Here is a 144,179-nt window from a genome sequence, read left to right as displayed (position 1 = left end):
AGCAAGGTGTTCGTCTTGGCCCCTTCACGTCCGCAGCTAAAGACCTTACTTGTGGGTTCCCTCAGGGTTCTTCCCTCTCCCCATTATTATTCAACCTTTACATTTCTCCCCTCATTTCCAGGCTACGTCAAAGACCAGGGGTCATTCTCAATTATGCGGATGACCTCCAAAACATTTTTAACATTGATTCCTCCCCTGCCTCTATTGAGAACTTCCAGTCCACTATGTCATACATCAGTAATTGGATGAATGCGAACCAACTCAAGCTTAACCCAGGAAAGACCGAGCTTGTACTCACTGGACCTCCGGGCAATCCTTCGAACTCCAGCTTCTGGCCACACTCGCTGGGAAGTGCCCCCTGCCCGGTGAACTCGGTCAAGAAAATCTGTGATGTCTGCATGTTTTTTTCATCTTCGTCGCATCAGAAAGATTAGCAGATTCCTCACTCATGAGGCTTTAGTTCAATTTACGCTTGGTCTGGTTATTTCCTGTATTGATAACGGGAACGCATTGTACGTTGGCATTCCCCTTTACCGAGACTGGTTTTCCGGCAGCCTAGGACAAGTTCAGCCAAGCCTCTCTTGAGGAGCCTGCACTGGCTCCCTGTGATCCAGCGCAGCCTTTTCAAGGTGGGCTGCTTGATTTACCAGGCCCTTGCCCATCAAGGCCCGTCCTTCATATCCTCTCGCCTTCATCGATATATCCCTTCTCGAGCTCTCCGCTCTTCGAGCTCCACTTTGTTGCTCATGTGCCCCTTCAAGCGGAAAAGGCTTGGGGGATTACGATTCGCTTCCCAAGCTCCCCTTTTTTTAAATTCCTTGCCCTCGGACCTCCGTCTTATCTCTTCTTATCACACCTTTAGGAAGGCTTTAAAGACTTGGTTGTTCTCTCAAGCTTTTGATTGATTAATGATTGATTGATGTTTCCATCTCACAGTCTTTTCCTCTGTCTGTCCAAAGCGCCAAGAAGCCGTTGGTGAACGTGCGCTGTACAAATGTTTTTATCATATCATATCATATCATCAGCAGGCCTGTATGAAAGGTTGGGTAAAGGATACATCAAGTCAACCTGGAATTTGCCTTATACACATAGATGTTGGAGTGGGGGCAAGAAAGAGGTATTTCTTAGTGGTAACAACTGTAAAAAATCACTAAGCGGTACACTTCTGTGTCAAGGAATTAACTTGCATGGAGCCTGCAAAGGTTCTTCAAATAACCTTTCATGTCACCTGCACGGCACCCCTGCTACACAGATAGAGCCTTTTTTCAGACAGCTTTCCAACGGCATCTACGTTATAATAAGTGACCACAGCTGTTGTGGCATGGTGCCAGCTATCTCGTGAGCGTTACTTCCAGGGTCACTAGTTGTATGCAAGTATTGTATCCAAACAGCAAACCAGACATGGAGCGGCAATATGGCCTTCTTTGAATATCTCTTCTATTCGAATTGATACTTTAAGCAGAATGAAGTCTATTCTTTTACAAACAACTGTGCCTTTAACCTCGTCTAGAGAAACGTATGATCTGCAAGTTGCAAGGACAGCAGCAGAGATACATGCATTATTATCAACAAATTGCCCCGTACATTTCGTAGAAATGTTAAGTCAAATCTTAAACATGTCTGATACCAGCGGCATCGCACATGTATTTAAGACATTTTTTTCAGGACTGCTAGCACCCTTTGATGCAGTTCTTGGCATTTTCCCGAATTTCGTGCATTTTGTGTTCGGCGGCCTGCCTCTCATCTTGGGACTCGTAGCAGGAATCTTATTTTTGTTCCTTCTGCTCCGATATGGCAAGTCAAGTAACAGACAACACTCAGGCTACAATGGAAGACACGATCCTAGCAATACAATACCGAGAACGGATCACTAAAGTCCTCGGCTTGGCTCGGCTAAGAGATCTGAATACTACCTGGTTTCTTTCATTCAGACCAATCTGGCAAGATTGCATCCTACCTGTTCTACGATGCTTGCTTTGCGGAGAAGAATTTGTGTTAGACGTCTGTCCCACACTCCCATCAGCAGTACCTATGGATGTCGATACTTTGCTTGGTTTGGTAATGGCTCATTCAGTGTGTGGTCCGCAGCGGCTACCCATTCTGATGACGGCATTCGTTGAGACCTCACCATTACGATTAGGTGGCGGTGAGGTACAAGATGAAAGCGGCACACAGGTACAGCCTTCCATGACCAGTGCTAATCTAAACACCGATGATGGCAATGCATCGCACATATGCACTATTTCCATCTTTTCAAATCGGGCCCACCTTTCACCTACTGTTGTAGACACATTTTTTACCAGCCTATCTGAGTTAATGTTCTCTCCTAACAACGAGAATACCTTTTGAAATAGCGAGCACACAGCGTTCCCTGGACTCTGAATTTGGCCTTCAGTTTTGATAAACAGAACTTCTAAAAACCATTGGAACTATTTTTCTTCCCAAAAACGAAATTATTTTTCTCCAGTTCCCAAAATATTTACCTTTTTTTTGGCACATGTTACTCCGCTTAAAGTAGAACTATTCTTAGAGAACAAGATTTCTATTTTTAAAATCTCTAGAGACAATATTTTGATTTGGCCTCTAGCACATGTACAGTCTAGTATAAATATGTGATGAAATGGTCTCGGCCTTCTCTTTTGTATTCAGAGCCATTTCATAAATGTAAATTTCGTGATTCATTCAGTCAACATTCTAAATGAACAAAATATGCATTATCTGAATGATACCACTGCTTGAAAACGTACAGTATTATACTTATTTTTTGTGTATACACCATTTCAAATGCAAACTATGTATTTTGGGGTGGGCTGGAAAACACATGCATCGTTATATGTTTAGTATTTAGTAATGATAGACATTATACGTGGAGTGGGTGTTGTGAATGTATCTAGGACCCTAATTAGATATTCCCGATTTATGCCCTTATGTGGTTATAACAAATCATATCCTTATAAAGGCATAAGATTCATATCCATATTAAGTCATGGCCAATGCAGTCCAAATACGGCAAGGCTACTCCCATAGACTCCTAGAAAGTACAGCGCGTTCTTAAACAAACCAAGCCTCCAGCAGCCCGGGAATTCCCCCTGCTTCTGTTTTGATTTGTCCTAGAACTCCTAAGAGAACTTAAAGAACTGCCAGTTCTTAGTGACGTCTTATGTCCAACCGTATGTCAAACTCGGCACCTTCCAGGTATAAATATACCAACATCTGCCTTAAGCAACACACAGTGGTTTGGAGCAGAATCGGCTATCTACTTGCCCGACGCCCTGCTGATGTGAGTGCCGAAGGAAGCCGACCCTCCCTGCTGACGCACTGAGCGAGACGCTGTCTTTTCTCCTGCCGAGAAAATCCAGCTCCAGTGTTTCCTGATACCCTTGCGGATTTCTGGGAGATCGAGTCCTGAAAGAGAGATACAAGACCTCCTTCATTGTATACCTAAGGTACGGAGCTGATTAGACCCATAGAGAATTCTTGATTCAGATTCTTAGCAAAAACTGTAACTCATCTACTCCTTCCCTGTACTAGGCTTAGGTTAGATACACTGGGGTAGGCGTGTCTTAGAAACACCAGTTGAGTACGTTTAGTCATTATTTTATCATTGTATGTATTTTATCCATTTTAAAGTATCTTATGGCTTAGAAACCATATAAATGCTTTTACAGAATTATTTCATAATACTCCTTTTACTGTATGCACTTTACTTTATGACAAGTATTGCAATTGTGGCAATTCATTTCTCTTGCATGAGAAAGAAGACTGCTCAATAAATAACCCTTTTATTGAAAACGCCCGTCTCTCTATTTCTCTGCAGCCTTGGTGAAACGAAGCATGCACGATTGACTGAGTAAAATAGCTATCTATTGTTTCCGCGACTCTAGAGATATATTCCTTATTGCAGGGGGAACAAAGTTGTCATGTGATATGTTTGTCAGAAGCTAATCCCTTCTTGTCTATTCAGGAAAGCTAAACACCTTCTTGTTTACTCAAGAAAGTTTCTAGGGACCTCTGAGCTAGCTGGCACACACAATTAAGTCTAACATATTCAATAGAGACCTAGTCGACCTCAGCCCTACGTCTAAACTATTGTTTATGTTATTCCAATGCGCAGAGCCTATTGGGAATATAGGAACTACACTACATACGGTCCTGAGCGTACGCAATTATATGTCCTTGAAAAAAAAAACGTTTTGTTTGCCACAGAACATTAAAGTTGGAAGTGTTCAAACACCGGGTACTTTTTTCCAGTGGTCCCGCCCTTTTTCGGGAAACGTGATGACATCATACGCTACCCAAGCGTATTCGCGTCCCACGTGACCCAGAATTGGATTCTTCTGTGGAACTCGCGTTTCATTTTTTAACATTCGAGCCAAGACATTTATCATTAGATGCACGGCGGGATTCTGCTACATTGGAAGTAAGTGACTAGCGGTTGACAAGGGTGGGGCGTAATGTTCCCAGTCGAGTCGTAACATCACTAGCTGATTTATCTTTATTTCCTTCAGAATTTTCCCGGCAGCTCCCCCGCCTTGGACTCATGATGCAAATCACATCATCTTTTAAAGTAAGCCGTTCTCCTACATGCCGCTGTTGTTTTCATCCTTGCACCACAACTTCGTGCATGCCCATTAGCGCCCACACGATAAAGCAAGGGCAGCTGGGGCTAACCAACACACTGTGTGTTTCTTAAATCACACGCCGGCAATACACCATCCAAATAGTGACCGGAACTTAAATCATTTTCTACCCTTGAGATGGGAGTGATTGCACAGGATGCCAGTTATTTCCTGGGCTTCCTTTGATTGCATGATAGTTGATATAGCAATGACTACTTCATCCCACACGTAATAAGCATGGTGTGGTTGTGTAAGAATGCCTGCTCACAAGAGAATTCCAGGTGTTGTTCGTTTAATGTTTTCACAAGGGAACATGCTATGTTGTTTATTAAGCCACCAATTGGGAAAACACAAATACAGTGAAGGTTTCAATGTATATATGTGGTTTGCTGTTATTTCTCTTTCAGGTTACTACCGATCTAGGCAATTCCTGAAGATTGAAGTGGTGAAACGTGAGTTTTTCCATCACTTTAGACCAGAGGTTAGGATACGCCTTAGCGCGCGTATACCGCCATGGTCTTTGTTTAGGTCCTGATGAAAGCTTTGCGGAAAGTGCACAATTAAGCAGAAACATGTTGACCGTCTTTTTACGTTCTTAATTAATAGGATCCTCCTGGCTACACTTAATAGCAAGCACAGATCTGTCACCAGTTTTTAACAGTAACCAAATCACCTGGAATAAATTATTTTATAGGTAGTATTTGGCGACTTTTTAAATTCACACTGATCCCTCACACAAACAACCAGCTCTGCTGCAGCTGCAGGTGTTGTAGCACACCAGGGAGGCACTCTGCTTCCTTGGTAGGGACCTTATGATGAAGCATGTCACCAACCAGGTTGGTGAGTGAGGGTCCTTAAAACAAACATATGTGTGTCCCTTTTTATTTTTTTTTCAGGTAGCCACTCTTCTGTTGTTTTCATATATATAAATAATGTAGGCACAGCTCTGACTTTACACCCTAAAAATGTGTCTCAGGTGGGTCATAATCCTGTGCCTGCCCTTCTCAACACTGAATATGCCATTTTATTGGCCCACACCCATAACTCCCTCAACTCCGTACCTAATGATTTTGTGAACTTCATGCAGGATCTCAACCTGTTGGTAAATCAAACGAAAACATATATAATAAAGTGCAGTAGGAAAATTGGCACTTGTCGTGACATCAAAATATTGGACATCACCATGAAATTGCAAACAATTTTTCATATCTGGGAGTCTTATTTGATATAGAAAGCAAGTGGAATCATGCTATCTTGACTCGGGCACCATTATTTAGAAGTGCTTGTATGCCCCTATGAAACTTTGGCAATAGGTTGGGTACAAACACCCCCAAGAAATGCTCAAGATTTATGAGGCTAAATGTATTAGTATAGCATTATATGGGGCGTGCATGCACAATGTATGGTGCTGCAATTGGTGGAAAATGATTTCTTGAGGTATCTGCTTGTCACACCCAAAAGGGCTTCTACGATTGTCTGCCATGCCGATTTGGGAGCCTCCTTTCTTACTGGTTTAATCAGGATTCAACCTATCTTACTCTGGCATAAAGTTTGGATATCAAAATACATATTAATAATAATAAATTCTTTATTGTTTGATTATTTAAAATCTTACAATATTGCCAAATATATAAAAAAAAGATACATTAAAAGCAATTACATCCTAAAAAAAGTTCGTTAAAACTTCATTAAGCTCATATTTTATCATTTATTCTCCCAATTTTTTAATTACTAGCATTAAGAACCTTACGAAGGCAGCGTTCATGATTATATCATTTGAGTGAAGACAAATTTTTCAGTGCCTACCTGCATGTCCTTATTCTACGTATATTAAAATGCAATTTAAGTGATGTGCGTCTTTCATTACAGAGTCCTGGACAAATACATAAGAGGTGGACAATATTCTCTTCTCCAGCTTTGCAAAGTCTACATAATGTGTTACTCTTAGTTTTTTTCCACGGGGGGAGGTGACTAAGGCCCGGTAGAATTCGAAATCTCGCTTTTGGGAGATATTGTTTACTTTTTTCAGACCAGGGGATTTCCAAGTATTCTTGTACTTTCTTTTTTTTATATCCATTAATTACCGACCATGGATGCTTTCTTTTTGCAAGAGTATCTTTATCATGTACAAGTGATAGGTGGTTTGTTGTTCGATTTACTATTTTTTTTAACAATCCATTGGTTATCGTGTTATTCCAAATTGGCATGATTACAAACACTTCTATTGCTTCATTAGGATACTTCCATGCCGATGACTTCATATTATTATTTATTTCTTGCCAAAGTAACTCAGATATATGATTATCATGGTCGTTTTTTTATCTGATACCAGGTTTTGATAAACTGGCCTTTTCGTGCAAAATATTGATTATTTAAACCGAATTCCAATCTAATTTATGCTGGTGATGCATTGTTTGGAAGATAAAAAAGAGATTTGTATGTCTTTGAAAGAACATTGTTTATTAGTTCAGCATCCTTCCCCATTAATGCCTCACTGCCGTATGCTATAGTTGGTAATAATTTAGCCCCTATAATTTTCAAGAGCGGCTGATTGGTTAGGTTCCCAAGCGATTTCTGTGATATCCTGAATGCTGCAGTTAGCGCATTAGCTTTTCTTTGTATATCCAGTTTTTGTAGATGATAATTTCCCTTCTAGTCGAATAGTACACCGAGATACCTGTACACTTCTACTTGTTCCAGTTTCGTGCTTTCCATATACCATTTGTTTTTTTGTCTCAGCTTTATGTTCCTAGTAACCACCATAATTTTTGTTTTGGTTTCATTTATCACCATTCCATTTTCCTTAGCATACGAGATTGTTCGGTTAATTAGACGCTGAAGTCCAACCTTGGTATGACTTAAGAGGATGGCGTCATCTGCATACATTAGGTTAGATATCTGTTTGCCTCCTAGTTTAGGAGGATGTGCATTTAGCTCATCCAGATTTCCTGATAAGTCTCCCAAGAATAATTTAAAAAGAAGGGGGGCCAGCACACATCCCTGTTTTAGTCCTTCTAGTGCTGGGATCTCCTTTGTTAATGTTTGGCCGTCCCCCCTTCTCACTCTTACCCAGGTTTTACTGTATAACAATTGAATCAATCTTAATAGTTCAGTTGGAATATCTTTATCCAGGAGTTTTTTCCACAGTAGATTTCTTTGAACGCAGTCAAAAGCAGCTTTAAAATCTACAAAGCATAGATACAAGGGCTGTTTAACTCTGAGTGACTTTTCAATTATTAATGATAACGCCATAATGTTCGTCATTGTTCCAAGCCCCTTAATAAAACCGGTCTGGTTCAATGGTAAAATCTTATTTTCTATTACCCATTCATTTAATTTAATTAGAAGTACTCCAGCAAATAGTTTGGCATCCGTGTCTTGAAGGGTGATAAGTCTATAGTTTTCCGCTAGCGCCCAGTTTCCTTTCTTAAATATTGGGGAATACACCACCTTAAACCGTACTATTAGAGGGGACTGTCTAAAATCAAAACTTTATACACAGCTGCCAAGGCTGACTTACATATAACATTTCTGTTGAGATTTGAGGCACACAGACTATTTTAATAACTCTGAATCTCTAGTAGTAATTAGTAGGAATGATCTAAAAACCCAATTGCTTATGCGTCTAGAGAATATAAGGTTGACTGCAGAATTAATAATACCCACTCTTTTAAGAAATCAGCTTATTTTAACTAGCTATGACATGCAATTATACTTGAAAGTTATATCCAACTCAAGGTACAGTTTTGTTTTTACCCATTTTAGAATGGATACCTTTCACTGGATGGTTAGTTTACCTGAACCTAATGACTGGTCTTCAAACCTAGGTAATTGTCCCTGTGATAATATAAGGATACAGAGTACTATGCATGTCGTACTTTTTTGTAATTTTATAAAAAGTGGAGGAATTGTTATATTATAAGTCTTCTAAAGCCATTACAGTTTACTCAACGTCACCTGGCGTACCTTTTTCTACAATCATTGTCCATTGTTGTAGAATGTCAAGTTTTTTGTGGGCTGCTTTCCATGCTAGCAAGAATACTTTGTCAGATGACAGGTTAAATTCTGTATGATAATGGATAACTGATTAACTGACTTATTATGTTTTATCAAGTTTTTATTATTCTACCTGACACATATTTTAAAACATGGATTTTAACAAACATGTTGATAACTTGATTTTATGACCTATAATAAGAGACTTGGTAAGGAATGTATGGTGGACCATAAGCAGGGGCTCTTAAACTTCTTTATCTCCTTTCTCGACATCTCAAATTAATTGCATAATGCTTACACGGGGTGACTTAAATGAGGATTGACATGATTGATGACTTTTTAAATTAAATGAATTGATTTGAATATGTACAGTGGTACTTCTCACTGTATTTGTATTTACTTTTCTTGATGTGCTTTTATGGTCTAATTTATTTAGATCAAATAAAGTTGGTACCCGACTTGACTTGAAGGGTGCAACTTTGGCCTCTCGCAGTCCCACGCAGATACTTTGTGACAGCTTGTGCCAGCCCAGCAGGCTGCTGCATTGTTCCTGGAATCAGACGAGTGAAGCAGGTTTGCACTCTGGGCTACCACTTTACGTACCCATGTGTGAAAACAGCAGTGTGCACTTGTACGGTGTACTTAAGTAGGACAATTTGTAAAATCAGGATTCTAGTTCCTGGGGCATATTGAAAAGTAAACTGTGATATTAACATTATACACATTTTTGAGAAGCAGCGAATCATTTGACCCAGTTCCATCTATTGATTCCTTTTCATTGCCCCACTACTGTAGGTGCACATGAACAGTCAGAGCAAGTCTGTTGCTAACCAAGCTATCTGCAACGCCAAGGGCATTGCATTTTGCATAGAATGTGTTGCAATCGGCTTCGCACATATAATACTGGATACTATTTTATTTCTGATGAGCTGTGTGCCACATCACGTTTCAATGTTTCCCCCATTAACTTGCCGACACAGAAGGCATTGGGCATTTGTTTTACTAATTAAAATGTTACTTAGCATGAAACAGCAGTGCTCTTAAGTTGTCGATTTGATTCACTGCACACATGTTTCCCCTCAAGCTATTGCATGTTGATTTATGTTTCATAAAGCTAACAATCAGTATAGAGTAGCAACAACTCTGCCGGCTTGCAGAACTCAGTTGAATAGAGAAAAGTTTCTCAGTAACTCTGTGGAAGCTCTGCCCAGGCCAGTTCTAAACTGCCAATTGTACTTGGCAAAAAAACTCTTTTGCCAAGCCTAAATATCCCTTTTTAATACATGTATCTCACCCTAAAGTAGGCCCGGAAGAGCCCCTAAGGAAGGGTGCATTGTATTTAAAAAGTTGGACATGTACTTTTATGTTTTACAAGTCTTGGTAGTGTAACACCCTACTTACATTCTTTACTACTGTAAGGCCTATCAATCCCCTAAGATAACATTGGGTTGCCTTACTACTTTTAATAGCTAATAACTTTTGTTTGGAAACAGGTAGAAATTTCATATTTGATCTCTTAAGATTTGTAATTTATATTCCTCTTTAATGGTAAAGTTGGATTTGAAGTCACAATTCAGAAAATGTAACTTTTAGAATGCTGGAATTTTCTTGACCTAATTATTTGGTGCCTGGAGTCATTGCCTTAGGTCACATAACTATGATTAGCAGGGCAGTTGGCCTTTGTGAATTCCACTCAGACAGTGAGACAATGGGGGATTAGGTGTTGACATGATGGTCCTAAAATTCCCTTAGACCCCCCCATCCCTCTTTATTGTTAGTATGTTAGTATGATGGCCATCCTGCCAGGAGGTGTAGGATTGAATTGTTCCCTGACCCACTTTCATTTCAGAAGAGCTGCCGCAGCACCTTCACAAAGAACTTCACACTAGCATTTTCTCACCCCACACTCCTGGGCAGAAGGGAAGGAAATTCCTGCACCATCTGTGGGGGCAAACTCTAGATGCTTCTTCCACTTTTTCCACTTCAGAACTGGCATCAGGTTAAAAAAAGGGCCCTCAGACCCACTTGTCAGTTCACCTCTGGTCTTGTGAAGGACACCCAGAAGGCTTACCCTGAGCTTCAGTGGCTGCCCAACTGCTTAAGGACTGCTTTATACTAAAAAGGAATGCCCTATTGCTGGAAGTCTTACCATGAACCCTCACAGGACTGTCATGCTGATGGAAGACTACCTTACAGCTTGAACCCAGGACTACCAGAGTGACTCCAATGGCTAGTTGGCTGCCCTCCTGTTCTGACCGAAAGGGACACAAAAAGCTCCAACAGTTTAAACTCTGCACCTGTAGCATGTTTGAAGTGAGTCCTACCATCCAAGTGGTGCCCAAATGGTCCTGAACCCTTGTAAGGACTGTTAAAGGTACCCAAGCAACCTAAATCGAAAACTTGAGACCTGAAACTACCTGCTAGCTGATCTGTCCAAGGTGCATCTCCAGTCTGCATGACTTTGCAATGGCTCCTACTAGGTTCTTCTCTGCAGCAGCAAATCCTGTTCGGCAGCTCCTTGCAGAAGGGTTACCTGGCCTTCTGGAGTCCTGATCTGCTACAGCCTACAGCTTTGTCACACTGGAGATTCTTTGTTCCAGAAAAGTGACTCAGGGGCGTATTATGAGTTTGACAGTCTGACCGTCAAAAGACCGCATCCGTACCCGCCAGGAGCCCACCGCACTGGCAGTCCGAAGACCGCTGTATTACAAGTTGACTATGGGGCCAGCAGTGTGGAAGCAGTGATCTTGTAGTGCTGATGAGTACTTTTTACAAATGTATCGATGTCTGTGTGTGCATTTCAACTACAGATGAGGGGGTGCGGTGCGCACATATGCATAATATATATGGAAAAATACCATGTACCCATTGCAGTGGTTCAGCCTATATGTGAGCAGTCCTGGCAATGGGTATATGGTTAAAAAAGGACTCACCTGTAAATTATCGCACACAGGGTCGTAATCCTTAGCATGAAGATCCTGCTGTGAAGTGGAGACCTGGAGAAAGGGATCTACTTTGGAATCTGCCTTAACAAAGAAGAAAATGGGCGAGTATGCACGCCAAATCCTTCATCGCCGCCACATTGAAGAAGGTGGTTGGACCACTGTGGTCCACTTGTGGAACAGGCTATGGTGGCTGCCTTTCCCGGACTGCGGCAGTCTGCTGACAGTCTTGGCGGTCGAGCAACAGTCTGCGCAAAGCAGCAATAATAAAAGTCCGAATGGAACAAAACATGCATCTAATCTGCCTTTGTCTGCCTCTGTCTCTGCTCTCCATCATAGTCTGCCCTCTCCTTACCTGCATCTGCAAATCACATCTGCCCAATTCGTAATACTGTGGTCGGACAATCTATTTGAACACCTCCAAAACCAAAGCAGTATACTTCCCATCGCAACTACATAAAATTCCCTATGCAACTTTATCATTTTCCTCTGAAAATCATACACTGTCTCCATTGCTAGAATGTTTTGAGTGCTGAAAGCCTCATTACTGATCTGCAACTGCAGCCAAGGCAGCAAGAACCCAGTTGGTGAACTTTTGAAACATCTACCTCAATCTCCCATTCCACACAGCTAAGGCCACTGGTCACTGGGGACATGAGAAAAATAAACTTTTTAAAAAGCATTATATAGTCCTATTGCAGTATGCATAGTCTCCCCTGAATAAAGGTCTTAACTTTGCTATAGTCACCCTCTTGAACCTTTCCTAACATGTACAAACCACCCTGCCACCCTGATTCAACTAGACTGCTATCTATTTTACAAAATCAAAGCCCTTTACAAATTACGTAGTTCAAAAAACCTCTCAAATATACCTAACCAAAACCTATTACTCTCTAATGAAAAAATGTCTGATAGGTTAATCACAAACTACTAATCTCTCCTAGATGTTCCTGGTCTGCATTAAGATTTTAATTCTTTTGCATACTGCATTGAATCCACTGGAACTCTCTCAATGATGCCACCAGTAGCATCCAGACCAGGTCCCTTAGGAGCTGGTGGCCAGCTGGGCTCTTCAGGAAAGGAGGCTTCTACTGGAGTGAATCCTAACCCCTACGTGATGTCCTTAAGGTCCTGGGGCCTTTAGAAAAGTGGTATATTGTACTGTTCCTGCCCAACCTGTAGAAGCTGGGACTTAGAAACTTTTTGCCAACGTTTTCTCTAAACACCCCACAGAAGACGGGGCCCACTGTTGGGCTGAAGCTGTTAATTTTGAATCACTGGCTGGATCCAACATGCTGCTTTTTTCCTCTGAAGGAAATCTAACTTCCAGATATGTTTTGAAGTTCAACCATCGAGGGCTTCGCTGATAGCTACACTGAGCTGAAATTGATTGACTTTCAGACCTTCCTGGGCACAGATGCTGACTTGCCCACACAGAGCTTTCCTACCTTCATTGACGACCCTCATCTTCATCATCCCTGCCGTCAATAAACCCCGATTCTGATCCTGCTTACACCAACCGATGAAATGAAGACCACCTTGTAACTTGAAAAAATTACTATGTCCGAAAGCAATTCTTTGATAAGGACTTACCTGGGTCTTGTCTCCAACCCATGCTCCATGTCAGTTGATCCCAAACCTTACCTTTTTCCTGATCAGGCGCAACCAGATGACCGCGGTTTTGGCGCTATTTGTAATATGCAACTTTAAAAATTCAGAACTCCCCTCCCTGGATTTTTATTGTTTTGGTGTCATTGTGTTCATTAAAATATCACCTGTTTTTATAAATTGCGGTGGGGCTTTTAATTTGTTGTGTTTTTGACTTTTAACTGCTTTGGTACTTCTAAATGCTTTACACATTTTCCTTAGTTAAGCCTGTCTGCTCTGTGCCATAGATGCCAGGGAGGAGTCCAGGTTTAAACTACTGAAACTTTTACTGGGCCTAATATGGATAGTCAAACAAAAAGGATACACTGTTCCCCAAGGTTGGAGAGATTTAGGAATAAGAGAACTAAGCAAAAGTGGGAAAGGAGGGGGAAGGCCCCCTTTCGGAACTAAAACCCTCACACACCCAGCAAGCTAGGTGTCATGCTTCATCATCTGGGTGTTGCTCCTCATCAGACTGGCGCTGCAATGTCTGACGGGCACCCGCAAAGGGGCTCTTTATCGGAGATCTTTTGTTCCTGCCAATTGGTGCATGTGGGTGTGAGGGCTATAGGTGGAGTGTAGGCGAAAAAAAAGGGGGTGATGATAATTAAAAAAGGTTAGGTAATCCACAAGGAATTTTAATGGTGTGGTTAACTACCTTCATAAAAACAGGAAGGAGAGCAAACACACTGGTGCAAAGATCCAGTGATGTTTGCTCTACCTAATGTTCGACATGTTTCATGCTTTATCAGCAATTCATCAGGACCTAGATAAGAAAAACTGTAATCCACTTTCTCACAAAATACATCACCTTAATGAAAACACACATACTCTGTTTAACAGGTCCTGCAGAGCTACACATAACCATGATTTTAAACTTTTTCCTCAACCTACAAGTGTGATGAACTTCTTTGCATGAACTTTTAACTCGGGTTTACTATCTGTAGTCAGGCACCAATAGTCTGAAAATCCACCTGGAGCTTACTGTAACATGCTATAATCAGGGAAAACAATTTGAGGTGGTCTACAGACCATTGTGGCAAGTAAGAAGTATCTTTGGCAAGTTCAGCTAATAGGACAGTAGTATGTTGACTATAGGAGTCGTTGGGAACACTTTCAGTGAAATTGTGCAATGCTGCATTATGGAACTGTCTGCACTTTTTGCATTTTGAACAGACAGACCCCCAAAACAGTGGGCTGATTTGGAAAATATTAACTACAAGGGTTTCCAGTTGTTTTTTGCATAAAATAGTGGTTAAAAGTGTGTGCTTGGCGATATTTTCTCATGTCCTTTTTTACTGGTGCAAAGCTTGCAGAGTTAATGTCACTGCTAACAACCCTCATGTTTTATCAATCCATATGAGGAGCACAACCACAAGCACAGATTTTTGATCTAGCAAAAATATATTTTCCTTTGTTATCCATGCAGGCAAAATACAAACATTGACTTTACAGCAGCAAAACAACAATGAATATCACATAAATGGAGCACAACATCTTGTCTTATTTGTTTTTTGTTTAGCTTGTTGTGTTTCATAATCCAGAAATTCAAGGTTGGATTGTTTGCTAGATACTTACAGCCTAATTCATGAAGCCTAAATCAGCTCGCAAAGGGCCAGATTCTGAGAATCTGGCCCTTTGCGAGTGCGATGTTTGCATTTGGGATTCAACATCCCAAATGCAAAAATCGCTATTTGCTAACTCGCATATTTGCGAGGAATTACATTTAAGGAATCTCTATTTGAGATTCCTTAAATGTAATTCATCATCCATTTTCCAATTGCGAAATCGCAATTTCGGCCCGCAATTTACCGCGAGGTCAGACCTCGTGGTAAATTGCGAAAACTCAGAAAAATGCATTTAAATGCATTTTTCTGAGTTGCATGTTACACACACACATGTCCTTTGGACATGTGTGTGTGCAACACCTGTGTTACTTTCCTTTGCAGGGGTGCTACAGGGTGTCCTTTGGACACCCCTGGCACCCTTGTACTCGCAATCTCATTTGCGATTAGCTAATTGCTAATCGCAAATGAGGAATGACTCCCCATGCATTCCTATGGGCCTTTTGGCCCATAGGAATGCATGGGGAGTTATTCCTTATTTGCGATTAGCAATTAGCTATTCGCAAATAAGGAATCAATGGGAATCGCAATTAATATTGCGATTCCTACATGAATAATGTTTTGCGAGTCTCAAATAGCGATTCCTTATGATTCGCTATTTGAGCCTCGCAAAACGGCCCGTTCATGAATCAGGCTGTAAATACCATCACCCTGGAAAGGGCCATTTTTTCATTTCTCGAATTCCTCTTTTCTCCAGTCATGTGCTCCTAACAATTGCAAATCACAGCTCAGGAATCTACTGTCCATTATGTTAAGTTTGTGGATTTTGATGATATTATCAATCTTTTCATTTATTATTTCTCCTGCATTTATGTAAGAGTGAGCAATGTACAAATCTAGAGTTTCTTTGAGATATAGTAGATTGTTGATTTTGTTGAGTCCAATGATTGTACATGGCGTTGGTATACGGAGGCCCCCCATATGATCTTTTGGAGTAGAGGAGACCATCGCTGTTGTATGCAGGTAGGTGAAAAAAGCCATTGACATATTTCTTTATTGTCTGATCCTGAATGATGAGAGTTTTTGCTTCTGTGACTGCCATTTTCAATTTATATGACAATTTAAGAACCAGATACTGGCACAAGATTTCAACTTTTTGTGTGGGCTTGAGTGGTAAATTGTCAAGTCTTTAGCCCAATCTGTGAGAACCTCCTTTATTTTGCTATTCATTGTATGGCTGGTGTGTGGATCAAAGTTCAATTTGAGGTATCTCTCAGCGTCATCTGAATGAATGTTCTCAATATCATGCTTTTCAAACTGTTTGCAGTAATTCCCCATGATTTTGTCTTTATGGTGACTTATGAAGAAACTGTGTGTCTTTTTCACATTTTGTTTCAAACCTGTTGTTTTACTAACATTTTTGATGATTTTCAGATTAGTACTCATTCCTTTCCAGGTCTTCCTGAGCACTGCTGTATCGTCGACAAAGGCTAGAGAAGTGATCTACTCTTTAAGACCATCTGAGCAGAATATGAAACCCTTGCCATTTTTCTAAAGATCATATAAAAAAGAAGCATGGGGATAATGAGTCACCTTGTTTTACTCCTGATTTCATTGTTATTTCTGATGTAGATTCATTGTTTTCGCCTTTGAAAACGTTATTGGGTCAGTGTACAAGTCTTTTATTGCGTACCTGAAGTATGACAGAACTCTATGCCTTTCGAGATGTATAATGTGACAATGGCTGACAGAGTCAAAAGCTTTTTGAAATATATATGAACACCACTGCAAGTGAGTGTTTATTCTTACTTGCCCTTTTATGATATTGTGAAGAAGAGTCAGATTTTTGAGACAACCTCTCACTTTCATGAAGCCATTTTGTCTCATATTCAGATTGTCAAATGAAGTAAGTCTTTTGGTCAAGATATTTGTAAAAAACGTTATAAATGCTGCATCGATTGTAGTTAGTCTCCAGTTGCTTATTTTGTTTAGTTTACTGATCGGTACATTCTTTGGGATTAATTTTAAACGTTTTTTCTTTGTACATACTGGGGCACTTTTCATAGTCAACCAAGTTGATAATGTTTTGGGCAGAATTCTGTGTTGTTTATTGTGAACATTGTTAAGATCATTTAAACTAATACTGTCAGGCCCCATTGCTTTATGTAATGTTGATTCTTTAAAACCATTAGTTATTTCAAGCAGTGTATTTTTTTTGCAAAGTCTTTCAACATCCCATTCATCTGGTATCGTATCAACAGAGATGAAGTTTGGGTTCTGCTTGTTCTTTTTGTCTATAATATCTTTGTAGCATTAAAAGATTTCATCTGCGCTGATTTGGTAAGCAGAATCTTCTACACCATTAGTGATTATTCTGGCAGTTTTCTTTTTGTCTTTCTTAAACATTGCCTGGTAATCCTTGTAGCTGCCATTTGCTTTTGCATATCTTTTCTTGTGCGTTCGATTGATCCTTACATTTTTCTTGTCTTTGTTTGGTATGTTGTTGTGGCAGTTGGTATTCTGATGCTCCTCTTGAGCAGTAGTCATAGGCTTGTTACAAGGTTCACTTGGAAGTTACTAGGTTCACTTGGAAGTTCATTACGATTGATTGGCATAGGACTTGTATCACTGGTGTTTTCTGAAATGCAAGTCATAATTTTATCCATCAGGCCCAAAGCAGCATCTTGATGCTTTGGATCTTAGGAGTATTTCTGAACTTCTAAAATTCTGTCATTCAGATCATCAAAGTTTGTGATTTTTGGCACACGCTTTCTGATGATAAAGTCTTTATGCTTTTTTCTTGATGTTTCACGTTCATCGTTGGAGTCACTTTAAATGTTGTTGGATGCTTGCAATATATCCTTTGCCATTTATTTACTTTTATCGCTTCTATCCCTTCTTTTTTCTGCAATATTTTTCCCGTTTTATTGTCAAAATGCGGAACCATGAGGGCATTTATATTACTTTTGTTTTCAAAAACTTTTTCCAATTCAGCTTGCAGCACTAGTTCTTCTTGTGACCACAATTTGGATGGTTTGTTGCTTGCTAGAGCTAGAAGTCTAGCATCATTTTGTGCTTTTTGATGTGCATTCCGGGCATATTGTGAAATTCCAATTTTTGTTCTGAGACAGAGGTCACACAAGCTACAGAGGAATTGTAGCTCTCCATTTTTTTTCTACCTTTGCATTCTGCATAGTGGAATGCAATGTTGTGGAATTCAACTTGCTTGTCACATTTTGAGCAATATGTTGTCAGGTAAAATCCTCTATGCTTTCTAGCTCTTGGAAAGTTTCCATTATGTCTCCACATAAATCACTGTTGTATTTATCATTAGAATATTTCCACTAAGTGACATTTTAGTGAAATCACTTTGCTTGATGTTGAGTCCATTGTGGATCTCATAAACATCAGGTAAATTCTTGAGTCTTGATGCAACAGTGTTACTCTTGCCTGAGAGGAACAAAAATGTTATGGTTTCACTGACATCTATAGTTAAATCATCTTCTTTTAGTATGGAGGGTGAGCAGGGTGACACGTTGTGATTTGATTCATTTCTATTTATTGCGCTGTTAAAATTGTGTATTAAATTGACAAAATCGGTAAGGAGGTTAATGATTTGTTGAAAAGATAGACCTCCTTTTGCCATCTTAATGGGTTTTTTAATCTTCAGAAACTACCCCATCTGGAATTGTGATCCTTAACTTTATCATTTCTTACTCTCATACTCACGGCCATGATAGAACCTTGTTTGGCCTATCTCTATAGACTTCTCCTCAAAGAGTATAGTGGTATAGAGGCAGTTTCCAATGCGACCACTTCGAGGTACAGGCCACTACAACTAAGAAGATGTAAAGAGAGTCATAGTTACTCCTGCTGTTTACTCGCATTTCATTTAATTTCTTCACTTTGACAGTCAGTGCACTGGGCAGAAATCACATTGCGTCAACACGGCCTCGACCCTTTGCAATGCTTTGTCTTCATTAAACAGTTAGATTCCATGGTCCTCAGCTGTTCTAAGTCATCTGCTAGGAGCCGGCCGAGGCAAAATGCCAGCCCGCACCCCGGGGGGGGCCTGGATGAGGCAATGTCCAACAACAGGAACAGTCTTCCTAGAACATATTTCAAAAAAAGTAATATATCCATAAATACTCATGTCCCAAAGACAAGTAATTTTCAAATGTTATTGTAATTTTCAACTAGTATAAATCATTTGTATAAATAACATTTAAATACCACACATGATCAAAGATTTGTTATAAAAGCCAGCATCAGTGGGCATCAATTGTTATGGATCCCATAAACATGATGAGAGACAACAAACACTGTGCATGTCAAAATTAGAAGCAAAACACAAACATAAATAAATAAATCAATAAAGAAACAACAGAAAAATATACAATTACATTCATAAAGTTACAGTACATGACAATAACAAATACACAAGAAATGCGCCAACGCGCTTTTCGGAGGTGAGAGGTTTACAGCCAATTCCTTCATCAGGGCGCTGGAAAAAAATAAATTGTAACCATGGCCAACAGTCATCTGAGGTTTGTGCACAATTCCTGAGTGTGCAATATAAGGGGCTCTATATGCATATGTACTACATAGGTCTGTAGGGACAACAAGATATTTAATAATTAAAATGAAATGCAGCATCAATAATATTTTACAATGGAGCATAGAAAGAAAAAAGATGTAAGAATATATACAGAAATAGATATATAGTCAGAATGTGTAACAAAGAATGTCATCTCCATAAGTCCAAAAACAATAGAGTGATATGCCAAGTGTCAGAGAGAAAGACACCAAGTGCAATAAGAGTGTGTATATAGATCCAAAATCCCAAGCAGAAACAATGGGTCCACACACTTTTGGTATGGATTGAAGGCTGGTATCAACTTGAAAGGGCTACTTCACACAAGTAAAGGTCGATAGGCTCCCATGCCAGCAAAGCTGACAATAAAAGAATACTGTTCAATACAAAAACAGATATGGACAGCCATAAATAACACTACATAAATCCAGATCTGTGTGATAGAATACACATGTGCTAGGATATAAGCGGCAACCAAAGTGTTTAATCGCATGATTCCTATCTAGATAGAACAGAGTAATATCGCTGCAAGAATCATCACATGTCACAATTATGTGAAGCCCAACACCAAGAAGTCCGATAACAGGTGGTTCCAGGATAGACTAACACATAGGAGGGGAAGGCTTACCCTCTGTTATACCGCAATACAAATGAGGGGAGTCCAAGGATCTGAATAAAGATCCAGATGACGGAATGCTGAAGGATCTAAGGAACTGAGCAAGGGATATAATATGAATAAGGGCAGAGGTGGGGGAAAAACATACCACAAAGCGATTATTAAAAAATGCAAATGAAGATAAAAAGTATGACTTACTGGTGAGTCACAACAAGATTTGGACTGGAATGGATAGTGAACGCCAATTGAGACAGGCGATGTCGTCGGGATTAACAATAATTTTCCTCGACGAGTACAGGAGACTCTAAAAGAAATACGGATATGGGGAAAATTGCCATAAACTGTCTAAAGAGGAGCAGGACCAATAACAATGTTTACACAACACTTTGGGATGGCTTACTGTCAATGGATATTCCTCCTTGCAAGAATAGTAACCGGCTGGTCAAGAGCTGTCCAAGGGGAAGCGGTAGGAAATGGGCCTCAGGTAGGGTCGTATATGTACAAAGATGCTGCTGCCAAAACGATGGTAAAAAGAAAATACAAGACACCTGAGCTAATGGGGCATGGACTGGTAACTCCCCGATCATGCAGGTCAGAATAGGCGCCATGTTGGATCTTAAGATTATTCTACCTAGGGTGCCACGATGAAGTCCGGCATAACAGGGTGGTGCAAAAACAGTATAAATGAAAACATTGGATCACATGGATCCAAACAAGCGCCATGTTGGATATGGGGATAAGTCTAACTGGAGCACCACATTAAGGTCAGGCACATTGACAAGGTAATGGGAATGACAAAAACCAACCCTTACACAAAACTTAGGTGGGAAAAAATTTGCCCATCACAGACATAAACCAAGGAGAAGTATGTAAAAGTTAAGAAAGATTAGCCAGTACATTAATCTAATAGCAAAGTAACAATAGAAAAAAGATAATAAAGAGACCACAAACCTAAAAATAGTTTCAGCTGGTCTCACTGTCAGGAAAATAAATGATCAATATGTGCAGACATATGAATATAAAGGAAAGAAGTTTACAGAAGGGCATTCTCCCATGGTAAGTTTTCATTAAGACCCCTGACGGCCGTCTGAAGGATGCAGATCAAAAACACTTCTCTTTTTCATCTAAGGCCATCAGTATCTCCATCCTTCGGATGAAGTATCGTCTCTAAAATAATCCACTTAAGGTCCTTTTCAGAATGTTGATATTCGTGCCAATGTATCACCAACTGAGCACCTGACCACTTGTTTCTAATAGCAGATTTATGCTTACTGAATCTAACTTTAATTTTATGGCTGTTTCAAAAACGAACCCCTGATTACAGGGGCATAGAATGAGGTATACAACATTGGAGGTTCTGCAGTTCGTCATTTTTTTAAGTTGGAATTTCTGTTTGTCCCATTGCAGTTCTGCAGTTACAAATGCAGAGTTGCACATATGGCAATTGCCAAATTTATGTGCGCCACAAATGGGGCCCTTGCCTGTGATAGATCCTTGTGTCAATTGTCTTTTCTCAGGGTAAGTCCGTTGGGAGAGGCAACCTCTTCAGCTGGGGTGATCCACAGGAAGGGCCCAGCTTGCATCCAGAGTCGCCTCTGCCCAGGAGTGCGGCACCTCATCCAGCCATGACACATGCCCAGCCCCACTTTGTGCTCCAGCTTTACCTGTTCAGACCTTAGAGCCTATCATTATCTCGAAGCAATGCATCTGACTTGCTGACTTCCTTTGCCTACATTGTTCCAACATGCCAGAGGCTGTTCACCTTGGAGACCTGCTGCAGATATGGGTATGGCCCAGCGTGAGATTTACAACATCTCCCCCTAATTTTGAAGGACCAGTGAGAGCTCACAGGACACCACTAGAACTGTAAAGTTTTCCAAGGCTCGGGCCCCTCTTGGGGTGAACCCATTCCAGCTAACTCTCCCTTGGGCTCCAGCGGGCTTCTCCAGGATTGTGTATGCTACCGCACTAGAACCCGACTCCCTTTCGACCAGCTGAGGGCAACTGAGGCCATCACCAGTCCCTTTCAAATGCTGCTCGCCCATCTATGAGTACCAACTGACCCATGATCAACTGCTCAGATCCGAGGCCACCGAAGTCATCTGCGGCGTACCACAAGGATCATCACTCAGCCCAACCCTCTTCAACGTCTACCTGAGCCCTCTCGCAGCCATCGCACGGAAACACAACCTCAACATCATCTCCTACGCCGACGACACCCAGCTGTTCGTCTCCCTCACCAACGACCTCGCCACCGCCAGAACCAGCCTGTACGAAGGGATGAAAGACGTCGCCGAGTGGATGAAGAACAGCCGCCTGAAACTGAACTCAGACAAGACGGAAGTCCTCATCCTGGGATCATTGCCCTCCGCCTGGGACGACTCCTGGTGGCCCCCTGCCCTGGGCACCGCTCCCAAACCAACGGACCACGCACACAACCTGGGCTTCATCCTGGACTCCTCCCTCTCGATGACCAGACAAGTCAACGCCATCTCATCTTCATGCTCCAACACCATGCGCATGCTCCGTAAAATCTTCCGATTGATCCCCAATAAAACCAGAAAGACTGTCACTCAAGCACTCGTCACCGGCCGACTGGACTACAGAAACACCCTCTAGGCCGGAACCACAGCCAAACTTCAGAAAAGACACCAGCGCATCCAGAATGCCTCCGCACGACTCATCCTGGACGTCCCCCAACACAGCCACATCTCCGGCCACCTGAGAGACCTGCAGTGGCTCCCCGTCAGCAAGAGGATCACGTTCAGGCTCCTCACCCACGCACACAAGGCCCTCCACGACCTGGGCCCCAAGTACCTCAACAACCGCCTGGCCTTCTACGCGCCCACCCGCCAGCTACGATCAACCAGCCTCACCCTTGCCGCTGTTCCACGCATCCGCAAAGCTACCGCCAAGGCAAGAACCTTCTCCTACCTGGCAGCCAAGACATGGAACTCCCTCCCCATCCACCTTCGACTGACCCAGGATCACCTTTCCTTCAGGAAGCTCCTCAAAACCTGGCTCTTCGAGCAGCAGCAGACCCCCCCCCCCAGCGCCTTGAGACCTGACCAGGTGAGTAGCGCGCTATACAAATGCCCATTATTGATTGATTGACTGCTGTTCACATGGAACCACTCTCCACTTTGGCCATCAAGGTTCTCATTTAAATATGTGCTTCTACCACCAAGATCTGCACCTGCAGCGGCTCCACCCGGGCCCATGGCCCCGGCTTCATTGCACATCATAGCACCCTTACTACTCCTTGCGGCCAAGCTTCAGTGGTTCTCAGTGCTGATGATGGCTGGGTATAGACCAGATACTCCAGCGCTATCACTTTTCAAGGCAAGTTGATTCGGCAGGTGAGTTGTTATACATTCCTTAGCATATTCCAACTTCCATGGCCACCATCATGCTTTCTACATCAAAAAACACCTTTTCTGGGGTCCTATAAACGTTGCCATCATGCGCCTTTACCCAGCCCAGGAGCTTGGCCATGGGACGGAGTACAGGATGGAGCCCAAGATAAGGAGCCCCATCCCCCCATCCCAAGACCTGCCAGTACCCCAGTCAAAGCTTCTGGACCCAGCCAAGCAGGGGGGCCTCCCCGGGCCTGATGGACCCCTGTCCCAGGCCCTTGGCAGTGCAGCAGGCCAGAGGATGGAACCTGGGGTGGGAACCCCTGCACCTGGGCCTGGCGGGGCCCCAGAGCCCAGTCACCACTCCTGGACCCAGCCTCGCAGGGGAAGCCTCCAGGGCCTGTACAATTGATAATAACACCTGTTCTATCATTTATGTTGATCTAGATTTTGGACCCTAGCTAAGCCATCACCAGGAAAACCTAGCATACGAGGGCTATCCATGGTGGGCTGACTTGTGTAGCTCTCATCATGTTTTATAACCCTGAATCCCTTGAAAACCTCAAGCCTTGACTATAAAAACATATTTTCTTCATATTTCTGTGATGGAAAGTTCTGGAGTTGTCCTTCCACCCAGCATTCCCCAAAGTCTCCTAATACAAATGTTATCTCCCTCGTGTGGGGAGACTTAATGCCAGCGACAGGAAACATCCCAAAACACAAGATGGATGTAGCACATTTTCCCACAAAAAAAGATCCTTTTTTTCCCCAATGATTTGATCGGCTCATCTGACTTTCAACGTAATGACGTCAGCACCCCATGGTCGCTGATCGTCCTTACATCCACAAAAATAGACAAAATGCCTCGGGAGGGAGGAGAATCTCTTCCACTGCTCCTATAGCTCAAAAATTCAAAAGAAATCGCTCTGCTGATTTCCTATGCGTGTGCAGAAGACGGAACACCTACATCCTCCGCACACGATCCAACGAGGCCATGGATGTTACCTTTACATCCTTGACACAGAAAGGGTTAGCTGTAGCCCTTCTCTTTTTTTTATACAGTTCAGTACATCCAGAGGCCTAAGCAATCTGTAGAAAGCCATTTCAGCCGACCTATTTGGAAAGGAACTTGTTGTTATTGTTATATTTATATTATCTTTACACTGCTCAAATATAATTTTGAAAGTAATGCACAATATACTTTAAGGCTATTCTCTGTCAGACAATAATTTATTTTTCACTGTACTTACAGTTGCACAATAATTCACGATCCACAACTTCTTTATTAGCAAAAAAGGCCACTTTATTAAGACAGGTGCATAATATATTTCTCAAAACATCTTACAGATAAATAATAAATCAATCCCCAAACTCATCTTGACATATTTTCAAAACATAACCCCCAAAAATGTGTTGACCCAAGCAAACCCAGAAGAACTGACTCCTGTTGAGAGATCCCCTTCATTTCCGTTTCCTTTTCCCTTGAACTGTATACCCCACCTCCCCCCTTGGAGTATGGACAATTCCGCTCAAGACTGCCCACCACCCCCAGAACAATTCTGCCATCAAGGAAAACCGGGAAGAGTTTTCCTGCCCCACCCCCAAAGAGAAAACATTTTTGTACGACTGATTGCTGGAACACCATATATCTTCCTTCCATATTTGAGCAAGTAAATCCCGTAACTCCAGTAAATAAAATGCTTGGCCCTTCTGAGACTAGCACACCCCATCCTCACAAAAAGATGCCCCTCAGTACTTTTGATGTTATTGCGAGATAGAACCGTTATTCCCATGTCCCCACAAAAGACTCTCATGGCTCTAGGTTTGCGTCCCGCCTTCTCCAATGCTGCGTGACATCTTGCTCCTCCCCAATGCCAATGTGTTATGAATTCTTGGCCAAATCACTGTGGTGCCCTCCCGGTTCCTTTTGATAACTGCCCGATTCAGTTTCATTAATTTTATTAGAGTCAAACCATATAAGAACGCCAAGCCATTTTCCCCTAGGTGAAGGACAAATAAACTCGGTGCCCCCCCTAGAACTCATCAGTGACAACGTGGGAAACAAACCCCCCAACGCATTCCCCCTTCTCCTTTTCATACCACCTTATGCCTAATACTGGTCAGGCCAAGCGATCTCCCGCACATCTGCTGCTCAGACTACACAGCAGCCCACTTTACGAAGGAGTGTCCTTCTCTCTAGGATGTCTTTTCCAAACTTACCAACCCCTGAAGAAGACCTAGATGGAAAACAAACATTAACAATATAACGAATGGTGCACTGACAATTACTTCTTAACATATGTTCCACAACACTTGTACTTCCCCCTCCCAATCCTCCGTATGTCTGACCAGGACCAACCCAACCTCGCAGCCTCTGTTGCTGCCCCATACGGAAGGAGTGTATGCCAAAACTCAAAGGATTCTCACCTAAAGCAATGAGCACCTTCTTCATTACTGCTAAGCGCCGGGCAATAGAGGTTGGATGTCCCTGTGCGTGACAAAATATGGTCTTGGAGTTAAAAAAGCTCCCATTCCCCCATAGGACAGCAACCCCCCCCACTCCTTTTCAAGAAATACCCAGGTTCCCCTGCCCAATCGATCCATCTTGAAAGCCCGTAACCAAACTCTCAACCTATGTTGTTCAATAACTCTTTCATCATTAAGTATGCCTTCCCTGTTACGTAGCCCAAGGAACTCAGATGCTCTAAAGGCCCCAAAGAACAATCACAGAAACATAGCCTAAATATGCAACACTCAAAGTCATCATAACAGGAGGAAAACAACTGCAGCAACATCCTCTGTAATAAGTGAAAATGTCACCGGCTGACGCAACCGCTTGTTCCAGCTTGTAAACCTCTAAAAACCTGTGTAACTTGAACACCTCCCACCTGATCCCTTCCCCACCTAACTGCCCAGAAAAGAAATTCCTTTCAATTTGCCAGCAATAGTAGTGCGAGAAAAACCTCTATCAGGTGGAGCACAAAACTTAATTAAAAATGTTCATCACTGACCATCCTCCAATGGGAGTCCCACGAGTCACCATAACTGAAGAACACGATACATGCTTGTTGGTAACTACCTCTCGTAGAGGCTGCCACTGATTACCCAACCAGCTCGACAATTCTCAGTCCCCCATTTACCAGACACACTGTGTGAGCTGAGTCTTGTTGAGCGCTGCCCCAGGAGCCAAACTGCGAAATTTTTTGTCCACTGAAAACGAGACAGAGCGTCCGCTATACTATTATTAACACCTGTAATATGCCTTGCTTTAAAAACAATATTGAGCTGCAGACATGCAATCATAAAGGCACGTAACAACTTCAAAACTCTCAAATCCTAGGCCTTTCGGTTAATGGTCAATGCTACCAAAGCTAAATTGCCTACGTTGAAAAAGACTGTTCTGTACTGGAATTCTTCACCCCATACATGCAATGCCACTAGTAGAGGAAAGAACTCTAAAAAGGCGATACTTATCCCTGTTGGAACCAATGCACTGGCCATCTCTCGGCACACGACCGCCCCTCCCAGAATACGCCAAAGCCTTTTGCCCAGACGCCTCCGAATAAATCTGAACCAGCCAAAGCATATCGTCATCAGCAAAACAAAGACGCCATTAAAGTCTGCAAGAAAAGTAAACCAGATATACAGATCTGCCCTGGTGGCGGCCAAAGTACGCACTCTGTTGTGAGGGAGATAAGCCCCACGACATGGACATTCCCAGCCTCCTACAGAAGGTTCTCCCAGCCCTGACTACCCGACACACAAAGCACATATAGCCTAACAATTTCTGCATCTTCCTGAGCTCCAGTCTACGCTCCTCAATCACAGAAAAAACAACGTTGGAGATCTCACGCACCTTTTCCGCTGGCAGCCTAGCTACCATGGCGATAGTCTTTTTCAATTCCCATAAAAGTCAAGTGTGTACTAGGACTCTCAGTATTGTCAGGTGCCAACTGCACACCGAGCACCCATGCCATATTCTGGAAAATGTGTAACGCCTTTAGGCATTGTCCTGTGTTCTGTGTACTATTGAACTTAAAATTGTCCAAGTAGTGACCAAACAGTTCAAGGCCACTAACGTAGGTTAGACGCCACTGCAAGAAAGTGCTGAATGTTTCAAATAAGCCATTAAAGCAATGGGGTGACCCAAAAGGTACTGGACCTGGGTATTATACTAATATAAACAAACAATGGTCCGAGACCAATCTATTTCAAAAAAGCAATAAGTCAAAACTTATTCAATTCAAGGCGTATGTTATCTAAACAGCCCTACTCAATTAATGATGAACAAAAAGAAAAATAGGCAACAGCAACAAGCTCCAAATATATCTGCAATATTTTTAATCTATTGTCATAATGAAAAGCGAATTCACAGTATTATGTACATTTTATATACATTGCCCCGTATTAAGAGCGTGCAGTAGAGTAAAAAGAAGTGTCAAAAGAGCGTGAACGTGATGAGATGAAAGGAAAAGAAATCACACAGAATTATAGAGTTATTCTCAATGATTCAAAAAACACCAGCCAATGAAGACCGGAACAATATATCCTGGCCACTTCAATTAGTCAGTATGCAGTCCTTAATATTATTCTAAGACATGAGATGTAAAAATGTCTGCACTATATCATAGAGGGGTATAACATTAGTGGTCCAGGTTTTTTAGTGGGTGTCGACGTTTCGACTCGTCTTGCGGCCTTGCGGTTGGTTATGCCTGGGCCATGCGAGTCTTCTTCAGGACAGATAGGACGGGGCAAGGGATCTCATTGATGACCCCTTCTCGGGATGTAATGGACGTAATTTCCACTCCAAAGTAACTCAGTCCTTATGTATCCAATAAAGGTATTGTCCAGATGTTCTCTTCAATGTGTATAGGGTTCCCATCCTAAGCGAAAGCACATGTACCACTACATGTCTTTAAGAGCCGGAGGCTTTTAACCTTGATTCCAATCGTAGGTTTTTAGTCAATTCCAATGTGAATTATTGGTCAGGTAACTCTTCACCAAATAATGAACCTGAAATGGTTAATTTAAGTAGCTTCGTTGAAGGGCTACATGTAGGTCACTTGCCGGTTCTGAATAAGGCAATCCGGCCGCGGCAAGATTGAGGGAGCGTGGTTTGATTCAGACACGCGTCTTGTAGGAACCCAGGGCAACTGCTCGCGAGTGAACCGCGGCGTTGTCCGACACCCTGTTGTTGCCTATTTTTCTTTTTGTTCATCATTAATTGAGTAGGGCTGTTTAGATAACATACGCCTTGAATTGAATAAGTTTTGACTTATTGCTTTTTTGAAATAGATTGGTCTCGGACCATTGTTTGTTTATATTAGAATGTTTCAAATAAGGCACACGATACAGAAAAAACCCCATTAGAAGATCTTTAGCAACATATGAGGCTCCTTGGAAATGCATACCCAAAAGTTCAAAATCAGAAAGTGAATGGGTAAAAGCCTAAAAACAGACTGTATGACACTTTACACCTATTGCGCACCTGTACCAGCAGACCTGACCAACCTCACCGCGTCATCCACTGAAGCTTAAGATAGGCTACAATCCACCTGTGAAATGAAGACATGAACTAATGATACCTCTGGCCAAGACAGGTGGTGTATTAAACGGAACTCTCCAGCCTCCTTCTTGGGCACCACCCCCAGAGGTGAAAAAATCAGAGTAGGTATTGGACAATGAACAAAAAGGACCAGCCACACTTCCCTCGTCTATCTCAACCCGTAACGTGTGCTGAACAACCCGTGGAAACTCTGTAGCGGACCTCAAAATATCGGACCGCCTTCTCCGTCGGGGGCCCTGGTAACCTATCTGAAATCCATCCTTGAAAACCCCAAAATAGTCTGGATGCTGTCAGCCTAATTGGAGTATGAGCCCTTGGTACAACTGGAAATGCCTGCCCTCATTCCCCTCTGACCTCTCCCCCTTTCTTGAGTAGTAGCAGGCTGCTGAGAAGGCGCCATCCATTGTCACCACAACTCAGAGTCAAACACCTCCCCATGGCCTGTCAGTAAAAACACTCATGCTGGCTCGAAACTCCTCATCGTACAACAACTAAGCATAACCCAAATAACTCAGGGCTTTCCTTATGATAACCATGTACTTGAACATTGCTATTCCTCAAACCTGATGTGTTTACGCCGAAAATGCTAGCATAAAAAAGAAAAGCTGAAGTTGAGTTACAATCATTTTCGGGACCCGAAGGTCTCCTGGCCGACTCCCACTCCTCTGCCTAAGAGCCTCCTTTGGCCAGAATATCACGATGCAAGAGCTTAAAAACATGTACCAAGTCACGCCTCCAAATTCCACTTTGGTCTTATCAGATAAATGGGAACCTAAGCTGCCCAGTCCCAGGTAGAGCCTTACCCAAAACCATTTCCCCCCAACTCCAATGGATCTGGTTGAGTTTTTGTGGTAGTCCCCCTGCTGCCAGACTGACCACCAGTCCCCCTTACCTCTTGGCAACTGAGGTGAGCGCTTAATAAATTCCAGCTGGTCGTCCTGATGATCATGGACCTGTGTTGATCCGTGTACAATTGCTCGGTCCGCACTTGACTTCTGCAAAAAGACTAAAAACACTGGTTTGCCCCAAGACACCCAACTTTTTCCCAATGAAAGTCAAACATTTCACCCCACTGTCCCCACAGTCCCCTTCTCTCAGTTCCCTTCCTCGAAGTCATCACTGTCTCCATCAAAGACCAATGGGTCGTCTCTTCCCCCAACAAATGCCCCGCTTTCCCCCTTAACTTCCCCATTACAAACCCACCCATCATAAAATTTTCCATGAAACTTATTCGAAGCCTGGGAAGGACAATCCACTCCAGATCTTCCCCCATCCAATATTCTCCCTGATGGAGCCGCGGCGTGCTGAGTCTTCCTCAAGGTCATCACTGTCTCCATCAAAGACAAATGGTTCATCACATCACCCAACAAATGCTCCGCTTTCCCCCGGAAGTACCCCATCACCAACCCCTCCATCATAAAATCTCCAATGAATCTTATTCGAAGCCATTGCTTTGTTATCCTGGGAAGGACAATCCGCTCCAGATCTCCCCCCATCCAATATTCCCCCTGATGGAGCTGCGGCGTGCTCAGACCACAAGAAACGCTTGCCAACCGTTTTCCCCTTGGAGGAAACTGGCACCTCAACCATCCAGCCGCTCCGACCTGGCTGTTCCTTAGTGCCCGAGGGACCCTCCATACCCACAGATTTGTTACCTTGCACCTCCACAGCCTGGCCGCCACTTCCGAACCCACCACCACGGACCGCCCCCTAAATCCCTATAAATACTGGAGGCTTGACCCTGCTAGGCAAAAAGCCTTGTTCCCCCCCATTCACTTGCCGCCATCCAGCTGCCCAATCTCCTGACGTGTGGTAAAGCCCCTGATGAAACCGGGGCCCTGTGCCCGCTCCGCGCTGAGACCAAATCACCGGCTGCACTGCCTCTGCCTCCTCTAAAAACCAGGCTGACGCAATAAAATACACCTATAGAAGACCGACTGGACCACAAAACTACTGGAGCCAGACAAACCCACCCTGCAGCAGGCCCCCGTTGGGCCCTCACTAAATGCCTCCTGAGGCAAAGCTGGGGGCTAGACATATGATAGAGCAGGAGCCGAATTCTATACAGCAGTCTGACCCTCCACACTAACTAAAAGAGCACCCCCCCAGGGAATATCATGCCAGTATGCAGTTTTACAGCAGAGGCAGCAGGGTCCTGCAGCTGGCAGTGATCAACATGCACCACATCAGCGCTTTGGACCCTCCGGGCCTTTAAAACGGAATGTTTGTTCTTGTGTTTGAGTATCTGCCATTTATTGCAGTATTAGATCTCTACTTGTACTTTGTACGCTTTTGTAGCTTGCACACAATTCACTTTTCCCCCCTGTAATGTACCGTTCGATACCTCTTGCATTTATTGCTCACAATTGTCACTTTTGCCTCATGTAACTTAACGTTTGCTTTAGTAATTTGTCCACTTGTAATTTTCTCCTAATGGTATACTCGGGGGAGAGAGCGCAAGCGATTCTCCCCCGGGGATATTCGCCCGATTGGTTCAGTCCAGAACCATCGGGAAGGGGAGCGTGAGCCAGCTGGTAGGGATTAGTGATGCGCATTTAGCTACTGCGCAGTCAGGAGGTTTCTCTGTCGGGAGGGGCCGTTTTTGCCGAGGAGGCTCGGCTCCCAGCTGTTTTCACCAGCGTTTCAACAATGATTTCACAGGAGGAGCTCAGTAATGCGCTCCGAGTGCTGGCGGCGGCCAGCAGTGAAGAAATTGAGGCTGTTGGGGGTGTTTTGCCAGCGGTGCCCCCGGCCAGGCCTCCCAGAAGGAATGCTGCAAAGGGGGTCCAGCGTGCTGTGGACGCTTGCAGAGCCCTATCAGTGGGCACAAGAGGACCCCATAGAGCTCGCCAGTCCAGGAGCAGGAGGGCAACGCCGGTGAGGGGAGTTCAGAGGGCAGTTTCAGGATGCCGCTCCTCGCGCTCCCTTTCCCCAACATACCCAGGTGGGCCTGGAGGTTCTGGCAACAGGCAGGGTGAGTTCAGGGTGCAGCTGGGAAAGATGCCAGGGTTTGGGAGGGGCAGTATTCAGGTGCCCTCAGTGCCAACAGGGGCGCAGCAAGGTGGCAGTCAGTGCATGGAGCAGGACAGGCTTGCCAGGCCCAGGCCAGTTGCATTTTTTAGTGTTCCTCGAGGCCAGGTTATGGGGCAGCCTGCTGGGTCTTTGAATAGCCGGATGGAGGGTCAGGAGGGCATGGGAAGTGCACAACAGTCAGTCACATTGGTGGATTACTCTAGCGAAAGCGAGGATGGCACTGATGAACAGCATTATCAAGAGGTCTCAGTCTGCAGGCTAGAGCGTAATGTCCCTGCGTTTTTTAAGGCAGTGGGCGGTTCCAATCCTTCTCCCAGCCCTGGGGTGTCAGACTTTTCAGTGGTACAAGTGGAACTGGATGGGGGGACGGGTTGCCCAGATAGTGGCTTCCAGACAGTGCGCAGGCAGCGTGAAGGGTTTGGTGACTCTCTGGGGGGGGCAGGTGGAATGAGGAGGCTCCAGGGGAGGACGGTGCTTTCTCCGTTGAAATGGATGTAGAACACACCAGTAACTACCCAGACTTCCTATTGCCAGCAGCGCGACGGGCGCCGTGGGGATATTCACAAGATGACGACGATCTAGGGGAGGCACTGAATGGACAATGGGTGTGGGTTGAGCATGCCCGTGCCCAGAGCCCCTACACTGACAATGGCAGGGTTGTGGGTGGGAGTGGGGAGGGGGGTTTGCAGGTAAGCATCGGAAAAAGCACCTTGAGCGGGTTGAGGGAGCACAAGGCAAAGGCGAAGAAAGTTCTCCATCACAGGACAGATAGCGGACTGCAGGACAGCGAAAGGGCGGCCACTGTACACAGTGGTTTAAACGTTGAATTTTCAGCGGATTCTTCACAGGCGGACAGGTTGTTAGAGCGGGAACCTGTTTTGAATTGGAGAGAATATGACGGAGGTGTGGGGGACGGTGAATGTCCTGTAGGCAAATTCTTTACCCACAAAGTACATTGGCCAGGGACATTGAGGATGAAGGGAACGGTGGGGAAGGGGTTGGTAGGCTAAGGTCTGGGAGCAAGCGTAAGGTGGTGGGAGGAGGGAGGGGGAGTGGGAGTGGGTCAACAAAGTCTGTTAAATCTTTTCAGGTCGAGCTGCAAGGCGAAGTACCTCCGGATCTGCGAGAGCATCACGAGCGGATAACTCGAGCGGATTTGAAGAAAAGGGCAGAGCAACTACCAAAGGGTAAGCCAGAGTGGTTGGGGACCTGGGGGGTGGGGAGGTCAGGGGCAGGGGGGGCTGCACAGTTGGTTGACAAGCAAACGGTAAGACTGAGACAACAAGACACGTCACCAGGAGAGGTCGTGCTTAAGGATAGTATGGATAAGGCGCAGGGCTTGGTAAAAGATAGTTCTGCTGTGCACAAAAGATTGCCGTATATGGGTTTGGCTATGCCATTGGGCCCTCATTTGTCTTTAAAGACGAAACAAAAATTATGGCAACATGATTATGTCGATGTGTTTCGCTTGTTGCTTAGGGACCTGCAGGCTAAGGAGGGGTCCAAGGAGGAGGAAATGGAAATTGCTAGGCGCCCCAGAGTCCCGCGTAGCATAGATAACTGGACATCAGCATTCCTCATCTTTGCCAGTATTTACTGTAAAAAGATATCCGGAAAGGGCAGTCTCTTTATTTAAGTACATGGACATTGTGCGGAAAGCACATATGCATTTTGGTGGTTTCTCGTGGTTGAATTACGACGAGGAATTTAGAGCCAGGATGAGTTTGGACGAGGATAGACCTTGGGGGGATATAGATGCAGAATTGTGGCTGCAATGGATGTCTGCATCACACCCACCGGCGACGACTCATACAGCCAGTGGGCTGCCAGTGACATATTGGCCCTTTCAAGGGCGCGCCGCCCAGGGAGGTGCGGGATCCATGGTTAGAGGACAAGCCAGTGGTCTGGGAGCCTGTTGGAACTACAACAGAGGCTACTGTAGTAGGCCGAACTGCAGATTTAAACACGAATGCTCCCAATGCGGTGGTAGGCACACATTGTCACAATGTTTATCCACAGCGCCACCTGCTATGGGACACAAGCCGACAGAGCAGATGCCAGCCACAAGGGGGAGGGGACAGCCCTTCCCACCATTACCAAAAGGCTTTTACCCCAACTAAGTGGGAGGTTTTCATTCCATGGCTTGACTGCTACCCGATAGGCAAGCGGCTGCGAAATTATATTGGGGTTTCAGAGAAGGTTTTCGCCTCAGCTATCAGGGTCCTCGGGTTAAGAGGTGGGCGGATAATTTAAAATCTGCAAAGGATTTCCCTGAGGTTGTCAGATCTAAATTGAATGAGGAGGAAGTGAAGCTAGGTCGAGTGGCTGGCCCATTTACGCAGTTGCCTTTTGACAAATTGATAGTTTCTCCCTCGGGAGTTATTCCCAAAAAAATGCAAGGCGAGTACCGAATGATACAGCATCTTTCCTGGCCGGAAGGTATGTCTGTAAATGACTTTATTGCTCATGAAGATACTTCAGTTTCGTACACTACGGTGGACAAAGCTTTGGGCATGGTGAAGGATTTGGGAAAAAATGCTGAGCTGGCAAAGTGTGACATACAATCTGCTTTTCGCCTCATTCCCATACACCCAGCCGATTTTGAACTAATGGGCATGCAGTTTGAGGGTCAGTTCTACTTTGACAAAGTTCTACCAATGGGCTGCACAATATCTTGCTCCCTTTTCGAACTTTTTAGTACATTTTTTCAGTGGGTGTTTCAGCAGTGGTGTACTAAGGGTTGCATCTGTCACTACTTGGATGATTTTCTTTTTATGGGGGAGGCACAGTCAAAGCATTGTGAGTTGGCGTGGCAGGCTTTTCAGTCATTGTCAGCAGCATTTGGGGTTCCCTTAGCGCTGGATAAAACCGAAGGCCCGGCCACCATTATTACCTTTCTGGGCATTGAAATTGACACGGTGCAGATGATGGCTCGGCATCTGCAGACTAAGTTGGAAGAGTTAAGGGAGTGTGTCAAAGGTGCTTTACAGGTTAAAAAATTACAGCTTCGACAGGTGCAGCGCCTCCTTGGTTATCTAAATTTTGCATGTTGTGTTGTCAGAGCAGGCAGGACTTTCTGCAGACAATTAGGGTTGGCAATGTCAGGAGCGACCATGCCCCATCACAGGATCCGGGTCACTAAGAGTATGAGAGAAGATTTGCGCATATGGCTGTTGTTTTTGGAAGAATTTAATGGAGTGTCTTTGAATTTCATTTCGGAGGGGATGCTTTGGCAAATACAGCTGTATTCAGATGCGTCAGGTTCCCATGGCTTTGGTATCTTTTGGGATGGGCGCTGGTGCGCAGAGGAGTGGCCCCCATTGTGGAAATCTCATTGTCGCAGCATTGCGTTCTTAGAACTGTTCCCATTGTTGTTAGCTTTGCTGGTTTGGGGTGCTGAATTTTGCAACAGGACAATACTTTTTCATGTAGACAACATGACGGTTGTCAATTTACTCAACAGACAGAAGGCAAAAGATTTGCGCGTACTGGGATTGTTAAGGGCATTTATGATATTGAGTCTCAGGCTTAACATAGTGTTTAAAGCAAAACACATAGAGGGAGTGAATAACACTATAGCTGATGCACTTTCTCGTTCCCAGTGGGAAAGATTTCGGTCGCTGGCCCCGGGAGCTGCAAGCAGAAAGACACCTATTCCTCTCCAGGTGTGGGCCCTCGGGGACTGAGGATTGTGCATCTGGTGGAGCAGTCACTAGCGGCAGCCACCCAACGAAGCTACAGGCTGGCATGGCAGGAATTTTTAAGTTACGGGATAAAAATTCACAAACTACTCCCTAATCAAACATGCCCTTCATTTCTGTTCGATTTTATATTGGAGTTAGTGGATAGGGGGTTGTCACACACGACGATTGCAGGAAAACTGGCGGGGTTGTCTTTTTATGGGCAATTATATTGGGGTTTTGACCCAGCGAATAATGTCCTAGTCAAAAAACTGCTGAAAGGTCTGCAGAGGGAAGGGATACATAAGAGCAAAGGTAGAGCCCCCATTTCTTTTGAATTGCTGCAGCAAATATTACAAACATTGCCTAGCTTCTGTTATGATTCTCATGAAATCAGAGCTTTCAGATTATGTATGATCTGGTCATTTTTCGGGGCATTCAGGGTTTCGGAATTGTTGGGATTACAGGCAGAGAGTGGTCTGGAGAGGTCAGATGTTGTGTTGGAGGGACAAGCGCTAAAAATATGTTTGAGAAAATCGAAAACAGACCAAATGGGGAGGGGTACATGGATACACTTACAGCCTAGCCTAATACCTACATGTTGTCCGGTGAATGAATGGAAGGATTTTTCATTGGAACGGGTGTTAGAGGACGGGCCAATTTTTGTGCATAAGTCAGGTGGTAAGATTTCGAGTTATCAGCTGCTGTCTGTTTTGAGGAAGGCGCTGTTGCTCTTGGACAAAGATCCATCCCAATTCGCAACTCATTCATTCAGGATTGGAGTGGCATCAGAGGCTGCTAGACTGGGTCTGGGTTGGGGGGCAATAAAGCAGATAGGTAGATGGCGCTTAGCTTGTTGTATGCGTTATGTGCGAAAGTAAAAAAAAAAAAAAAAAAGAGCAGAGTAGGAAAAAATTTGAAGAACTGTTTTGTTGTATTGCGGGTTCCGGTTGTAATACTGTTTTCTTTTGTATAGGTGAAGTTCGGGTCTTGAGCACAAATAAGCAGCAAATATGGATTATAGGCCACTCCTTTGTCAAATGGGCTGCAATTTTTGCGGAGCATCAGATCTATGGAAGGAACCTCAGCATACCCAGCGAAGGACACAAACTTTACTGGTGCGGTAAAGGTGGTATGAGGTGGGATGTGTTGTTTCCTTTGCTGACAAAGATCAGATATGATAGAGGTGGACCTCATCTGTTGCTCTTACACCTTGGTGAAAATGACTTAGTCGCACTGTCTGGTTTGGCGCTAATAAAAAAAATGCAGCTGGATCTAACTGTGATAAAGAACAATTGGTTGGGTACCAGAATTGTATGGTCAGAATTTGTCTTCAGAAAGCACTGGAGAAATGCGAGATCCCAAGGGGCCATGGAAAAAGCTAGAAAGAAATTGAACAGGGCCATGAAAATTTTCTGGGTGGCATCGGGCATTTTGTACATATCACACGACAACATCACGGGCAGGGAGAGCCATTTGTTCAGGGAGGATGAGGTTCCGTGACGATTTGAACCCGTGTTTTCAACATTGTCGTAAATACATAATTTTGGTATCAGTGAACCGCAAATGGTCCATTTAGCATATCCTGGTGTTTTCGCTGTGCTACGAGCAAGAGTACTCCCGTTACAAACACATTTCTGATCTACCCATGGCATCCATCTTAGATCATGGCAGCCATTTTGTGTTTCTTGCCCTCACATAGACAATGGACACGCAATGACCTCTGATTTCTTCATTTCGATTAAGGACACGTAAGCTTAGCCGGAGATTCACCTCTCTAGTGACACGTGCACCTTAGAACAGAACACGCTGTGGCTGCATGACTCGACAAAGGCTGCCTCCTCTGCCTAAGGCCAGTCCTGCTATACTGGTTCTCGTGTTCGTTGGCCTGATCATGATTAGGCGGCCGAAGCTGGTAGCCTTGCCCATTTACAACCCACAAACATCTCTTATCCTGCTTTTCTATCTCCTACACCTGGCCCTGTTTCTTTCTTTCTGGACCTTTATTAGGGGGAGGTAACGAAATTTACGATGAGGCGGTCCGGCTCTTGAATGAAATGTTGACATGGGATTGTGATGGAATAGTGGGAACCCCTCTTCGTAATGTTTGACACCAGATATTATCGACGATTCCTGTGCAACGCCAAATATTTATTGTTTAGGACACAAAGGTTTGGGAATGTACCAGTATGTAAAGAATTTGCCTGAAGGCCAATATTTAGTATATAAGGAGCAACCCTTCTTGTACAAATCGAACAGGCTCCTAGTTACTGCCCGTGTGTAGTTTCTGTGACTTCTGTGTCCCTGCAGTAATAAACCTTTGGTCTTTGACGCCACCATCGAGAAGCCCGTGTTTCTGTTTATTTGTGCACCGAGACAGGTAGAACTCCGGGGTCTTCGGGTGTTATCCCTGACACCTCTGGACGGAACCAAAAAGTCCAGAACTCCAAGGACGGGGTACATCTTACCCAATTGGGGATGGCGTATTATATCTTGGAAATACGAGATATGCTGTCCAAAGAACTGAAAGTGGATTTATGGGTTTCTGCAAGAAGGGAGGAGGAATGACTAAAGACATCCTGGGTTTGACAGGGTGATGAGGTGGGGCAGGAAGGGGTGGGGTCAGGAAAAATCCTCGGTTTTTCCTGAGTGGCGGAATGCTACAAGTGATGTTGTCGGTGATCATTGGAGTTGTGGGCTGGGCTATCTTGGGCGATGTACCACTACTGTCCCTATTGGGAAGCACTGCAAAGTCCGAATGGGGGGGGGGGTCGACGCCTAGAGCGCAAGTGATTCTCCCCCGGGGATATTCGCCCGATTGGTTCAGTCCAGAACCATCGGGAAGGGGAGCGTGAACCAGCTGGTAGGGATTAGTGACGCGCATTTAGCTACTGCGCAGTCAGGAGGTTTCTCTGTCGGGAGGGGCCGTTTTTGCCGAGGCCCACCCACCCAACCCTTTAAAAAAAAAAAAAATTTAAAAGAGTTAATGATAAAATATTTACAAATAGAGTAACAATTAGCTTTTCTGCCTTTCTGAGCAGATCACTAGCCACAAATAGGACAGGCAATTTGCTCTATGTGTCACTGCAAAGGCGGAATGGGGGGGGGGGCCGACGCCTAGAGCGGGCTTGATCGTCCTTCATGAGAGAGGGTGGGGGGAAGGAATAGGTTGGGGGGAAAAGGAAGGAATACAAGGAAATGGAATATGTTAATATATGGGGTGATTTCATAAAATGACGTTGATGGTTTTTGGAAAATAAATGTGACAAGAAAGAAGTTGAGAAATATATTTATGGTTTTGGCCTGAAGTTCTAAATTGCACGGTTTTGAGGACAATGTTTTAGAAACATAGAGTTAATTAATTAATATTATAAATTGCCTGATCTTATGAATAAAGTGGCCTTTTATGCTACAAGTGATGTTGTCGGTGATCATTGGAGTTGTGGGCTGGGCTATCTTGGGCGATGTACCACTACTGTCCCTATTGGGAAGCATTCTGACACCTTCGGTAAAGTCCGCGCTGTGTAAAATCGCATAACAGAAATAAATAACTAAATTGCCACTTGCAGCAAGTCGTCCCGGGGCATCTCCCCGCAGCCTCCCAACCCGTCCCAAAAGACACCGTCCCATCCTCCCTCCCACCGCAGTGCGCTGCACGTCATCTGAGACTGGAGCGCGTGCACATACCTGTCCGGTCCCCCAACAGCCGCGGAAAGGGGCGCGAGGGGCTCCTCCTGCTCGATGTCTTCGGCCCACAGACACCCTCCTCCTTGGCAGCAATACGCGGTGAAATGCAGGCAGCCACTGCAGAAACGCCCCGCGCTGCCTACCTCGTCCGACGCGAGAGACCCACCTAGGCCTCACAAAAAAGAAATGCCCTTTCCTCCCGCCACCCTCAGGCACAATGAAATTCCCGCCCGCCAGGCCTCTACAAGTAGACTACTCCTCGCGCCCACTGACAATCTAATTACCCTAAGCACCTGGTGGCCGTTCAAACCGTGCGAACCAACCCAGGGGGAGACCGCTCGCGCTCAGCTCCCCCTGGGTCCCCCTTTCCCATTTCTTTGTCTGATTTTGTGGTAAAAATACCAATTAAAAGAGCTAACTTAAGACACAAGGATATGTTTAAAGCCAGTTCTCAAATGAGTGCCCATCGCTCGCCGGTATACACACGTTTGTGCACGTGCACATATACAGAGGCCTGTCAGCGCGCGCTAGCTCGCTTACTCTTAATATTTTCAGGCTTGGGCTCTCCAAATTGTAAACATCATTGGGATGCAACGTGATTTGGATGCCTCGAGACTTCAGATGCGCTGTCTTCAAGTGTAACAGTTATTGACTTTAGTCAAAATATGGCATCCAACAATGTATGTCTGCTTTCTACAGAGTCAGCCTCAGACCCTGTAAACCGCTTGGAACCGACAGAAGTCTTTTTTTGTGATTTCACGAGTCCAATGCAATTAGGCAGCAGGTGAACGCGCGCCATATGCACGCATTGCTCCTCATAGCATGTGTTGCTTTGATGTGATAGGTTAGTGCGCTCACTCTTTTCTTGGGCAGCCTTCCTCCTGGGTCTTTATAGCGCTCAGCAGCTGAGTCCAGACTTTGAAACGCAGCCTAATTTAGAGGTGGATGATGCAGCTGCCACTGTCATTTCAGCTGAATATCTCCTTCTTTGAACTCAGCCTGGAATCCGGGGTGCCGCAGCCTTACCCGCTCACAACAGAAACGGCACCGCTGCACTCACTCCCTCAGTCGTTTGCTTACAATTTTTACCTGCAGTACCATTTCCGGCGCGCGTGGCTTGTAATCATGGAGTCGTCACGCGACTTGTTCTGTCTAATCAGTACACAGAAATATATGTCGAAAAAAGGCTTCGCTCTGCCGACGAAGTGATCCTTTAACACTTCACAAATGGCAGGATGTTTTTCCTATAACATGTTGATTCCATAAATAATGCATAACCCCTAAACATCTAAGCGGCTTCTCCCGCTATGTCTGCAGCGCCAAGACGCAGCAAATTACCTTCCCATTGAAACTGGATTGTAGGACAAAATAATGTACTATCATTTAGGTTTTGTTTGTTTCAAATATTTCCATAATGTTTTTCAAGGCCCCTCCCAGCTTCTTTTTTTGTGCATTATATAAACGTTTACAGAATTCCTTAATCATCGCCAGTTTGCCCCCAGTTTTGGACATCCATTGCAGATTCTCTTCACTTGCAATGACTGTATGTATGCATACGGACATCAAACATGCTCGATCGAATCAACCTCACCTTCGGGCAGTCCAGTGGGAATTGTGAGAGGCCCTTTTCTTCTATGTAAGTAGTCCAGAACCGTGCTCTGTCTTTGAATAACCAGCCTATCTTAATTAGACAGAGAAAAGGTGATTTTGTCACTGGTTAAGATTACCATATTCTCCAGAATACATTAGGATTCTGCACAGCCATTAATATCCATAACACCTACACTCTTTAGCGCAGCGACTCGTAGATATGCCATACATTTGCACCCCATCTGAGTCAAATGGAAAATGATCTTAGCCTGGCCTTTCATTATGAACACTGCTCATTCTGTTGGTAGTCTGAGTACCATAGTATCTCTAATCCCGTTTACCCTTGATCATTACTAACTTGGCACACAACCACATTAGATGTAGGTAATCACCTACCACCCATCACCCCCTTTATTGCAGATATGATTTTTAATATGACAAGTTTTAAAAATGCAGAGTAAGATGTAAATTGATCCTTTTGCTCCGTAAAAAAATATTTATGATACACACTCCCAGAACCCATCTAATATTTGTTAATGGACCTGAAACATTGCAGTTTACAGCTTAGCTATGAATTAAGTGCTGGATAAGGCACTGGACATCTGAACAGTTTTATCTGATCTATTCAAATCAGGTTTGATGTCTCCAAACCAGTGAGTAGGCCATCCATACTCCCATTGTTGCAGAAGCCATTGAAGCAGAGAACCCGAGATATGGAAAGAAAGCTACATTCTTTCCCTTTGCATGACACATTTTCCATATTTTTAAGCAATCAGAAGTAGAGAGAGGAACTATATTAGCTAGTTCATTTCTCTTAGGTAAACAAGAAAAACTAGCTACTATGGCAATGTACGTGTGGTGTCTGTAGAGGAAAAAACAGTTGGTTATTTATGAAGGCCCTCACCCACCAACCTACCAACCCACCAAACACACCACTCAGCACTTGTCCTTAAAAGAGGCACGCTGCACTTTACCTCAGCCTGAGAAGCCCAAGACACGCTGCACTTTTCCTTGTAGGGGGCAAGAATTTTGCCGCAAAACCATTCCGCCGCTGTGGGGAGAACCACAATAACCACAAGGCCTAGCGCCATGAGGCCCAGCGGCAGTGTCACACCTCTGCGCCTTGAGCGCATAAAGAAGGCCCAGGGCTCCCACAACGCGGGGAGTGCACCTGGGTAAAGCCCGGGGCAATGGTGGGCCCATCCTGCACCCGTCATTGACAGGAAGAGGCATGCAGGGCCGTTCCCCTTGGCTATTGTGACCCATTTATTAGCAGTATCAGTGGGTAGGACTTCTGTCATCTTCTGTGCCCCTTTTTACTGTTACAGAACCTAGCCCCCTCTATCAAGGATCTATCGCACGCACAAGTCGCCCGAACTGTGAACTGTGGAGTCCAAAGGAACAGCAGACTGCACTGACATTTTAATAAATTAGAAAATGGGCCGGTTATGTCAAAGTGGGGGTGGTCCCGGGGCTGCTAGCACCCTGTTTTAGCTCATGACTTTGGCTTTCTTTCAAGTTGTTAAACTGATCACAGGTGCTACACGCTAGACGAGTGACGTTGAGAACCAGTGTGGAGTGAGTTGGGGTGGTATATTGGCAGTAGGCAGCAAAATGGGGAGGAGGGCAGGCCCAGCTAGAGCCAAAATCACAAGTGCATCTTCACTGCCTCAAACATCAATAGACAAAATGCTAGAGAAGGCCATAGGGGTGTGGATTCGAAATTGAGCTAATGGAAAGGCAGTTATCACTCACCCCTGATCTATTTATTTAATGGCAGCATGATTTGATCATGCTACCAAATATGCCCCAAACCCAGTTAGACATTCAGCCCCTCCCATCTTTGGTTGTTCCTCACAAAAAAGCAGTATGCAAGAGTAGAAATGCCACTAACATCCGCAAGAATGGAAAGCATAAACAAACATCTGAGGTTGGACCCAAAAAAAAGAAATTTTGTGAGGGTAATATAGTCATCCCAGAGGGGGGTGATGAGCGAGAACAAACCCCAGGTAGACCGTCATCAGCTAGTACAGACACAACCTATCCATCGTGGGCTCTGAATCTGATGACAGATCTGCAGAACAACCTGAGGGCCAGCATTATAGAAGAATTGGCCTCCCCTTATCAGTCATCTAGATAAACTGGAGAAAGCAGTGGCAGCAGGGGAAGGTAGACTAACTAAATAAAAAAATCACTCCACGAGCAAGTCTAGAAGAGGGATCAACAAAGGGTGTCAGGTGGATAGAGTGGGTCTAACTCCCTCACCCGGGTTGGAGATGCATGCTCATGAGGGTCCCTTTACTAGTCATGAGATAAGGGATCAGAGTGTTCCCATGCACCAGAGAGGCAGGAGCGCAAGCCCCGAGACCAGAGCTAACAACAGGTCAGCTCCTCCAAGGCATCGAGACAAACCTACCCCCCAAAGTTCAAGTCACCAATAGAAAAGTGAGTAGGCAACCAGGAAAAGAATACAGTGAGGTGAGGCATGCCAGTTCAAGCTCAAATCTGCCTAATATAAATCTTCCTCCCGCCTACTCCCCTTATGTAGCTATCCTGACAGGTGTCCCATCATTTGAATCCAACGTAAAGGAAACCCAACTCGAGCTGAGAAATAAATGCCTGTCCTGGCTTGCTAGACACAAGCACTTTGATTGTGCCAGAGCAGGGGAGATTATAATGGTTCGAAGGGTAGGGTGGGTAGGAAATCGTAGAAAAAGCGAATTGGGTGAGTGTGTAGTTATCAATTTCAAAAACCCTAACACTGTTACCAATCTATTTAAAACCACCCTAAACTGCCTCAATGGTCCAACAGGTATGAGCCTGCACCCCTTGGACTTTTTCTATCCACAACAGCAAACATACCCAAGAATTTGTTTACCACCTTTACTTCCAGTAAAGTGCCTAGGGCCCTTACACAGGGAAGCTGGGCTGCCCATAATAGACTGACGCCATTCAATATCCTGGTGAACAACTGTTACGACATTTTGGAGGCGGTAGATTGACTGGGGGTTGGACCATCTAAGGGTAGGGACCCACAAATGGTAGCACACGGCCCCACGGGCATAGTGGGGTGCAGCCTGAAACGATCATTCAGGGGTAGTAGTTTAAGCCCCCCCAGTGGACTGTACGGCAGGAGGTAGGACAAAATGAAGTGGGGTCCCTGATATCTTATCCCCCGCTTCACTGGATGATGCAAGCAGAGAAGGTGAATCGAGGAGGGTATTAGGTAGGTGTTGTGTGATCCACCCTGGTGACCCTCCATCCTACAATGTTAGTGTTTTTGAGGTTGTGAGCGGGGAAAGAGGGCAAGGTAGCGGGATGGGGATACTATCATGGAACCTGGCAGGTATTAAAATCAAACTGCCCTGCCCTGAATGGGGTGATTTTGTCGATAAATAAGATATCTGCATCTTCCAGGAGACCTGGGCGAGGGTAGAATTCCAGCGGGTGAATTTTGCCTCATTCAACATCACGCCAACCATGGGGGGAGGCGGAGACCCTCTGGTGGTCTATCCATCTGGGTAGGCACCCACCTCGGCTGTAGAGCGGAGCAGATGACAACACCACAAATTACAGCCAAAGTGTTCTGCTCTCCTTTCCCACAAAGTCAAAAATTGCCCTAATTAATGTGTGTTCTCGTCCTGTTAACAAAAGCCAAGAATCTGCCACCATTGACCATCAGGGACATTTTGTTCCGACTCTGGATTCAGGGATATGGTTGATTGTAGGGGGTGATTTTAACTGCCACTTTGAACCCCTCACTGATTCAACCCACTCCGTTCCCACTGAAGATCATTATTGGTCTATACCCGGCCCCCTAACCACTCCCATTAATATATGGTCACTATTGGTAATGCAGCTCAACTCACTCACTCTAGCTCTATCGCTAAGGGCATGCAATGGCCGGACTAAATCCGACCAGACAGGACAGCTCACATTTTAACAGAGCATGGCAAGCCTCCCTAATCAACTACATCATGGTGGAAACATGACTTTGGGAGAAGGTCCTTGATTTTTATATCACGCAGAGGCAGGATAGTGGCCATAATGCCCTGATTTTGGTTCTAAAACAAGGGGACCTTGGCATTTCTAAACCTCCTTCCTCCCCTACAAATGTGACCAGTGCAATAACAGTAACAAACAATAGAAAAAAGGTCAGATGGGGCCGTATTCAACAGTCTCCCCTTAAGCTGGCAAAGTCTATCAGCTAGCAATTCCAATGATAACTAAAATGTGGGAGGTAGCACAGGTGCATGGTCCCATCATGGATCCAGACAAGGCAGGGAAAATACACGCAGAGCTATCCATGAACCTGGTGGATGTATTCTTCCCAGTTGTGTGAACGAGGGAGAGTAACTGCAACAAATGCTCATGGTTCAATGATAAGTGTCGCATGGCTAAGCAGGACCTACTGGATGCGGTGAAGGTAAAGGATAGGCCACAAATTAAACTCTCTAGGGCCAGGAATAAATTGACCACCCAGCAGGAAAAAAAACCTGGGAACTAGAGAGGTGGAAAACTCTCTGGATTGCCCTGAACGATAAAGATCTGAAAACCTTTTGGGCAATAGTGAGCTCGGGCGATAGGGAAGGGAGATCGGCCATTGAGCCCAAAATAGCTCCTGAAGCCTGAGAGACCCACTTTGGGTTATTGTACTCCATAAGGAATTGTTGGCCTGATAACACTGTTACTCCCAGCATGACATCGGAGTTCCACCAGGTGGAGGACTTGGAGATCAGTATGACAGAAGTGGGAAACGCTGTTAATAAACTTAACTGTAATAAAGCGCCAGGTCTAGACAAATTACCGGGGGACTTTTTTCAGGAAGAACCCAAAATATGGATTCCATACTTGTGTGCCCTATTTAATGCCATCTTGAAGGGTATGGATCCCCCTGATACCTGACGCGGGGCTGAGGTAGTCCCATATTCAAAAAAGGCTGTCCCCTTTCACCCTCCAACTATAGGCCGATCAGTTTAATTGATATTACCCAAAAACTCTTCAGCTGGGTGCTTCTGGACCGTCTTCAGGGTTGGCTGGAAGAAGACCAAATTTTAAGTCCCTATCAGGCTGGCGTTAGAACAAATATGTTAACCATAGACCAGATATTCAGATTACAACTACTCTTCTGGAAAACAGTGACTTAGAGGGCGGCAGTCTCTATTTCATATTTGTTGATCTGAAGTCAGCTTTTGATCTTGTACCTCAAGAGAAACTCTGGAAGGTGCTGAGCGACCTTGGGATCCCTCCTACCTTCTTAATGTTATTGAGAGGCTCTACTTGGAAAACGTTACACAAGTACGATGCAGAAAATATGGGGAATTCACTTCCCATTTCCCTGTCCAAAAGGGGGTACAGCAGGGATGTGTTTTAGTTTCTACTTTATTTTGTCTTTTTATCAACGATCTTATAGACCATCTAAAAAAAAAAAAAGGACAATGGCGCCCCAAGTTAGTCTCCGGGAAGGTCCCTGCGCCGATGTTTGCCGATTCTACCCTGTTACTTTCAAAAACACCAATGGGTATTCAGCGCAATCATGATGGCTTCACTAATTTTTGTAACTTGCAAGGGCTGGAAATCAAATTAGCAAAGACCAAATATATGGTCTTCAACCCCCCTAACACGACTCGTCCTAACCCTTCACTACACAGCATTCCTTTGAAAAGAATGAAGATATTTGAGTATCTGGATGTTACCCTGTCAGAGTACTTTATATGGGGGCCACAGTTGGACAAAGTAAGACTCAGGCTAATCCAGACAGTGGGCGGTATAATGAAATTGCATAGACCTTCAGTGTTTAAACCAGCCGCCCCTGTGGTGGAAATCTGTAAAGTACAAGCAAGGGGTGATACCACTAATTTGATGAAGGTGGAGAACAACTTCATGCGGCAGCTATTAGGCCTACCCCGTAGTACCACCCTTAAACCTCTTGGCATGGCCCTGGGTATTAGGCCCCTTGTAGAAGAGATTGCCCTGATACCTTTAACATTTTGGTGGAGGTTATGGTGACCCCAGAGTTGTCTGTCTTCAGGGCTGAGCTAAATGAGCTTTTGAACGTAGAGTGAGAAGGACCACTCCTCACAAAGATGTGCGCTCTGTAGCATGCGGAACCATCGTTCCTTCAGATTTTTTATGTCGGTCTTAAACAATAAACACTAATACTCCTTTTTTTTCGAAAATTCAAGTATTTATTTTCATTATTCATATATTCATAATGTTGATCTTATGATTTAGTGACTTTTTCATCGTTTATTCTTTTTCCCAATCTTTCATAAACCCAATGCATTTCGTGTCACAATTAAAGGACCCTTCTTCAGGGGTCTGTAAAGGAAACATACAGGACCAAGTTAATTAACCCACATGTTATACTGAACATGTGGGTTAATTAACTTGGTTCCGCATGCTACAAAGCGCACATCTTTGTGAGGAGTGGTCCTTCTCACTCTACGTTCATGTTGCTTCAAGGCAAGGATTGACGATGTGCAACAGATGTAGCGCCAACCATACAGTTTTTGAAAAACCTTTTTTGAAAGTATTATACTCACGAGTGCACCAGGATAACACAGATTGGATTACTAAATGAGCTTTTGACCATCTGTGCCACCAAGAAAATTACTTGGGTTTGCCACATAAGGGATTCTTGCCTTTAAGATAGGCACGCTGGATTTCTGGAGAACACCCGAGACATCATGTGCCATGATTTCCAGGTTGGAACTAGTTAAATGCTACAGACTAACTAAATGAATGTCCATACAAGAAAGTGCCTCATGTGGTCATTTGACAGCAGAGTTTCTGCTAGTAAAAGATGTATACTATAAGGATTTAAAAAAAAAAATGTATTCAACCCCCATTGGCCAGGAAATTGTATGTGCAATTCAGACTATGGACTCTTACACTATTAGCCTATACCAACAAATGGGAGAAAGAGCAAACGAGTGAATGTCCTGCATGTACTTACAAGGACGAGTCTGAAATACATGTTCTGCTCCTCTGTCCTGCCTACGGGCCGCTGCGCAAGTATTGGTTAATCCAACTATGTAAAAATGTGGGCTTTGTGAGCTGTGTAAAGGCCTACGGAGTTTTAAAGCATGACACCCATCTACCAATAGTTTTGCTTTATCACGATTCCTAAATTGTATGTGGCATATTCGGCGGGCCCTTTTAAAGTAGATCCTATGGGAAGAACGAATGTATTGAATTTGCGCAGGTATATTAATTGTGTAGTCATATTTTGGGTCTATCGCCTTAGTCCTATATTTTTAGCTTTGCAAAATGTTAGATTGCAGCTTATCTTCAGATGGTTGCTTTTATTGTGTTTTAACGGGTTGAAGACAGTACTTGGGGCCCGATGTAGGTGAAATAGATTTACCGATTTTCAATTACCGAATTTTACCGATTCGGTAATTAAAAATCGGTAAATCTATGGGGTGGACATGTAGGTATTCCAGATGTGCTGGAATACCGAATCGGATGATTTCGGTATTTACCGATTCGGTAAATACCGAATCGGTAATGCCCATTCATTCCTATGGGCTTCAGTTAACTTAGGGTCTTGGGATAGTCTCTACCCATGTTATACTTGCCAACACACCTGTCTCAGCAGGGTGACTCAGAATTTTTAAAACCACATACAGGTTTATTTTTGCTGTCTCCTCCCTAAATTGCTTTTCTAAACATCCCTCTTTCTTGCTTCCAAATGTAGGCATTATATATATGGTGTTTTACTTCATTGTGCTCAAGTAGAGAGCTGGCCTGTCTGGAAATATGTGTGTACTGAAATGTGTACTGGAAGTACCCATGATTCAAGTACAAATGTCAATACTTAATAATACTTAGTGTGTTTAATAGAGAGGACAACAGTACTTTTCCGATGACTTGCATTGGTGTAAAATGCTTTTGGAAAAAAGACAGACTATTAACAAGTCTAACAAAATAAATTAGACATCTTTCACTTACTTTGGGAGTGTTGGAACGTGGGGATCCAGTGAAATTTGGAGGTTATCTCCCTCGACATGCCATCATTTAAGCACTACATTGACTGTTTTAGGCATGCCACTTACAAATCATCATCCTCATGGGATTACGTCTTATTAGTTTAACTGAAGCCAAAAGACCTTTCAACATTAAATGCATTAAAGTGCTTGGTGCGCGACTCCCTGGCTAGGTTTGACAGCACCCCAGGGAGCCACGGTGACAGTTTGGGAACTACTGCCTAAAATGAATACTAATATATATTGTTTTTTTTGTAAGGCAACCGTGTGGGATATATCCCCTTCTTGATCCTAAATCTTATCCCTTTATCTACAATTAGCCTTCAAACGTTCATCAAAATACTCCTGGTCCTGAATCTCAGAAAAAAAAGCTTTGTATGTGCCCCTTAAAAACAGCTTTGAGTTGGGCTGGGTTTTTGTAGATATACTTCGGCCCCTAGTTTCTGAAATGGTGTACACATTTGTCGCAAATGCTATCTCCACTCAACTGTGGTGTGGGTAAAGTCTGGACTTGCAAAGAAGGACACTCCCTCAAATTCTCTTTTTCAATTTGGGTGCGCGAAGTCATAGATACTCTGCCTCAACAAAAAGTTGCCAAAATACACCAGTACTTCTCGAGCATATGCAGAGTTACCAGCTTGCTGATTCTTAAGCATTAGGGGTAATCTATGTGATCTCTCAACTCCTTTATCCCAATCCCAATCTATAAGCTCCGGAAAAGCACCCTTTAGGAGATTTACTATATGTCCTCTGGAGGTCCCTCCTTCACTGCCTTCAGGAATCCCTAAAAGTCCCCAAAAGTTTCAAGTTATTTCTCCTCTGCCTGTTTTCCTGTTCTTCTAGTTTCCAAATCATATCAGTTAACTTAGGGTCTTGGGATAGTCTCTGAGTTTTCAACTCCGCAGCCTCCATTTCAAGAGTCTCTGTACGAGCTTCCACCATTGCCATTCTTTCTAATGTTTCCGAGCAGGTTTAATTTATCTTTCTTACTGCCCTCTGTAGCTTCTTTGAGGCTTGTTGTGCAAGACGACTATCATTTCTGGCATCTTCCTGCATCTGTTTGATAGAAGCCAAAATGACAGATGGGGAGACTTTACCAGTTTGAGGGACTCTGGTCCTACGATGGTACCTTTTGATTCAACCTGATCTTCGGTGACCACTTTCTCCATTCTTCCCCCTCCCTGATCAAGCAGCTGAGTTGCAGACTAGTCACATCTTAATTTGGGAGTATCTCTCTGAACCAATCCAGCCTGTATAATTTTGCTACTCCTTCTTTGTCTCTTACTTTGGCATGAGGATTTTTTCCCCACCTCTCCTCCACCAGACCTACTCTTTCTTCATGTTGTTAACACAGATTCTAACAGGGAACTGCTGTTACTTGTGTCTGGGACTTGAGGACCCATTTTCCGGAATTGAAGAGTTTGACACATCAGTCAGAGAAAAGAATGTTTCCTCTATTTACTGGCACTGTACATGTGTGCCATTAAAATAAAGGTCTGTTTTTGAAAGCCCACTGTCTAATGCCAATGTCAATATCAGTTGAGCAAACCAAAAGATAAATATATGTGATGAAAGAGCATTTTGTTTGTGTTTGTGTGTTTCTGTGAATTGTTGTGTGCGTTTGGTAAATGTGTCTGAGTTTGTATTTATGTCTTTTACTATGGATTTTTCTTGAGTCTGGCAAGACATTCAAAAGCCTGCAGAACTTCACGTCATTATTAGATGCCCTCTTGAATCTGACCAAACCGTCTAACATAAAAATGTACATATACACTTTTTTTTACATTAACCCCTTGCATGCTGATGACGGCCCCCAGCCGTCATGCACTACAGTGCTCGTGTGCTGATGACGGCTGGGGGCCGTCATAACCGCACCCGCGATCGGAATGTGCCGCACAGGCGCAGAATCGCGGCAGCAAGCAAGCGGTTAATAAATGTGCCTGTTTTCAAAGGATACGTAAATAGGCCCCTTTTTCAAACCTTGCTCACCCACCAAAAACGTTTTTACTTTATTCCTCTTAACAGTATCACTCTCTTAAATCCTTTACATGACCTGCAATTTTAAGTCAAGAGGTTGACAGGTATGAATTTACCACTGATAAGACACCTTCTGCCAGGCCCTAAGGACAACCATCCGTAGTTTGGTAAAATACACTACTCACATTCCTGAGATGAGCACAATGGAATACAATCTTAGAGCTATGCTTGCAACCCTAGTGACAGTTAAATCACCTCTAAGTGGTTAACCACTGCATTGTACATTTATCAACAATGTATAAGGCCTCAAAATCTTCAGTGAAGTTCAGAAAATGAACACCCACACATTATAAATGTCCTTGTTATATAGAATTTGTCTACAGCATTGTATTGCAGTTATTTAACAATGGCACATGTCCAGATATCCAATGGTATATAATCTATTGTCAGCAGAAGTTTTAGCTTTTCTCACACATTTTTTGCAACAGGATTTGACTTTAAGCCACAACCTACTTTTACAAAGTTCAGCATGCACCCAAACCCCTCAGCACATAGCATGTGGCTTGCACAATGGTGGTTGGCTACAGAATCTGGTCTATGAATAGATCTATAATGTTTTTTTTAATGATTTTCGGTACAGTGGGGACCAGTAGCAGGATTGTTGTACCGCACTGTGTCCCTGGCCGGGTACAGTGGTAGTGAGTGCTGGGATTGTGGTTCTGGGGTTGGGTACAGGGTCTTGCCTCCAGAATACTAAGTTTACTACCAATGTATTAGTAAATATATTTTACAATAATAATAAGAAATAATTAAAAAATAAGAAATATATAGCAAATTCAAAATATAAATTTAACTAATAATATTATATGTTTCACTTCTAATATTCACAACTAAATTTAATAAACAGTACCAATCCTGATATGAAATATAGAAAATAATAATATGAAATAAATAAGAAATATGCACACTATAAAAACAAACTACCGAATAGAAAAAGATATATATATATATTTATTTATTTTTTAAAACATCTTTTTATTAGCATTTTAAATCAATTTATACATTCTTTACATGTACATGTAGTCATATATTTTCACTATACTTGCTAACCCATATAAAGCTGAATGTTCCAAGTCATAATAAAATAGAGCTTGCACTTTCATGTACATTCTTATTAATGGTTAATTTTATGCTATTCACTTCGGAATTATGTTCCACAGCATTTTCGTACTCAAGGGAGTTACATCCTCATTTAGCCAAGATTATAATATCAAGTCACTCTATTCTATTAGCGCTGAACAATCTGCAATAAACTTTGGAAAAGTATAATATATTTAATAATAAAAACACTTTCCAAATAAACTTTAAAATATTTATACTCACTATCTAAAATACATTACACGCATCACAAAACTGTACTACAAACTAATATAAAATACTGCAATAATCATTTTAAATATTATGAATGTGCAAAAGAATCATTACAAAAATGAAAACAATAATATATGACCATTTTATAAATATATTAATTATTAAAAATGACTAGTTTATTGTTAGACCGCTCAGTCGTCAGGGTGGTCTTCCTCTAAACATTTTTCCTTCACCCCTACTATTGTTTCTGATCTTGTGTCTGCTGACCTTAGGACTGTAGGACCTTTACCACTGATAACTACTGCTATAGTGCACATGCTAACAATTTAAAATAATGTGACATTGGCTTACCCTTCAATTGGCATATTTAATTTACTTGCAGTACTTCATATGCCCTGGTCCAGCAGCACTGATTGCGCCACCCACTTTGCTAACCCTTTAAATATGTTTCAGATCTGCCATTGCAGCCTGTGTGTCTGCAGTTTCGAACTGGCAAAATAAACCTTCTGTTTGAATACAAAGAAAGTGTTATCCCGGTGCACTCAATGTTTTTGGAATTTTCAACAAAGTTAGTTAATTCCTAAGGCGGTGCTCTGGTCGTCACACGTAGTCTGAACGTCCCTTACAAATGTCAATGAATGTTGAGGGTAGAACACACTATCCTCGAGGCTGAGCACTCATTTAACAAAGAAAACAAGTTTCTACTCCGAGTTCATCAGTTTTATTTTCTTGATTCAAATTTTAGCAATTGATGTGTTGTATACGTTTAAACGGAAGTTGCTGACAAACATAATTCCATTCTTATGAAGTCATTGCATGATTTTCAAATGTTTCAATCCACCCAATGCATTTCGGGTACATAACAACATGACCCTTCGTCAGGGGTCTGAAAATTAAGCGCAAACAGGACCAAATTAGTCACTCTCTCGTTATAGAAACAACACAAAACATTGCACTTTGTCACAACGCGATACAAAAGAGATTCCAAGTGATAACTCAGTTGAAAATAAAACGACGATAATTAACATGCTTTACCGAGGTTAACCATCGAATGCATTAAACTATAACCAACGGATCTCAAAAACACATTTTTAACGCTTAGTCATGCTATAATAAACAAACGATTCAAACATCAAGATACTGGATAAATTCTGATCCCCGTACATTTATCCAGTATCTTGATGTTTGAATCGTTTGTTTATTATAGCATAACTTTAAGTTATCGTTTAGCACAATATATTGTCATTTGTATGTGATTCACATAAAGTTTGAGATTCAAAACCTGAATCATTCCATGCTGACTGTTCGGTAAGTTGAGAATCTTTTTTTCACATGACCGGCTGATCCGCGCTGCCATTGGCCGCGGGCCCGATCATGTGATTAAAATTTGGCTATTAGAACTTCCGTTTACACACGCGGAATTTGAACCCAAACTGTGAAGACGCAGCCGCGTCCTGTTACTCGTAGTGATAATGCTTTTGGTTTAAGCGTTAAAAATGTGTTTTTGAGATCCGTTGGTTATAGTTTAATGCATTCGATGGTTAACCTCGGTAAAGCATGTTAATTGTCGTCGTTTTATTTTCAACTGAGTTATCACTTGGAATCTCTTTTGTATCGCGTTGTGACAAAGTGCAATGTTTTGTGTTGTTTCTATAACGAGAGAGTGACTAATTTGGTCCTGTTTGCGCTTAATTTTCAGACCCCTGACGAAGGGTCATGTTGTTATGGACCCGAAATGCATTGGGTGGATTGAAACATTTGAAAATCATGCAATGACTTCATAAGAATGGAATTATGTTTGTCAGCAACTTCCGTTTAAACGTATACAACGCATCAATTGCTAAAATTTGAATCAAGAAAATAAAACTGATGAACTCGGAGTAGAAACTTGTTTTCTTTGTTAAATGAGTGCTCAGCCTCGAGGATAGTGTGTTCTACCCTCAACATTCATTGAAAATAAACCTTCTGCCAGGCCCAAACCTTCATTTTCAACACATAAGTAGTCTCTAGGGTAGGCCCTTAACAGCCCGCAGGTCATGATGCAATTTATTAAAAAAGAACGACATGTAATTTTAAGTTTTACATCTCCTGGTAGTGAAAAACTCCTAAATTCTTTTTTCACTACTGCAAGGCCTACCTTTCCCATAGGATAGCATTGGAGTTACCTTACTAAATTTAAACAACTGAAACTTCCAAATGGGAACAGGTACCCACTTTATGTTTGGTATCTTTGAGATTGTTATGAACAATTCTCTCTCATGGTAAAGCCGGATTTTAAATTGCAATTAAAAAAATGAACCTTTAGAAAGATGAAAAAAGAACAATTGATGGTAGGAATCATGGACAATGACAAACATTCACCCCCAGGAAAGAGCTCTGGGCCTAAATCCATTGTTTATTTGATCACCATGCCATTCCAGTTTGGATGCAGCTGTATTCAAGTCAGTCATGACCCTGCTTCCATGGGAAAAGCCCAGCCCGAACTGTCAGGCCAGGTCCTCCCTGGACCAGAAACAAGCATCCTCAGTCCAGTTTTGGACAATCACCCCTCATCAGCCAGGCTACCTTGCCTCCAGTGGCATGGAGAGCATGGGACCTACTTCTGGGCCTACCCATCCCACTTAGGCTGAAAAATGCAAAAAAGAACAATTGATGGATGGAATGCTCAACAATGTTAAGCATTCACCCCCAGTACTGAGATCTGGGCCTAAATCCATCTATTTTCTGCTCACTACTCTATCCCAATTTGGACTCAACCATAGGCAAATCAGTCTTGACCATGCTACCCAGCAAACAGTCCCGTCTGAACTACCAAGCCAAGTTCTCCCCGGACAGGAAACAAGCATCCTAGAAATTATTTTGAGGTATCACCCTTCATCAGCTAGGTTAGCTTGACTCCAGTGGCATTGAAAGCACGGGACCCATGTCTGGGCATACCCATGCCACTTAGGGTGACAAATGCAAAAAGAACAATGGATAGACGGAATGCTGAACAATGTCACTGGAATCAAGCTATCCTGGCTGATGAGGGCTGAAACCCCGAAACCGGTCCAAGGATGCTTGTTTCCAGTCCAGGGAGGACCTGGCTTGGCAGTTCGGGCTGGACTGTTCCCATGGGGCACAAGGTCAAGACTGATTTGCATATGGCTGGGTTCAAATCGGAAAGGCATGGTGAGCAAAACATCGTTGGATTTAGGCCCAGATCTCTGTACTGGGGTGAATGTATAACATTGTTCTGCCTTCTGTCCATCAACTGTTGTTTTTGCATTTGCCACCGAGTGGGACAGGTGTGCTCAGACGTGAGTCCTGTGCTCTCCCTGCCACTGGAATCAAGCTATCCTGGTTGATGAGGATAGCTGAAAGCCCGAAACAGGTCCGAGGATGCTTGTTTCCAGTCCAGGGAGAACCTGGCTTGGTAGTTCGGGCTGGACTGTTCCCATGGGGCACAGGGTCAAAACTGATTTGCATTTGGCTCGGTTCAAACTGGAATGGCATGGTGCCCAAAAAAATGATGGATTTAGGCCCAGATCTCTGTACTGGGGTGAATGTTTGACATTGTTCTACATTTTGTCCATCAACTGTTGTTTTTGCATTTGTCACCCCGAGTGGACCGGTATGCTCAGACGTGAGTCCCGTGCTCTCCATGCCACTGAAATCAAGCTACCCTGGCTGATGAGTGCTGAAAGCCCGAAACCGGTCCTAGGATGCTTGTTTCCAGTCCAGGGGGGACCTGGCTTGGCAGTTAAGGCTGGACTGTTCACATGGGGCTCCGGGTCAAAACTGATTTGTATAAGGCTGGGTTCAAACTGGAATGGCATGGTGATCAAAAAACCGATGGATTTAGGCCCAGATCTCATAACTGGGGTGAATGTATGACATTGTTCTGCATTCTGTCCATCAACTGTTGTTTTTGCATTCGTCACCCCGATTGGGACGGTATGCTCAGACGTGTGTCCCGTGCGCTCCATGCCACTGGAATCAAGCTATCCTGGCTGATGAGTGCTGAAAGCCCGAAACCGGTTCTAGGATGCTTGTTTCCAGTCCAGGGAGGACCTGGCTTGGTAGTTAGGGCTGGAATGTTCCCATGGGGCACAGGGTCAAGACTGATTTGCATATGGCTGGGTTCAAATTGGAATGGCACGGTGAGCAAAAAAACAATGGATTTAGACCCAGATCTCTGTACTGGGGTGAATGTATGACATTGTTCTGCATTCTGTCCATCAACTGTTGTTTTTGCATTTGTCACCCCGAGTGGGACGGGTATGCTCAGACGTGAGTCCCATGCTCTCCAAGCCACTGGAATCAAGCTATCCTGGCTGATGAGAGCTGAAAGCCCGAAACCGGTCCTAGGATGCTTGTTTCCAGTCCAGGAAGGACCTGGCTTGGCAGTTCAGGCTGGACTGTTCCCAGGGGGCACAGGGTCAAGACTGATTTGCATATGGTTGGGTTCACACTGGAATGGTATGGTGAGCAAAAAAACAATCGATTTAGGCCCAGATCTCTGTACTGGGGTGAATGCACATTGTTCTGCATTCTGTCCATCAATTGTTATTTTTGAACAATGTCAAACATTCACCCGCAGTACAGAGATCTGGGCCTAAATCCACAGTTTTTTTGTTTGCCTTAACATTCTAGTTTGGACCCAGCTAACCTGACTGATATGGGGTGATACAGTGAAACCAGTCTTAGGATGTTTTTTTCCGGTCCAATGTGGACATGCCCTGGCAGTTCAGGCTGGGCTTTTCCCATGTGGAGCAGGGTTAAGACTGATTTGCATATGACTGGGTAAAAATTGGGGTGGAGTGGTGAGAAAAAAACGATGGATAAACCCAGATCTGCGACTGAAGGTGAATGTTTAATTTGCTCAGCATTCCATCCATCACCTGTTCCTTTTGCTTTTGTCACCCAAAGTTGGAAGGGTATGCCCAGACTTAGTCCCATCACGTGTTCACTGTGCCACTGGATTCAAGCTAGACTGACTGATGAATGGTGATGTCCCGAAATCTCTCCCTTGCTGCTTGTTTCCAGTCCAGAGAGGACCTGGCCTGTTAGTTCAGGCTGGACTGTACCCATGGGGAGAAGGGTAAAGACTGATTTGTGTATTGCTTGGTCAAAACTGGAGTGGCCTGGTGATTTTTTCAGAATTCAGTCTATCACATGCTCATTTATCCTCTGTCGCCCTAAATGAGATGGGTGTGTCCAGACATGGGCCCTGTGCTCACTGCACCACTTAAATCAAGCTGCCCTGGCTGATGAGGGGTGATACCCCCAAACTGGTCCCCAGATGCTTGTTTCTGGTCCAGGGAGGTTCTGGACTGCTCCCATGGGGAGCAGGGTCAAGACTGATTTGCATATGTCCGGCTCAATACTGGGGTGGCGTGGTGAACGAAAAAACAATGGATTACACCCAGATCTGAGACAAAGGGTGAATGTATGATTTGTTCAGCATTCTGTCAATCATCTGTTCATTTTGCTTTGGTCACCCTAAGTAGGAAGGGTATATTCAGACATGGGTCCCATACTCCCTGTGACACTGAATTCAAGCTAGCCTGGCTGATGAAGGTCGAGACCTTGAAACTGGTCCCAGGAGGCTTCTTGCCGGACCAGGGAAGACCAGGCATTTCGAGCTGGACTGTTCCCATGGGGAGCATGGTCACAACTGATTTGCATACGACTTGGTTCAAACTGGTGTGGCGTGGTGAGCAAAAAAAGAATGGATTAAACCCAGATATCTGACTTGGGGTAAATGTTTGATTTGTTCAGTATTCTGTCCATCATCTCTTCTTTTTGCTTTTGTTGACTTAAAGGCGAAGAATATGCTCAGATGTCAGTCCTGTGCTCAATGTGCTCCTGGATTCAAGCTTGGCTGACTGTTGAGGGGTGATACCCAAAACCAATCCCAGGATGCTTTTTTCCGGTCCTGGAAAGACCTGGCCTTGCAGTTCAGGCTCGATGGTATCATGGGGAGGAGGGTCAAGACTGATTTCCATATGGCTGGATCAAAAATTGGGTTGCATGGTGAGCAAAAATACAATTGATTAAACCCAGATACGTGACTGGGGGTGAATGCTTGATCCGTTCAGCATTATGTCCATCATTGGTTCTTTTTGCTGATAGCAAAATGGCATTTTCCTTCTGAGGAATAATACACAGCAGGCTTGTAGAATAAATGTAAATCCAGCTTTATTGTAGAGAAAAGAAACACCAGCGATCAGAACCACCAGCCTCCAACTCCTCTCAAGTCTCCTTTGAATGTCTAACATTTCATAACGATGTTCCATACTTTCAGAGTGAACCAAGGAGAAAGAGGAGAGGAGAGAAAGGCAATACCAACATACATTACACTATACATTTCGCTATACCACATACCCCTCTACCTAACAAAAAAACAAAAAGAATAAAAGACAAAATAAGTACATAAAATACAATAGCAAGAACAACAGCAATGGTAACCAAAATAAATACCATCAGAATACTTAACCAAAAAACAACCAAGCACCTCCCCTTTCTGAAACAAATATATAAAACATTAATTTTTAACAACAACCTTGTTGAAATTCCAGATTTCACCACTGTCAAGTGTCACCGCCCCTTTAAACACTTTATTAACACAATGCAAATCAGAAAAAATATTAATTCTTCACAACCCTTGACATCTTGATTTTAACTAAATCTCCTATTTTGATCTGAAGCGGGTTTACTGCCTTACATAAATCATACAGTTCTTTCCTCATTTTCTTCAAGGAAAGTTTCTTTTTCCTTCCCTCAACAATGGGGTTCTCGCGGAGGAGCCTAGCGACGAACGAAGATGGCTGCATAAACTCTCGGCTCCGTCGACCTCCGCCTGTTGCTTGAAGATCCTGACATATATCCTGCTTTCGCGCCTCACCCCCGTGCGGGGTAATCTTTGCTGACACTAGCGGTGTGGTCCCGAGAACTTTCCCACCCGGATTGGCAGAGCTGTGCCGTGTGAAAGATCTTGGCCCAGAGTTGCCTGTAAGCCGGGACCTCGATTACCGACCCAGACGGGTTACTGGGCAGCAGCGGCAGTTGGGTGCCCCAGACGTGGTCCGGATGATTAACCTGGAGTGTTTCCCATCCCTATATTGGTGAGGTGCCTGCGGTCCTGTACACACTGCGGAGGTGTGCATATCCTGCAGGTGGCTGATAGGTCGGGGGTCCCCTTCCCTGCGGCTGGCCCCCTCGCCGGGCTGGTGCCCCCGCCCGAGAGGCCCCGTCACAGTTCGGAAGTGAGCCTCCAATCCCCGCCTGCCCGACCCGCACTTCGGTCCCCGGGGGAATCGGGTGCCCCGAAGTGCAGTCAAATGTCTGGAGTTGACCGTGTGGAGGCGGTGCGGGGTAATGAAGAGCCCTTTTTGAGGACCGTGATGGCCGCCATTAGGGAGCTGCGATCCTTCATGGCCTCTACCCTCCAGAAGACGATCGCGGATGTCACCGAAACTGCCCGATCGTGCGAGGACCCTGACCTGCCTGGTGCCCTTGAGCTGGCTGTTATGTCTACGCTATTCCCGGTACTTACCAAACGAGACTCCCTTCATGTCGAAACCTCGCAATTATCGCCTGGAACACAAGTACTAGTGGACCTGTTGTCTCAGAGAGACGCCCGCCATTATCGGCGCATCCGTCCACTGACGTGTTTGTAGTCTTCTCTTCTCCTGAGCCTACGGCTAATACGACCCGGCGGATGCTGCGAACATCATTCGATTGTTTTGACTTTGCCCTGAGTTTGAGATCGACATGGTCGTACTTTGGCTGGAAGACGGCAAGTGTCATGGCGGCGGCGGATCATGACGGACTGAGGTGCTTGATCGGACTCCTTATGCAGGTCCACAGACTGGCAGGAACTTTGATCTTTCCTGGATATGTTCTGGTGCAGTTGGCTGTACTCATTGTGAACGTTCGGAGGGGTCAAGGGTGAGACTGCTGTGGATCTCGACTTTGGGGGTGTGTGAAGTTCGGGGGATTCGCCATTTTGTTGCTTACGGGTGGTGGGGCGGTGTCGAACGCCTTCCCTGGGCTTTATTTCCAATAACCTGCTTATATAATTGCTAGACTTAGGACTGGGACTGTGCGCCGCAGGGGGGGGTAAGGGGACCGAGGGCAAATGTGATTTTTCTCCTCCTCCGTCTTTTTTCCTTCTCTTATTTCTTCATTTTTCTATCTTTATATATTTCCCTTTTCTCGCTATATTTCGGGTTTTTGGATGCTGGGCGATAGGCACGCTGCTTGGGGGGTAGGCCGTAGCCACTTGCAGGGGTGCAGGGTGGGGGGGGAGGGATGGGGTATTATTGTTTTTCCTTTTCTTGTTTCTATGGCCTTCTTTTTCTTCATTAGTTTAACTGGACTCTCTGTTCTTTTTCCTTCTTTCTGGGTTCTGGGATCGGTGCAGTGCATTACCTGATTTTGAATTCTCGACGTTGATCGTGGGCTTCGCCCATAAATGTTTTTCATTAAGCCTCTCCATGTACGGGCGATGGCCGGGTGTGCTTAGTGCTTGATTGCACACGTATATTGATGGCCCCCCCCTTAAAGATACCGATAGATATATGATCTAGACTCTGTGACTGATCCCACCTTTCTTTCTCATTTTCTGCTCTTTTTGTTGTTATATTATAATTCATTCCTTCTAACGGTAAATATCCTGTTGTAAAATTTAAAATTAACTTCACTCATCCTGTGCAACATTGTGTATGCTGCAACAGTTCTGGTCTCTACTCCTGCTGCCGTGCCTCCGGGATGTTCGGCTGAATAGCTGTGTGCACCTTGTTTACAAATAAAGGTTTTCAAAAATTTTAAAAAACAAAAAAACAATGGGGTTCTCATGATCTACCCCCACTTCTGGCCATCTTGACAGCATATCCATGAACACAAATAGATACTTGGGCAGCCAACCAAGATTCAATGTTCCCACCACATCAAAAGCAACTTCTTCCCATACTTCATACAGTAAGTCGACAGATAATGAGAGACGTCCTAACTTTCTGAGCCTTGTCACTCCATTTCCACAGATAACCCTCTCCTTCTTTCCTTTCAATGCACAGGTCCATCCCAGGCTACCAGTAAGCTCTTCTAATCGTTCCTTAGTTTTACATATGGCCATGTGGCTCTCATGGGCAAGACCAATAAGATGATCCCTCACATCAGCAGGCGGAACCAACTTATCATCTATCAAAAGCAAATTATTGCTGACTGATAACTCTCACCAAACTTTATGAAACATCTCAAGAGTAGACTTCAAACTCGACTTACAATTATGCACACCTGCTACAACTAATCGGCTTACATTTCTCAACTCAGAATCATCCTCAAAAGCTCACAACCAATCTGCTTCTGCAATGCAACCATCAGAAAACACACAGACTTTGACCACATCATCTACACCCCAGGGATCTTCGCAATTATCCTTGAGCACTTCAGATTTGGGAATCAGCCTAAACAAGCATTCAGCTACCTTATTATTGATGCCTGGAATGTAAAAAACTACCAAATTAAAATCCTACAATGCAATCATCCATTTGCAGATGGGTCCTGAGATACACACCAACCCTTCCTTGTCAAAAATCTCTTGAGGAGGTATGTGATCTGTGTGAACAACAAAGTTAACACCCAACAAAAACCATTAACTTTTCTTGATAGCCCAAAACACAGCTAGGGCTTCCTTCTTAATGCTAGAATATCATATCTCCACACCCATCAAAGAACGTGATGCAAACACGATAGTCACTTCTCCATCACTCTGCTTTTGTCTCAAAACAGCCCCTAGACCCTTATCACTTGCGTCTGTGAAAATGTAGCAAGCCAGACCCAGAATAAAGCTCTACAAAAACTGCGCAGACATGGGACCAGATATGACAATCTCAAGCTCTTGTTGACATTTCTTGTCCCAAAAAAATTAAGCATATTTTTGGGTAAATTGCGTATAGAGCAGGTTTGAGCAGCAAAGTTTGGAACAAAATCTAGGAAATTAAGGTACCCCAAGGAACTGCTGATTTTCTTCTTTACATGTAGGACTTGGCAAAACAACTAAAGTATTCACAAAGTCATCCTTGGGCTTGATACCGTTACTTGTGATCGTGTGACCTATGTAAGTGATTTCTGTCTGTCAAAAATTACATTTCATCAGTTAAGGAGTGAGACCCCTGTGACTTAAAATACTCAAAACTTCCCTGATTTACTTAAGATGAGATTCTTCAGAATCTGTGAAAAATAGTATATCACCCTAGAAGAATTTCACTCCAGAGAGCTCTCCCAAGACATCAAACATTAATATTTGGAACACTGAAGCAGCTAAACAGAGGCCAAAAGGCATTCATATGAAATGAAAAACGCCAAACGTCATTATGAAAGTAGTATGACCTTTGGACTCATCAGCCAACCTGACCTGGTGATAGGCCATGGTCAGGACAAACGTCGAGGACAATTTGGCACTGGCAAGCAAGCTAATCCTTTTGGAGATATTTGCAAGCAAAAATTAGTCCTCGATCTCAGCTCTATTGAGACTCTGCATGTCAACGCACAGTCTAATGTCATCTGAGCTCTTTGTGGCCATAACTACGGATGCAACTCGCTGCGAGGCCTCAACAATTTCAATAATCATTCCAATCAATGAATAAACAATCTAATTTAGGTTTCACAGGCTCTTGCAGAGTAAGTGGCACCTTCCTAACTTTGGAAGTGACTTGCAATGCTCCCTCCTTCAAATTAATAAGATGTACATACCCTTTTACACACCCCACCTTGTCGGAAAATACATTAGGAAACTCTTGTTGGAGCAAATCAGCCGTGGTATCTAGTTTTTGGACATAAGATGGGGAATCCAGCCCACAAACCTGCACTTGAGGCTCAGAATTAGGTTAAAAAATAATCATCAAGAGCGTCTGGGGCGGCAAAATAAGGACAGTTTCGCCAATCATGGGTACATAAATCTTCCCAAAAGCATAATTACTCAGAAATTAAATTGGAGCATCAAAGTACCAAATTAAGTCAATGGGTTTACCCCATTACTAACTGGTGTGACATTGGGTTTCTGAAGTTCCACCTTCTCCTTAAAGCGATCAGCAAAATTGCAATCAAAGATAAGTGAAAGTCTGGGTCCCGAATCCATCATCATAGACACATCTATCCCATTTAAGCTCACAATGTCAGAAGGATGTGGGCAATCTGAACTTGTCACATAATTTACATCTTTAACGATTTGTAGTACATAGCTGTATTAAGGACCCCCACCTCCTGTACTTTGTGTTTAGAAGTTAGAGCTTTGCAACACTTAGCAAAATGTTCCTTCTTGCCACATATCTTACAAACAACTTTAACAGCTGGACAGTCTTTAAAGTTGACCAAATGATTAGCGTTCCCACATCTAAAACAGAATAGCTTTTGCTTTTGTAAAGTAGGAGATTGCTTCTTTTGTTTAGAGATAACAGAATGCACCTGAACAGCATTTTTCTCTTTTCACTGTTCCTGTGTGCATAGCATAGAATGCTCAATATTTTTGCAATAAGTAAAACCCACTACGTTTAGGATCACTCTTCACCCAAAGCTCCTCCCTAATCTTGTCACATCTGCATGCAAACATAAACTGATCCATGATCTTTTCTTCAGTAATTCCACCAAAGTTGTAAGTTGAATCTAATTTGCATAGAGCAGTAACAAAGTTTTCAACAGATTTATTCGCTCCTTGCTTCCCCTTTCCAAAATAGTAATGTTCTAATATAATGGATACCTTGGAAAGAAAGTGATTCTCCAATTTTGTGAGAGCTGCTTCAAAATCATTAAGAGATGGTGAAGTATCATCACCCTCATCATCATTATTCTCACATTCAGGGTCACAAAGATTTTCAAACAAATCCTGTCCCTCTGCACTACAGCGGTAATTAACATTGAGGTTTTCTCCCAGGTGAAAAATTTGGACCATAGACTTTTAAGTAATATATGAACACCTGTTTCGATTTTTTCCAAGGAAGAGTATGATCACCTGGTGAAGATAAAAAAATGGAGGTGGAGCAATATTTTGTGTACTCGTGATTTGAGGAACACACATATGTAAATTAATAAATACAAAATAAATAATAATAAAAAACACCCTGGTACATGAAAAGTACCAGAAAAGTAAAGAAATGGTTAAGAACAAAATAGAAACACAGTTGATCAACATATTATGACTTCTATGTCTGTGAAGGAAGTAGCCTCGTGAAGTCCAGAAGTAGAACAAAGTAGGCATGGCAACACAGGACCACAAAGACGTGAAGAAATCCTGTACATGATGCGAAAAAATCTAGAGAAGATGTCTGCATACCCTTCAAAGTTAGTGTGAAAGTAAAAATGCAAATGTTCGGCAGATCGTGGCATGTGTAAACGATTTGAATGGTTTGAAAAATTTAATCTGGCTGATCAAGAGTTATGAGCCTATTGGAAGTCATAAGCCAAGCATTAACTTAAATTGAGGAGACACCACCAGAGTTGTATCTATGTGCAGAAATGTAGTGTGTGGAAACGCCTTCAATATTTCCTGCAAACGAGGCAGACTGTAATGTACAAACACGCGAGCATCGCCTGGAGAACCTAGGAGCAGGCAGGCTTTCAGAGAAGGTTGCGTGGACAGTTAGTGAAGAGAGTCTAGTGTAGTAGGCAGTCTGATGAGGTTAAGCTGACAGTGCACGACAGGAAGTTAGGGTAGTAAAATACACATAAGAAATCTGAAATATAGTTTTAAAACATAATGAAGCACACAGGAAGCAATAAATTCATGGCGGTACCTTAAGTCCGCTTGGGTTTTCAGGAAAGTTGGTCACAAAACACATTGCATGAAAGCCCAAGAGAAGATGCTGAAGCTTCTCTCTGAAACAAAGTCTCTACAAATTGTTGCTAAAATGAGGAATAATATACAAAAGGCTTGTAGAATAAATGAAGATCCAGATTTATTGTAGAGAAAAGAAACTCCAGCCAGCAGCACCACCAGCATCCAACTCCTCTCAAGTCTCCTTTGAATGTATAATATTCCATAACAAGGTTCTGTAGTTTCAGACTGAACCAAGGAGAAAGAGGAGAGGAGAGAAGAGAAGGAAACTACCAACATACATTACTCTATACATTTCACCACATCGTACCTTTTTTGATTTCAGTGTGTTATTGTTTGTAGTGTTGCACAAATACTTTACACATTGCTTCTAAATTTAGTCCAACTGCTCTCTGCCAAACTACCAGGAGGTTGAGCACAGATTAATTTATGGATTGCTAGTGCCTTGCAATGAAAAATAAACCATTTGATGTTGAATTAAGTGGCATTCATTGCTTATAAGTAAACAGAAATTCAAACTTTTAATCAATGCCCATAAACATGAGAGAACTGAAAGAATGTTGGCAGTATTTCACTTGAGCTTTAATTCAGGTAATGCCACATACAGTCAGACATTTTGAAGATGGTTCTGAGCCACTGTATAAAGACTCCAGTGAGGAGCATCAGGCTTGGTAGTTTTATTCTTTAGACATCCTCAACTGTCCCCATACCTGACCCCATACCTCGAACTGTATACCCATGCCAATGATACAAAGCTCATTTTCCAGCTTAGGAACCATGAGTCACCAGCAGCCATTATTCAAGGGAGGTCAAAATTGCTGATGGTGAATTTAGAAGAAAACCAGGTGCTGGTAGTTGCAAGCTCAAACATCTAGAGTTCAACTTTTTGCCGAACAGAGATGGGCATTTGACATACCCATCTTGGAGTACAGTGTAGAGGAACGTAGGGGTCAGGACTGATGCAGAGCTACAAGTAACAATAGTTACAACAGCCTTTGCTCATCAAATCAAGAGAATCCATCCTCTCTTGTACTCTGGTTTTATGTTCAAATTATGTTATTGAATTTTGTAATAAGGCATAGACTATACAAAAACCAGCACAGAAAAAAGTTCTTACAATAATTCCTTAATATGAGCAGTAATATAATGAATGTACATATAAAATTACAATTGTAATATGATATAAAATAATATATAAATAATAAGGGAAGGGGGAAATGCATATTAACATCGATACAAATATTAGTTGCTAGCTACTAGCTTAACCTTAATTTCTTTATCTATTGATTACAAAATATATTTAGAAATGGAAATACTTATTTAAAAATATAGTGGTATATAATAATCAATCAGTTTCCAAAACAATGATAAGTAGAGTTTTGATAAACTACACTAGATAAAGACATATTAGCACCTCTTCTAGTAAATATTATCCATGACCACCATGTATGAAGTGATAATAATGAAGCATTTGTCCAATTGGCAGCAATAGATTATAAAGCTGCAGAGACAAAAAAATCCAGAAGTTTGCAATTTAAATCAGACATGTTTGTGGAAATTGCTACAGATTTACCAATCAACATATTATACTAAAGGGTATCAGAGAAATAGGATTTTTTTAATGACATCCCATACCTCCCTTCAAAACTTAGAAACAATAATACAATCTTAAAGCATAAGTTTTAACAAACCTGTATTTAAATTACAATGGCAACAATTAGGAGAATATAACATTATTGCCTGAAACAGCTTTGAGGACGCCCATAGGCAATTCAACTTTATGACAGAGATTGCTTCTTTCAAAGACACAGGTAACCATCCGGATATATTATTCATTCAAATATTCCTCCATATATAATGAGATAACAATAAGGATAGTACATAACTCTAAAACCTATATTTAAAAAAATCATAGTATCCCCTTGAAAATTGTCCAGAGTTTTATAAATCATTGATACAGCATGAGATGTAGTAGCTATCATTTGAAAATAAATGTCTAAAACAGAGGTAATATTTGAAGGAAATTTGTAAGGCAAAGAATCCAGCACAGAGTTACATAAAAGTTCATATTTCGAAATATTAAATGGATTCAAAAGACATTTTTGTCGCAATTCATCAAATGTTAGAAAACATTACTATGATATACATCTCTAACATCAACAACACCAGCTTTAATCCAGGAGTGCCAAAATGTTGTGTTTTAAGCAAATGGATTTTACGGTAATGACATATTTAAATTATGCAATATAGGACACTTAAAAATGAGCCTAGATCTTGTAATAACAATTTTGTAGACATCAAAAGAATAGATTTACTTAATAAAATTGTAGCATTAGACATAGTCAACAAAGCAGCTAAAGGAAATTGTGAATTCAAATATTTTTTAATGAGAAGTCATGCAGGTGTATTATTAAAGTGAGAATGATTAAACCAAAGGGCACTTTGTTTTAAAATAAATGTTTTATGAAAATTAAGAAAATCTGGTAAACCAAAACCCCCACTGCATTTATCAATTTTTAATTTTTCATAACTTATACAAGGAGTTTTGTTAGTCCAGATAAAATTTGAGTTTATCAATGTTTTTATAAAACTGATGAGGAAATCGAATAGGAATCGTAGCAATTTGGTTAAAGGTTTTTGGAGCAATACATATTTTTATAGAATCAATTTTCTTCCATCATGGTAGATGCAAGGTGAACCATTAATGACATGTTACTTTGATATAATTTATAATAGTTTCACAATTCAATGTGATCGATTTTGTTATGTTGTGAAATTTTACATACCAAGATACTTAGCTTTTTCATTTTGCCATATAATTTCATGTAAGGGTAGCATGCTAGGGGTGCGGGGAACATTCAAAGAAAAAAAACGGTTTCATTAGTATTCAAATGATACCCTGAAATCTGCAAGTAAATTAGATCTAATAAAGGAGGAAGGGAAGATTCTGGATTACTAATAAACAATTGAACTTCATCCACATAGGCTGAAGGTTTTATAGTATCATCATTAATTCTAATTTCATCAATAGCTGCACAGTTTCTGAGAGCTGTGAGTAAAGGTTGAATAACGAGAAAAAAAGTATGGGTAACAAGGGACAACCTTGTCTAATGTCCCTAAAATGGAAAACTTACTGGAGAGTTGACCATTATTGAAAAATTGAGCAGATGGGCTATAAGTGCTGATATCATACAAAGAAATAAAATACCAAAATAAATGCAAATAAGATACAAAATAAATATTTCCAATGAACTTTATCAAATGCTTTTCCAACATTTACTGCTAATACTCCAGATGGTAAGGACAAGGACGGATAATTTTCAATAGCATGTAATAACAATCTTGTATTATTTACAGACTGCCGATGCATCATTAATCCAGATTTATCAATATGAATGAGGGAATCAAGCACAGCGGTCAACCTGGTTGCAAGAATTTTTGCATAAAGTTTGCAATCTTGATTTATTATGGAAATGGGACGATAATTAGAACAAAGTGAGATCTTTGTTAGGCTTCGGAAGAACTATAATAAATGCTTCAGTAAAGGACCCAGATGTAGCCCCTGAGGTACTATAAAGGGTGAAAAGTTTAAAAAGTGATGTAAGAGTTGCAAAGAAAAGTTCCTCTAAAATTGTGTTGTAATACCATCTACACCATTAGATTTATGCAGTTTAAGGGACAGGTACCCAGATGCATCAAGAATCCATTTAGCTATTCCTTAATAGCGAAAAATAACGATTCGCTATTAAGGAATAGCAAAATGCAATGCATGAAGAAATCATTAAAAAAATAGCAATGTCTAAAAATTCCTTGATTGCGACTCGCAAATTGCGAGTTGCAATTAAGGAATACCTCCCCATTCATTCCTATGGGCCTAGAGGCCCATAGGAATGAATGGGAAGACATTCTCAATTTGCGAATCGCAATTAGCGAATTGCAAATTGAGAATGTGATTTCAAGGGTGCAGGGGTGTCCAAAGGACACCCTGTTGCACCCTTGAAATTGATCTGTGCACATATGTTGCGCACACACATGCCCTTAGGGCATGTGTGTGCGCAACATGAAACAAAATGCACTTTAGTGAATTTTTTAAAGTTTTTGCAAATTATCATGAAGTTCAACTTCATGGTAATTTGCGAGCCCTATTAGCGAAATTGCTATTTTTAAACTTTAATGCATTGCATTTAAAGAATCTCAATTTGAGATTCCTTAAATGCAAGTAATCGCAATTTTGCAATTTCTTAATTTGCGATTTTTGCATTTGGGATGATGCATCCCAAATGCAAAAATACCTGTCGCAAAGGGGCAGATTCTCAGAATCTGCCCCTTTGCGAGCGGATTTTACCTTGATGCATCTATGCCTTAATAGCCAATACAACTTCTTCCACAGAAATTGGCTCATCGAATTGGTCTTTAGTGGATTGGGATAGTTTTGGTAATCTACAACTGTTCAAGAAACTATCAATATGTGAAGAATCGCACAATGGAGGATTATTGTATAAGGGTGAGTAATAACTCCAAAATGAATTGACTATGTCCAAAATGATAATGAATTCATTAACCCGGGGTGTTAAAATCAGCTGCGGTCGCAGAGTTTGTGGATTTTCGGCAACTCTGTATTCTTTGTAGCACGTGGAGTTACTGAAAACTCTGCGATTCACGGCGTAGCGGAGTTTTTTCCTTGTTCGTGCTTTCAAAATGTGTTTTTGCACGGTGTAGCGACTTACAGGGATCCCTGCACTCACCAACGAGATTTCCTATCCGTTCGTGTGCACCATGAGATTTTGGTAGCCGGCCACGCGATCCCGCAAGAGTGTGCGATCGCGAACATGTCATTCGGATGTGCCATCGGACATCCATCGGAAGTTTGGTGAAGCTTGCGATGCCGAGCAGAAATTTAAATCTGCAAAAGAAAATCTCTCGAGCAGCATAAAACCTTCTAAAAATGATGATTTGGATGAAAAAAACTCCTCAGATTGACATTTGGCTGTACTTTTTTGTGCAAGGAGCCCTTTTCCTTTATTTAATAATTTTTTTTAGGGGGAAGGAAGTGTCCCAGAGTCTCCGACTTCCTGTTCCTGTCCAGCAGGCTCCTGCCAGTACATTGTCCATGTCCTGTTCACTTTTCATTTAGATTTGGAGCTGGAAGGATCACTCTTTGTGGATGCTGCATCATATATCATTGGATTTGAGATTTTACAAGTAAGTTGGAGATTTGGTGTTGTTTGTTTGATTGGGGCATTGCAAATAGGGGTGGGTGGAATTTGAGTAGTCGCACTACACAAAGCTCTGCGAAATGGTAAAAAAACTCTGCAAGCAAGCAAAAGTTCTGCAAATACACAAAGCAACATTTTGGGCAATTCCGCATTTTCCGTGGAGCGTGAAATTACCTAAATTACCCAAATTTCACGAGCTGAACAAAATTTACCGCCCAGGCCTAATTGCAAGTTGCAACTACAATTTTTTGTACGTTTCATCAGTTTTTTTAAATTTATATTGGGTAGCCAGTAGGCCCAGAGCTACTCCTTGATGCATGAAACAACTGTCTATGTGGTGTCTGTTGAATGTAAACATAATTTAGGGCATGGATGGCATTGGATTGAATTGCAAAACGTGTTTTTGTGGGGTATTTCACTTTTTTTGGTGTGTGTTAAATAAATGCCTTTGTTGTATGTGCGTGTGTGTGTGTGGTATGGTTGTTGTGTAACTTGCAAACCTTGTTTAGCCCTGTGGATTTTCGTTTTTGCATTTTGGCATTAAAGCTGTGCTGTATAGCATGCCCCCTTTGCGTGGCCATTATAGGCCTGCTTGAGTTCATTGTTTTCCAGGCCCCCTGCTTGTTGTGACTGTGAGTGACCATGTGTCTGGTGGCCATTTTGTGGTGGTAGTTTAGTAGTGTGCTGCTTTTGCCATATAGGCATGCATGTTTTTTTGTTTGTTCCTCTTGGCCTATGGTTCTTGTTGTTGTGCCGGTCCCAGGATGCTTGTTTCTGGGCCAGGGAGGACCTGGCCTGGCAGTTCGATCTGGACTGTTCCCATGGGGCACAGGGTCAAGACTGATTTGCGTATGGCTGTGTCCAAACTGGGGAGGCATGGTGGGCAAAAGATCGATGGATTTAACCAAGATCTTTTGAGAGGGGGAGAATGTTTGCATTGTCAGCATTCCATCCATTATTTGTTTGCTGTAAAACTTTTCGCCCTAAGTGGGATGGGTATGCCCAGAAGTGGGTCCCTTGCTTACTGTGAAACTGGATTCAAGCTAGCCTGGCTGAAGAAGGGTGACATACCCTGAAACCAGTCCTAGGATGCTTGTTTCCAGGCCAGGGAGAACCTGGCCTGGCTGTTCGGTCTGGACTGTTCCCATGGTGCACAGGGTCAAAACTGATTTGCATATGGCTGGTGTTGGACTTGACCATTTTTTCAGGGTCATCCCTGAACTTTTTTCCTTCCTCCTCTATTTTTTCTGACCTGTTGTTGGCTGTTTTATGACTCTGGGGCACTTTATCACTGCTGATCAGTGCTAAAGTGCACATGCTCTTCCTATTGTAAATTGATGTATGGATTAGTGATTCTATGATTAGCTGGTTTGGTTTGGGAGTGTGCCCAGGGCTTGTAAACCAAACGCTGCTAGTGGGCTTGCAGCACTGATTGTGCAACCCACAGAAGCAGCCTGTAAAAGTGTGTCTCAGGTCTGCCATTGCAGAGCCTGTGTGCAGTCTGGTACTGCCATGTTGACTGAGCACGTGCACCCACTTGCCAGTCCCTAAACCTTCCATTTTCTTCAGGTCAGACACCCCTATGTTAGGCCCAAGGGCAGGGTGCATTGTAAGTATAAGGTAGGACATGCCCTGGTGTGTGTGGCATCTCCTACTAGTGAATTATAGCCATTTTCATTTTTCACTATTGCAAAGCTACCTGTTCTCCATAAGCCAGAAAGGGCAGTTAGATTATTACATTTCATAATCCTAACTGACTCAGGGAACATGGTAGAAATTTGAGTTTAGTGTGCCTGAACTCAGAATGATAAAATAAATATTTTAGTGAAGTTGGTTTTAACATTCTGTGTTTGAAAATACCACTTTTAGAAAGTAGCTATTTTCTTGTCTAACTATCCAAGCCGGCCTCTGCTAGGTTGTGTATTCCTTTTCTGGATTTTGAGTGACAGGGCCGGGGCATTCCAAGAGACAGAATGAGTCAGCCCAGTGGTGAATAGAAAGATGTGCATCTAGATGGGAGGGAGGAGTTGCACCTGGGACCTGAATAGGACAGTGCCTGCCTCCCACAGTGCAGGCTCCACCCCCTCTGGTGCGTCTGATGTCTCTGCTCTGCACTGCAAAGGTAGAGAAGGAATCATGTCAAGAAAGTGCTCCAGGGCTGTGCTTTCCCTCCACAATGCTGGCTACACCTCCTGTGGGGCTTTTGGGCATTTGATGTGTCTGCCCTGCACTGTGAAAGAAAAGAATGAGTCATGTAAACAGAGTGCTCCAGAACTGGTTTGGACTGGACAATAGGCCCCTCTGCCCTCAGAAGACCAAGGATTTTGGGGTATAAATATTGGGACCCTGATCCCAAGAACTTAGATCAATTTTTGACTAAAAGAAGAAACCTTTGCTGAGGAGACGAACCTGAAGAAATTGAGGTGAGACTATCCCTAAGCTGAAGTGATGCTTGGAGGATTGGCCTGCAGTGGTTGCCTGACTGCCAAAGAAAGGAGAAAGGACTTTGTGTGCAGTTTATTCGACTTGTGAAGGATCTCCAAGGTCTTGGAAAAGAGCTTGCCACCTGACCGAAGTCTCGGGACCAGTAGACTTCACCAGCCTTTGGGGATTGCTGCTGGAAATGCTGTTTCAGTGGCTACAGAGGCAGGGAGCTGTGACCGACTCTCACAACCGGCTCGGTGTCCTGTAGGCACAGCATTTAAGAACGTCCGCATCTTTCACCGTAAGCTCTGAGCTCACGACTCCGTTCTGATGCCGTCACCGAGCCGTTGCCTGAACCGGAACCTGTGGACACCGCGACAAGCAACGCCTCGCTACACCAACTCGTACTGGTCTGACCGACGCGGTCACTGTAGCTGACTTTGAGTCCTGTGAACGCATCGGAGTTGGGCACCGCTCGCACGCTACGCGACGCACCACCCGACTCGAACCGCTGTCCGGACTGATCGATGCCAGCTCCTGAAATCCGGCTCTGTCGCTGCACCGCAAGCTGCAAGCATCGCAACGAAGCACCGTCTTGCCCTGCAAAGTCCGCCTTGGACCCACCAACTCCGTCAACGGACCGGGAGACCAGACGACCGCACACGCACGCGACGAAGACACCGAATTTATGGCATATACTTTACTCTTCCCCTAACTCTACTGGATCCCAAAACGAATGGATGATTACTAAATCTGCCAACCATATAATTATAAAACCGATTGCTTGTACACCTGCCAGGACGGATGAGACGCTTAACATAAGAATACACTGCGCAAAGCCCTGAAGAAGTCCGGTTTCGGACGAAACGCGTTGGCTATTTTTATCTGCGAGTTTTTGAACAAATAAAGAAAGAATAAAACGAAGAAAACTGACTTGAAAAATTTCTTGGGAGAACAGTTGGCTTTTATCTTTGTGACAATACGAATGTTTATTGAGCATTAACATTGTGTTTATCATATAGCCTTTTGGTGTGCGAGGTCAATTTGTGAAATTAAGCATCCCAACGAAGCACCGTCTTGCCCTGCAAAGTCCGCCTTGGACCCACCAACTCCGTCAACGGGCCACTGCCTGCACTGCATCGAGGGACAACGCATCCTGCAATGCTTTCTTTTCTGCAATGAGACAACTGCCGAACCCGGCTGGCACACCCCTGCCGGCCGCATCAAGTAAAGTTACTGTGAACCAGTCTGTCTACCCTTGAGTTGGCCTGTATCAACGCGATCTACTGGAATTGTTAGACTCTGTGTTATTTTCATGAATGCTGTAGCCGGACAGGGCTACCGACTCGCACGGAATTCTGATTTAGGCATTATTACAAGAACTATTGATTTTTAATAGCACTGAAGATTATTCTTATCGTTCTTGGCCTTGTGGTAAATCTATACAAAAGATATTTATTTTTATAGATATACAACCTGAGTGGCGTCCATTTGTAGTGTTGTAACTGGATTACTATATGTGGTCACAAATGCTTTACACACTGCCTCTGATATAAACCTGTCTGCTTGTGCCAAGCGACCAAGGGGGTGAGCAGGGGTTATTTTAGGAGTGTACCCCCTTACCCTGACTAGAGGCAAGGGTCCCTTTTTGTCACAAGTACCTACCTGCGCCAACCAGAGAACCCCAATTCTAACATTGGTGGTCAGCGGTGAGGATTCTGGACTTGCATTTGTGACTCATGTACAGTGATTGGTGAACACTACTAGTGAGTGCAGACCAAAACATAACCACATACTATTTCTCCCTGTTTCCCTTTGGAATTTGATTTTTGAAACTCTGGTTAGTTGTTGCACTTGTTGGACCTTGTCAAAATGGAAGTCAAATTTTGTCACCTGTACATCTACAAGATAGTGGAGCTAAAAGTATTTTGCAAGGAGAGGGGGCTGCCTGTGAAGAGGAGATCCACAAGCCAGGATCTTAAGGCAGCCCAGTATCGCTATGAGGTGCTACACTGGAAAGCAACACTAACAGATGACCCTGAGGAGGAATATAGGGGGGAGGATCCCCAGCCTGAGTAGGAAACTTTTTGGGAAATGTTGGCTCATGAAGAGAGGAACTAGATTCATGCTCGTGACCGGAGGCCGAGGCAGCTAGACCAGGAGTGCAAGGAAATTGAGCGTGCCTTAGCTGAAAAGAAAAAGTGGGCAGCTCAGAAAGTGAGCTTTGCTGAGTTGGGGGTAGAGTCCAGCTCAGATGGTGGCAGCAAAAGTGAGTTATCTAGTGCTGAGGGAGCAGTATGTACACCCAGAGATGTTGCGCCTGACTTGAAGGAAGGGGTTAACATACACCAGGAGGTTCAAGGACATGAGGTAGCTCCAGTAGTGTGCAGCATCCCTGAGGAGAATGGGGAAATTGGCACAGGGGTTCATGGTCATAGTGGTGGGAGGGACACTCTAATGACTCTAGATAAGAGGTGCAGGGAGAGGGGTTCCCCCAAGGTTGAAGTTCTGGTTTGTGAGTGTGAATACTGCCCAGAAGAGTGTGGTTTGAATGACAGAGACAGCCAGATACTGTCTTGCCAATCTCAGGAGAGAGGTGTGGAGTATGTGTGCGAGGCACTGGATGGAGAGGTGAAGGATAGTTTGGGTAACCCTTGTAGGGGGCTGTGTGATCCAATTGTGGGAGAGCATATTTTAAGTCCCTGTTTTCCAGAGCTATACAAACACCTGTTGGAGAGTGAGTTCTCTGACCCCAGGGTGCTCATATTAGAGGCAGACCTTTTGGTGGATTCCAGAGGGTCTGGAGAGGCATTGGGGAATGACCCTGTAGGGAGTGGCTCAGGTATCTTCCAACCGAGAGTGGTGGAAGTGGTTCCGTGTAGCCCAGCTAGGCCCCAGTGCAATGGAAAGGGTGTAGGGACTCACATTCTTTCTCAGTGGAGAAACCCAGTCCCAGGGCCCATTGGACGTTTGGACGTAGTGGAGTCTGGGAGCCTGTGCACTAGCAGCAGAAGAGCAGCGAGTGGCAGGAGGTGGCGCCAGAGAGCAGATCAGCACGGAGTTCAGAGATACCCAGCAGACTAGGAAGGAGCACGGGAGCAGCGCGCCGTGGTAGCCGCCGTAACCACTGAAGCTCCAAATTACGAGGCGGTGTTTCACCGCGGCGTTTCACCGCAGCAGCCTCGCGACCCACAACAGCAGAGGGGCAGCGGTTTTAAGCGGCACCGGCACCGGTACCAAAAGCACCCACACCCGCGATAGCCAGCGGCCACGCCTGCAAGGGGGCTGTGGGAGCTCCCTTTTTCAGCGGGGAGAGTGCTCCATTTTCAGCCCACGCCCACGCTTTCCCGCGTCTCCGGCGGCATCCTCGGCGGCGGACCCCCCCCCTCCAACCCACGAGGAGAGGAGAAGAGAGGGGAGGGGAGGAGAACACAGCTGCCTGGTTGTAGCTGCCCCAGTGTGCCCCGCGGACGGGACTGAGTGCAGAGCGGAGATAGGAGAGGACCACGGGACCACAGTAAGCAGGTCGCTGTGTCTCTTTCTCCCGCCTTCCCGCAGCCTTGTCGCCCTGGCCCCTGACCCCAGGCCCCTGTCCCTCAAGTCAAGGCAGCAAGTGAGCAAGAGGGCCCAGTCAGGGCCGCTTGGCAAGGAGTACAACCAGGGTACCAATTACTCAGCACAAGTCCCAGAGCACAGAGCACAGAGTACAGACCACATAGCCCCACATATAGCCCTGCACGTTTAACCACAACCACAACTACAAACTGCTAAAATCTCTGCGCAACGTGTAAAGTAAGGGGGGACTCCCTTGGTCTCTCTCTGGGCTGGACCTCGGACATTGGTGCACCGCTCACGGCCAAGCACCTAGTACCATCAAGCCTTCAAGCAGCAAGCAGTAATCAGTCAAGCAGTAAGCATAATAGCTGAGAACACAACACATAGACTGGACCAAGCTAACCCTGCCATAGGAACAAGAGTGGCCATTGTGAACCATCGTGTGCAAAGCAAGCTCGCCCTCCAAACCAGTAAACTGGCTACAGCTCTAGTCCTTTACCATCAACGCGACTCGCATTACCAGGCCTCAACGCGACAAAGAATTGCATTCCCACTAGCGTCCCAAACTGAGACTCCACCGTCTTCGTCTTGGTCACGTAGCATCCTATCATGAGATCAGGGAAAATCAGAACAGAACCTGTAGTGAAAATTAGCAAGAACAAACAACCCCTACATCGGAAAATGAGCGAAGAACTAACCCTCTCATCTGACGAGGACCTAACAGCGGAGAGGTTAGAGGTGAAAGTGGTGAAAGAGGTAAAGGATATTACGGCCAGCGCCTTTACTGACAAAACACCAATGAAGACCTCAGCCCTCAGGAATGCCAAGATCACAGACTTTCTAATCTCAACCACTCCGTTAGCTCAGCCAGCACAACAGGTACCAAATTTAACGACCGCATCCAACACCAGAAGAAGATCCCAATCGGCGACCTCAACAACAAAAGCCTTGCAGCTTCAAAATAATACCCTGAGAAACAACTCCCACGAAACTGCATATCACCTCTGGGTCTATTCAGGAAAGAAACCAATCAAAAGGACGAATCAATTGAAGGTGAAAGCTCAAATAAACACAAGGGAGGAAGATGGCGACCTCTATCCTAACGTTGCGCCTAGCAACGAACATACCGAGGGCTCAAAAGATACACCAACGGCGACCACCGGCATAGAGACGCGGCGTTCTCTCAGCCTAGGCTCATACTTCACCCCAAGGGACCAAGACGACCATGGTGTTGATTTGCTCTTCGCTCTGAGAAAGGACAATAAGGGTCCATCAGACACACTGGACATCTCTGATACCGCCACTAAGGACCAGCCCCCTCCTGACATCATGAATCGGACGATCAAACACTGCCAAAAGATGGTTCGCCAGACACCCCCGACAAGGTCATTATCGATACCGTCATCAAGGTCCAACCCTCACATGACAGGACGACCTTAAACGATCAAACACAGCCTAAATACGGTTCGCCAGGCATCGAGGCTTAAGTAAACCAAAACAACACAACTACTTCTGGCGTTTGGGTAGAATCGCAGGAGACACACAACTCGACCTACGCTCGTTCCGCAAATGCCGGCCAGACGACCAGTAGGACAACAACAAACCGCCTGTCAGGGCTATTCCCGCTCCACTATAACCTTTCTACAACAAGCACCATAACTCCCCTTAAGGGCTCCGAGTTAAGGATAAAAATGGCAAAACAAACACCAACCCCGGACACGGGGATGGGCGGAGACCAACGAGACCTACCAGACGTTCGTGAAGTCCGAGCCTAGGGCGCAGCAAAGCATAAATCAAAGGATAAATCCCGGAGTAGCCCCAATGATCAAAATCATTTAGTAGAGAATAGCCTACCAGCGTATGCACCATTGTGGCCGCCGTTCATCAACATGATGGAAACCATCTCAACAGCCCTACCACAACACTCTGAAAAGTTGGATGCACAGATAGACATCTTGCAAATTCTATCCAACCACGTTGCGGGCATAGACAAAAAGATTCTTGAGCTGAACTCCCTCATCGAACGGGTACAGAAAGACCTGCACACAATGTACCATGAATGTCAGTGCTACGAAACAATGAACCATCTCAAAGCTTAACCAGCAATTCTAACTGACATTCTGGAAGAGGTTCAAAATAAACCAAATATCACTCATTATGCCTCTGAATCTTTTGGGACCGGAGCCTCCCCAGAAAGCACGCGAATCTCAACCTCTAGCGCTCCATCAGATAAAGAGGATATAAGGGTGGACAAAACAGAAGGCCGCCCATCACCTCTTCAAAGTGGCCTTTAGCCATCAGTTTACGTTTAGCGGTATGCTCATCTACCGCCCACCTGGCAATGACCTAGTCTTCAAGTCCGCTCTTGCCGATATGGTAAGCTCTTTAGCGCTTGGTTGTGCGAATTTTAACATCATGGGTGACCTTCATATTCATTTTGATAACAGGTCCTTCTACAGCCATTAACACCTTGCTTGCGGATCTTGAAGCGCTTCAACTTGTCCAGCTTGTTACTCTTCCCACTCACACCGGAGGTCATATTCTCGATCCCTTTTTTTCCACTCTTGAGAGGGTGAAGGTGTCTGACCCGATGTTGATGGGATGGACGGATCATTTGCTGGTGGAAGTTTTTTGTCCTATCCACGATAAGCCATTTAAACCTGTGGATAGGCTAATTTTTAAAAGACATTGGCACAAGCTTAAACTCGAAGAGTTTTATAGATTATTGGAGCAGAAACCCCTGAGCGCTTTTTTGAATGTGGATCATGGTTACCAACTGTTTTGCACATGGATTTCAGACGCTCTTGACTCCCTTATACCCATGCGCTGGTCGAAAGGTCATTCGAAGGTACCCAGCCCGTGGTATAATGATTCCCTTGCCGAGCTTAAAAAAACTTGCCGGAAAGCAGAGAGGGACTGGAGAAGATCTTACGATCCCGTCTTGAAAACCTTGTACTTTGCCAAACTTAAGTCCTATCACAGGGCTATCTGCAGAACACGGGCCGCATTCTATGCTCAGGAATTTCAAGCCAGCACTAATCCTTCTAAATTAATATTCAAGGTCTTGAAAGACCTTATGAATAAAAGAGCTCCTTCGGCAGAGATCTGCACTGACTCCCATTGCGAGAATCTGGCAACCTTCTTTCTGGAGAAAGTGCAGAAAATATACCGAGGATTTGACCAGTGTCGGCTGGATCCAGAGTTTGTTGACCCTAATTCCTTGGGGTATGAGACTTTGACCTTCCTGCCTGATCTGTCTACTGAGGCTTTTGACAAACTTAGCCTTAGCGTTAAATCAGGCTCTCCTTTGGATCCGCTGAAGCCAGCTCTTATTAGTACGCTTTCCCCGCTGTGTCGAGCTCCAATACTCACTTTAATCAACCTGTCGTTGTCAACTGGGACGGTCCCTTCCTTATGGAAGCAGGCGGTAGTTACCCCAATTTTGAAAAAGGCTAATTCCGACCCCTTGTTGCCTGAGAACTACCGCCCCATATCTCTTCTGCCTTGGACTGCTAAAGTTACCGAAGCCCATGTTAACTCGATCTTGTCTGATCACCTTGCCCGTAATCAGATATTGGACTTCAGCCAAAATGGCTTCCGGCCAGGACACAGTACCGAGACCGCTCCATATTATCGAGCATTTACGCCTGGTGCTTGACTCCGGACGTACAGCAGCGCTTCTGCTATTAGATCTGAGCGCTGCTTTCGATACTGTGTCCCACCATATACTGATTCAGCGCCTTGAGGAGGCTGGAGTAGCAGGTACCGCTCTTCAGTGGTTTCGATCCCTCCTTTCAGATCGAACCTTTAAAGTGGCAATACCACCCTGCCAATCTACTATCCATCCCTTGGGCCTGGGGGTCCCACAGGGCTCCTCGTTGAGCCCCACCTTGTTCAACCTTTATGTGAAACCGCTAGCTGCAGTCGTCAAACAGTGGGGTTTGACGATGACCTCATATGCTGACGATACGCAGCTGGCGGTGACACTGGCGGTCCAGCACGGTGACCCGTGCTGGACTTGTGGCAGTAGCGAGTTGGCTTCGTACCAATTGCTTACAGTTGAATGCCACCAAAACTGAAGTGTTGGTCTTGGGGAAACATGTTGAGCTATGGGGAGACAGTGGTGGCCTCCTGAGCTGGGTATTACTCCTATCCCAGCCTCCGAAGTGAAACACTTAGGAATTTGGCGGGATCCCGCGCTCACCTTCACAGGCCACACGAAGAAGGTTGCAGCCACCTGTTACGGTATCTTGCGTGGCATAAGGCCGGTCTTGAAATATTTCGACCCTCCCACCCGGCAGCTCGTGGTCCAATCCTCGGTTCTGTCCCGGCTGGACTACGGAAGTGCGCTGATGTTAGGGGTAAACCAGGCTGAGGCATCCAGGCTTCAAAGGGTGCAAAATGCCGCGGCGCGGGCCATTGTTGGCCTCCCCAGACATTGTTCTGTCTCGGGCACCATCTCGGCCCTCCATTGGTTACCGGTCAGACAGAGGATCAAGTTTAAAGCGCTCTGTCTGGCCTTTAAAATCATGAAACTTTCTTCGCCGCCAGCTCTTGCCAACTTGATTACCCCCTACATCCCTTCGAGATCTTTAAGATCAGAGGCTCTTCACCTGGCAGTCTGCCCCCGTTTCAAACTCAGCAGAATGGGTGGCCGCTCCTACCGTGTGCTTGCTGCGGGGCTGTGGAACTCGCTCCCGGTGCACATCCGAGCTCTGAATGACCTGTCCACCTTCAGGCGTGCTATTAAAACTTTCTTGTTCCCTGTTTCTGAGTAGCCGCCCCCCCTTCTTTTTTCCTCTTGTGTGTTATGTTATAGTACCTGTCTAAGCGCCAGGACGCCCCTTTGCTGGGGCATCTGTGCGCTATAAAAATAATATTAACATAACATAACCTCGCCCCATGGCCATCGAGGAATTAACCACCGAAGCATCAAGTGAGCATCAAAAAGGTACTACGAATCAACCCGGCATAGGCAAAGAAGCTTCCGGGTTACCCCTAAAAAAAGGGTCACCCCACAGAAGTACTGCAGAGTCTGAGAATCTGAGGAGAGAAGAACCAGAAACAACATATAACAGGGAAACAAACCAAATCAATACATTGACAAAGCGCGACCGTAAAAGATTGAGGAAATCAAGACAAAATAAGCATCAAGGAAAAAAAGATGCTAGAAGGTTCCCAATACCCAGTACTATCACAGGCAAGACATTGCAAAGTCCACACCTTATAGACTGGGCGGACCAGGGAGAGCAAGTAGACCGGAGTTCGAAACGTTCGCAAGCGACTCAGCCCCCAGAAGCTTCATCAATAGTCGCTGATAAGAACCAAAGCACCCAATCCGCTAACCATGAAGAGTCACCCAAGGCGGACCAGGAAGAACAAATGGACCGTGGGCTTTCACACATTTCAGTGACCCAGCCCCCGGACGTAACAACAATAGTTGCCATCGAGAATCTAAGCATTCCAACTGCAAAACAACCTCAACCATCAACGCAATCGGCGGTTGCCTCTCCCGCGCCAAAACATCACACAGAACAGAAAACTATCTCACACTATTTCTCGAAAACTGTGTCGGTCTCAAAGAGAATCAATTTGCAACAAAGCATTACCAACTAAGACCCCATACTCTAGTCCCAACGGACCCAATAGAACAGCAGGCGGTCCATGATATTGAGAGGGTAAAGCAGCCGTTTGGCTTAAATCAGAGCAGCCCAGACAGACTACCCACACGAAACACCCAATTCCTCTCCTTAAACTGGAATGGGAGGTCAGAAACTACCTATTCGGTGGGCTTAACAAAACCTGAACTTATACCGCACTACAGTTCAAAGGGGAACCATGACATCTTAAATCGGAGTGTAATCCTAAAACTCACCACCTCGTTCGAGACGCTAAAACATGTGGATACAACTCACATACACAGCATCGAATTCAAAGCAATCCCCAAAATTGCCAATGAAGTGTGGCGATACAGAGAAGAGTTCGCCAACTGGGGAATTGAATTAAAATCAGTGCCGCCGGAAAGATACCCTGGCCCACTAGCCGCCCTTGTGGAAAAAAGATCTAAACCAGAAGGCGGAATTCTCCGGGGAGCCGTTGGCGGTATGGCCACCAAAAAGGAGGAATGGGCCAATCTACGAATAATCCACTATTGACAGACAGGGGGACCTAATGAATGTCGGAAAATTCTACCCCCAACAGAAAATTCATCGGTGGCAGGGAGGAAAGAGGCATGAAAACCGACATTAAAAGCCTGCTCTTGGAACATGAATGGCCTGGGGGGCAAAACAAACGAAGCTGAACTAATGTCATTTCTAAAAACTTTCGACATCCTATTATTACAAGAAACTTGGCTAATGGCTTCGCAGCAAATAGACGGCTTCAATGAAACCCAACTATTAGCAACCAAAAGTGGCCGATCGGGTAGAGCCGCCGGAGGTCTATCAATCTACCTGTCTACCAGCATCGCCTGGTCATTTGTTAATATCGACACAGGCCAACAATGGATACAGTGCATCAAAATCGATCTGACGCAAGACCCCGACAAAGGCATACAGAGGGCTCAAGACCTCTCGCCAATGATAATTTTCAACATCTATATACATCCAGACTCCAAGAACAAAGTGGAGAAAATCCTGACCTTAAAAGCCCTCATCAAATCCATGCAATCCATCTTCCTGCAGGCCGGGATAGTTGTGTCAGGTGACTTGAATATGTTCTTGCTACAAAAAGACAATATTCTAACCAGGTCTCAAAATAAATGGAAAGGCGTATCAATCCCAAGCCTTGTCACTAATCATCGAAAAAAGGATAAAATCGGCCAACAGTGCGCCTTGATGTTCGCAGAGGTAGGAATGATCGCTTTGGATGGCCGCTTCCCACAAGACCAACCAGCAGCCTCAACCAGAATTGCAAAACAAGCTCACTCAGTCCTGGACTATACCATTTTTGAATTATCGGTCTTGCAATCCATCGTAAATTACAAAATCATCCACAGAACGGGGAGCGACCATAGTGTACAAGCATTTGAATTCAGCCTCCAACATAAGAGGGCCGCAGCATACGAAGTCTTGACCGAAACCCCAAGCCTTTACAATCTCAAGAGACTTGTGTGGAACGGCAATAACATCAAAGAGATAATGATGCACATTTATAACGCCCAAACCGATGCGACCGGAGACGACCCACCATCACCCGTGGACAACTGGGAAAGCCTGATTACAACATTAATAGAAAGATTTGGCAACAAACCTCGCAGTCATCAATCGATCGCGGGCAAAGCCCCTCAAGTTTCCATGGGACGTATAACATACAACAAAAGGACTCTAAACCAAGAAATTAGAAAAATACAAGCGACAGCCAAGAGTCCCTTGCTCACTTTGCCACTGGATTCAAGCAAGTCGGGCTGAAGACGGCTGGAATGCCAGAAACCGGTCCTCGGAAGCTTGTTTCCGGTCCAGGGAAGACATGGCTTGGCAGTTCAGGCTGGACTGTTCCCATGAGGCACAGGGTCAGACTGATTTGCATATAGCCATGTCTGAACTGGGGTGGCAGAGTGGGCTAAAGAACGGTGATGGATTAAACCCAGATCTTTTGACTGGGTGTGAGTGTTTGATTGATTCAGATGCTCCGTCCATCACCACCCCCTTTTATACCGCTTTTGGCCACCATAAGTGTGGCAGGGTATGCTCAGACGTGAGTCCCTTGCTCACTTTGCCACTGGATTCAAGCAAGCCGGGCTGAAGACGGCTGGAATGCCGGAAACCGGTCCTCGGAAGCTTGTTTCCGGTCCAGGAAAGACATGGCTCGGCAGTTTGGGCTGGACTGTTCCCATGAGGCACAGGGTCAGACTGATTTGATTTGCATATAGCCATGTCTGAACTCGGGTGGCAGAGTTGGCTAAAGAACGGTGATGGATTAAACCCAGATATTTTGACTGGATGTGAGTGTTTGATTGATTCACATGCTCCGTCCATCACCACCCCCTTTTGTACCGCTTTTGGCCACCATAAGTGTGGCAGGGTATGCTCAGACGTGAGTCCCTTGCTCACTTTGCCACTGGATTCAAGCAAGCCGGGCTGAAGACGGCTGGAATGCCGGAAACCAGTCCTCGGAATCTTGTTTCCGGTCCAGGGAAGACATGGCTGGGCAGTTCGGGCTTGACTGTTCCCATGAGGCACAGGGTCAGACTGATTTGCATATAGCCATGTCTGAACTGGGTTGGCAGAGTGGGCTAAAGAACGGTGATGGATTAAACCCAGATCTTTTGACTGGGTGTGAGTGTTTGATTGATTCAGATTCTCCGTCCATCACTACCCCGCTTTTGTACTGCTTTTGGCCACCATAAGTGTGGCAAGGTATGCTCAGACGTGAGTCCCTTGCTCACTTTGCCACTGGATTCAAGCAAGCCGGGCTGAAGACCGCTGGAATACCAGAAACCGGTCCTCGGAAGCTTGTTTCGGGTCCAGGGAAGCCATGGCTTGGCAGTTCGGGCTGGACTGGTCCCATGAGGCACAGGGTCAGACTGATTTGCATATAGCCATATCGGAACTGGGGTGACAGTGTGGGCTAAAGAACGGTGATGGATTAAACCAGTGTGAGTGTTTGATTGATTCAGATGCTCCGTCCATCACCACCCCCTTTTGTACCGCTAGTGAGCTTGCAGCACTGGTTGTGCCACCCACAGAAGCATCCTGTAAAAGTGTGTCTCAGGTCTGCCATTGCAGAGCCTGTGTGCATTCTGGTACTGCCATGTTGACTGAGCACGTGCACCCACTTGCCAGTCCCTAAACCTTCCCTTTTCTTCATATCAGGCACCCCTATGGTAGGCCCAAGGGCAGGGTGCATTGTAAATATAAGGTAGGACATTCCCTGTTGTGTGTGGCATGTCCTAACAGTAAATTACAGCCATTTTTGTTTTTCACTATTGCTAGGCAACCTGTTCTCCATAGGCCAGAATGGGCAGTTAGATTATTACATCTTATAATCCTAACTGACTCCGGGAATATGGCGTTTTAATAAAAAGGGTTTATTGAACAGTCTTATTTCTTGTGAAAGAGATATGAACTGCTGCAATCGTAAGACAGAATGTGAATTATAATACGTACAGCGTTAGCAGTAAGATAAAAATAATACTGCAATAGAATGGTTTGTAGCTATGACATATATTCATGAAATACATACATAAAAACACAGGCTAAAAATATGAATACTCATATGGTGCTTCAAAATAGTTCTACCCCAGTGTACCCAACCTAAGTGTAGTACAAGGTAAGAAGTAGGTGCTGTTTTTCTATAGTCTAGTTTAGCTATAGTTAGTATTTGCCCGAAGTCCCTCTAAGTTCTAGTCTGCTCCATATCTTAGAAGGAAAGAGGTTGGAATCTCTTTCTGGCTCTTGATCTCTAACACCCAGCAAAGGGAGTCAGAAACACTGGAGCTGGATTCTCTGCAAGGAGGATGACAGCATCTGGTCAGTGTGACAGGCGGGAATTCGAATTCCTTCCGAACTTGCCGTGGCCAGCCGCGTAGCTGAGCTTTGCAAGTATGCAGCCATGGTTTACCATGGTAAGTGAAGGCATATTTATACCTGGAAGGTACTTAGGAATGCTAGCATTGACGTAAAAGTTGGGTAGAGGAACGTCATGATTGAAACCCTAAGGAATAGTTATTCATGCATAATAAATGAGTTCTTAGAGAAATCAATAATCCAAGCAGGGAATGTACCATGGCTTAAGGGTCTGGTTTCTAGGAACTCGTTGTGGCATGGGATGGAGGGATGTAGGTGACCATGCCTGTATTTGGATACCATGGCTGATGCCTAAATAAGGGCTGGGATTCTATGCCTAAATAAGGGCAATGAGAGTTGTGCCTATATAATGGCTCACAGACTGTTTGGAGAGCCTTGTCCCGGTTAAGAAACAAAATTCAGCCGAAAGAAGGACATCAGCCCCATGGTTTACCCCCCAGTTAAAAAAATCACGACAAGACCTCAAGAAAGCTGAAAGAGCATGGAGGCGAACTTATGATCATTCTGAGAGGCAGAATTTTAAGGCATTGACCCGAGCATACCATAAATCAATCTGGGAAGGAAAAAAATCTTATGTGGAACTTAGAATAAATGAGGCGGAGCATTCGTGTAAAGAAATTTTTAGGGTGGTGAAAGACTTTACATCCCCATCTGCCTGTACCCCCATCCATGCCCATTCTGAATCCTGGCTGAGGGAATTGGCTGTTTATTTTGTAGATAAAATCACCACCATTCAAGACTCTCTCCTGTCCACTTTTCAGCAGCATACTGTGAGTTTGGGGTGCCCCCTACTAGACCATGGTCCTCTCTTGTGTGACTTCCCCCCACTTGATCGGGAGAGTTCACTAGACATCTTGGCAAATCTTAGATCTGGATCCCCACTTGACCCTTGTCCTGCCAAGTGTTTAGCAAATATGGCACCAGTTCTATATGACCTGATTAATCCCATTTTGAATCTGTCGCTATCATCCGGGGTAGTTCCTCGGGCTTGGAAAAGCGCTATGATCCTGCCACTTCTGAAGAAACCAGCACTCGACCCTTTGGTCCATGCCAACTATAGACCTATCTCCCTACTCCCTGCTCTGGCGAAAGTGACCGAGAGGTTTGTGCACAGGTCAATTTCTAATTTCATCGAGGAAAATGGCCTGTTGCACAGTACTCAATCGGGTTTCCGTGCTAATTTTAGCACGGAGACTGCCCTCCTTGAAGTCACGGACGCCATCAGGGAGGAGTTAGACGCGGGAAGAAAAGCTATGTTGGTAATGCTTGACCTGTCGGCGGCATTCGACACCGTTCCCCACACGCTTCTCCTTTCTAGACTCTGGGACTTTGGTCTGCGGGGAACGGTGTGGAGTTGGCTCAAATCCTTTCTAGCCGACCGCCGACAAACGATCTGGGCGCCTCCTTACTCCGCCGAGATGTCACCGCTAGAAGTGGGGGTTCCCCAAGGTTCCATCTTGAGCCCCCTCCTTTTCAACATCTTTATGGCTCCTCTGGCGGTGGTGGCGGAGTCATTCGGCACTCGGATTGTTTCCTACGCCGATGACACCCAACTCCTGTTCGCGAGCGACAGGGGTGGGTTGTTTGATGGCGCCCAGGTTAGGGGCTGTCTGAGTGCGGTCTTTGAGTGGTTTGGATGTCATGGACTGAAGTGCAACTCCGACAAGTCGGAGTTGCTCTTCTTTGGCTGCACCTCCGAGCCAGATTGGAAACCCTGGTGGCCGCAGGACATGTCCCCTCCTGTCAGTGTGTCCTTGAAGGCCAAAAATCTGGGAGTCATTATCGACAGTGACCTATCTTTCGGACCACACATCTCTTGTCTAACCGGGAAATGCTTTGGCATCCTTCGGATGCTTCGTAAATTCCTTCCCCTAGTGTCCATCCAGCACAGGAAAATCATCGTCCAGGCGCTAGTGGGATCTATAAAACAACTAGTTGAGGAGGGCCCTAGGAAAATGTTTACCGACCTAGCCCTGACATTGTTCCCTTGAATACCAGTAACACAACAAAATGTCAGGGGGTCAAAATGTATAGTAATGCCTATTGACAGTACCAGCCCAAAACTAAAGACAAAAGAAAACCTCTCAAAACTCCCAAGTGTACTTGAACTATGGGTCAGCCTACCAAGAGACAACTCATGGTGTTTGGTCCGGATGCCCCTCAGTCACCACACGGAACCGCCCTTCATCATTGGGGTTCCTCAAAGGACCATCTCACAGGGAGAGCCAGAAGGTTGAGGGACCATAGATAGAACAGATCTCTCCCTAAGGATGTAATGGTCTCACTCTAAAAAGATGTAAGTGGTGTAGATGGTATAAACACGTGTGACTGGTGTTGCAGTGTGTAAAGGGTGATAGAACAAAAAATAGAAGAAAGAGTGAGTGATTCTAAAATAAGATAAACGGGCACTGTAAATAGTTTATTCTAGTGCTGCCCGTTTTTTCTACTCTAAAAAGTAGGCAAAGTAGTCGAATAGATGTTGGACTACCCAGCTGCATTTTTGGACCAAACACCATGAGTTGTCTCTTGGTAGGCTGACCCATAGTTCAAGTACACTTGGGAGTTTTGAGAGGTTTTCTTTTGTCTTTAGTTTTGGGCTACTGGGATCTAGGCTGGACTATGCAAATGTTTTATTTCTGAAACTTCCTAAATATCTGGTTAGACGCTTACAAATCGTCCAGAACTCAGCGGCCCGAGCCATTTTTGGTCTCCCAAGAAGGGCCGGAGCTGCTGATCTTCTTTCAACTCTACATTGGCTACCCATCGCCAAAAGGATGCTTTTTAAAACCTTGACCATGACCTTTAAGGCCTTACATGGCATAGGCCCTAAATACATTGCAAAACGACTTTCTTGGTACCAGCCCTCTAGGTCCCTTAGATCTTCCTCCTTATCCAAAATGACCGTTCCTATCATCAAGCGCGCCAGAGCAGGAGGCCGGTCCTTTCGCTATTTAGCTCCCCGTGCCTGGAATGACCTTCCGATTTCCTTAAGACAGGCTTCCAGCCTTCTCTCCTTCCGAAAGGCCCTCAAAACATGGCTTTTCCCTTAACTGGCTTTTTCTGTTTTTATGTTCCCTTCAGTTGTTATGTTGCTCCCTTTTGGTGGGTACCTTAGTTAAAGCGCCGGGATGTTCCGTGGAGTGGCCGTGCGCTATAGAAGCACAAAATTAACATAACATAACATAACATACCATAACATAACATGATTCGGAAAACCTATGTATGGGTATCTAAATCAAAACACAACACCCACTACAGTTTTGTTTGAACAACATTACTTAATGCTAAACATGCTAAACATATCTAAAATAGAGTGTCACATGAATTGCTAAAAACATGTCTAAAACATATTTTAAAATGCATTAAAACTGTTGATATGCATGAAATGCAATGGTGCTGTACATATCAAAGGAATTTTTTTCATTTTAAGCAGACATTCACAGTGAATGCTAAATGAATAAGCATACATATATATATATATACACATGAACAAATGGCTCATAAATACAGAAGAAAGAAGTCCGAAACCATATCATGTCAAGTTACATAAATCAATTTGTTGTTGACAAGATAATACATTGTCTCCGGAAGTGTTCAAAGATTTCCGTTCTCTAAGAATAGTTCTACTATAAGCAGATTACTTTGCCCAAAAAAGAAAAAGAAAAATTTGGAGAAAAAAAATAATCATTGAAAAAAATTCCAAAGTTTGTCTTTTGTTTTGAAGAAATGAAGGCCAAATTCAAAGTCTTCCCTGTACACTGTGTGCTGAATCAAAAGTCATTGTATGGGCTTGGAGAAAACATGAAATCTTCTATTCCTGTAGACAAAATTAGTCTACTGTGTAGGTGAAAGTTGGATTACCTTGTTTAAAAGATTAACACCACATAAATGGGAAGTATCGCCTTCAGCGCTGGAAGCATCAGCAATGTTCGTTTCCGATGTTACCTGCATGCCTGTTGTTTCCTCTCGTACCTCAGCAGTAGCAATTTGCGTCTGTGAGATCTCAATGAATGCCATCATCAGAATTGGTCGCCGCTGCGGACAACACACAGCATGGGCCGTTACTGGGTCCAGCAGAGTATCTTTATCTGTTGACATGACTGATGGGAGTTTTAGACAGATATCTAGCACGCATTCTTCACCGCAAAGCAGGCAGCGTAGAACAGGTAAGATGCAATCTTGCCAGATTGGACTGAATGACAGAAACCATGTGGTATTTAATTCTCGTAGACGAGGTAAACACAAAATTTGTACAATACGCTCACGACACTTCCTTTCTAGGAGAGCTTTCTCCACGGTGTTTTGAGTGTTGCTGATGATTTGGCTCGCCATATCGGAGTTGTAGGAATAAAAACAGGATTCCTGCAACGAGTGCTAGAAATAGCGGCAGTCTGCCAAACACAGAATGCACGAAGTTTGGAATTTTTCCGAGGACTGCTTGAAAAGGTGCTAACAGTCCTTAACACACGTTCCTAAATACATGTACAATACCACTCGTATTAGACATGTTTAAGATACGACCCAGCATTTCTGAGAAATGTATAGGGCAGTTTGTATTCAAAGGGGCATGTATCTCAGCCGAAGTCCTTGTGACTTGTAGATCATAGGTTTTCTTGGCCGAGGGCAGAGGCACGGTTTTTTGCAAAAGAATGGCTTTCATTCTGCATACAGTATCAATTCGTATAGAAGAGGTGTTCAGTGAAGGCCATAGAGGTGACTCCCTGGCTGTATTTATTTGGAGGAATCAGACTTGCATACAGCAAGTGACCCTGGATGTAACTGTTACTAGATATGAGATACCTGGCAACATGCCACTGCAGCTGTAATCATTCAATTTAATGTAACTTCTACTTGAAAGTTGTCCAAAAATTGGATTAATCCACCTGGCTGGTGAGCCTTGCAGGTGGCAGGATAAGTTTGTAGTGGAACCAATACAGGCCCCATGTAAATTAATATCCTGTCATCGGAGAGACCCGCTTAGTGCGTTTTCATAGTTTTTACAACTAAGAAACACTTCACGCCCCCCACTCCAACATCTATATGTGTAAGGTAAATCCCAGGATGTCTTAATGTATTCTTTACCCAACATTTCATATCTGCCTGCTGGTTTATGTTTTAGGCAATACTGAAAATGGAAAGCTGAAACAGGCAGAGTAATTTCACCATGTATGATCCACTCAGTAGCTGGTTTTCCTGCTACTGTGAATGGATTGCTCCAGTTTTCAATGCTTAGCATTGTATACTCTGCTCCCCTTTGTGCCAGTGTGATCTGTTTATCGGAGAGATTGTATTCTGAAAACAGTGACGTTGTGTTGAATAAACACCGAGGCACATAGCCTGCATACAGGTTTTGTAGCGTCCAGCATAATAGCATGATAGAGCGTTAATTGGGACTAACCATGTTGTAACATGACCAAGTCTTGTTCCAAGATGTCTACGGCAGAAGATACAATGTTGTTCAATGAATATATCCTGGATGACAGAGTCGTTAACCCATTGTCAACTACAGCAAGAGATTTCTCTAAATTAATACAATCATATTTCAAAATAAGCAGCGTAGATACCAACATATATGAAACCTTTTTGACGCTGTTTTCTTGGTCCTAGCAAGAATTCCCCAAGGTCTGCGCCTTCTTTAAGTAAAGATAAGTATTGTTTCACATCCTCTAGTGTAGCTTTCTGTGGCAAATCAAGGCACAATTTTCCTACACTGTATGTTGCTACTACCCCTGGATGCTATCTTTGAACATATATTGTGGGTCTGGCCTATTGATAGTGAAACCCTGTGTTTTGTTCAGGAATCTATCTTGACAGTTGTTTGTGTCTGTGGGCCAGAGCAACAATTTTTCCCAATCAGGATCTGATATGTTGTGATGCAAAATAGTATGTACACCGACCTCCCCCTGTGTAGTGCTATTACTTGCAGGTGCAGGTATGGACGGAGTGTTCATGTATTTGATCTTGGCTAACCCAAGGCAAGACGTTTGTTGGACAGTGTCATTCAAAAACATTATTTGCCCAGGGATGATACAGGCTCTAAAAAAAGCTTCTATCCCCTGCTTTTGCCAATCTGTTGTACCCCAGACAGATTTTGTGTCAATTGTGTCTTTCCAAAAGTCGAAATCCTGTCTAGATATTTGGGCAATAAAGGCTCCAGAATAAATCTGTTTTGTGTTGGTTAACATACTTTTCATTCCTGTTTTGTTCACATTTTTAAAGTAAAACGTTTCTGGATTGGATACATTGAACTCTGAAAAATATGGAAACTTTTGAGCTACCCTTTGGTGGCGTAGGACAATGTTCCCATTGGTTATACATAAATACATTTCTAAGTGGTGCAGGCTTATGCAATAAATTATGACAATAATGGTTGTAACAATAAAGCTGTACATAGTCTGATGAACCCTCTAAGTATTCATGATTAGAGAATGCTGCAGACATTTCTAGATCTGACATCATGGTATTAACAGTCTTGAAGTCCCAATCATCAGAAAAGGTACTAGAGGTAATAAAGTCACTTAATGACATTTTAAATAAGTGTAGAATCTTCAAAAGTTCAGACGGGCCAACAATGTCATAATCGGTTTTGTCCCAAGCTACACCATCGGGTATAGGAACTGCTGTGATGTTCACTGATGACAAGTCTCTTGCTTCATGATGGGATGATTTGTGTGGCTGGAGAAGTAAGTTCACTGTTTTACTTGCTGTCTCCATTTGAATATATTTTCCATTTATCAGCATACCCAGAGTTATTACCAGAGCTAGCCAACGTAGAAAGAAAAATATTCCCAAAACAATCAATCGTTCAATCCATGGTGAAAACAGATAAGTATTTTTCAGGAGATGAAAAAAATCTGTTGCTTGTTCTTTGAAAGTTCTTTGTGCTGGCGTCGTTTTAGGTTCGCTGGGATCCTCAAAAAACGGTTTGCAGCCCTTATCCCGCATTTTTTATCCCGCGGACTTTCAGGCCGCATACCATTTACGCGCAAGGATATTGACCTCGCATACCATCATGCCGCATTTTTTCAAAACGCATGTGCATTTATCACGCATGCCTTTACAACAAATTACGTTGTAAAGGCATGTATGGTAAAACCATTTGCGTTTTGAAAACCACGATGATGAGAGAGGTAAGGGGGTTTGGGTTAATTTTTTAGCCGTGGGGGTTGTGCTGGGGTAGTTATTGTGTAGTGTAGTGTTGTGTTAGTGTAATGTAGAGTTGTGGTGGTTGTTTAGTGAAGGGTCGTGCTGGGGGAAGTGTTATAGGGGTTAGGGTAGTGTTGTAGTGTTTGTGTAGTGTAGGGTCATGCTGGGGGTAGTGTTTTAGGGTTTAGGGTAGTGTTGTAGTGTTTGTGTTGTGTAATGTAGGGTCATGCAGGGGTAGTGTTTTAGGGTTTTGGGTAGTGTTGTAGTGTTTGTGTAGTGTAGGGTCATGCTGGGGGTAGTGTTTTAGGGTTTAGGGTAGTGTTGTAGTGTTTGTGTAGTATAGGGTTATGCTTGGGGTAGTGTTTTAGGGTTTAGGATAGTGTTGTAGTGTTTGTGTAGTGTAGAGTCATGCTGGGGGTAGTGTTTTAGGGTTTTGGGTAGTGTTGTAGTGTAGGGTCATGCTGGGGGAAGTGTTATAGGGTTTAGGGTAGTGTTGTAGTGTAGGGTCATGCAGGGATAGTGTTTTAGGGTTTAGGGTAGTGTTGTAGTGTGTGTGTAGTGTAGGGTCATGCTGGGGTATAGTGTTTTAGGGTTTAGGGTAGTGTTGTAGTGTTTGGGTAGTGTAGGGTCATGCTGGGGGTAGTGTTTTAGGGTTTAGGGTAGTGTTGTAGTGTTTGTGTAGTGTAGGGTGTTGCTGGGGGTAGTGTTTTAGTGTTTTTGGTAGTGTTGTAGTGTAGGGTCATGCTGGGGGAAGTGGTATAGGGTTTAGGGTAGTGTTGTAGTGTAGGGTCATGCAGGGATAGTGTTTTAGGGCTTAGGGTAGTGTTGTAGTGTTTGTGTAGTGTAGGGTCATGCTGGGGTGTAGTGTTTTAGGGTTTAGGGTAGTGTTGTAGTGTTTGGGTAGTGTAGGGTCATGCTTGGGGTAGTGTTTTAGGGTTTAGGGTACCCTAAACGACTACACCCCAGGGTCATGCTGGGGTGTAGTAGTTTAGGGCAGTATTGTAGTGTTTGTGTAGGATCATGCTGGAGGTAGTGTATTAAGGTAGTGTTGTAGTGTATGTGTAGGGAAGTAAAGTGCTTTATGGTAGTTTTGGGGGGTCGTGCTGGGTTGTGTAAATGTAGGAAAAGGACTGTGTGTCAAGGATGGGTGGTTGGTGTCGACAGGTGTATCAGGACGAGCTGTTATTTGGGTTTCAAGAGGAATAAGTTCCAAAGCATTGTTGCTTAGTCCTCCATTTCTCACTGTAGAATCTTCAAAGATGATGAGTCTCTAAGTTTGAACCTCTTGGATAGTAGCTAGAGGAGTGTCTCTGCCACATTGTCAGAGTTCACTTGGCCTACTGCTTAGTATCGGCCACATAGTGTGGTTTGATCAGGTCGATGGACACAAATCTTTTCTCCTTCTTACCAGCAAGGGGCGGCAAAAGTACTGTTCTTGATCTGTGGATTGCTAGGACAGGTACTGGTTGTCTGTAAGAAGGCCCAAATTCCTTCTTGTCCGCATTCTTTTCTCGGACTAGATCCCCAAGCTTTGTGATCCAGACAGGCCTTGCTGGGATGTCTGGATTTTTCCCAGTGGTGGTTGGCTTTAGGAACACGTTGCTTTGTTTCAATCTTAGTTCATTTAGGTCCTGTAAAACAGCCAAACGATCTTTGATATCAAATTCTTTATTTCCACAACTGTGCCTTTCATTTCAAGGTCTGCTACCGACATTCTAGTCCCAAATAGGACCTCATGTGGAGTGACACCCCCTAGAGAACCTCTTGGCAAATTATTTAATGAGGATTGGACCCCATGAAGATGTTTGACCCACCCATCACCGAACCTAATAGCCTAGCTTTTATAGACTGCTTTAGGTCCTGGTTTTTTCTTTTCACAACAGAATTTCCCTCAGGATGGAATGGAGAAGAATACCGCAATGCTACGCCCAAACTGACCATGGCTTCTTTGTAAGCTCATGAGCTAAAAGCAGGGCCCTGGTCAGAGTGTAGTTTGCCTATTGCGTGTGTGCTGATAAAGACTCGCAATTTTTTTATAACAGTTCGAGCGTCAGTTGAGCGCTGAGGCTACATCCATAGGAACCTTGAACACAAATCCACTGTGACCATGATATATTTATAGTTACCATCTTTTTGTAAGGGACCGCAGTGGTCCAGATAAACACAAGCTAATGGTTTGTCTGAAATCAACAGGGGGGTCTGAGCAGGAAGTTTCACTGTAGAGACTTTCATCTTCTGGCAAATTCCACATTCCAAAACATAGTTTTGGGTCTGTTTCCTAATGCCGGGCCACCAGTATCTTTGTTTTAATAGCGATACTGTGGCGGAAACACCTGCATGAGCAGAGGCGATCCCTTCATGTGCTGCTAGGATTAGTCCAATCTGTGTCCCATGTTTGGAATTACCCTATCCCCTACTCCAGGGATTCGAGCAAACAGAACAATGTTCGCATCAGTTATATACGAGTATTTGAGTGGAAACGTTTAGGTAACGATGCACTGCTGACTTTGCTTGAAGCATTGACAGCCAGTATTATTTTACAGTATATTTTCTTTTTTGAATGAGGGATTGCAGCTACTGAATAAATTTGCACAGCCCCTTTCGTGGCTTCATCAGCCAATGAATTCCCTTCAACGTGTACGCCATCACACTGATGACTCAGCGTGTGTATCACATGAGTCTTTTGTAGTCCATCTCGCAACTGAACTACTTGTTCTCAAAGCGTTTTATGCTTGATTGTGCCACCTTTTGCATATTTGAAACCATTTTGAATCCAATTCTGTAAATATTCATTGTAAGATTGAACACAGTAAAATGAATCGCACACTATGAGTATGGGGAATTCGCAATCCGTATTTTTAAGTGCCATTTTGAATGCTTGTAGATCAGCTCGCTGAGCTGTACAATCTCCTAGAGATTGTGTTTTTGTGACCATTGGTCTGAATTTGCCATCGCTCATAGGACCTTTAACGATTGCGCATGCTGCATTATAAGCTTGCTTACTATCGGTAGCGGGTTGTGCTGATCCGTCAGTATAACTTATAGATTCATACTGGTCAAGAGGGAGAATCTCAGTAGGCAGAGGACATTTGTGTTCGTATTGCAGGAATGCTTGTGTTTTCAAATAAGGATCAAAAGCATATTCAACATCAGTTGCAGCAAGAACATTTACCCATTGTCTCCATCTTGGATATAATGTCAGGTTTGGCTCCACAGAATCCGGTTGTAGTATATAAGGGTCCACCTCCAAACGTCACAAACACTCTAGTTTGTAATACACAGAGTATTTGAGCCATTAGGCGAGGGAAAAAAGAAAGGGAAGGGAAGGGACAGCAGGGAAAGGAAAACCTGAAACGACAAAAGACACACTTAGAAACAAAGCATATAACATCAGGCTACTCTCTTATGGTCTCACTAGACAATCTCTATACCTGCTAAATAAGGAAAACACAACCTCTGTTGAAGGCCTCCTCAAACACCTCCAGTCGTGACTTTGTTTCGCCTAGTGAAACATAAACAACACTCAGAATACATTCATAAACTCTTATAAGATACACATGTGTATTGTCGAGATCTACCCTCCAGCCTACCATGAAAAGAACAAGAGGATTGCGTTTAAATGGGATTCTGGTAAATGCTCCTTAAGATAACGAAAATAAACGAATCCCTTCAGAGGATAAGAAAGAAAGGATAAATAGAAGCACCCTGGCTTCACAGATACAGTGGTGTGTAGGAAGCAAAAACCACAACACTCCGCTCTGATTTCTGTAGTGATAAGTAATTCTCTTATCTTACAAGCAAAAGGTCAATAGTAAAGATAAGTATCAAAAACAAAGGTTTATGCAGCACTTCCCTTAGTGCGTAAGGTAAAGGTCTTTGAGCACTCCTCTTCCTTGAATAAAGTTTGTTCAAAGAATGAGTCCTCATGGTAGCGCGTAGTTGCGACCGCTACGACGCACCGCTGGATTCAAAATCCCGAAATGCCCAGAATAATGAAAATGCTCCTTGAAGTTTTATCATCACTTCATCAGCACGAGCAGCACGGCAACGCGTAGCCGAGACTACAGCGCTCCGCCCAATGTAAAAATAAACTGTGAATGCTAACTTCTAAAGAAAAGGCAGCGCGCTCCTTTCAGAATATTCCAAGAGAAACCCAGATCCTACCTCAACAGGTAACAGGCAGAAACTTCTCTTCCTCTGAAGCCGGCGTGCAGGGAGCTTCCCCGCAGCAGGAAACGCTGGAAACAACTAAGAATTACACGCAACAGGAAGCGTGTCGCACAGTCTGAAATACCTCCCCTCCTCCAAGGATTCTGGGAGATGTTGTTTTCTGGCATACATGCGTTCTCGCTATAATAGCGCGAGGACACACAAGATGTGTAAGTACGGCAATGTAGGCGCAACTCCTGAAATCCTGACAGTATGTCCTCCCACCTAACGCCTCCTACGACCAGCCCGTGTAGGGAACCTACGGTGAAAAGAGCGAATTGCCTCAGGGGCATGGATGTTATGTACAGGTTCCCCTTCCAAGATATCAAATACCACAGAACACCCCTCCTCATTTTGGAGTCCTTGATGCTCCGCACCACATACTCAAAACTCCTGTCACAGAACACAGGAGGAGGTGCATGCCGTCTGGCAGAGAAAGCAGGTGTCAGTAAGCCACAATAAAACACACAATGTATTCGAAGAGTACCAGGCAACTTCAATTTGTAAGCCACCAGATTGATTCTCTTCAGAATGACATAAGGTCCGATATTTCGAGGATGAAAGATACTGCGTAACTTAAACCTGATGTTCCGGGTGGATAGCCACACTTTGTCACCCACCTGAAACATGGGGCCTTCTTCCCGATGCCTATCCTCCCATCTCTTGTACTCCTGTTTTTTGCCTTTGTAGATGAACTCTGACCTTCCTAGGTATAGCATGTATTTTCTGCATTTGCCCCATTACAGTAGGTTGATTAGCCAGCCCATCCGGAATGCTAACTGGAAGTATTCGGGCATCAAAACCATAGGTAGCACAAAAAGGAGAAACACCCACTGAACTATGCCAAGCATTGTTATCTGCTACCTCAGCCATCCATAACAGAGAGACTCATGAGACATGGGCGTCCGCAGCGTAACACCGAAGATACGTTTTCAGAGTTTGATTCAGTCTTTCTGTTTGCCCATCCGTCTGTGGGTGGAAACTGGTGGAAAGCGAGGATTGGATATGTAACCCCTGACACCATATTTTCCAAAACCTGGCAATGAATTGGGGGCCCCTGTCAGACACAATGACTCCTGGCACTCCATGCAAACGTATAACGTTACTCAACAGCAGTTGTGCCGTTTGTCCAGCAGTCGGAAGGTTCACACAAGGAATGAAATGCCCCAATTTCGTGAGGCTATCAATAACTACCAATATGGCCGTCTTTCCCTGATCAGGTGGTAGTCCCGTAATGATATCTAAACTGATATTTTGCCATGGTCTTTTAGGAGTGGGCAAAGGCATCGACATGCCTTTCTTTCTTCCCGTCTCATTTTTTGCCCGTGCACAGGCTTCACACTGCCCTACCCATTAGGATACATAATTTTTTTCAGTTTCCCACCAAAAATGACGCTGCACTAACTGAAGAGTTTTGCTCACTCCATGATGACCTGCCAAAGGGGAATCATGGCACCACACAAAAGCCTTCTTTTGCAATTCTGTGGTGGGTAAATACAGTTTGTTATCTTGGAAGGGCAGCCCTTGCTTCAATGAGCGACCACTTCCCTTTGTGGCCCAAATCACCCATGTATCATGGTCTTTTGATCGGCGGATCATATCCAGAAAGTTGTCTGCCTGAATCACACAAACCACTTTTACAGGATCCACAATCGCCTCCAAAGCATACTCACTACTTGCTTTGTCTGCATGATCCTGTCTGGATAACAAGTCTGCTTTCCAATTGTCCACCCCAGGTCTAAAAGTGATAAAAAATCATACTCCTAAAAAAAAAAAGCATCTACCTCATTTGTCTTTGATTGAGGTGTCGGGCTGTCTTCATAAATTGAAGGTTTCTATGGTCTGAAAATATTGTGACCGGGAAGGCAGCCCCCCACAAATATTGTCACCACTCCTGAAAATCCCTTTTTATTGCTAATAGCTCTTTTTCAGCAATTGTGTAGTTCTTTTCTACCATGCTCAGTTTCTTGGATATATATGCTACCACATGCAGTTGCCCTGTGATCTGGTTTCTCTGAGACAAGATAGCCCCTATCGCTTCATCAGAAGCATCAGCTTCTACTATGTAAGGGTTTTCGAGTTTTGGATGAGGAAGTATTGGAGCTGTAGTAAAAGCCTTTTTCAGATTATCAAAAGCTTCTGCGGCTTCACTAGTCCATCGAAAAGACACCCCTTTCCTGCGTAATCTTGACCAAGGCACCGCCACTTGGGAGAACTGAAGAATGAATCTACGATAGTAGCTCGCGAAACCCAGGAAGCTCTGGACATCTTTCACACAGGTAGGGACAGGCCATGTTTGTACTGCCTGCACCTTTCTTTCCGACATTTGCAAACCTTTGGGGCAAAGCACAACTCCCAAGAATTCCACTTCTGGCACACTGAATTCACATTTGCTTAATTTGCAGAAAAAGTCTATGTTCTCTTAATTTCTGCAAAACACTACAGACATGCTGCCTGTGTATCTCTATCTTCTCTGAGTATATCAGAATATCGTCTATGTATACCACAAACTCCTTCAAGACATCGTTCAGGAAATACTGAAAGGCTGCTGGAGCGTTACATAGTTCGAACGGCATTACAGTTTACTCATACAACCCGTAACGTGTCTTGAAGGCCGTTTTCCACTCATCCCCCTCACGAACGCGCACCAAATGGTACGCGCCGCAAAGATCCAGCCTGGTGTATATTTTGGCACTCCTTACTTGATCAAAGAGGACTGATTTAAGGGGTACCTGTTTCGTACAGTATTTCTATTCAACATGCGGTAGTCCACACACGCTCTCAGATCACCATTAGCTTTCTTTATAAAAAACAAAGGAGAGGCAGCAGGAGATCTGGATGGTCTAATAAACCCAATATCCACATAGTGATCCAAGTATTCTTTTAAATGTTTAGTCTCTGGAACTGATAAGGCATAAACACGACATGATGGAATGGTGGCACCCTCCACTAGGTCTATGCGACAGTCATACATCCTGTGTGGTGGTAGCTGCTCGGCCTTGCTTTCACTGAATACGTCTTTGTAACACAAATATTCAGAAGGTAATGTAACCATTTTCTCAGCTGCAGTAGCCACCACCAATGGAAACAATAATGCTGCTGTATGATAGGTATTGTGAGCTTCCATGTGCTCCTTGCATTCATCAGACAAGAACTGAATCGTTTTGGCTTTCCAATTTATTACAGGGTTGTGATGACTTAACCAAGGCATTCCCAAGATAACCTCATACTGAGGTGCCTCAATAATGTTTAAAGACAGTTCTTCTCTATATCTACCCTCAGTTACTGCAACTGACAGTACCAACAAATCTGTCTGTTCCGTGATGAGACCGAATTTCAATGGGTTCCCATCATCCGCTAATACTTCTTCAGGTGTGTCTCGAGGCACTCTTTCTAATGATAACGTGGACACCAACCCACTGTCTATAAAATTACCAGTGGCCCCGGAATCTATCATAACCCTGACCTGATGTATCTGTAGCTGACTCTCAAGTCTTATGGGAAGAATGATATGTGTCTCAGTGTCTTGCAAGGTTAGAATGGTTAAAGCAGGTATTTTCAAAGGCTGTATCTCTTTTACCCCTTCTTGGGGAATCTCAGACTGGGATTCTGCTGTTCCTAAAACAGAGACTGCTATCTTTTTACTACGATTCCACACCCCCGAGGTCTTGGGTTTGGTGTGGCATTCTTTTACATAATGACCTTTCTTCCCACAGTACATACATAAACCGAACGCCCTACAATTCTCTTTCTCTTTTCTAGATAAGGGAGCCCTTACAGCACCAATCTCCATGGGTTTATGAAATGTTTCAGACGAGGGTAGGGCTCTACGTGGGGTGGATTCAGATCCAAAAGAACCCTTGTCCCACCTTCTCCTATCACCCCCTATTTACGCTAATCTACCATCCAATCACAGAGATAAAATTAATCATGTCTGCGCATGTGACTGGTTGTGGATCAATCTGTGCGATGATATCTTTTAATCCGTCTCTTAACCCTTGGAAAAAGATAGACATTCTCTTTTCTTCGGGCCAAGCTGTTTCGGCCACCAATCTATTAAAATCAGTTAGATAGGAGGGGCGTGGCCAAGAGAGCCAACATGGCAGACGCGGCTTAAGAGAGCTCCGTCCCGCCGATACTTTATCCATCGAGTTATCCTGGTTTCCCCTCGCTTTACTGTGTCCAGAAAGCGAGAAACAAGAGCGAAGACCAGTGGCAGGCTCTGAGTGGTGTCTCGGCGAGCGGGGAGTTCATGGAGCCGGAGAGAACACCCTGGAGCTGTGGGGCCTGTATTGCATGGAGCAGCTCGAGTTTGGAGGAACCCGATGGTGGCAGCAGACCAGAGTGGGTGGGGAGCGAAGAGCGCTGGTCACTGGAGGGTGTCCCTGCTGTTGGGCCCTTGGGACTGACCGGGAGTGGCTGGACTCGAGAGCTGTGGAGCCGGCCCTGGTGGAGACCTTGGAGGTGCGGCCTGGTCTGCACCGTGAAGCCGGGGCCTCAATTTTGGTGCCTTCCCCCGGGAGCGGACCCGAGTGCCGGCGTGTGTGACACATCCCCCGAGCAGCGGCGGGCACCGTAGGGCCATAAGTAAGGAGGCGTATTTGTTCCCCCTTGGCTGGGGTGCATGGTGAGGGCCCCAGGGAGCCGCAGATATTAGGGGGCAGGCCGCAGCACATCCGGCTGTCAGATCGGACTGGGGTGGGGCCGAGAACCAGATGGGAAGCCCGCGCACGGGGCTGGGGAGCCTTGCTAATCTCACCTGGAACACGACAGTGGATGAGGGCTGGCCCATTCCAGAGGGGGACTACGGTGGGGGCGCTATCCTGCTCTTGGTGTGCCATTCGGCAGGCCCCGACATTGCGTGCCTGGCACCGGACCTGCCCTCGACCCGGGCGGGGGTTGTGGAGCCTGTGGAAACTGGCCGGTGGCATTGAGAGTCTCCTGGGGGCAGGAGAAGCTGGCTGCGCCCCTGGGGCGCAGATCACAGCGTCGGGTGGCGCATCCTGGAGCGGGGGGTCGCCTAGCTGAAGGGCGTCCTGGCCCCAGAGTTGGAGACGCGGCCTGCGCTGGGCCGGTATAGCGACGTGGGACACTGGGCCCGGGGCTCCATTATTCGACGGCGGCTCCAGACGACGGTTCAGTAGTGAGAGAGCAGAGACTGCACATTCCGGCGGTTCATGCGGGCCGGTTGGTGGAGCGTCTGTCCAGCGGTGGTGGCTGATATCCTACCCTTGCCTCAGGGATACTACGTTGGGTCGCCCCGGTCCTGCTGGAGGTGCCTGGGCCGGCGACTTCCCCCGTTCGGCTGTGGGATCGGGCCGCGACACGGGCTTGGGGGTGTGGAGACAACGTACGGCAAGGAGCGCGGCTGGTCCTCCTGGTCGAAGGTTTGGCGACGACGAATAGGGGCACCTACCTACGCTCATAGCCGGCCCAGGTGGGACAGCCTACTCCCCAGCGCCATAGAAGAAGACCCCTCGGGGCGCTAACAGCAGTTCCCAGGGCGGGGGTTCCCGGAAGCGGCCCGCCATGACCAGGGGCAGGAGCGGCGGAGGGGCCTCAAAACAGGCCCCTATCGACTAATTCACAGGGCCGAATGGAGGCCCTGGGGCTTCAGGGGGTCATCAGGCCCCAGGACCAGATAATGCGGCACTTAAGGTGGCAATAACCCAATCCAGGGCCTGCGAAATGCTGTGGCTCGCATCACAGAGGCCGAGACCAGGATATCGGGGGTGGAAGATGACGTGGCGACCTTGAAGAGGAAGGTGGCCAGCATGGAAGGGATCCAGAAAGGTCTAGCGCACCGGGCTGAGGATGCAGAAGGACGGGCTCGACGGAACAATCTGTGGCTCGTGGGGTTCCCGGAGGGCTGCGAGAAGGACAATATGGAGAACTTCTTAACCCGGTGGCTGGAGAGCTGGCTCCCGCCAGATTCCCTCTCACGCTGTTTTGTGATTGAACGGGCGCATAGAGCACTTATGCAAAAGCCGCCAGTTGGATCTCGCCCCAGCCAGTGATAGCCAGGCTACTAAATTATCACGATCGGGATGCTATCCTGCGGCAGGCGCGGGCGAAGGAGCCTCTCATGTGCAAGAACCAGAAAATCCTGATTTTTCCTGACTACATCAGGCTAGTGCAGCAGGCTAGTGCAGCAACAGTGACAGTCCTTTACAGCGGCCAAAGCAAGCTCCCATACACTTTGCTGTATACGGCCCGCCTGCGGGTGGTCTACCAGTTCCGCACTCTGTTCTTTGACACCCCAGAGGAGGTCTTCCACTGGACGGACGAGACAGTAAAAGTAAGGGCGCATACTCCGCCGGGCCAATTCCTCGTCCAGTGGTGTACCAACACAGAACCCCCGACGGTCTCGGAGCAAGAGCAACTGGAGATCCAGATCTAGGAGACGATCTGCCTCCGGGGGGGCAGTGAATGGGAAGGCGGCTGCCCCCGATCCCCTGACAGCAGTTCCTTGAACGATGGATCTATATGTGATGGAACGTGGGCGCAAATCTACATCAGTGTTGACCACTTGGAAGGGGGTCTGTATGCTGTGGGTTCCTGAGGCTACAAGGAGCGACCATCTGCGACACTTGAACTAGAGTGATAATGTTGATGTGGGGCGCATGTGGGGTGGGGGGGTTGTATTATGAGCGGGCGCATTCCCCGAGTTCTAAACAGTTCATTTATTTGGGGGGGTAGTAGGGTACGGTTGGGGGGATGGGTAGTGTTCGGGGGATCCATTGGGGTAGAGGGTCGTCAACCTCGAGTTGGGGGTGGAGACTCTGCTACACCGCCACAAATACTTCATTGTTCTTTGAGGTATGGGGGGGGTAAGGGTCATGGGGGAATGTTTGATGTTGAGGTGGGGGGATGCACAGTCCTAGTGATGTCACAGAGGTGGCTGAGTGTGTGTATACATGGCGCGCACAGTGGCTTGTTGATACAAGAGGTTGTTGATGTCGAGCCCGGATGATGGGGCAGCTGGGCCCAGAGGCACGCTTCTTGTTCTCAGTTGGAATGTGAGGGGAGTATTGGACAAGATTAAGCGGGCGGTCTTGAAGCAGGCCAAGGGAGCAGGGGCACATGTGGTAATGCTACAGGAGACTCATCTTTTAGGTAACCAAATCCTCAGCCTCCAACGCTATGGTTATACCCAGGTCTTTCATGCTGGCTTTACTAGGGGCTGCAGAGGAGTGGACATTCTTATACATCGTAGGGTTCCATACATTCATACCGCTCAATGGGTGGATGTGCAGGGTCGATACGTATTTTTCCAGGGTACCCTTGGGGAGGAGCCGGTTGTGTTTGGTTGTGTCTATGCCCCGCCCCGTTACAGTGGTTCCTGGTGGAAAAGATAATTGCAGTGTGGGCAGATATCCCAGATGTCCTAGCAGCGGTGGGTGGTGACTGGAATGATGTAGTGGACAGTGCACGAGATAGGTACAGGCCTAGGGGGGGACGGTGGCAGCCGGTGGTACCAAGCTGGGTGATATGATTAGGAACTTGGGTTGGGTGGACACTTGGAGAAACATCCATGGTTCAAGGCATGAATATACCTTCCTTTCTGCAGTCCATAAATCCTTCTCTAGACTGGACTATATATTTGTCCCTACGACGACTCAGGGCAGGGTAGGGTCCGCGGATATACTGCCGCGTGGGCTGTCGGATCATTCCCCAATGACCGTTACTATTCACCTGGACCAGCGGCGACAGCCTTTTCGGTGGCGTCTCTCCGTATGGCACCTGCAACTGGTAGACTATCAAATACACATGAAGGAGGCCATTGCTCATTATATGGCGGAGAATGTGGGGATGGTGGCGAAGGAGGCAACTTTATGGGAGGCCATGAAGCCCACATTGAGGGGCATAGATATCGCTTGGTGTGCGACGGCTAAGAGGAAGCGTAGGGAGGGCCTAGAACGGGCCGAGGCTGAGATTAGGGACTTGGAGAGGCGCAGCGGTCTGGAGGGTGGAGGCCAGACTGTGGGGCAGTTGTTGTTTGCTCAGCAGTCTTACGCCTCGTTATTATTAGATGAGGCACGACAAATGTGGATGGCGACCCGCAGTCGTATATACCAATGGGGCGATAAATCAGGGACGATGCTCCATAGACTGCGTCAGGGCCTGACTCAGGCTCGGACCCTCCCGAGGGTTGTAGATAGATCTGGATGCCTGATCCCCGAACCTAGGGCGCTGGCGGAGAGCTTTGCAACATACTATGCTGATCTATATGCCCAAGTGAGTGCATCTCCGTGGATTTGGTTGACAAATTTATAGCCGATCTGCCGCCGCGAGCAGTCTCGGATGAGGCTCGGGACCCCCTCGATCTTCCGCTGACGGAGGATTAATTGGGAGCTGCTTTCTAGGAGTTAAACACTGGTAAGGCCCCAGGCCCTAACGGCTTTCCCAGCGAATTTTTTAAAGAAATTCCACCTACAACTTGGGGCCCACTATAGAGCGGTGGTGGAGGAGGCTAGGGAGCGCAGTAGCCTCCCCCCAGATTGGAGGCATGCTGAGGTTGTGGTATTTCACAAACCTGGTCGGCCCCAGGAGCAACATGCTTCGTATCGTCCGATCTCCCTGTTGAACGTGGAGGCCAAGGTTTTGGCCAAGGCGTTGGCCAATCGGTTGCTGCCGTATATTACTGATCTCATACACCCAGACCAGGTTGGATTCATGCCCCGCCGGGCGACGCGGCATAACATTAGGCAGGCTCATGTTGCGGTGGCGGCGATTCGCTCCACTGGGGAGCAGGCGGCTCTTTACCTGGCCGACATGGACAGGGCGTTTGATTCGCTTAGCTGGACATATCTGTTCTCGCTCCTGCCCTGACTGAATCTGGGACCCATTTTCGTGTCCTATTTGCTGCTGCTATACAGAGATCTGACGGCCTCAGTTCGCGTTGCGGGGGTGTCATCCCCGAGTTTCGCTATAGGGAGGGGGACCAGGCAGGGCTGCCCGCTCTCACCCTACTTATTCGCCTTGGCCATGGAGCCGTTAGCTGCGTGGGTCCGAATCGATGCGCAGATGCGGGGGTTTGAGTGGGAGCGCGGTCTGTCAGATAGAGTCGCACTCTATGCGGAAGATGTCCTGTTTTTTTTAACGGACCTTAATAGGTCGGGACCCTGCCTTATGCGTATCCTGCAAATTTTCGGCGAGACGTCGGGCCTGTGTGTTAACCCGCGCAAGTCTACCCTTTGGGTGCTGGGGGAAGGCCCGGCAGTTGGAGACTGGGCGTTGGCCATTCAGATCGCAGTAGGTGGCATTAAATACCTTGAGGTGTTCCTGTCTGATATCCCTGCGGTATCCTGGGAGCGCAATGTGGCGCCAGTTTGGGAGCGCACCCGGGCCGATATCAAAATACGGTCCCGCATGCCACTGACGATCTATGGTAGGTCGGCCATTTTTAAAATGGTGGCCCGGCCTAGACTGCTTTATCAGTTGCAAAATCATCCCTATCCTATCCCACCCTCGGGGTTTAAGCAAGTAGACTTGAATCTGGGACAATTCCTATGGGCGAATGGCGTGATCCGGGTTGCGCTTCGCACATGCTTCCGATCGACATATAGTGAGGGTTTGGCGACCTCTGATGTTCGCTCATATTATCAAGCCTCGTATCTCCTCGTACTGAATGAATGGTGGTATGGAGACAGGGGGGACCCATCCTATGCGCTGGAGCGGTCCCTTATGGAGCCCCACACGCTTCATACGTTGCTATATGGAACAAAGAGGCGTAAAGCACTGCCGTCAATGACACAGGTAGTATTTGATGTTTGACGGCAAGCCCTGCGGCAAATGGGGTGGCGGCAGACCTTGACTGAAGAAACTCCTCTCTGGCGAAATGGCCGCCTCCCCGCCCTGGCAGCCCTCCAGGGCTTTGCGGGGTGGGATGATATCAGAATCTCTAGACTGTGAGATGTCATGGCGGGGACGTCGCTCAAGTCGTTCAGGATGTGAGTGTAAAATACCATATACCCGCACTCAGTTCTTCCGCTATTTACAATTCCGACATGCTATTACCCCATATATAGAGGGATTGACATTTCTGCCCGAATTTAGTCCTGTGGAGGCTCGAGTGTTTATGGAGGACATTGAGACCAAAAAAATATCACGAATATATCAATCCCTGATTATACATTGCTCTTCCGATTTGCAGAAACTAAAGGTGACCTTGGAGGCCGATGTGGGAGCGCTAGAAGAGGAGGACTGGAATGAGGCACTGGCAGGCCCCAAAGGAGCGTCCATCTCTGTCCGCCTGAGGTTGATCCAATTTAAATACTTGCCAGGGTATACTTCACTCGGCGGAGGCTGTGGCAGGCGGGCCTCATTGCATCCCCGATCTGTACCAGGTGTGGATGTGAGGAGGGTACATTCTTTCACACCGTGTGGAGTTGTGGCCACGTAGACAGGTTCTGGAATGGGGTCTGGAATCGCCTGGATGAAGTCCTTGGATGGGTGCTCCCGCGCACGCCACGCTTGGGATTACTTCATGTGTTGGATGGAGTGGGGGGTAATCTCTATAAGAGGCATTTGTTGTTACTGGGTCTCACAGTTGCAAAAAGAGATATAGCAAAGGCATGGAAGGACCCGAGGGCTCCGACGTTGGTGGCGTGGAAGAGGGGGCTTGATTTTTGTATGGCAATGGAGAAGCCCATATTTCTTGCCCAGGGTTGCCCTCGGAAACATTATAAAATCTGGAAACGTTGGGCTGATTTCAGGGGGATCTGGTTCGAGCCTCCGCTGGAAAAGGACCCAGTACTGGATGTCTGAGCACGCTGGGCCAATGACTATGTGTACACAAATTGTTGACATTGTATGGAACCGTGCCGGGGGGGTGGGATCCGGGAGGGTTGGGGGTGGGTGGGGTGTTGGGGGGACCAGAGGGAGGGTGGTTAACTGCATACAGGTTATACTGGGGAACAGAGCTCTGCGATTTCAATGTGATCTGTCAATAAAATTTGTTTAAAAAAAAAAATCCGTTAGATAGGTCACCAAATCACATCTCCGTTGTCTAAGGTTGAGGAGTTCTCTATCTGCACTAAATGTAGTGGCACGTCGGTCAAACACCCGTTCAAACTCGGTGCGGAATGCCGACCAATCTGATAGTATGGCATCGTTATTTCTTACTAGGTGTACTGCCCAATTGGCAGCGTCTCCTATTAAGTAGGATATGGCGAAAGCCATCCTTGAATGGTTATTTGGGAAGGAGGCTGGTTTGCAAGAAAAATGTAACATGATTTGCGTTAAAAATACTTGTGTCTTCGATGGGTCTCCAGAATAGCACTCCGGGCTGGCCAAAGGGATAGGAGGAGGTACTGTAACCTGTATCTGAGGGGAGGAAGCATCAAAGGGATTTCTATGTAACTTGTCCACCTTTTCCCTTAAAGCTGCTGTTTCTGCTCTAGAAGAGGCTAGCTCTTGCTGGACCACCAATAAGGCCTGGAGTACATCCTCCATGGTAGCCATTATATTGACAACCGGATCGGGTAGAGCTATATTCTTGGGTATGTAATTCTGTCAGGTTTGGCTCCACAGAATCCGGTTGTAGTTAGTATATAAGTGTCCACCTCCAAACATCACAAACACTGTAGTTTGTAATACACAGAGAATTTGAGCCATTAGGCGAGGGAAAAGAGGAAGGGAAGGGACAGCAGGGAAAAGAAAAACCTGAAACGACAAAGGACACACTTAGAAACAAAGCATATAACATCAGGCTACTCTCTTATGGTCTCACTAGACAATCTCTATACCGGCTAAATAAGGAAAACACAATCTCTGTTGAAGGCCTCCTCAAACACCTCTTGTTGTGACTTTGTTTCACCTAGTGAAACATAAACAACACTTAGAATACATTCATAAACTCTTATAAGATAAACATGTATATTGTCGAGATCAACCCTCCAGCCTACCATGAAAAGAACAAGAGGATTGCGTTTAAATGGGATTCTGGTAAATGCTCCTTAAGATAACGAAAAGAAACTAATCCCTTCAGAGGATAAGAAAGAAATGAGAAATAGAAGCACCCTGGCTTCACAGATACGGTGGTGTGTAGGAAGCAAAAACCACAACACTCCGCTCTGATTTCTGTAGTGATAAGTAATTCTCTTATCGTACAAGCAAAAGGTCAATAGTAAAGATAAGTATCAAAAACAAAGGTTTATGCAGCACTTCCCTTGCGTTAGGTAAAGGTCTTTGAGCACTCCGCTTCCTTGAATAAAGTTTGTTCAAAGAATGAGTCCTCACGGTAGCGCGTAGTTGCGACTGCTATGGAGCTCCACTGGATTCAAAATCCCGAAATGCCCAGAATAATGAAAATGCTCCTTGAAGTTATATCATCACTTCATCAGCACAAGCAGCACAGCAACGCGTAGTGATAGACTACAGCGCTCCGCCCGATGCATAAATAAACTGTGAATGCTAACTTCTAAAGAAAAGGCAGCGCGGCGGATGGCAGCGCGCTCCTATCAGAATATTCCAAAAGAAACCCCGATCCTACCTCGAGTCGGGGTAACAGGCAGAAACTTCTCTTCCTCTGAAGCCGGGAACGAAGGCGGCGTGCAGGGAGCTTCCCCGCAGCAGGAAACACTGGAAACAACTAAGAATTACACGCAACAGGAAGCATGTCGCACAGTCTGAAATACCTCCCCTCCTCCGAGGATTCTGGGAGATGTAGTTTTCTGGCATACATGCGTTCTCGCTATTACAGTGCGAGGACACACAAGATGTGTAAGTACAGCAATGTAGGCGCAACTCCTGAAATCCTGACATATAAAGCTTTTGCATTCGGAATGCTAGGGCTCTTTCTTTTGCTACAGTGGTTTGAACTGCTGTCAGAATGTTTTCTGTTGATTTAAATTTAATTTCGGCATGTGTGTACAAATGTGATTTTTATGCAATTGGTACTTTTTCACCTTCATTAAAAGTTAAGTAGGTGAATCTGCATTGACCCGGAATGATTCGGATCACAAAGTTGCGTAGCTTTACGCGTGTTTGCAAGTGATTTATTGCTAACATGTCAGCTTGAAGTGAACGCAATATATCGGTGTGTTCTTGTGTTCAATTTATGATTTTAGAATCAGCTTTGAATAATTCGTAGAGAGGTTTAACCCTTTCTGCGTATTTCAGAATGTTAGTTCTTCCATTCAGGAAACCTAGAATTGACTGTATGTTTTTCAGCATTTTTGGAGGTTGGAGCAGCACACATTTTCCTAAAAAGTTGGCTGCCAGGCTTTTGCCTTCACTTTAAAGCTCATATCCTAGGAAAAGGACATTGAGGTGGGCAATTCTGGATTTCCCAGTATAATGGTGTTCACCCTGTTCAAGTGCCTATCCAGGTCATTGTCGGTGAGATGGATATCATCGTCATATGACAATGCCTCGTCGTTATAAATTTGTAGTAACTCTGTTACTCTTGCTGAGAATAACCCCGGGCTGTTCTTGACCCCTTGTGGGAGTCGACAAAAGTGACACTGGGTCCCTATTATTGAGAAAGCTGTTAAATTCCTACTTTCAGGTGCTATGTTTTGATAACAGAAACTGTTAGAAATATCTAATGTGGTTTTATATTTTGTTACGCACAATGTTTGTCATTAATGCTGTACTATGCATTTTGCACTGCAAATGTTTTTGAACAAGAGTTCAGGTGTCTGTAATTCAAAACTAGATGATATGTATCGTCTGGTTTGAAAACAGGAAACAAAGGATTGTTCATTGGTAAGGTGCATGTTTCAATCACCCCTTGGTAATCAAGTTGATCTAAAATCTCTCTGACCTGTTTTTTAGCTTCTTGCTTAATTCAATACCGCCTTTGTGCAGTTGGTTGATTTTTTAATTGGATCTTGTGGCGAGGTGAGTCCTCATCCCATCATAATTGATTTTTGTATAATGCTGTGGCTTGGGCAACTGCCCATTTCCTGGTATAAGTATATTTTAAATGTACTGGAACATGGTTGGAGAAGGCTGGCATAATGATTCGTACCCACCACCACAACGAACACCTTGGAACTTAAAGTCCGTCTCTTTAAATTGGTGAGGAACACTAGATTAAGACATTATTTTGAGAATCTGGTGCAAACAACCACCCAAGTTGATGACATCCTCCTAGGATTACGCCCTGCAGCACTTTTATAGCACCTGTAAGCCATAAAATCATTGATACCTTTGAAAGCCTCATCAAACAAGAAATAAACTCAATGAAATTCCAACCGACTTCCAAGCATTGCAACCGTACAGCCAAAGATAGAAGCATACTGAGTAACCTGGCCAAGAATCCATCTATAGTTTGTCAGAACGCTGACAAGGGTGGCGCATTAGTCATTATGGACAGTGAATACTATAGTGAACAAGTGATGATTCACGTTTCTGACTCCAACACCTACGCTCAACTCAATTACAATCCCACGCAGGAATTTGCGACTACACTCCTGAATATTATTCAACATGCACGAGATATGGGTACAATCAACAAAAGAGTTAAACGCTTTTTGATTCAGGATAACCCGAGATCACCAGAATTGCATATGCTGCTCAAAATACATAAGAATTTACAGAGACCCCCATTCAGGCCAATAGTCTTGACGAAAGGCAGTATCCATGAAGCATCCGGGAAGTTCATCGACAAACATTTATAACCATTAGTGATCAAAACCAATTCTTACATCCGTGACACCACAGATTTCTTGACCAAGATCAACTCCATTTAAATTTGTCCAGATGAAGAACTATGGCCTTGCACAGTGGATGTCAAATCATTATACACTGCATTTCCTCACAACCTTGGTATAGGAGCCATTGAGCGAGCACTGTTGGACTCTACCATTGAATCTAAATTACAGGTTTTTCTGATGGAATTGTTAACGTTTTCTCTCTATCACAGCTATTTCAAATGGGATGAGAGTTGGTATCTACAATTAAATGGCACTTCCAGGGGCAATTGTGCAGCTCCAGCCTATGTGAATTTGTTCATGAGATATTTTGAAGAACAACACATTGTCAACACCAATGCTTGGTTAGAACATGGCAGACTTTTCCTCCGGTTCATTGATGACATCTTCATCCTGTGGTCTGGATCCGAGAGTTCACTCCAACACTTTCTACATCAACTGAATGATATTGACACTCTGATACAATTTACATGGGAATTCAACCATCAACAAATCAACTTTCTGGATGTACAAATTAACCTCACTAAGGGTAAAATTTCCACTAATCTCTTTCGCAAAGACACTGATCGCAACAGCTTACTTCACTACAACAGTTTTCACAGACCGCGTCTAAAAAACAACTTACCCTTCGCACAATTACTCAGAGTAAAACGTATTGTATCATCATCTCTGGAATATGATAAGCAAATTGATGAAATGTTTAATAGATTCAGCAATCTTGGTTACCCACAAGAAATTTTAGAAACAGCCAAAATCAGATGTGCGACATTCAACAGACAAGACTTCTACACCAAGTACCAAACTTCGCAACATCATTTTGAAACACTGGACACTTTTGAGCAGAGAACTTGACTTTAGAGGTTTATTCGAGAATAAACCCATTTTTGCTTACACCAGGGGACCCAACATAAAGGACTTACTAAACAAACCCATGACAGATGCACAATGCATTGAATACAAGGGCTTAACACCATGCTATAATTGTAGCAACTGTCATTATTCAATACCCAGCAACTACATTCACCATCCGATGAAAGGTACCAAAATGAAACTCAAAGTGAATGCTACATGCAACACCCCAAATGTTATCTATATGCTGAAATGTCCTTGTGTATTATGCGATGTTGGCCACACTGAACGAAAAATTCGCACTCGTATACTAGAGCACAAGAGTAACATTCGCACTAAGAATTTGAAATCTACTGTGGCTGCCCACTTCATACAACAATACACAATATTTCACAATTGACATTTCTGGTATTAGAAATCATTAAACAGATTGAAGGGGTCAACAACAAAAACAGACTACTACAGAGAGAGAACCACTGGGTCCGTTTTCTCAGCACGATGCAGCCTAATTGGCTAAATGACAGAATGGAATTCCTTTGCTATCTATGATGACCTTCGTTGATTTACGTTATATTGATCAACAACTGCTTTGTCTTCACCATTGATTGTTTATGTTTATGTTTGTTTACACCATTGTTCTCATTATTTATCTTTTATATTATTTCTGAGGTATTCCAGTTCAGACACTCCACACTAATCTTCACTTTTTATTGCGTTTTTACCCTTTTCCAAGATGGCGCCCACTTTTGCTTTAACGTGGTAGTCCTTCTTTCAGCTTTATGATTCGGAACTTCTCATAATGCGATCATGGCGACCGCACTCACTTTCTCCTCACAAGGCGTTTCACCGGCAGGAACGCTATACGCGAGATACCGTCTTCACACATTTGCAATTACCTCTTCAGGAGGACGCTTGTTAAACAATAATCTCGTATTTTTCCAGTGTAACAGCCTCCGACTTTTAACACGCTTCACTGTTTATACCTTGCAGGGATTATCTGTGACACACCACGTTACACGTGAGCTTTCTTGAACCTTTGCACTAGTTTTAATATGCATGACACACTCGTTTCGATTCCTCAGTCACTATATGCTTTAAATTCAGGCTTCACTTCTGATTGCCGACTATCTCATTTCATCACCGATTCACTCCCCCGGGTATTACAAGGTTGCGTTTTACTCCGTGAGGTGATTACAGGATGTTACTTTTTGTTGACACATTATCTTGACCGCATGTCAGCATTCCGTCATCTCTGATTATGCTTTTATTTTTCTTCTACAGCACCGCGTTTGCACGCATTAACCACAACATAGATAGTCATCTTCCACTATCACGTTGCTACTCTGACTTTTATTGTTTGCATGATTTTATTATAAACGTTTTCTTTCCTTTTAGGATGTCCCCTGACGAAGGGCAGATCTCGTGCCCGAAATGCATTGGGATGATTGATGAACTTTAAATGAATATCAAGTGATATATGTTTGATTTCACATGGAAAATGCTATACTGAAGAATGCAATGATCATTGAAAACAAGTGGCCATTAAAACATTAGTTTATGGACTTGGTTTATGTTGATTCTTTAAATTTGGATTCATGTTTGTTTAAACTTCCTCCTACGCTGTGCACTGGGGGATAACCCCTATCCAGAGGCTGTAGCCAACTTAGTATGATGATGTTTTCGCCATGTGGGCATTCCCTGACAAATTCTGGTGGCCAGTCCAGTTCTGCTACAAGTATATCATAACCCTTTGAAAGTCTCTCCCAAAAGAGTGCTTTCACTTTTCTTGGTATGTCTCCCTCCATCCGGAGTGTTATTTCATATAACATTTGTGGAGAACTAACCCTGGTGTCTACAGTCTCAACTTGTATTTATTCATTCAAGTCCACTGTCTCAAGAAGTTCCTTCAGGTTCTAGCAAGCTATTGTTACTTCTGCTGCACTGTCCAGCATTGTCTGAGCCCATTCTCCGTTCTTGAGTTGTGTTCTCAGAATTCTTGGCATGTCTGATCTTCAGACCTGCTACCTTCTTCTTGGAGAATTGAGGCTTTGGTTTATTTTTCTGAATGTTTTGATTGTCTTTGGCCTTCACGTGTTCTTCTTTTTGATCTGACCGTCCTCTTCTTTCGGATGTCTGTGACGATATCTGAAAGGTACAAGAGGAACGTGTATCAGTATCCTGATACCTATCAGGTTTTCACAAATTATCTCTATTCCTGAGGTTATACCTGCTTTCAGAGGGTTCCTTTTGAGGAGACCTACCTCAGGATTGAGAATGTTTCTCTTTTGAATGTTGTTTGTTATTTTCCCACTTCTTTTTAGAAGATGTGGGATTGTGTTTAATTGAGTCCTTTTCAGGACCTTCAGACAGTTGTGGTTTAACTGGTTTCCACCCAAACGGTCTGCCTAATTCTTCCTAGGATTTTTCAATTATTCTGGCTAGTTCTTGTGGTTGTTCTGTTACATCGAATTCCCTTAATTTCTGGTGGATCGCCACTGATGCTCCTTCTCCTTTAATATTAGATAATATTATTGTTGAGACCTGGTCGAAATTTTTCAGTAACTTCATAGCTAAATTCAGAGTGAGCTCTGCCCTGTATTTCTTTTGAATCTGTTTCAAGACATCAGATATTACCGCCATAGATGGACACCATGTGTTTAGTATAGATAGCAGCATAGACTGTGCCCCAAGTGGTGCAGTCTTCCAGATGTGGTGTTATCCCCATTGGTAAACAGATTGTTAGAATTCTGTGTTTCTCATAAGGGCTAGTATTAGGAAATACTGCTTCGATTTGAGTAATTTTTTGAGGTATCCAGAATGGAATTTGTTCACGTTTTGTGGGCATTTTACTCATGACTGCGTGTAAAGTGGAATAATTTTTAGTGTATTTCCCTGGTGAAAGGTTTGTTTTGGATTAGCTATTGGTGACCCCATCTCGCTGCTCCCGTTTCCTGCAAAAGTCATTGAGAAGACCGTTAACAAGCAGCTGGCCGCCTTCCTCGAGACAAACGGATCCCTCGACCCCTCGCAGTCTGGCTTCCGGGCAAACCACAGCACCGAGACCGCCCTGATCGCAGCCACCGATGACATCCGAGCCCTGCTCGACAACGGAGAAACAGCGGCCCTCATCCTCCTAGACCTCTCCGCGGCCTTCGACACTGTCTGCCACCGTACCCTAGTACAGCGCCTCAGCAACGTCGGAGTCCAGGAGAAGGCACTGGAGTGGATCATCTCCTTCCTCGCCGGAAGGACACAGAGAGTCCGCCTCCCTCCGTTCAGATCGGAAGCCACCAAAGTCATCTGCGGCGTTCCTCAAGGCCTCAAGGCTCCTCGCTCAGTCCAGCCCTCTTCAACGTCTACATGGGCCCCCTCGCAGACATCGCACGCCAGCACAACCTCAACATCATTTCCTACGCCGACGACACCCAGCTGATCCTCTCCCTCACCAACGACCCCGCCACCGCCAGAAACAACCTACACGAAGGGATGAAAGAGGTAGCCGAATGGATGAAGAACAGCCGCCTGAAACTGAACTCGGACAAGACGGAAGTCCTCATCCTAGGATCCTCACCCTCCGCCTGGGACGATTCCTGGTGGCCCCCCGCCCTGGGCAGCGCACCCCAACCAACAGACCACGCACGCAACCTGGGCTTCATCCTGGACTCCTCCCTCTCCATGACCAGACAAGTCAACGCCGTCTCCTCGTCGTGCTTCAACATCCTGCGCATGCTACGTAAGATCTTCCGGTGGATCCCCACCGAGACCAGGAAGACGGTCACCCAGGCCCTCGTCACCAGCCGTCTGGACTACGGCAACTCCCTCTACGCCGGAACCACCGCCAAGCTCCAGAAGAGACTCCAGCGGATCCAGAACGCCTCAGCACGTCTCATCCTAGACATCCCCCGTCGCAGCCACATCTCCGGACACCTAAGAGACCTACACTGGCTCCCGGTCAACAAGAGAATCACCTTCCGACTTCTCATCCACGCACACAAAGCCCTACACAACCAAGGCCCGGGATACCTCAACAGCCGCCTCAACTTCTACGCTCCCAAACGCCAGCTTCGATCGACCGGCCACGCCCTCGCCGCCGTCCCCCGCATCCGAAGAGCCACCACAGGAGGACGGTCCTTCTCCTACCTCGCCGCCAAGACATGGAACTCCCTCCCGACCCACCTCCGCCTGACCCAGGACCACCTTGCCTTCAGGAAGCAACTCAAGACCTGGCTGTTCGAGCAGTAGCGGACCCCCCTTCCCTAGCGCCTTGAGACCCTTTGGGTGAGTAGTGCGCTATACAAATGCTGTGATTGATTGATTGATTGATTGGTTGGAATGGGAAAGTCCGCATGACATATTGAACCATTTGTTTGTACATTTTTATTAACTCTTCGAGTTGAGTGAGTAATTCCTCGTTCATGTCATCGATTTCAGGATGAGGTGTGTAACCTGCTAAAATCAACCATGTTGCTCCTGGTATACCTAGTGGACCGAGCCTGGTAATGTGATTGTAATGTTTTAGGGCGCCTCTAAACCAGAGATTATGCTCCTGGCTTGTGATGGGAATTTCAATATCCATGAAAGGAATATATTCCTCAGGTGGATCATCTTCTTTGTATTAGTGAAATAAATGTGTTGCTGGATTTGATTCTGGGAATACTATCCATGAATAGAATACCTCTGTCTGATAAGATGCATGTGCCTCTATCACAGAAACTCCTCTATCACCTCTTGGTGTTAGGCCATGTTTTAAGTTTTAGCGTGATGGCTCTCCTTAAATTTGGAGGGATGTTTATAACATTATCATCGGTTTCATTAAAACCTGTACAATTAAAAGCTGCTTCGACTGAATCAGCCGCAGTTCCACCGTTGCCGGTGTTTGTGCCGTTTTCTGTCATTGTTTAATGAAAAGTTTCAGAGCAAGTCCAGAGGGAAGAAAGATAAGGTGCACAATATTTTGGAACACTGTATCCTTCAACGTTGAACAAACCAAACAGCTAATACATAGGATTTTTCGTCCTACTCAGCTATGACGGATATTATTCCTACCCACTCCAGACGTCTTATATAGTATTATGAGTAGGGGTCTCTGAGAAAAGCACAACTGAGTTACTTCGGTATATAGCGTTAAATTAGTGCCTTACCAAACGGTTGGGCACCATGTAGTGTAGTTCCTATACCCCTTATAGGCTCTGAACATTGGAATAATATACACTATAGTTTTGACATAGGACTGAGGTCAGTATGTCTCTATCGAGTACATTAAACCTAATTACTTTGTGTGCCAGCTAACTCAGAGGTCACTAGAAACTTCTCGAATGAACAAGAAGGGATTTGTCTCTGACAACGGTATAAACATGACAACTTTGTTTCCCTTAGAATTGGAACAGTTCTCAGAATCGTGAAACAATAGATAATAGTTTCCCTCAGTCAATCATGCATGCTTAGTTTCTCCAGAGATACACAGAAATAGGTAGATGGGCGTTTCAATAAAATGGGTTTAATGAACCGTCTTATTTCTCGTGCAAGATATATGAACTGCTACAATCGTAAGTAGGGGTGGGCGGAAGTCGAGGAAGGGACTATCGTGGAGAGGCACGGAGATTGAACCAATCTCAGTGCCTTTCTGCGATATTTCCGTTACGCGAGCCCGCCCGTCCATGGGAGCCTGCGCATGCACATTACTCGCCAGGACTGCGCATGCGCAGGTTCCCGCGCATGCGCAGTTTCCAAGATGAAGCCGCGATGGGGAAGTTTGCGGCGCAATTAGGTAAGTTTTATTTAAGTTGTAGTTTAGCCTTTAAATATAATTTAATAAGGTAGGCGGGAGGTGGCAAAAGAGGCGGGAGGTGGGCGGGAGGCAGGCGGGAGGCAGGTGGGCGGCCAACTTCCGTTCCGCCTGCGAATGTGTGGAAATTTGCCCTGTTTTTCTGCCTACTTTACAGAAGGCGGAAGGTGCAAATTTCCACACATTCCGTAGGCGGAACAGAAATGTCTGCCCACCCCTAATCGTAAGACAGAATGCGAAGTATAATACGTACAGCGTTAGCAGTAAGATAAAATAATACTGCAATAGCTTGGTTTGTAGCTATGACATATATTCATGAAATATACACATAAATAACACCGGCTAAAAATGTGACTACTCATCTGGTGCTTCTAAATAGTTCTACCTCAGTGTACCTAACCTAAGTGTACTACGAGGGAAAAAGTAGGTGCAGTTTTTCTATAGTCTAGTTTAGCTATAGTTAGTAGTTGCCAGAAGTCCCCATAGGTTCTGGTCTGCTCCATACCTTAGAATAAAAGAGGGGTTGGAATCTGGTCAGTGAGTCAGGCGGGGACTCGCATTACTTCTGAACTTGCCGTGGCGAGCTGCGTAGCTGAGCCGTGAAAGTATACAGCGGCAGTTTGCCATGGTAAGTGAAAGCATATTTATACCTGGAAGGTACTTAGGAATGCCAGCATTTACGTAACAGTCGGGCAGAGGAACATCATGAAGGAACCCCTAAGGAATAGTTGTTCATGCATGATAAATAAGTTCTTGGAGAAATCAATAATTCAAGCAGGGAATGTCCCATGGCATAAGGGTCTGGTTTCTAAGAACTCGTTGTGATGTGGGATGGAAGGATGTAAGTGACCATGCCTGCATTTGGATAGCATGGCTGATGCCTAAAAAAGGGCTGGGATTCTATGCCTAAATAAGGGCAATGAGAGTTGTGCCTATATAAGGGCATGATTTGGAAAACCTATGTACGGGTATCTAAATCGAAATACAACATTATGGGTGCATGAAACAAATAGCTCTGTGGTGTCTGTTACATTTAAACATCATTTAGGGCATGGATGGCATTGTATTGAATTGCAAAATGTGTGTTTTTGGGTGTATTTCCCTTTTTTGGTGTGACTTAAATAAATGCCTTTGTTGGATGTGTGTGTGTGAGGTATGGTTGTTGTTGTGTAAATGGCAAACCTTGTTTAGCCCTTTGGATCTTTAGTTTTGCAATTTTGCATTAAAGCTGTGTTGTTTAGCATGACTCCTATCCCTGGCCATTATAGACCTGCCTGAGTTAATTGTTTGCCAGGCCTCCTGTGACTGAGCGACCATGTGGCTGGTGGACATTTTGTGGTGGTAGTTTAATAGTGTGCTGCTTTTTCCATATAGGCCTGCATGTGTTCCTCTTGGCCTTTGCCTCTTGTTGTTGTGGCCTGGCCATGTGGCTGGCGGCCATTTTGTGAAGCCAGCCAGTGTGCTTTCGCCATAGGCCTGCATTGTCTGTTTTCTCTTTCTTGTTGTTGTGGGTGGCCTGGCCATGTGGCTGGTGGCCATTTTATGGAGCCAGCCAGTGTGCTTTTGCCATAGGCCTGCAAACCTGTGGCCTAGTCTGCCAATATAGGCCTTTCGGTCCAGTAGGCCCAGAACTACTCATGGGTGCATGACACAACTGTCTCTGTGCTGTCTGTTGAATTCAAAGATCATTTAGGGCATGGATGGCATTGGATTGAACTGCAAAATGTGTTTTTATTGGGGTATTTTACATTTTTGGTGTGTTTTAAATAAATGCCTTTGTTGGATGTATGTGTGCGTGTGTGTGGCTGGTGTGGTTGTTGTGTAACTTGCCAACCTAGTTTAGCCCTGTGGATTTACATTATTGCATTTTTGCATTCAAGTTTTGTTGTTTAGCATACTCCTTTGCCTGGCCATTATAGGCCTGCTTAAGTTCATTGTTTTCCAGGCCTCCTGTGACTGTGAGTGACCATGTGGCTGGTGGCCATTTTGTGGTGGTAGTTTAGTAGTCTGCTGCTTTTGCCATATAGGCCTGCATGTCTTTTCTTTGTTCCTCTTGGCCTATGCTTCTTGTTGTTGTGGCCTGGCCATGTGGCTGTTGGTCATTTTGTGAAGTCAAGCAGTGTGCCTTTGCCATAGGCCTGCATTGTCTGTCTTCCATTTATTTGTGTTGTGGGTGGCCTGGCCATGTGACTGGTGGCCATTTTGTGGAGCCAGCAAGTATGCTTTTGCCATAGGCCTGCATGCTTGTGGCTTAGTCTGTCAATATAGACCTTTCAGCTAGTAGGCCCAGAGCTACTCATGGGTGCATGAAACAACTGTCTCTCTGGTGTCTGTTGAATTTAAACATCATTTAGGGCATGGATGGCATTGGGTTGAATTGCAAAATATATTTTTTGGGGGTATTTCAGTTTTTGGTGTGTGTTAAATACATGCCTTTGTTGGTTTTGTTTGTGTGGCGTGGTTGTTATTGTGCAACTTGCAAACCTTGTTTAGCCCTGTGGATTTACGTTTTTGCTTTTTTGCATTGAAGCTGTGTTGTTAAGCATGCCTCCTTTGCTTGGCCATCATATGCTTGTTGTGACTTTGAGTGAGCATGTGGCTGGTGCCCATTTTGTGGTGGTAGTTTAGTAGTGTCCTGCTTTTGCCATATAGGTATGCATGTCTTTCCTTTGTTCCTCTTGGCTTACTGATTCCATCCCAGCTGCAGCTCCCTGAATGACGTGATGCGCAAATTAAGGCCAAACAGGTTACCCTTCCATTAAATTTGCATTTTTGTTTTTGTTCTTCTTCTTTCCTATCCTTCCTGAGTGTACACAGTAACAGTATACCATGAAAGCCTTGTTGTCAAAGTCTCACAAATGGCTACACTATTTTTTTTTAATAACTTAAATAATAAAATGTAATAATATAACACTAACAAGTGTGACCACCACACACTAAGTTAAATATTATATTTGTTTGTTTGTACTAGTAGTAATTGAACAACAACAACAAATGCAACATTTCACTGAAGTTCTTCTGGCTTCTTTGCTTTTAGGTGCACAAATGACTGAGGAGGAGCTGTCATCATCACCCATTGTACTGCCAGACAGAGGTTCTGCTGCGCACGACGTCACAACATCACGTGATATGTGACCACAGACATCTCTGTAGCTTGTGCAACTGCGTCCTGCTGACATCTGAAGAAGAAGGCCCCAAAGAAAGGTACCAGGTCCTCCAGTACCAAGAAAGTTGCCAGTGAGAAGAAGGAATATAAGAAGGAAGCAGCACTTACCAAGGCTGGTGTGCTGTCCATGGTGTGTTTTGGGAAACAAAAAATTACGCCTGCAGCAGCGGTATCCGTGAACCAAGCTTAGAGCAGCACCTCCACATCAGTGGGCCCACCCCACCAACCCAGGCTCAAGTCCATGAGTGTCACAGAGCGAGCCAATCTCATTGTGCAAACGCCAACAAGCAGTGATGTTGAAATTGACTTATCATTATTGCAAAGTAGTACCCAATCAATGCAGGAGGAAAGGAAACTCAGCAGATAAGAGGGCAACAACAGCCAAAACAACCACCGCAACAACAGCTGCAACAACAGCCGCAACCACCGCCCTTAATAGTAGTTGTTCCCCCGAAGTAGGGGCAGTTCAGGAAATCAAGCTTCCTGCAAAGGAAGAAGAAGAGCAAGCCACTCTTTCAGAAGATCCATTGTCTTCCAGATCCCCAGCAAGGAAAAGGAGGGTAAGTCAATAAACGTCTTCTTCAATCCCCCTTCTGATAATCTAGATGCCACTTGGAAGCAACCAGCCCAGTCTAAGATTTTGGCATGCCACACAACAAGGCTAGCGAAAAAGAAGGTTCCAGAAAGCCTTAGAGTTATGGAGATAGATGTAGAAGAGGAGGATGATGACAAGCCAGTCATCTTTAATATCACTCCCACCCATGTGGAGATGGAGACCGACATTATTACCCCATCCCAAGTTGCTGTGAGGGATGTGGCATGGATACCACCAACACAGGTAGCACCAACATGACCTCAAGCTTCCATACTTGCATTTGCAAAGACACAGCAGGGACCTACATCCAGCGCAACCACCACCTCAGTAGGTAGCGGTACTGGCATGTCAGAGAGTCAAATTCCAGGCACACACTCTAGCTCATCCGGCATTGCAAGTAGCACCTCCAACAGCGCAAGAAAGTTCACCTCTCCAGTTTAGGACTTCTTTTCGGTTAGCAGTAAGGAGGAGAACATTGCTATATGCTCAATTTGAAGACAAGGTGTTAGTCGGGGTAAGCTTGGTATAAACTATGGTACCGGAGGCCAAACAACCCATCTGAAAAAACACGACTTGATCAAGTGGAGTAGCAGCCAATAAAGTAAAACTGCACCCATTGCTGTTAGTGAGGATGAAGAAGTAGAAGAAGATATGATCATGGTGGAAGGTGAATAAGAGGGAGACATTTTCTCGGGTACACAAAGTAGCCATGATCCCAGCAGTTCAGTGGTACCGCCCACATCCTCATCAGCCTCAGCAACATCTCGGTGGCACTGTAGTAAGAGTCATGCTGAGAAGGCAAGGCAACAGAGTACGGCAATGAAAAGAAGTGCATTGTTGTACCTAACTGCGTTCAGGAAGCCACCTGCATCAGCGGCACCAGAAAGGAAAAAAATCCAACCTACCATTGTCAGCATCTTTAGGTCAGAGGGGCAGTACAAACACAACCACCCAACGGCACATTTGTACAATACGAAGCTGGTAAAAATGTTAGCGCTGGGCCTTCTTCCTTTTTTTTTGTAGAAGGGGTGGGTTTTCTGGAATTTGTGACAGCCATCTGCCCAAAATAGAAGGTGCCCAGCCGGTCCTATTTCGCCAAAGTTGCTGTTCCAGCACTACATCACAACGTGCTGTAATTGCTTGGACAAGCTTTGCAGCGGAGTGTTGTTCACAATATCCACTTCCCAACAGAGATGTGGACCAGTTGCCAAGCCAATGATTACATGTGCATCACTGCACACTGGATCCCTTTTATGGGGTTAGAGAAAAGATAACTGTATTGTTGACATTGCGGAGATTTTTAATGCCACTTATAAACATGCAACTGTAGCCATGTTCGCCATGGAGAAATCTCCTGTTGCTGCAAATATTTTGGCTGAGTTTAACAGCAAGGTCTTTGAATGGCTGCAGCAAAGAGGGCTTAACGTTGGTTTTGTTGCCACGGACAATGGCAGTAATATAGTTAAGGCCATGCGCACTGGTAGCTATTTCAGGGACCTGTGCTTGGCGCACTGCATTAACATCATTGTTCAAGTCTTTCTGAAAAAAGAAGTCTGAGTCAGCAACTTACTGACCACCTGCAAAAGAATATGCACACATTTTGCCCATTCTTTTAAAGCCTGGAAGCAGCTGAGGATCATTCAACGTGAGCATAGAATGCCAGTCAAAGCACTCATCCAGGAGGTGCCAACACGTTGAAACTAAACTTATTACATGCTTGATTATCTGATTGATCAGTACAGACCAATCACTGACTATGTCATGCAAAGACTAGGTAATGCTACTGTGAAAGGCATGACCATTGAGATGGACCAATGGGGCCTAGTTAAATGCCTGACAGAGATGCTACTTCCTTTTGAGCTCTTCACAAGTGAAGTCAGCAAGGAGGACTTTGCTATGGGCCAAGCTATCCCATTGTTGCACTTGCCTGAGCAACAGATGAAGGTGGTGTCTGAATCGTACAAATGTGTGGAGGAAAAAAGAAGCATATGAGCTGGGGGAGTGCTTAGCCCTTTGCTTAGCTGAAAATACAAGGGTGCAAACTAGCATTGTGTCAGATAAACATTACATTTGTGCCACAATTCTGGATCCACTGTACAAATCAGCACTGAACACTAAGACATTAATTCCTTTTTCAGAAGTGGATGTTGCCCAGTACAAAATGTGGATAGCTAAGGCAGCCAGTGACTTGAAAAATGAACGGCTGTTAATTAAAGGCCTGCTACTCCAACCCACAGCAAGTACTGCTGCAGGGCATCCAGCCTCAAGTCCAACTTCAGAGCCTGAGGGCAGTGCGTTTGGCTCACAGCAGTCACCAACAACAGAAAAACAGGATCATCAGCCCCAGTAAAATCAGCACAGGATTGGTATCCACAGCAAGGGCTTGTTAGGTCTAGTGCTGATGCAAAGGCAAAAGAGGCCCAGCACATCAGAACACCCCAGAGCATTGAGCAGTTGGCCCAGGCCTATCTGGACGACCCAACAGAGGTCTTCATTGATCAAAAGGCATTGGTGTATTGTTATGGGAAAATGCGCCACTGGCCAGTGCTCTGCAGGCTGGTGATAAACTATCTGTGTTGCCCTGTTGCAAGTGTCTCTTCTAAGCATGTTTTCAGTGCTGCTGATGCCATTGTGACAGTGAAAAGGACCAGTCTCCTACCAAAAAACATGGCGAGGTTAACCCCTTTGCCGCGGCCACGATTTCGTGGCAGTGCGGTACTTCCGCGAAATGGGCAGGGCTGCGTCAGCCGTTGGCCGACGGGAGCACGCAAGGGGTTAACCCTGCTCAAAATTAATCAGCACTTTATATCACCGAATTACAAATTATGTGAATCACAGCAGGAAGATGAGGACAGCGACTTAGGTGACGGAAGTAGTGTGTTAGATGATTATCTACTTCTGGTTGAACCACCAGAGTTTGAGAATGAGCTACACTTCCCTGACAACTAGGCTTTCAACTTGTTACTTTCTTTCTTCCTTATTTACTTTTATTATTTGTGTGTCTCTGTCTTTCTGGTTCTATTCACATCAAATCCATTACCACTGTCTTCTCTTTTTATTGCCTAATTGGAGTTGCAGCTGTGTGCATTTAAGTCCACTCCTTATAATTTGCCAAAAGTCTACCAGATTTATACGCACTGAAACAAAATTGAGCCTTATTATTAAAAATGTATATGCCAGCCCTTTTGTTTAATATTGAATTTAATTCATAAAAAAGTTTTTGCAATTCTTCTTTATTTTTGAGATCATTGAATGTAATAAAGAAGCATGCACATTTTGCAATCTGCTTATCCAACTCTTTAATTTTAGAAATAAATGATCAGTTTTCATATCCCATAAGAGATATGGTTACTCCTCTAATATATGCTTGAATGCATCCCAACGAGTTACGTTAGAAGTACAGCCTGGAATTAAAAAATGAATAATCATGAAGTGTCGACAAAAGTTGTGGTTTATTTTTTCTCATTATGTGTATTTATACGCCATCTATTTTGAGCATGTTGAGTTGTGTTACGTTGTAGTACACCAGAACCCAGTGCATAGTCAAAAATATCTATATTATGAATATGATGAGCAGTAAATGAGTATTAAATGACAGGAAACTAATAAATAATATATTCAAGAATATGAATTGTGAGGATTGGAAAAAAATATAAAATATTTCTCAGTTGGGTTGTGTAAACACCAAATATCTACCAACCTAGTGCAATTAAAAAAGGACATTAAAGTTAAAAAAGCTTTAGGTGGGCAATATTTAGTTTGCGATGTTCTATATAATAAAGGATCATATTTGAGATTAAAATCTCCTAAATGATAAGTGGAACATTACCTAATTTAAGCACCTCAGATGCAAAGAGAGACCAAAATTTAGGGTCAATGCATGATGGACCATATACATCAATCAGGCGAAGAACTGTATTATCAATTTTAATTTTGAGGATAAAATAAAGACCATTTACATCAGAACATTTATTCAACATTTGGAGATGTAATCATTTTGCAAAAACAATATCAACACCCTTTTCTGTTAACTACAGGAGAAGAAATAACATTACAAACCCACTTTTTCTTCATATACTTTAAAGCTGTATCATCAATAGGTGTCTCCGGGTGTAAACAAATGTCTGACTTATATCTTGCTAATTAGTCTAAAACGTTAATATGCTTAACAGGATGTTTTAAACCTTCAACATTCAAAGACATTTTTTTTATATTATTAGCATTATCCATATTCAAAAAGGAAAGAAACAGAATAAAAATGAAACTGTAAAAGAATAAAAAGTACCTCTGAATATGAATGACAGGAGACAAACATAAATAAGAGAACATAGAATCATAAATAATACTGCTGTATCAAACACACACATAAGAAGGAATGACCTGCCTAGACACTGACCTCATAATGAAGCTCCAAAAGACTGGCAAGTTATAAGGGAAAATTTATGGCAGAGGAATAAAACATCAGGAACATTTGCTTCCATTGAAAGTGGAGAATACTGATCTTAGAAAGCATGAAGACCTTCCGGACATTGAAATGACTTGGAGATACCTTCTTTCCAGATTTTCATTGTAGACTGCTCAAAAAGTCCTTTTTTTAAACCAGAACTTCTTAGTTGTGGTCTAAGCTCAGGGAATTCTTTACATATTTTAAATGTTTCTTTAGCAAAGTCCTGATGGATGTATATTTTATTGCCATTTGCCATTAAAGTTGGTATCTTTCTTGTTTCTTTCCGGATCATCACTAAATGGTGGTGGTGTAAAACTTTAAAAATCATTTAGCACAGTTTGTCATGACGTGGATTAGGATGAGTGGGAATTCGATGTGCCTTGTCGATTTTGAATTTCTCTGAAAATGTTAAATGCAAAAGACCAGGCATTAATTTTTCTAAATACGGTCTGCTGTCTTTGCCTTCTACCTCTTCCAGCTAGTCCAGTATCAGATTACTCATTGGTGAAACATTTGCTGCAATAGTTATCAGACTGTCAGTTTTTTGACTTATTACCTTGAATTTTAATTGTGTTATCAGAAACTTTTATCGCAAGACTAGCCATGTCTTTTTGGATGTTTTTAATTTCCTATGCAATAGTATCTTTATTTAAATGAACAGCATACAATTCACACAATAAGGTAGACAACTAGTGGAGAAGTGTGGCTCACTGGTTAGAGGAGGCAGACCCTGAAGCAGAGGTCAGACCCGGGACCAGGGTTCAATTCCTGATGCGGCAGGGTCTTGAGCCCAAATGTCTGCGGACTCGATTATTCTCGCTTCAGTGCCTACTCGAATCACGGGTTCACACTCTGCAACTCTGGGCATTAGCTTGCTTAATCTCCACTACGACCCCTGTGGCGGGATGCCTGGCTTTCACCTTGGGGATGCCCAGTACGGGTTATCTCACAGGGAAAAGCCAAGACGGGTTCCCAAAGCAAGCGCCGAGATGCCTCACAGTGATTTGAGCACTATAAAAGAAGACATAACATAACAATGATGGGTCTTTAGAATCTACCATTCTTGATTTTACTGGTAGAGATGTTGTTTGTTTGCGCTTATTAATACCAACATGCATGTTTTTCCTTCCATTTTAGTCAATTGACTGTGATAAAATCAAAAACAGTTTAAATGAAAATAATAAGCAAATCAACTGAAGGACTCCACAAAAGAAAATTTTGCAGCAGCTAAAACCAACTGTGGGTGAAGTTTAGGTCTCAGCCACACCCCTTCCTAATGCTAACTCCGCCTTCCTGACAGGAACTTCAGCAGGGATGTGCTGAAAAGACTGGTGGACTACTCCTTCACAGAAACAACCACAAAAGTTCACAAAGCACTCCAGAAGTGGCACCTCCACAAAGCAATGAACTTCCTGAGCTGCCACAGACCAAAATATAATGATATTACCAGCCTTAACTCGTTTAAAAGACCGTTGTAAATGCTAGCTGCATGAAGGATCAGCAGGGCATTCATCTTGTCTCGTGCACTCTTGCGATTCCCATATCTTGCAATCTCTGACTGAAGATTGTCAGCGCATATAGGTGTCAAGTGTGTCAGTATTAGTGATAGACTTCTGGATTTCCTGGCGTGGAAAAAGAGATATAGAAAATTCAGACCCATGCCACCAGATGAGTGGTATTAGCTCTTACATTTTCTTGTTTGTCCCTCATTCTGCGGGCCCTCCATTGTCCCCAAAACAGGGGTAAAATAACCATGAAGGTTCCTTGCATACTCCCCTGGTCTATTTGTGATAAGGGGCCAGTGACTTTGCTGGGGTATCTTTCTAGTAATGTACCTGAAACAGCACCATGAATTTCAAATGGATATTGTAGCTGTTTCAAGAAACTAAGAATTTCCGTGTGAGTTTTTTTGCTCAAGGTCTATGGTATGCTCTCCCAGCAGCAGCAAGGTGCATACCCAAACAGTCTGGTTTTTTTCAGATGAAATTGAAGACACAGCTATTTTTCTTACGGGCTTTATTCATTCAAAATTGTAGCAATCACTATCATATTGCGGTCTTGTGTATTTTCCCCATAGTCACCTTAAAAAACCATTGACGAAGTTACAAACCCTAGAAACCAACATAACATAACATAATGGAAAAGTGATACATTTAATCACTTTCTATTTTTTAGCTAGTGTAACTGTTGAATTCTAACACACTGCTACTTGAAGAGAGAGTGCAAAGTTTCTTTTAAGACAACTAGTTCTCAGTGATACAAAGGTGTGTACATTATTATTGTTAACCATATCTAGGGTGCTCTACAAGTGTATTTCAAAAGGAAAGAGGAAAGGTATGATGTTCTTTTTTAGGACATTTAACAAATATTACCTGAGTTAAATGGTTCCTACAATCGTTACATTTCTTACAATAGGCAAAGCTGTTGAAAGTTTTTGTTGGTTTCCCAAGAGGTCATTGTACCAATACTGAAGTGCAATCAGCACAGAGATGAAAAACCTATATACCCCATTGTTCCGAGCAGATGTGGAAAGCATGCATATTACTGCAACTAGGAATAACTGAGCTACCCCACAAATTGGAAAGTTTTTTGGCAAAAATGTAATTATCCTTAAACTTCATAAATATTCTATTGCTTTTAGTGAAAAAATTAATCTATTGATTTCTTGAATGAACAGTCAAAAAAGAAGGCTAATTTGTAACATGCAACAAACGAGTTGCCTTAAATTCAGATTGCAATTAATCAATAAGACTGTTAGTTTTATTTATTCTCTCTCTCACTGTCTTGCTCTCTCATTCACTCTTTTGTCTCTCAATTCCAGTCTCTCTTTATAGCTCTCTCCTTTTCACTCTCACTTTTATTCTCTTTCTCCTTTCACTTACTCTTCCACCTCCAGTCTTCCTTCCTCACTCTGCTTGAGGTTATGTGCATTTTAAATCGCGGTTTGACTTATTACAGTGGCCAGTACCTCATTTATCTTCAAATTACTATATTTTAATATACTAACAGTCCGTATGCAATGTTGCATATTTACATCAAACACACGACTCCCTGAAACATTTACAGTATTTAATTTCCATCTCTGCGTGATGCCTGCACTTAATGTTAGCTTGTAAATGAAACGAAAGCCCTCCTATGACACAAGAGTGTACAATGTTTTCAGATGCAGTAGCCACATCAAAATAAGTTCGGACTTCAGAATCTATGCACAAAATATTAGTATATATCTTCATTAAAAATAAGCCATTGCAATGAACACAATTGATGACTTTAGGCATCTATGCATTTGATTTTAGAATACTTAGTTATCGGGTACTTAATTAAAGTTACAATATGTATTGCTCAATTGATCTTTATTTCGGCGCTACATGGCCATAAAATATTTGCACAGCAAACACATTTCATTTATAAAATACACGTCAAACGCCATTTTTAAAACAACGTACAATTGTGGCTAATAAAATCAATACAGTTTTAAAAAAGACAAGTATAAAACGTAGCAGCATAACTAGTTAGTGGAACATTTGGACAAGGAGCTGAAAAATTAACCATAAAGTACATACAATCAACCCACTAAACAAATAAAACCAAGTGAACAAGTGGTATACAACTTTGTCCTTATAGCTTTAGGCCTTTTTTCCTGCGAACAAAGTGGGTAGAAAGCAAAAATCTGCTGACACTAAATACTATTGTTCAGGTTTTATCAGATTTGATCATTCTTAGTGCCATCTTACATGACCTTATTCCCAAAAGATTGAATAAAGCTTTGATCCACTTTCTTCTGGCCGACACATAGGCTGGGCAGAAGAAAAGGATATGCTGGTCATCCTCCTTGAGATTACCCTCGCACATAGTACATGCTTCGCTGGTCATTGAATCATCAACAGCATTGCCAGCGTGCCAGCGTTGAGTTGGTCAAAAGGTTACCATATCTTAGTTTCATAAAAAGGGTTTTAGCTAGCGGGGGCTCAACTTCATCTAGGAAATTCTCAAAAAGAGGCTCGTCCTTGAATCTTAGGAAGTTGTTTACTAAAGTCCCACCACTATTTCCATTTGTCATTTGGGTATTAATAAAACCCCAAAAGGCCATTTTCACCATTTTTTTAGAGTTGTACGGTAACCTTTCCCGATTCTCCCAAAATTGAGATAAACCTATCTTGGTTAACCACAATCTAACATGTTTTAGCCAAACATTGGAATTCGATACATCCATGCACATTACCTCTTTTAACCCATTCCTATAGTCAAGCAATTCTGATGTTTGCCAAAGTCTCACCCAGAACATTAATGGCCGGACAATAGTGTAATGGTCAGTTCTTTTGACGTTTAGGTCCAACTGAAGTGGTACTAAAGCAGTGCCCTTTGGGGCCCTTACAAGGCTTCTCATGAATTTGTTCTCCAAAATTGTAAAAACATCCTTTGACATGGGCCCCGAAATCTCAGCACCATAAAGAGCCGCCGATTGAACTTTGAATTGAAATAGCTCTAATGCTGGTTACACAGCTTTGCTAGTGCTTGCACCCTGCTTCCTTTGGATGGGTATAGTGTTCTGTGTAAATATTAGCTTACTTTTCTCAATTTGGGGCCTCCACGTAAAATTAGAGTCAAGGGTAACCCCCAAGTAGGAAACGTTTTGGACCGATTCCATTTTTGGCCGTTTAGTGTTAGGTAACCTTTTTGTGGTTTGATAGGGTTTAGGGCCATACATTAAGTTTTTTTGGCATTAATTTCCAAACCTTTCCTGTTACAATAGTCACTAAATGAATGAAGTAGTGCCTGTAGGCCTTTCTTAGTTTGAGAAATTAAAATGGTATCATCCGCAAATAATAACGCGGGTACCCTTTCTCCATTTATTTTGGGGAGTCATTTTTACAACCCTCTAAGTGTGCAGGGATATCGTTCACAAAAAGGGAAAATAAAGTGGGGGCCAGGACGCAGCCTTGGCGAACGCCACGCTCAATAGGTATATTCTGGGTTAATTCCTCATTGGGGCCCCATCTCCCTTTGGCAAAATTCTTGGCATGCAGCCCAATTATCTGAACCAACAGGCAGCTGGGTAGCCCTGTGTGATTTGTTCAAGCACTAAAGTGAAATCTTGCCTAGGGTACTCCCTCAGTGTGAAAGAGTTCCCATCAGTCATCGCTCGAGACCGCCCTTCATCATCTGGGGATCTTCATGCTCTGAAGGTAGAGTACCCACAACAGATTGGCAGATGCTATGAACCTAATCTGAAGTGAGTATATTAGTGATGGATGGTTGAGTATGGGAATGTGTCTGTAGACAACTGATTAGCAGTGCAAACTAAAGTGAACGTGAATCTGTGAAAAGTGAAATACTTTAAAATTGGGTAGTGACAGGGAAAATTTTTTTTATTCGGCACCCCTTCAATCCCAAATCAATAAAAACAGTGCAAATAGTAGTGTAACAAATAACTACTAATGAGTATCTTAGGTCGACATGTTTCTGCAGACAGACGGAGCCAGGTGGTCTCCTGCTGCTTCCTCAGGACCATTAATGCTACTGCTATGAATATAAAAAGAAAAGAAAACGGACTCATATCACCTGAGAGTGTAATATATTTTCATCCTCCTGACTTCATGATGAAATAGTCCATTAGGGAAATCCAGACACATAAAATAGAAAGACAAACAAACAAAGCACATTCAGTATCAGCGATCATGTGCTCGAATCTTTGGATTAATTAATCCGATTCGTACGCCAGCTAATACAAGCCAGCCACAAATGGGCAACCATGTCTGCCCCATGTAATTATTAATTCCATGCTCATTCACCTTTGTGGAAGTAGAGAACAGCCCCACCTCACCTGGCTTCAGCTCAGGTACTTGAAGCACCGCTCTGGCGGAAGGAAGATAGACAAATGATATTTGAACCGAGGGACTTTGTTTCCCAGAAACAACAGTACTTAGCCAGTCACTCACATAACTTGTGGGTGCTAATAACCTCTCATGCAATCATACTATGATAGCGACTGCTGCGTGTGTCAAAAACATGTTCAATACTGTCACAGATCGAATACTGTCCATAGTATATTACATATAGTGAGTAACCACTCTTGGTCACATGTCTGCTGTTAGACATAATAGTATAGCGAAAAGGGTCTCACATCAGATAGACCTCTAGATATGCCCGGCGTTCAGTATAGTGTTAACCAAATGCCATCTGGGACTAAAGGTACTGTCAGATAGTTCGTTCGTTGCAAAACATTGTCCGTCACTCGCTCGTGACCAAAACAAACTCTAAGCTAGTTACGCTCTACCACCTGTATACCTTAACCGAGATCGTCAAACATCCATATAGACGCTATTGCCAGAGATATGACCCCCCACTCACCTGTCCGTCGGTACCCCGGACGTCCCTCTGGGCTGTCTCTTGGGGAGGTACCGACGCGGTGCACTCGCTGCCATTATATTCTTCCAAACACCATATTCGCCAGTGCGTGTGACGTCATTGGAGCGTCCCGCACTCGGGTAAATGGGAAACGTAGTTCAGTAGGCAAACCCTTCATTCAGTACGTCTTCGCTGAACGCTGAATTGAATGTATTACCTCTACCCGATTATGACACTTGGGTAAAAGATCAACAAAGACGATGTCATGATTAAAAACGGCGTCATGATAAAAAACTAACGTCTATATCGTGTGTGGCTCATATAATCTAAGTGGTAGCTGAGAGTCTTGAATCAGCAAACTTTATTAACAGCTTATCAAATAACAACAAAGAACAAGTATTGTCAAAAGGCTTTGTGAGAATGTACCTCACACACAATCATGACTAAAAGCTTATATCTTTCTCGATACACCCCTTAGTCCCAGATGGCATTTGGTTAACACTCTACTGAACGCCGGGCGTATCTAGAGGTCTATCTGATGTGAGACCCTTTTTGCTATACTATTATGTCTAACAGAAGACATGTGACCGAGAGTGGTTACTCACTATATGTAATATACTATGGATAGTATTCGATCTGTGACAGTATTGAACATGTTCTTGACTCACGCAGCAGTCGCTATTATAGTATGATTGCATGAGAGGTTATTAGCTCCCGGCAGTTATGTTAGTGACTGGCTAAGTACTGTTGTTTCTGGGAAACGAAGTCCCTCAGTTCAAATAGCATTTGTCTATCTTCCTTCCGCCAGAGCGGTGCTTCAAGTACCTGAGCTGAAGCCAGGTGAGGTGGGGCTGTTCTCTCCTGCCACAAAGGTGAGTGAGCATGGAATTAATAATTACATGGGGCAGACATGGTTGCCCATTTGTGGCTGGCTTGTATTAGCTGGCGTAAGAATCGGATTAATTAATCCAAAGATTCGAGTACATGATCGCGGATACTGAATGTGCTTTGTTTGTTTGTCTTTCTATTTTATGTGTCTGGATTTCCCTAATGGACTATTTCATCATGAAGTCAGGAGGATGAAAATATATCACACTCTCAGGTGATATAAGTCCGTTTTCTTTTCTTTTTATATTCATAGCAGTAGCATTAATGGTCCTGAGGAAGCAGCAGGAGACCACCTGGCTCCGTCTGTATGCAGAAACATGTCGACCTAAGATACTCATTAGTAGTTATATGTTACACTACTATTTGCACTGTTTTTATTGATTTGGGATTGAAGGGGTGCCGAATAAAAAAGTTTTTCCCGGTCACTACCCAATTTTAAAGTATTTCACTTTTCACAGATTCACGTTCACTTTAGTTTGCACTGCTAATCAGTTGTCTACAGACATATTCCCATACTCAACCATCCATCACTGATATACTCACTTCAGATTAGGTTCATAGCAACTGCCAATCTGTTGTGGGTACTCTACCTTCAGAGCATGAAGGTCCCCAGATGATGAAGGGCGGTCTCGATCGATGACTGATGGGAACTCTTTCACACTGAGGGAGTACCCTAGGCAAGATTTCACTTTAGTGCTTGAACAAATCACACTTTTTCCTGCTTTCTACACAGATACATAATTTAGTTAGCTTCCTGACCCACTGCTATTTTTTGTTGGTGTAATTGTTTAGATAGGGGCAATAGCAGGCCTGGTCGTTAAATCTCCCCTAGGACCCTCCACCCTCAGTGCTTTGTTGTAGCTGGGTAGCCCTGCCACATGGAGGGACCTCCATAAAATATCTTCTGGCACTAGATCGAACGTATTGTGTTTTGTAAGTAGGCTCACTTATCTTATATTGCAAGTGAACACGAGTATGTGAACTTCCAAGAAAATAAATAAAATGTAATCTTCGTTATTTAAGACAAATTATGATGCTTTTCATATTCTTTTTAAATGGAGGTCTATAATTAAAAGCAGAGTTTCTGTTTTTCCCATGCAGTTATCATTTCTGGCAGATTCATGTGATGTGTGAAAATAATAGTGGCTTTACCCGAGAGGAAAGGTTGTCTGTTTTCATTTAATTTTCCATAGAATTCCTTTGTTAAAACAGAAAATCCAAGGGAGAATCCACAAAGATATATCATCCCAGGATCTCCCACATACGGGTTCAGCCTTTATCAGTCTCAGTTCCCAAATAGATCTGAGCCATTTTCAAAAATCACTGGGCCATTCTTACAAGCTCTGCCTTCTAGTGTACTTTCAGTTTAGTACACTAAACATTTTAAAGAACACATGCCCCACTCATACAGACTTGGTGATAGGTTTACTTAATTTTTAAGGTGGCACACCGCCTAGCCTGTTGAGGTTAAGGGTGCAACCAAATAAAATTCACAAGGATTTAATTACACCAACTTCAAAAGTGCTGGTCACTTTATAGGTCCATGGCTTGTGCAGGAAGGTGCCAATCTGGCCCTCTCAAAGTGGTCATGTCTGTTGATACACATGCTATAAAGAATTCAGAAATATATCTGCCTCATTAAGGTGGACCAGGCTTTCAGGAATCTACCAGCAACATTAGCATATTTCAGAAAATGTGTAGTACACATACCTCACTTTGTTCAAAACTGGGAATCTGCCTTCAATATATGTATGTAATTGGTCTACTAGACTTCAAACATGGAACAATCTGGATGCAGACCAGCCCTCAAATGGTGGACTAGGTGAAGATATGAGGCAGTGGCCCGAGAGCTTGGCAGCTTTGAGCCACGTTGAGTAGTGTGCTGACAAGAGCAGCTGATGAATTCCTCTACCGAATTTCCAACTGAAAACCTAGGGGGTTAAACAGTTCTTCTCCCTTGCTGTAGGATATTACAGCAAGGAGACATATCATAAATCAATGGTGCTCTCTCTCACAAAGTTGTGACCCCCAATCGTCATTTAGAGTGAGTCAACCGATGATTAACTGCCTGGATCACTGGATGTCAATGAATACAGGTTATCCAACACAAAGGGGCGTATGCACAAGGAGCTATCGCCCAATAAACGGCACTTTATCGCAGCCAAAGTTGTGATAAATTTACCCCACCATTTACAAGCCAGTGCTAACAGCCCACAGCACCATTTTCCTGTGATAGCAACCGCAAAAAATATCACCACAGAGGACCCTCCAACTTTCGCTAATGAGATGCAGAGAAGGCGTTCCTGTGCCAAAACCCACGATAACACCACACCTCAACATTCACAATGACCCGACAGATCGCCGATAAGAACACAAAATACGCAATAAGGCACTTTAGCATCAGGAATTTTACACCTACTCTGACCTGGTGTAAAGTCAGACGGCAGACTGCACCACAATAGGGAGCCCTGCCCAGGGTGTCATTGGAAGGGCAACAGATGCCATGGAGCAACTGAACATGCAGCAGGGACACCAAAGAGGGCCACAACATCCACACAGAACAGCACCCAGACCACCACAGAGGCAGCTCAAACAAAGACAACGGCCCCCCAGGAAACACACCTGCCTCACAGGCACAATATCTGACAATGTCACTGTCCACTACAGACTGAAAGGAACAACCATCCTACGCATCCTGTCCGTCATCACCCAACAGGCCAACTGCACCAACACAGCAGACAACCAACATCCCACACCAAGTCGCTGGCTGTGCACCACCTATTGGCCCCTGGCACACCCCAACCAAAACCCACCAGAGTTGGCGGAGTCTCACATCCAGCCACATCCAAGACCCCCACACTTGTCTTGGACATTACCATCACCCTGGCACTCCAGTCCCTGTATGGCCAAAACAATGCACAGGAACTGCTGGAGACCAAGCAAGGACCATATGCCATCTCCGGATGCATGCACTTGTTGGGGGAAATCCACTTCACACATGTCCTACCTGTGCCCCTTGGTGACACAGCACACAATCAGCGCAACAGGAAGCTTGCATCACATATCAAGGTGCAGGCAACATCAGAACACCGTGGGATGCACACCAATCTCGCCTCCAAACACACAGCCAGTGTGCATGATCCCTTCACCCTCTGACAGTCCAACAGCAACCAGCCATCCCAGGAGGGCACCAAGGGAAATGCACAGCCCCTTGGAAACTTCCCAATTAACACCCCACTCACCTCAACACCACAACCATGCAATTCCCAACTCTCGCAATACACATGTCACAAGTCCACATCCAACATGCACAACAATATGCCCACCCACCAGACACAGTAGAACAATGCACAATGGTAACCTGGGCAAGCCGTGAACATGACCAATTAATGGTATGGCACCTCAGCCACACAGCAGACTAATGTGGGGAGAGGAGGCAAACAGGCATGTGTGAAGGATGCAGTAGAACCATGATTGGGAAAGTACCCAATGCCATGAGTGACTGCGAAGTACTGAACAGACCGCCGTATGCAGAACACACCCATATCCACGGTGACATACACCACTAGTGAATGGAGTGCAGTGGACAGTGGACCCAACCATGTCACCCGAGCCAGTGGGCATCCTTGCCGAAATGTTGCCTGTTACGCCCCCCCATAAGAGTGAGCAGAGTGGGATAAGCCGATGTACGCCCATCCAGCGTAGGGGTGTGAATAAAAGCATGTAGCCCTGGGCATTGTCCTTTTCTGGGAAGCCCAACGTCTCTGCCAGGGCGGCACCTCCCACCCCACCACAAGACCGACGCCGTCCTGGTTAGCGGAATTACCTGAGATCCTGAGCGCCTGCCATACCCTGGCCCACTGGACCACAAACCCGTCAGGTCCGACCCTACGCAGCCAGGCCACACTAATCAGCATCTGACTCCATGTGTCATGGAGGGCCCACCGCGTTCATGTGTAAGCTCCAAGACAGAGGCCCGTGACCCAGCCAGCCTTTCAGACCACCGATCTGCCCTCGACGCTGGCCCACATTACTCCTTTCTCGTTTACATATTCTACCAGTGACCTCTGCTGCCCATTGGGTCTCATATGTAAAACTGTGTCCTGGCTCCTGAATGGCAGTGACCTCAAATCCGGGACAGCGGCCACAGCACCAGACCCCTCTGATCATTGAGGCATAGTTCCATATGGGCATCTTGCGACACATGCTGCCATAAACCCTGTCCAATGCCATCCGTTGAGCCGTGCTGCCACAAACCCTGTCCAACGGCATCATGCGAACCGTGCTACCACAAACCCCGTTCAACGCCATCTGGCGAGCCGTGCTGCCACAAACCCTGTTTAACACCAGCCAGTGACACGTGGTGCCACTAACCCTGTTCAATACCAGCCGGCGACACGTGGATGAGGGACCCTGGCCACCCTATGGACCAGTAGGTGTCACATCCGGCACCTAATCACGATTCACGAATGGCCACACAAGTGGTTGCATGGTGAGGAGTAAGTGGAAGATGTGGCTCAGTACAGAGGAAAGCCGGGTCACAGTCACGGAGGTGACCAAACATGTGGTGCCACTGAACCTGAACTACGCAGGCCAGTGGGGCCACCAACCTATGCCAGCAACACTCGTGAATGGCCCGTGCTGACTGCTGCCTCTGGCCTACACTGCTCTTGGCCTAGGCTGTGCTCGAGTAGGTAACAGAATTGGAACTGAACATCGAGTATGCAAAGGCAGATTACACATCATTGCACGTGAGGAGAGGCCTAAGAGGATATTGCCTTGCATCCTGGCAGAGATTAAAGGATCATCGTTACAGTGGTGTTCGTACACAACTGACAATTGCCCTGTTGTCACTAGAGCTGTGCATCGCCAGCCAAAGACACATGGCTGTGGGCCACTGCTGACCACTGCCTATGGCCTACACTGCAGTCCAGTAGGTCACAGAGTCATGATTCAGCAATGGCGGTGTCAATATCAGTGTACCGGCATCATAGCAGTCTGCATCCCCACTCAACCCCGGTGCCACTAAGTCTATTCCCTGACATTCATGGACACTCTCTGGTCAAACAATGGTGGCGTCTGAGCCTATTGACTAGGGGGCATTTTTCACCCCCATGTAGGTGATACGCATTCCACTACTCGGTTTGCTGCTTCCAGATAAAATCAAACCTTCCGGCGTCTTGACCTGGAGGACACCTTCCACTGTCCGTTGAAACACTCTGATACATACACCTCGGACAATGATAGTTACCCCCTCAGGTCACATGGCCCATTTGACTGCACCGCAAGTCACCGTCCAGTGGCTGGTTGCCTGTGCCGGCTGCAGTGCATCCTGGGCCACTACCTCTGTGCTAGTCCTGTCCGGGACCCCTTCTCCTGAGACATAGGCTGGCCCCCTGAGGCGTAGGCCTTGGGGTCATCAACGACATTACTCTGTGGCTTTGCACTGTACACAGCCTTCTGGCCCAAATGTGTCCCACCAGGACTCATGCACCAAAGAGAGTCCAGACCGGCCCGGATGACGCATCACCGCAGGAGACACACACGCCACCAACGCAAGGACCACCTCCAGCCGCCATCTGCTAGAGTCAAAACGGTGGTCCTGACAGACTTATGGAGTTGCTAAGACCTGTTGTGGGTGCCATCATTAGCCTGATACCCAGCTCAGTACTACAGGTGCCAGTGCACCACAGGCCATTGTCATTTGCTGATTGTGTTTTGTGCTGTGGAGCGGTTGCACAGTTATGTCACCTCAAACAGTGTGGGGGTCCTGAGACGTTGATGGGGAAGATGATGCAGGTCTGACACACTCCGCTGCATCTGCATTAGGAATGTATAGAAGGGACACAATCGAGACTTTTCCTGCACATGAACGCGCTCATCTCTAGTGTCCACAGCCCAATGCACTGCAACTCACGGACACTTCTCTTTGCATGTTTGCTGTACTCTGAATTTTATCCTGCTCACCTCATGTTGCTCAGCCGTTGACTCTGTATTGCATGTGCTTTCCGTTTCCGTTGCACTGGTGTCCAATGTCCACCAGACATTCCGTGCGGGTTGGCTTACACTCACCCCACACACATCCAGCACAGGTGTCACTGTAGATGTGGCCCTGCCAATAAAGGGGCCAGGCGCAGGTGCCCATAGCTAGTTCAACATGATCTCTGCGTGTGTCCCTGTGGTCTTGTAGTATGCATGTGGGCCCTGGGCCCTACGACTTTACATTGTGCGTTGTAAATCGGATGCAGACATGTCACCGGAGGCAGCGGTTGGGGCTTGGACATGTAGCTTTGTCATCGCCCACTCAATTCGTGAGGGAGTGGCCAGGGCTGTCGTACACACAGCCAACATGGGTGTGTGACTGCTAATTGTGCTCCCCTGGACATGGTTCTGTGCTGTGAATGTGCAACTGCATGTGTCTCTATGGCAGCGTGGGTCTCAGTAGTGGGGTGTGGGTGGGCCCTGACGGGTTATAGACCCCTACGTATGTGTCCTGATTCACATTCCATGGGTCCGGCCCCCAACCACAGCTGTTGGGCCACCTCCTCTTGGCGTGCTGACACATGCCATTGGGTGCCATGTGTGGGTGGGTGAAGTGTTGTGAGCCAGCTGTGCTTGCGGGGGCTTCCTGCTGTGTGGTCTGTTGCAGGCTCGGTCTTCTCCTCTGAGTAGGTTGGCTGTCTGTGTCCTGGTGGGGGGGGGGGTTGAGTGGGATATCCATGTGCTGTTGTAGGGCTTTGTGTTGACGATGTGGTGGTCCTCTCCGGCATCACTAATGTGTTGTATTATGTGCTTTGCTGCAGGTGTTGTGTGCCCCTCTGCGATGTGAAGGGGAGATGCGTGTTGCCTTTGTGTTGACATATATGATGGAGCATTGTGCTAGTTTGCATGCAGACTGTATGGCAGTGTACATTGAGACTGTTTGGGGGGTGCTGGATTCTACTGCTTCTCGGTCAGTTGCTGGTAGTGTTCTGTCACCTCCGTGACGCTGGTCTTGGTATCCTGCGGTCTACATCCCGTCTTCCTCTCGCTCTTCTCCTTGGCCTTCCCCGACCCCGTTGTTCCTTGCAGGTAGTCTGTGTTGGTTGTGGAATTCGAGTTGGCCTCTGCCCTGGATCAGGGTCCATCCATGTTGCTACGTGCTTTGGCTTGTTTCTGGTGTATTTTTTCTGGTATTTTTCTGGTGCATTGTTCTGCCAGATGCGTGGAATGTGAAGGCCTATGGCTGGTTTTGCCAACTTTTTGTACCACGGTTGCCCTCATTGCATTTTTTTCTGCATTTGTGTATCACATTTTTGCAGCGGGCATTGATTTTCACGCTGACATTTGTCACGTTATCTGGTGTCTATCGTATGCTACCGCCTTGTAGTGAATTCCACGTTGACACAGGGTTATTTTCCTGTGATAGGCTGCGATGTTGAAAGGTGCATTACGCTACTCTTGAGGTAGTTATCACACGTTCTTGTGAATATACCCCAAAGTTGCCATTGTTCATGCATAGGGGGTCTACCCTAGTTATGCTCAAAATACATATTTTCCCTCGCCTGATCTTCCATGACAGATATACTCCCTTCTAGTTAGTTTCACTATTTTGTTTGTTTTTCCTAATTTGAAAACTTGAAAAAAATTGTAAAAAATCAGATGGGTGAAAATAAGAAAGCAAATAGTGTGTTTGTCATTTAGCTCTACCGAAAGTGCAACTGCTGCAATTGACATAGAGATCCTACCCAGTAAGATGGGGATCTTTACATGTGCAGGTGGTCCTCTGATGTTGAGGTGGAGACCACCTTCCAGGGCTGCTCACCTAAATTGAAATGATCCCTTTTGATTCTTTTGTGAACAGTGTCTTACTTGAAGACATCAACTTACGTCGGCAAGATCTAACCCCTAGATGCATCATTGTAACATTTTGCGATTTCTTAATTGCGAAAATTAAGGAATCGTAATTGAGAAATCGCAAAATGCTATGCATCAAAAAATCGCAAATTATTTAGCGATTCAGTAATTTTCCTTAATTGCGATTCACAATTTGCGAATCGCAATTAAGGAAAACCCTTCCCATTGATTCCTATGGGCCAAAAGGCCCATAGGAATCAATGGGAAGGCATTCACATTTTGCGAATTTCAAATTGCGATTCGCAAAATGTGAATGCAATTTCAAGGGTGCAGGGGGGGTTCAAAGAACCCCTCCCTGCACCCCTGAAATTGAACTTTAAGTGCAATTTACAAACACACATGACCCAAGGACATGTGTGTGTGTAAATTAAAACTTTCAAATATGCAACTAGTGCATGTTTGAAAGTGTTCTATAAATTAGCATGAAGTTCAACTTCATGCTAATTTACCCCTACCAAATTGCGAATTCGCAATTCTAAAGTAATCATGAATTGCATTTAAGAAATCGCAAAATTGCGATTTCTTAAATGCAATCGCAATTTTAGAAATCGCAACAAAATTGCGATTTCTAAAATTGCGAAAATACCAAAATGCTTGATGCATCCCAAAAACGGGATTTGCATTCGCAAACGGCCAAATTTTGCGATTCGCACCGTTTGCGAATGCAAAAACCCTTGATGCATCTAGGCATAAGCGAGAAGGATGGGTGGCAGCTCTCTTCATTCCCATTAAATGCTAACTACACAGAGAAATGCACCTCTACTTTTTCAATTGTGGCAACCTATTTTATGGGCTCTAGTCTGAGTGCCCCGATTTTTGTCCTGAATCCCCTCTCTCTAGGGTTACTAACAGTGAAGGAATCCCCCAGAAGGGGAAGTCAGTCGGATTATGTGAGTCCCATCTTAAATTAGGAATTACGCACAGAGTTGGGAATACTGCACCTAATTTACAGGTAATCCTTGATTTCCTAACACAAATTTGCACAGAGATTTTGAATTCCTTCTTCAGCGGGAGTCTCTGGTTTGAGCTTGACAACTTGGAATCCCAAATAGGCATGGGCGGATTTTGCGGATTGGCAATCCGCGAATTTGCGGATTCGCGAATTTGCGGATTGCGAAAATCCGCAAAATCCGCGAATTCTCGCGGATTTGCGGATTTTTTATTTTTTTTGTGTTCGCGCGGGTTTCTGCAAGTTCGCGAGGGTTTTGTACAATTTTGCAAATTGCGAAATTGTACAAAACCCTCGCGAACTTGCAGAAACCCGTGCAAACATGCCAGTAACCCGATTCAAGGCCCCATTCTCCCGATTTTTTTTTAAAATCTCTCACTTTGCTCTTCTGAAATGTTTTTGCGGATTTTTTTATTTTTTTTGTGTTCGCACGGGTTTCTGCAAGTTCGCAAGAGTTTTGTACAATTTCGCAAATTGCGAAATTGTACAAAACCCTCGCGAACTTGCAGAAACCCGTGCAAACATGCCAGTAACCCGATTCAAGGCCCCATTCTCCCGATTTTTTTTTAAAATCTCCCACTTTGCTCTTCTGAAATGTTGGCATGTATGATGTAACTATTTTACAATGGCGCCAGCAAGCTGCCAGCGCCGTTGTAAAATAGTTACAAAGTTAGCTTGCACAGGAAGCACTTAGATAAAATAAAGCAGCACCTGCTTCATTTTATCTAGTGGTTCCTGTGCAAGCTAACTTTGTAACTATTTTACTACGGCGCTGGCAGCTTGCTGGCGCCATTGTAAAATAGTTACATGAGTGGGGGTTCAACTTTTGAACCCGTTACGTCCGCGGATTTTTTTTTGCGGATTTTGCGGGAAATCCGCAAAATTCGCGGATTGCGGATTTCCCAAAAATCCGCAAAATCCGCGGGCGTAACGGATTTCCCGCTCATGCCTAATCCCAAAGGGGTCTGTAACTCCTGTTATGAGCCCCATTGCAAAATTGCACTGGGAGCCTGAGAGGAATTATAAAGAGTCTGGGATGCTAAAACAAGTCTTTAATGACCTGCCATGTCATCCAGTCCAATGGCATTTAGAGGAAGGTAATGTGGTTGACAGTAAAATGGAAGACAGCCTGTTAGAAGAAAAATATATTTTTTATTATATAACAGACAAAAAACGAGCCCCCCCTTTGATATATTTCCTATGAGAAAACACCTACATTACTAAGGACATGACATTCCTTCAAGCTTGTCCAGTGCTTGACACATCACAAGCCTTTGTCTCGAAGCATGCTTGCCTATTAACAAAACAATCTTTCTTATTAGCTGAATTCATGTATTCAGAATACAGTATGCTTTTATTTCTATATTTATACATGCCATATGCCTTGGCTGCTAAAATAATGGAACTGTCCTTTGCACTGGAGGTAAACGCTTTCAGCTGACAGGTTGACAGAAGGCTGGATTGAAATG

Source organism: Lissotriton vulgaris, chromosome 11 (assembly GCF_964263255.1).
Source record: "Lissotriton vulgaris chromosome 11, aLisVul1.2, whole genome shotgun sequence".
Taxonomy (NCBI): domain Eukaryota; kingdom Metazoa; phylum Chordata; class Amphibia; order Caudata; family Salamandridae; genus Lissotriton; species Lissotriton vulgaris.
Note: the sequence above shows the minus strand (reverse complement) of the source record.